Genomic DNA, 144,179 nt, shown 5'->3' on the forward strand with positions numbered 1-144,179 from the left:
AGGAAAAGTTGAGGAAAGTCAAGGACTGATCTTTCCTATGACTCTTGCAAATTCATTTTCAACATTAATGAAAAATTCTTAGTCATTGAATCATTGTCATAGTGGCTTGCCACCGTGGGGTACCCCCTACATGGTGGGCATATTGGATCTGTCATATCTGATGCCCCCCGAGGCCCTGTAAGGAGATACTGTGATCTCTATCTGATAGATGAGAAGTTTAGAACTCAAGGACGTCACACAAATGGCCAAAGCCTCGTGGCCACAGAGCAGGAACTGTCTGGTTTCAAAGTCTCCCCTGGTTTCCTCCAACCTCTGTGGCTTTCAGGAGACACAGCATAAGAGGAGCTCCTTCAGAGGCCCTGCCCTTGTCCCAGACACTAGGGACATTCTTACATCTGCTTGACACCATGCCCACACTGAAGCTGATATTCACAGGGGCGCTCAGCTGCCTGGGCCTTCCTCCAGGGTATTCCAAAGTCAAATTGGCCATGAGCTGTTACCTGGGACACCCGCATCCATCTTCACATAGCTGTACTTACATATGCATATGTGCACACACTGATAGATACTTGCACACAAACACACACACACGCACACACACACACACACACACCATTTAACACTAGAATCTCAGCTTCTCTGGGAATCAAAAGCGATCATGTTAGATAGAACTGGCCCTAGGAACATTTATGAAGAATAATATCACTTCTTTACATTTTCTTATCCTTTCATATTCAGCACACCTGTGGGCAGGTGATGCAGGTGTGTGACGGTCCCTTGGTGAATGTGATCCAGTGTCTCCAGCCTTCCCACTCACATCCTTCAGTGCACTCTGCTTACTGAGGTACCCATGTGGGGTTTAAAAAAAGTGAATCGTGTGCTCAGGATGGATTTCCTCTCCACCTCTGTCTTCCTCTTTTCTGGGTAGCCCACCTCTCCCCTGCATGATTTTCCACTAGTGACGTACAGGCTGTCCACGCCCTGACCACAGCACTCTCTCTACAAGTTCTGAGGCAACCTGTGCTGCCTTCCCTACTCCCAGCTGCTAGTCCTCTGCCTTCCCCTGGGCTGCCACACCACCACCACCTTCTCCGGGAAAAACTACCTCCCCACTAACACACTGAGGCCAGATCGTGGCTTCCAGGGGTCCTCCTCATGTAATGTCCCTCAAACCTGTAGCAGCCAAACCCAGGAACTTCTAGTACCAATAGGTGCCACAGAAATCCAGAAGGAAATATTGGAGAGCAAAGGAGACCTTTGGTCCTCTAATGGTATCCATTCTCTCTTGTGACACCCATAATTGTTGTTTCAGGGTTGTGAGGCTAAAGTGAAAGGGCCCAAAGCAGACCACCATCAAATGTCCCCTGCAGGGGCCACCGGGCTTCATGGATCTAAGGCAGAAGTGCACACTGACCCATCTCCAGAGCTGGCTGTTGGCCTCTTCCTTGGCCATCCGTCTTCATTGGGATTCTAGAATATGGTTCATTTGCAACTGTCCGATATCAGCAGGGAGCGTGTCCCCATCAGATGTAAAAATCGCTCCCTGGGTTTACGTCTGATGTTAGTGTCTACGTCTGTGGGTTCCAAATGTCAACCTGAATAGCACACAGAGAAAAGGCCCTCTCAAGATGAATCACAATGATGGAAGAAAAGCCCTGCAACAAGAATGCGTGCACCATGGTGAACTCTATGTATACAGGAGGTAGAAGCAAGGAGACAACTTCCAAAAGCAAAAATGGGAAAATTACATAAAATATTTTGAAACAATCATCTTTGGCTACAAGGATCAATAACACAGGAGGCATCACTCCAAGATGAAATGGTTGTTGAACGGTCATCCTTGAAGAAGGGACTGTGAAAGGTTGCAGTGATCTTTGTGCAAAGCTGGGGTTTCTGGAAGAGACTTTTGTGATAGTTCTTGTCATTAAGCATATGTGCCTGAGAGCCCCTGTTTCACCACTTCCTGGTGCCCCCCGCTTCTCTGGTTAGGACTTGACTAAAGCAACTCACTCTGATTCACACAGTTCATAAGGGATGCCAATTCCCACCCAAGGTGAAGAGACAGAGAGAATGTTACTGCTATATTTCCTCTTGGGGAAAACACAGGATGCTTATTTTCAGGGACTGTTCTCAGCAGCCAGTGTGGGACTCACACAAGTCCACGGAGGAATGCAGGGTGAGAACGTGGAGCTTGAAGGGACACGCAAGGTTGAGACCAAGGTGATGTGCTCTGGACCTTGCAGTCAGAGCTGGGAGTGAGGGGGCAACAGAGGGCCCCTCTTCTGTCTCCCTGCTGTAGAGCTGAACCCTTCTCTAAATACGTGCTGGGCAAATAGTCCACGATCTTGTAATGACATGTACTTAATCCAGCCATGACCCAGATTGATTCAATCTGTATCATAGATTGTGTGGGATACTGTAGCAAAATGTCATCGGCTGGGCAGTTTATAATGCATAGGGACTTATTTCTCATAGTTCCGGAGGCTGGAAAGTTCAAGATCCACTAGTCAGCGGATCTAGTGTCTGGCGGAGTCCTGTTCCACAGATGGAGTCTTCTTGCCATCTCCTCACATGGCAGAAGAGACATGATGAGCGCCACACTGAGCCTCCCTGGAGCCTTTTTATAAGGAGAATAACATCATTCACCAGGTGGAGCTCCCAAGACCCATCACCACCTCCCCCAGACCCCATCTCCAGCACCATCCCCTTCAGAGTTAAATTCCAACATGTGAATTTGGGTCAGGACACCAACATTCAGACATTAGGGCCTAGATGTGCCAGCGTCAGCTGTGCTCAGCACCCCTGGTGCACAGATAAGACCACTGGTTTTTCCTTACCTGTGGCCTTCTGTCAAGACCTGTGCAGGTGCCTGCTCGGGTCTGGCCATGGACGACGGTCCTTCCCATAGGAGTTACATGTTCTATGGACTCTGGGGCTGGACATGCCTTGTCTTGGGAGGGGTCACACACTAGGATTGTTTCCTATTTTGTGATGAATTCACAAACACATGATTTCTATCTGAATGTACAGAAAACATTCATATCACCCACCCATCCACTCCTTGCCCTGGCTGCGGGGACTTGCTCTTACAAGTCCAAAATCTAGCTATGTTTCTTCCTTGGTTTCCACACAACTTAGAGGACAGTCTATTTCATGCTCCCTCAGGGCAGGAGACAAGAGGGATCCACAACCCAGCTTCAGTTCAAATTGGTGAAGAGCTGTTTGGTCGGAGCAAACCACACCAGGGACACAGAAGTAAAAGCTAAGAAGCACAGAAGTGACATTGCTGCCCACGATTTGGGTTTCATCCTGGAAATGTGCTTTTTTATGTCTTCTACCTTCTTCACCCTCTTATTTCCTGTTCTTTTCTACTCTTGTATCTATTTTATGGTTCATTCATTTACTTGTGTCTGAAAAAATTTTTTTTCTCTCTATTCACCTTTCTTCGTAGGTATCCTGTCCCTTGATCCTCTTTTCAATATCAGAGAAACTTTATTCCCAACCTATCAGGTTAGTCTGTGACTGACTGCATGAATGTATTGACGTTCACCAAATTAGAGTCATTCCCAAAGTATAACACTTTGAATAGACAGCACACACACACACACACACACACACACACACACACACACTCACCTCCAGGAATCTCCAACAGCTGCATATTCTACTTCGTAACGTTGTTTGGGGTAAAAGTTAGAATCTCCACTGGATCCATCCAAAAACCCAGGCACAATTACAGTGATCATTTGATCAGAAATCATAGCTTGTGCTTGAGAGTCTGACCGTATATAGATGCATCTGATTCTGAAAAAGCCTGAACATGCCCCATTGCTCTGGGTGATGAGGGTCAAGGCCAGGTTCCCAGGAAAAAGATTCATGATAGAAATCAATGATGGCTGCTCTAAGTGCTGGGTGTCTATGGACACAGGCTGCTCTCAGAGGTCTGGGACAGCCCTTTGAGGTCCCTCCTTCCTATTTCAGGAGATACTATGTCAATATCCTCCTGGGTCATAAAAGTGCCTCTGCAACCATGTCTCCTACACATGTATTTTTGCATTTTTTCATTTTAATAATTTTTATAAAATATTACAAATTATGTTACATTATTCATATATGATTGATTTAACGTCATTAGGATCTATAAGTACATCACAAAATTATGACTAAGCTGGATATTTCTTTTTGAGATGACTACCTTTTGTGGTATTATATAATAGGTATTATGTATGTATAATATGGATATAATTGTGGGGTTAAATAAATATTAAATACATACGACAGTCTGAAAGAAAACACTTGATTATTTTGATAGGGTGATTTTGTTAGAAATGCATTTCATACTTACAAGATAAACCATCTGACTACAGATATGAGAAATCAAATTTAATACTTTGGTATCTGCGGATGTTATCTGTCTTTATGAGTTGTTTACACTACTTTGCATTTTTAAAGAAAATATCTTAAATACTGAAAACCAATCACGCAATCATGAAGATGATAAAGAATAAAAACCATGTAGTCTTTACAAACTTCTTCAGAAGATATGGTTTCATCATGCTTAACAATGACATGATAAGAATAAGATTAGTCATATATGGTGCAATGCAAATTACTCCAAAATTCAGTGGTTTAAAACAATAAACATTTACTTCTTTCATGGATTCTGCAGGTCAGGAATCCACAAAGAGTCTGGCTGGTTCTTCTGGCTCCGAGTCTCTCAGGGAACCCCAGCCCTCTGCTTCCAGGGTCTTTCCCTTCTTGTCCTGCCCCAGTGAGCCAGGTCATAGGTCTGCCTCTTGATACAGTATGCGCAAATCGAGCAATTCAAGAGACCAGGTACAAGAGGGAAGCCAGAGTCTTCTCACAACCCAAGAGATGACATTCCATGACTTCGGAGTCAACACATCCAGCCCCCACTGCCGTGTGGACGACTCTGGGTTTGTGAACACCAGGTCATCACTTGAGGGGCTGCTACTGCAAGAACAATTGCTGATTGAGCAACACACACTATAAGGGGCATCTCTTCTACTAACATCTCTCGTTTACCCCAAAGGAATGTTTTCCCAAGAGAACATTCCAAGGGTATTTCCCAAAAGTTCAAAATCATCTCCATTCTTTCAAACTCAAGGAGGAGATGAAGAGAATATGTTAACCACTTATTTTCAAAAAAATACTAAAGGAAGAAAAGAAAAAAGAATAATGTGGAAGTCACTGCTTTTTAGACTTCTTTGTATTTCCATCACATGGAAAACACACACTACTTGCCCACTACCCATAAAAAGTAAAGGAAAGTGACAACCATACATCAATGGTTATTCTTTCCTTTCTAAAATATAACAAAGCAGTTGTACAATGAATTCTGTCACACTGTATTTCATAAGAGTTGAACCCTGGGGACACTGGGGGGTATAGGCTCAAAGACACAGTGCTTGCCTAACACACACAGGCCCCTGCTCAATGCCCAGCATTTTTTGAGTAGGGGGAAAAGGGACCTTGAGGTTTTCATTAAATGAGGATTATAATAAAGGGTTCAAGATACAGTGGAAAATCCTTAGTATCTAGATGTCTTCTCTCTGCTATAAACACAAAACATTTATATATTCTCCCAGTTTTTCAGATGTTATAACATAGGAAAAGGTTCCTGATAAAAAAATGTAAACAAACAATGCAGGCAGATGAAGGCATGAATACTTTTAACATTCCTTATCAAAAGAAGGTCACAATATGAAAATTTAATGATTCTGGCAGAGCAAGTGCATTATGAATAGATAGATAATGGTCATTTATTGAGAAATGATTATGTACTATGTAATTTAACACATCATTTCTTATAATATCTCCAAGAATTCGGAAGCCACTGTTTTCCTCATTTGACAAATGAGAAAACCAAGTGACTCAGAGAGGTGAGGGAACCAACCCACCCATGGGACTGCCTGGTTCTGCAGCTTGCCTGTTTTCCTAAAGGCAAGCCACATCTACTAGAAGGGACCAGAGCCGCACAGCTCCTTACATATGAAGCTCCCCTTTGAGGGGACAAGTCCTGGAGGGGGAGAAGACTATAACTGATAAGTAGAGCAAAAGAGACAATAAATCACGACCCACCTCTGATATCAAAGGCAATGACAATGGCAGAAACCTTCAAGATAAAATTGCACAATTCAGCTCCCACTAAATAAGTGGCATTGAAGAGAAATGGATGGCACCACAGGCCTGCCAGACAGACAGACGCTGACACCTGGGCCTCCTCTCCAGGGCATATGCTGGTCGCCTCCTGTTCCTCACCCCACTCTCTGCCTTGAGCTTACCTCCACCCTCTCCCATAGTCCTGAGGGCTGGCACTGCAGGAGAAGGTTAGACCTGGCACTGATCACAAATCACAAAACCTAGGCAGAGGTGACACGTCCATGTGCCATGCTCCCACCAAACACTTTCCGAGATTTACTGCTTGGGATCTGCCTGCGTGGAGAAGTCTAATTAAACAGACCAAAAAACAAACAAAAAACTTTAAACAGAAAACAAACAGCAAAATGAACAAATTAAAACACGCATGATACTGCACAGTGACTAAAACTACTGTGAACAGACTAATTAAAATTATTTCTCTCTGAGAGAAAACAACCAAGTATTTCATTTTGTTAAATGCCAGTACAAGAAAATTTTGATAATAACTGTTTGATAGTAGGAAAGTGAAGGAGCCTTTCCGCAAAGCATGGCCAAGCAAGATGAAGCAACTCTAAGTTACTGGAAACAAATTATTTTTGTAATGAAATGTATCTGATATCTAGTCAGATTTTCAGAACTCTAAACCATATCTCAAAAAAAAAAAGAAAGAAAAACATGACAAATAACCTTCCTTCCCACTTTAACCCAAAATAAAAATAAATCATACCACAAAAAAATTAAAATCTTTATCTATGCCAGCAAAAAAAAATTCACAAAATATAACAACAAGAATAAATATACACCCACACCTGTTGCCTTTTTAGATTCAGTTACTGGGGACTGAACTCAGGGGCACTCAACCACTGAGCCACATCCCCGGCCCTATTTTATTTAGAGACAGGGTCTTACTCAATTGGTTAGTGCCTCACTTGCTGGGGCTGGCTTTGAACTGGTGATCCTCCTACCTCAGCCTCTCAAGCCACTGAAATTACAGGCATGTGCCATGATACCCAGCTTATCCTTAGTTTTGTTTTCTGGGGTTTCAGTTATCCATGATCAACTGAAATCCAAAAATATTAATGGAAAATTTCAGAAATAATTACTTCACGATTTCAAAACTGCTTTTCTGAGTGTCTTGTGAAATCTCATGCCATCCCATTCTGTCCTGCCCAGGGTGTGAAGCATCTTTTTGTCTAGGGTATGCACGTTTTATATATATGTATACACACACACACACACACACACACACACACATACATACACACTACCTGTCCTGTGACAGAAAGATCACAGTCACGTAACTTCCATTACAATACAGTATACTGTCACAACTGTTCTAGTTGGGGATCCCTCATAAGGATACGAAAATCAATAAACGAAATTCATCATATTAATAGATCAAAACAGGAATCACACAATCATCTCAATAGATGCATAAAAAGCATTTGACAAAATAAAGCACAACTTCATGTTCAAAACACTAGAAAAACTAGGGACAGTAGGAACATACCTCAACATTGTAAACCAAACAACATTGTAAATCAAATACAAGAGGCTTATAGAACCCCAAATGTACAAAATTACAGCAGACCCACACAAAGACACATTACAATGAGAATGACTAACACAAAGAATAAAGATAAAATCTTAAAGGCTGTGAGAGGGGAAACAAAATCAAATTACATAGAGGGGGAAACCAATTCAGATCTCAGCCCAGACCCTCACAGCTAGGAGGTCCTGAAATAATATATTTCAAGCTCTGAAAGAAAATGGATGCCAACCAAGGATTTTATATCCAGCAAAATTAAGTTTCAGATTTGAAGATGAAATTCAGTGGCACCAAAGAGAAATGATAAAAACCTTCTATGATAAACAAAAATGAAAAGAATTCTCAACTAGAAAGCCTACATTACAGAGCATCCTCAACAAAATACTCCATGCGGGTGAAGTGAAGAGCTCCTGATTTAAGGGCTGCTTTCTCTAGTTCTGGGAAGAACGTCATTGGCATTTTGATGGGGACTGCACTGACTGTGTATACTGCATTTGGTAGTATGGCCCTTCTGACAATATCAATTCTGCCTACCCAAGGACATGGGGCGGTCTTTCCCATCTTATGGGGCCCTCTTTGGTTTTTTCTTCAGTGCTCTATAATTTTCCTTTTGGAGATCTTTACCCTCTTGGGTAGGTTATGTGGAGAGTGGCTTGAATCATGGCTGTGCTGTGCGGGGAACCAGCCCAGTTGTTATGGTGATGCTGGCCTGCGCAAGTTACATGCAAAGGCACAGAGGAGGCAGCAGTTGAGTCCTGGAGCTCAGGCACCAAGTCCCAGAGATGAGAGAATCCTTCAGATAGCCTATTTTCCAACAGATAAGCTTTTTACGAAACTTATATAATAAATTGCTGAGCTGGTTTAGGGTCACTACATCTCTAGCAGAGAGCAGTGCCCAGCCGGCCCGACCGTTTTCTCTCCCTGTGTGTCTGTTAGACTCTTTTATTCATCCCCCATGGCCTCTCATATGGTATCTCCTTAATTAATGGCTGTGCCTCGGAGAGAGATGAGAGCGCCACAGCAAGGTTAATTCCTCAACATTTTTTCTGAGGTTATTATGAAAGGAATGATTTCCTAATTTCTTTCTCAACAGAATCACTGTTGAAGTTTAGAAAAGCTATTGACTTAGAAGTGCTCATCTTGTATCTAGCTACTTTGCTGAATTAACTTATCAGGTCCAGAAGTCTTCTGGTGGAGATTTTGGGGTCTTCTAGACACAAGATCATGTCATCAGCAAACAGATAGTTTGACTTCTTCTTTTTCTATGTGTATCTCTTTAATTTCCTTCTCTTGTTTGTTTGCTCTGGCTACAGTTTCAAAAACTATTTTGAATGGAGGTGGTGAGAACGGATATCCTTGTCTTGTTCCTGATTTTGTAGGGAACCTTTAAATTCATTTGGAAGAATAAGAGACCCAGAATAGCCAAAGCAATCTAAGCAAAAATAGCGATACAAGAGGCATCACAATACCTGATCTCAATTTATACTACAGAGCTACAGTAACCAAAACAGCATGGTGTTGGCATCAAAATAGACTCAAAGACCAATGGAACCGAAGACAAAGACAAATCCACATACTTACAGCTATCTGACACTTCATAAAGGTGCCAATATATGTTGGAGAAAAGACAACATTTTTAACAAATGGTGCTGGAAAACTGGATAGCAATATAGAAGAATAAAACGAGGTCCCTCTCTCTTACCCTGCACAAAAGTAGAATCAAAATGAATCAACAACTTAAAAATTAGACCAGAAATATTACAACTACTAGAAGAAAACATACAGTCAACACCCCATGATACAGGTTCAGGCACTGACTTCAACAGACTCTTAAAGATCAAGAAATTTAACTAAGAATCAATAAATGGGATGCCATCAAATTAAAACACGTTTTCACAGCATGGAAAATGATTAAGAGTGTGAAGAGAGAGTCTCGGAATGGGAAAAAAAAATTGTTGCCAACTGCTCCTCTGACAAAGGATTATTATCCAGAATATATAAAGAACTCAAAATAAATTGGACGGGGGCTGTAGCTCAGTGGCAAACAGCTTGCCTAGCATGTATGAGGCACTGGGTTTGATTCTTAGCACCACATAAAAATAAATAAATAATATAAAAGTATTCTGTCCATCTACAACTACAAAAAAAGTTAAAAAAAAACCTTTAACACCAGAAAAACAAACAACCCAGTCAATTACTGAGCAAAAGAACTAAACTGAACTTTCTCAAAAGAAGAAACACAAATGGCCAAGAAATACATGAAAAAATGTTCAACATCTTTAGCATTCAGGGAAAAGCAAATCAAAACTACACCAAGACTTCATCTCACTTCAGTCAGATTAGCAATCATCAATAACACAAAAAAATAATGAATGCTGGCAAGGAGATGGGGGAAAAGGTACACTCATACACTGTTGGTGGGACTGCAAATCAGTACAACCATCCTGGAAAGCAGCAAGATTAACAAACAAACAAACAAAACAAAAAAACCCTAGGCATGGAACCACCATATGACCCAGCTATCCCACTCCTTAGTGTTTATTCAAAACAACTAAAATCAGCAGACTATGGTAATGCAGTCACTTCAATGTTTATAGCAGCACAATTCACAATAGCCAAATTATGGAATCAGCTCAGATTTCTATCAGTTGACAAATGGATCAAGAAAATGTTGTCTACATACACAATAGGAGCTTAACACAGTCAAAAAGAAGAATGAAATCATGGCATTTGCTGGTAAATGAATGCAACTGGAGAATACCATACTAAGTGAAAGAAGCCAGAGTCACAAAGTCAACGGTCAAAAGTTTTCTCTTACATGTGGAGACTACAGCAAAATCAGATATCAGAAAGATATAGGGAAGATTAGTGGTGTAGAAGAACCGAGAGGGAGGGAAGAGGGATGCTAAAGGGAAGGAAGTATAGAATAAACTTAGCAAAATCATGTTACATGCATATATGAATATACCACAGGGGATTTCACCTTTATGTATATGTAGAAAGCACTAACCAAAAGTAAATAAATGAGCAAAAGGAGGATGTGTAGAGTAGCGGAAAGAGAGTGGGGAGGAGAGGAGGGGAGGGAAAGTGTACGGGGGAGAAAGGGGATTGAAATAAAATTCCATGCACATATGATTCTGTCAAAATAAACCCAACATTACTATATATAACTAAAATGCTTTAATTAAAAAAAGGAAATTAAAGAGCCATGAAAAACACTGAAAACCAAAATAACACTCTTAGAGAAGTAATAAATACATTAAAAATAGCATCAAAAAAGACAAAATGCTGAAGACAGAAATCACGATAAAGGCAAAATACTTGCAACAGAAGTAATTTATACACATGAAAAAGTCAGAAGCTAAGCAAATAAACATGAGAGAACAGATGTGGGAGACAAACAGCTATTTAACACGGAAACAGCTTGCCTTAGAATCAGGATACAAGAAAGAAGTTGTGGAGGGAATGCTGCCTGGCGAGAGCGCAGGCTGCAGGGGATCTGATGGCACCAAGGCAGCTGTGCCCCGCCAGCTCTGCCTTCCTTCCCCAGACTCCTAGCACACAAAGATGCCCAGCCCCTTGGCCAGGCCTCCGTTGGCTGAGTTTGTCACCCACTCACAACAAGCATTCGGCCCACTCAAGCTCTCACCTTCCACCAGCCTGTCCTTCCCACTGCTGCAAGACTTTTACCACATTCTCATCGGAGTCCTCCTCCTTGGTCTTAAACCTTTCCACCCTTAGCAGGGCATGTGGTGCAAACTGCAATCCCAGCCACTTGGAAGCCTGAGGCTGGAGGATCACAAGTTTAAAACCAGCCTGTGCAACTTAGCAAGATGCCGTCTCAAAAAATAAAAAGGGCTGGGGATATAGTGTTATAGGTTCTGCCCTTAGTACTGCAAAGAATAAAAACAAAACGACAAAGGGTGCCTTCCCCTCCCTTGCTCTCCCCCACCTTTCACTGTGAACTCTGGCAAATTCCCACCCATACACTGCACTGCCCTGTTATCTCCTCTGGTGGTACCTGTGGGCAGCACAATGCTGCTGCAGAAAATCACCAACTCCACCCAGCGGTGCTCCTGGGTTCAGGAGCGGCCTGGTGGGCAGCTGACTCTCACTCCGAGGCTCCTCAGGTTTTCCCAGTCTCAGGTGTGCACCCTGGCTCCTCCCTCAGCCCAACACACCTCCATGCAGCAGGCGTCTCTCCATCCCCCCACCTTGGCCCATCTGTCTTGCTCTTACACAGCTTACAATCCTTTCCATGTCTTCTCCTGCCTCTTCCTCACCTCTGATGCCACTGGCTCAAAGGGAGGGGAATCCCTTCTTCAGTTTCAAATGAATCCTGTTGTGTCTTCCGGGACCCAAGTCCCCAGCTACTATCTCGGCACTGTTGTCTCAGCTCCTCCTACTGGTGGCTTTCCATGGCCCTAATCCCAGCCCCCACCTTTCCAGCAAAAAGCCACATCACTGTTCCTTAGCGTTTCACAGGAAACCCGACAGGCAAAAGCATCATGATACAAATCAGCACCTCAAGAGTGATCTCTGCCCACCTGTCTGGCAGCACCATCACACATTCACATTCAAGTGAACTGATTTCATAAACACTGAATTTCTGAGTCTTATTATTTTGACTTTGGCAAGTGATCTGTCATGACACTGAGATACATGAGACACTTGAGGTTGAAAAAGGCATCTGTTTGGAGAGGGGAAATACTGGATAGAAAATAGCTATTTTTCTCTGTTTTTTATTTTTAACTTATGTGTCTCAAGTAATCCTGAAAAGTATTCTCTCAAAGCAGGGAATGACAAAAACAGCAGTTTGTATAAAACCAAGAATGGTGTAAAAGAGATCTTTCAGTTAGGCACATCTGGGTAAAACAAGAGCTGGCAGCTGCTGCCCTGGCAGGCTGCAGGCTGCTGGGTCCTGTGCTGGTAACCCATGAGAGCTCGGGGCCCCGGGATGCTGCCTCCCTGACCTGCCTCCACAGCATACACACTGTGAGGCAAGAAACACGGGCGGCTTTGAATGAATGACACGCAACTTTGAGCTACTCTCTTCTTCTTTTCAAGTTCAGGGATAGATGCAAACAACACTTTCAGGAAGACCTGCACCTTCGAAATAGCTAGGTAATACACCAGTTCTGTGAAATACTGGATTGTAAGGAAGACGAAGGAAAAAAAGAGGAGGAAAAAAGCTGGGAACACTTAATTCTGTGTGCCTGAGATCTGAGGAAGGAAGAAGGGCAGAAGAAAAAGGAAAAAAAAATGCAAAGAAAAAAATTACAAAAAAATAAGCAAAAAGCTGCTGTTTAAAAATTACCGTGTGCCATAGGGGTGGAGCTGACTGACAGCACAAGGAGCTTGCACCAGCCTCCGGCCTAAGTCAGGTTCTGGATGCAGAAAGCAGGGCATCATCAGCAGTATCTGGTGTCCACCTGAAGGGTAGATGCTTTTGCCCCTGTGCTGAGCACAAGCCTGAACCAGCCTGCAGGAGAAAAGAAGGCATGTGGGCTAAATAGGAGATGCTTGGCTGTCCCTAGAGTCTACTGTGCACCAGCCACACTGGCCAACAAACAGGCATATGAGTCGCCCAGCAGATCCACACCTGCCTGTAGGTCCTCAAAGAAAGTAACAAATTCCTATTCATTAAAAAACAAACAAACAAACTTGTAGCTGGGAATAGTGGCACAGGCCTGCAATTACAGAAACTCAAGAGGCTTGGGCAGGAGGATTGCAGGTTCAAGGCCAGCCTCAGAATCTTAGCAAGGTCCTAAGTAACTTACCAAGACCTTGTCTCAAAATAAAAAAGATGGGGATGGGGATGCAGCTCAATATTAAAGAGACCCTGAGTTCAATCCCTGGTGCCAAAAACAAACAAACAAACAAAAAAGAACTCAAAACGCTTATAAAGCAAAAGAATATAAAAAGGAAAAACTCTAAGCAAAGCCAAAACAGAATGGTAAACAAGAAGAAAAATACTTACAACTGGAAAAAAGATAAAAGAATTAATTCTTAATATAACAAACTCCTAAAAACTGGCACTAGTTCACTAAAAAAGGAAAAGGAGAAAATGCTACAAAGAGACAATTAAAAATTCACATGACTCTTAAACATGAAAACCACCAACTCTGCTAATTAAGAGAAATGCAATTTACACAGCTCATCAGTCTGACCAGGAAATATTCCAAGGTTGGATGGTCTGCTATGAAGGCAATGTGTTATCTCCTAGGAGGGAATGTCTGGTGATATCCTGGAGTACCCACCCTTGAAATACATGGCTTTTTCACTCCTAGAAATCTACTCACAGAGAGACTGGTAAAAATGTGAAGTGACGTATGCAAGAGGATTTCCATTATGACATTATTTTAATAACAAAAGAAGGAAAACAAGTCAAAGGTCCACCGTAGTGAACAGGTTGAATAGACTACAGAACATCTACACAATGGAGAAGAAAAAACAAGGAAGACTTCTAAGCGCCTGTAAAAATAAATGTTACAAATACAAAACTGCTATCATATCTTACCATATGCTTACCATATGGCTCATATGGTAGGTGTATGTTTAACTTTTTAAGAAAATGCCAACTAATTCCTAGGTTGTACCATTTACATTTTATGTGCAATGTATGAAAGTTCCAGATGCATGCTTCACTGCCAACAATGAAGCCTTTTTAACGTTAGACATTCTAATAGATGTTTAGTAGTGTCTCATGGTGGTTTCAATTTGTATTTTCCTAACAACCAATGCTGCTCAATATCTTTTTTTTTAATCTATTTATTTGCCATCTTTAAGTCTTCTCTAGGGAAATCTGCTCAAATCTATTGAGTATTTTTTAACTAGGTTGTTTTCTTTTCTCAATATGGAGATTGGAGAGTTCTTTACAATATTTTAGACACAAGTAAGATATACGATGTACACATTTCTTCCAATCTGGGGCCTGTCTTTTCAATCTCCTCACACCGACTTTTGAAAACAGACATTCTTAATTTAGATAAAGCCCTCCATACAGTTGTCCCTCTATGTCCTAAGGAATTGGTTCCAGGACCCACAGATTTTGGTACCCACGGATACATTCTTAATGTAAAAGAGCATGGTATTTGCATATAACCTAAGCATATACTCTGATATACTTACAAATCATCTCCACATTACTTATTAACCAATACAATGTAAATGTTTGTAAAGATAGTTGTTATGCTATAATATTTTTGGCAAGAAAAACATCTGCACATGTTCAGAATAAGAATCAATATTTTCCAAATACTTTCAATCTGAAGTTGGTTTAATGTGTGGATATGGAACTCTCAGAATCAGAGGACTAGCTGTGTATACATTTTGTTCTTGTATGGATCATGATTTTGGTGTCTTATAGAACAGATCTTAGATTTCTAACTTGAGATTAGAAGGATTTTTTCCTTTGTTGTACGAGTTTCTATTTTTAGTTTTTATATTTAAGTCTTCAATCTATTTTTGTTAATTTTTACCTATGGCTAGTGATATGAATCGAAGTTTCATTCTTTTGCATATGGATGACCAATAGATGAAAGGCCTATTCTTTCCTCAGTGAACTGCCTTTGCATCAGGCCTTATTTTTAAGTAGTTATTATTTTGTCTTTCTGGTACAAAATATCTCAAAATGAGGTACTAGTTTCGCTTCCAAAAAATGCCTACAATTATCAGAAATATAACAAAGGGAAAATAAAAATAAAACTACCCAAGAATGCTGAGGGTCAAAACACATGATACAAAGGAAGCCTGCAAAAGATGGGAGCGGAAAGGAAGTCTAGGTTATATATATGGCTCTAGGTAGGAAAAAGAAGTTTAAATACCTGGAAGGTAAGTCGCATGCTTTTAGCAGCTTTGACTTTATAATATTAGTTTTTGTCCTCACTGTTCCACACTCAAATTCAGTTATATACACATACAGGTTATTATTAACTGGCGAGCACAATGGCATGTTTTGCTCATGAACAACAGTGTGATGAAGCTTCTATGTCTGCAGTACAGAGCCCCATGTAAGTGACTAAACAGAAAACAGTAATAAGCATAGAATCCGTTATTTCTGAATGCGGACCTAGAGTTCAGCAGGCGGCAGCTCTGGGAATGCTGGAGCCACAGGGGCTCTGACACAACTAAGCACGAGCACCTTACAGCTCATCTTGTCAAGCTCCTTTTCCTGTAACCCAACCCCTATGGCTGTCCTCTCAGCTAACTACACAGCTGTTTCTTCAGATTTTTTTTTTGTATGTGTATGTACTAGTAACATGAGATCAGCAATGTAATAGAGATATTAAAATGCTACTTAATGCTCAGAGATTCTCAACATCTTTGCTCATGCTTATAAATATCACAAATAAAAGCACACTTCAGCTCCATGTTCAAAATGTGTTTATCAACCTCGGTTTAATTTTAAACAAATTTAAAAAGACTTTTCAAAAATTTAGGGGTTTCTTAAAAGTATATTCTCTACTAACCTCTTCTTTTAGAAAGAAAAAATAAATTTTAAAATTGCCCAATATGGAAGGGCACAGACGTACGTTGTTGTCAAGGGGCCACCTCTCCTGCTACTCCAGGGCAGGACTGGAGACAGGAGCTCCCAGCTATGTGGCCACTCCAGCTCAAAGGGACCCTTCCTCACATGCATCTTGCCTCACCCACTCCTCAGGATGTATCCATCTGCTTTGCTGCTGGATACAGATATTTTTTCACTTCTCTGGAAATTTGTTTTAATGTCACAGTCAAATCAGACCATTCTGTGCCGAGTCCCACAGCTACTATATCAGTCAGCAAACACAGTATGTGGGTATGGTGTGTCACAGGGCCCTTGGCCACCGCAGGTGCTGTGTGAGATAAGTCAGGACAGAGCTTGGGCCCTGCGGTTTCCACGTCCACAGGTAAGCCACCAGTTTACCGAGGGAGCTGCCAGTCAGCAGCTTAACCTAGATTTTTTGCTAGTAACTAAGTGATCCTAAATCAGAAGGGAGTATTTTTGTCAGTGCTAAATATCTGTGGCAAGTTGGTATCTGAATAGCCTTCTTACTCGAATGCTAAAGCAGCTAACTAAAAGCTTTTCTAAAAAAAAAAAAATGCTGAGGAAATATTATATTTTCTTCTCTCTGAAAAACAGCACCCTGGTTTTAAAATTCATTAAATAGAAGAAAACTTCAAGTTTCCACTATCTAATGAATCACTGATATCTTCCATCTTTTGGTGAGATATGGAGAGTCATCTGTGCCAACCCAACACACGAGCGCTCTTTGTTTCCTTCAGCAGAAAGGAATGCGCTCCCTGTCCCAGAGCTCTCCACACAACCCGGGCTGCTGTGCAGACAAGCCAGGGCCAGATCAGAGATCACTCGGGAACACAGGGCAACTTCCCTCTCTACAGGGAAAGGGCAGGAGTCCACAGAGAGGGCACTGGGGTTGTGGGTCACCATAGGTAGGACCCTGTCTGCCTGACTGACGCTCAGGTCCCACCCTTTATGAAGTGAGGAAGGCATAATGACTTGCCACTGTGAATGCTCGGTGAAGCTCCCGTGTCCTCCTCCTGCCCATCCCCCAGGCACAGTGCTCTGAGCCCCCACAACACCAAGCGCCTCCCACATCCGGGGTGCAGGGACACACTCCAAGTGCCAGGCTCTCATCAAGATAGGAAAAGAACAAGCTCCTCTCCCTACTAAGAAACCACTCCTTCTCCAGTAAAGAAGCCTGCCTCCTCTCCCAGGTCTTCTACAAAGCAGAGACCACCAGGGCGAAATGGATGCCTGTGCTGTTTCCAAGTGTGACACTCGCAGGAGAGCGACTCATGTGGGGTCTGTTCTACTTACAAAGGAGCTGGGTTTCTGAGAGGAGCCACTGGAGAATGGTAAATACAAGTCAATCATAGCTGATCAAGGATTCATTATAAAAGCCAGAAGCTGTGGTTTCCACTGATATAAGCTCCCAAAGAGCCTGTAAAAGAAAAAGCAGAAGGGAGCCAAATGTGGAGTGTACGCCAGGACAGAGGAAATTCTCATTGACTTCTTTGATTCTGAACAATCTCTTTCTTCCCTGATAATACCATGGCCCTTGTACACTCCATTCAACAACTCTCTGGGTCAATTTTTATACTGACAAAGCAAAGAATGATTCACCCTGCCCTCTCTATGTGCTGTCATTATATACAGTTGTCACTGTCTACACCCACAGATTCAACTATCCACAGACTGAGTGATGGGAAAAACAAACAAACACTGCATCTCTACTGAACATGCGCAGACTTTTTCTTGATTTATCCTTATTCTCTAAACAAGACAGTATAACAATCATTCACATAGAATTTAGATTGTCTTAAGTACTATAAGTAATCTAGAGATGATTTAAAATCTAAGGGAGGATGTGTGTAGTTTATGTTCAGATACACCAGTTTATATAAGAGCCTCCTTAGGTTCTGGTACCCACAGAGGGAAGAGGATCCTAGAATCAATCCCTTACAGGTGCTGAAGAATGACTGTAATTTAATGTGGTACAGTATTAGATAATTTTTTTCTGATCTAGTTCCTTCAACATTCTATTGTTAAGTGGTTCTTTTATGTCTAATTGAACTACAAAAGCTGCTGAGGAAATCCTTCAATCTAACAACCAATCTCTCTTTTCTACCTTTTCTCTTTATGTATAGGAAGAAAAAGCAGAAGTCATTTTTTAAGACTTTTACATATGATCAAGCAAATAATGGTACCTTGGGGGAGAAAAAAAAAAACCTAAGACAGCAAGCAGAGAACATGAATCTGCAGCTTATTACGTGCCAGCCCTGTTCTAATTCCCACAACAAGCCTTTGAGGTGAGGCCACAAACCCCATGGCACAGATGGGGACCGGGGACCCAGGACCCAGTGGCAGGCTTAACATGCACATATATCACCATGCTACCTCTTCTGTCTCTGCAAGGACAACAGAGTCCAGGTGGCTGTCTTTGCAGGTCCTAACTTCACAGGGCTAAGATCAAACAGGCAGGGATACTTGGATGACCAATGCAGTAAGATATTGCAAACAAAAACCCAGAATATCAGCTGAAGTAGCACAGTATTAACGTTAAGATATCACAGGGGATGAATATAACATGTCTTGACGAAATTAGAATAAAAACATCATAAAATCCCATGAAAAGAAATGAAGCCATTAACACCAACCTTTTAATATGGATGTGCCAAAATCTTGATTTTCACATTCTGACTACTAGGCTGTAATTTCATTCGGTGCAGACATATATTTAATGAGAATAGGCAAACTTTCTGCTTCTATATCAATTACTACTAGTGACTTTTTTTTCTTCTTATTTCTACCTTTTAAGTCCACTGTATGTATAACATTTTTAGTTTTAAAAATGACAATACAGCCATTTACTCTTTGTGGATTTGTTGGCTTGTTTTTGTGTTTTTGGTACCAGAAACTGAGTTCAGGGGTGCTGACCCACTGAGCTACACCTCCAACCCTTTTTACTTTCTATTTAGAGACAGGGTCTCACTAGTTGCTTTGGTCTTTGCTAAGTTGCTGAGGCTGGCTTTGAACTCATGATCCTCCTGCCTCAGCCTTCCAAGCTTCTGTGACTATAGGCATGCGCCACTGCACCCAGCAGGTCATTAACTCTTAATAATTCATCACACAATTCCTCAAACAAGATGCTTTCATTGCTTGAAATAATTTCTACAAAAATCTTTTATAAATACAAAATGAAAAACAAGTTTGAACATCAGACTACAAATACTAAGTGAGTTCCAACTCAAGGGAAATTAAGCAAAATTAATTTGGCAGTTAACATTTTCATGTTTAGTGGGATGCAAAAATTTGGGGGCTTTCTATATTGTGTAATATGAAATGAAAAAATAACTAGAACTTTGGAAATTATCAGGTATTCTGATCTCAGATACTCATCTTTATCAGTAAATTTTGACCTATGTCCTAAAAACCAAGACTATAAAAGAAATCTTCCTTTGCATTAGGTTTGCAACACATTCCTGGAGAGACGGAAGGATGGCAAGTTTAAGGCCAGTATGGGCAACTCAGTGAAATCCTGTCTTTAAAATAAAACTTCTAAGGGCTGAGGGCACAGCTTAGTGGTAGGGGGCTTGCCTAGCTTACACGAGACCCTGGGTTCAATCACCAGTATTGTAAAAATCAATCAAACAAAAAAAGAAAAACTTTAAGAACAGACCAATTCGCAGTATTTTTCACGGGCCCAATGCTATCCTGTGCGCACACCTCAGCAGGCCTCCCTGCTCGGAACAAGAGCCTCTCTCCTTCATTCTGAACCAAATCTCAGCCAGCATAGTAAGGAGCTGGCTTTTACAGATGTGTGGTCCTTCTGTGATCCCAAATCCTGGTCTCTGAAGAGCCAAGGAAGACTGCAACTAGAAGGAGTTTTGCAAGCTGCTCACTGAGGCAGTGTGCCTAGCACCTCATCTGGTTCCTTGTGAATTAACATTCAGAATCTCTTTTTTGAAATAGTGCATCAAAATTATCTAAATATATCACCATATAGTGGATAATCTTTGTATAACTCAGAGTAAAGTGTTAAGACAAGTAATTCTTCTGCATACAAATTGTATTTTAATGATGTGAAATATAGCATCATTCAAGCAGACAAACTATAAATATATTGGAATAAATTAACATAAGAAGTCAAGTAAGCAAGCTAAGTAAAGAGGGAAAATAATTACATTTCTAACTAATTAAAATGGAAATAAAACTAATATCCTTTCTGGCATAAAGATCCATCCATAAACAAATTAGCAAAAAGAACATTAACAAAGTAAATGTGGACTGTCTTGAATGGCCAGGCTATTTCTGCAAGGCTGCACCGTGTGTGAAGGAGGTCATCTCTGGATGGTGTGCCCCAAATTGTGCTGATTCCCGGAATTTGCCAGATTTTTTTTATTTGAGGCTAAAGATGAAGCACTGTAAGAGAGACACAAATGACGCTGTAGAAGGAAGCCACAGAAAATACTCCCTGAGGAGGGAGCATGGGGGCAGGAGGGGTTTCCTGACGACAGCAGGGGGTCTGGAGGGCACAGACACCGGACAGGATGTGCAAAGGGAAGGGAAATGAAATCGTCAGAGCCAGGATGGGTTCACGCTTTCTTTGGTGGGCAACGAGAATCACTGAAGGTTTTGGAGTAAAGTCAACCTGGAGATCACATGGACATAAACGTACTGAGGAGAACACAGAATCCCAGAGTCCAATTACAAATGTGAGACTGGCTCAGGAGGCAGGTAACACAAGTCTGAATTAAGAGGATGGCAGGAGAAATAAACATAATTCTAAAAATAAGAGACAGGTCATCTCCAACAGCAAATGGCCCAATGTCCCTTCAGTTAATACAAAGTGTCAAGAACTGCCTGCAGGGGCACCCACCTGTGTGCCCTCCGGGCAATTAAGATCACGCTGCCAGGACCACTTCCCCAACACCACAGTATTTCTCTAAACTAACAAAAATCCTACATGGCAGAAGGGTACAATTAATATCTAAGATTAAATATTTTTAACTACCTATGTGCCCTTATTACAAGTTCAAGGCCAGCCTGGGCAAAGTAATGAGTCTTTCTCTCAAAATAAAAATGTAAAAAGGGCTAGGATACAGCTCAGTGGTGAAGCACCCAGATTCAATCCCCAGTATCAAAAAAGAAAAAAAAAAAAAAGAAAGAACACTAAGTTTATCACCAGAAAACATACACTTCCGAAAAGAAGTTAACAGAGGGAAATATGGTCTACATAGAGAAATAAAAAGACCTGGCAATAATTATGTAGGTAAAAATATAAGACTTTTCCTAATTACTTAAATCTCTCAAGAATAATTAACTATGCAAACAAAGGTATAACGGTGCAGTATACATGCAAGTCAAATGCAAAAAAACAGTAACATAAAGGTCAGAGAAAAAAACGAAATACTTACTATCATATGAAATGGTTTATCACTTGATGGCAGACTGCCATAATTAAAGATGTACAGTAAATACCCTAAAACAATAAAAAATAGCAAAATAAAAACGTATAGTATAAAAACCAATGAAGATAAACAGCATCATAAAAATATTTGATTAATCCAAATGATAGCAAAAAGAAAACAGGAACAAAAACAGACGGAATAGAAAAAATAAGAAAATGAGAAATTTAAACAACAATGTGAATAATTAAATTAAACTTAAATGACTTGAATCTCCCAAATAAAAGGCAGTGGTTGTGAGATAGGATTAAAAAAACAAGGCTCACCAGTATGCTGACTAACAAACACACACAGACTAAGAATATAGGGAGGAGAGCCCAGAAATGAACTAGAAAGGGCTGCATCCGGCCATCCTAGTCAAACGTACACTGCAGAAGCCATATGAATATCAGACACCAATTTTCAAAGCAAAGAACATTACTAAGGGGGAAAAAAAAGATGATTTTAAAAATAATACAAAGGTCAATTCACCAAGAGATGTGAGCAAATTAAATGTGCTCTTAACAGAACTTCAAAATACATATGGCAAATACAACAGAACTACAAAGAGAAAGGTGAGGAGTTTACAATTACAGTTGGAAATTCAAATTCTGATCTCTCAACAATTGTCAGAATAAGTGGAAAGAAAACCAGGAAAGGCATAGAAAATCTGAATAATGCTGTCAAACAACTTAATTTGTATTTACAGAACATTCTGCCAGACAAGAACTGAACATTAAAAAATGCTGAGAAGATCTAACAAAAATAGACACTGTGGTTCTAAAAAGTCAGGAAGATATCAAGTCTCCACAAACTGACCCAAAGACTGAATGTAACCGCAATCAAAATTCCAGCAGGATTTTGTAGAAATTGACATGCTGGTTCCAAAATTCATACAGAAACACGAAGGATCCAGATTAGATAAAACAACTTTGACAAATAAGTAGAAAAACTAATACTACCTGATTTCAAGATTATAATGCTACAGTACTCAACACAGAACTGTCCAGCTATAAACCACACCTATAAAAACACTTCATTTTTTTTAAACAAAGGTACAACAAATGATGCTGGAACAAGCACTGTCTTTATGCACAAAGAATATTAACCCATACCTCACACCATATACAAAAACTGAATAAAAGTGGATCAGAGATATAAGTTTAAATCAAATCAAGAAAAGTTCTAAAAAAAAAAAACAGGAGAAAAATATTTGTGACTTTAGGCAAGAATTTCTGAGAAATCACACCAAAAACATAATGTGTGAAAGAACAAACTGATAAACTAGACTCTGTCAAAATTAACATCTTTTGCTGTTTGAAAGACATAGTTAAGAGAATAAAGTCACAGATGGAAAGAAAACATTTATGAAGCATATACTGAATAAAGGACTTGTATTTATAATGCTCAAAATAAGGAAACTCAAAACTCAAAATTGAAACAACCCAATAAACAAGTTAAACATCTGAATAGCTCTGTCCCAGAGAAGAAATACAGATGACAGAAAGGAAGCTCAATACCATCAGACATTAACGAAATGCAAATTACAACCACAGTGAGATACCCTCCTCCGGTGAGAAAGACTAAAATCAAAAAGACTGACCTCACCCAGCAACCGCAGGGATGTGTGAAGAAACTCTGACTTCCCTTGCTGCCAGCGAGATCCTCACATGCTGCCAACACCAACACAGCATGTACGTCCAGACTGGTAGTATATTAAAAGTACAAACACACACCGACCACGCAGAACCATTTTGGTCCTAGGCACTGGCCCTTAGTAACTGAAAGCATACATCCCTACAAAGGCTTGTACATATCCTGTTCCCAGCAGCTCTATTCATAACAGCCAAAACTGAAAATAAGCTAGATGCCTATCCATGCGTGAGGAGACAGACTGTGGCATACCCGTAAGATGCAATACCATTCAGCAATGGGAAGAAATTAGTATTTCAAGAGAAAGAAGTCAGGCAAATAAAAGATCACACAATGTATGATAATCACACAAAATTCTAGAAAATGAAAACTAATGTATTGTGACAAGAAGTAGTTTGGTGGTTTCATAACAAAATTTCAGCGGGGGCGGGGGGGAGTGGATATGTTCTTTATTTTGACTGTGGCTATGATTTCATGGATGTATATATGTCAAAAGACATAGTGTCATGTGTATATATCAAAACACTTAGTACCAAATTGTATGCTAAAACATGTGGTTAATTGTATGTAAACCATACCTCCTTAAAGCTTTACAAGTACACAGGAAAGCTTTATAATTTGTTAAAGGCATTTGAAAAGAAGAAAAATTACAGCTAGCACCAATTAGGAACTAACAAGTGCTAATCTTTACAATGTGCCAGCTACTGTTACAGGCAGTTTACACGTCTGTCCTAGTCAGTTCTCACAACACTATGAGCATTATTATTAGCTTCGTTTTACAAAAGCAGCAGTGGGAAAGGGAAAAATAATCTGCTTAAAGACATACGATTTGACTCCAGCCCAGAGCACCTCACTGGGAAGGTCCCCGCAGTGAGTGCCTACTGTGCTTCACAGGTGGGGAAAAGCTAAGCCGATAGGTGCGTGTGATTTCTATAAGTGAAAGAAAAGGACTCTTAATTTCCAAATGAGAGTTCCTGTCATCAGGAGGCCAGGCACAGAAGTTCTCAGATGAAACACCCATGGGCACACACCAAAACATGCCTCTAGGACTGAACAGCTCACGCCCCTTCTCACATTACAGGCACTACAGAGTTAAAACATCAGTCACCAAATGGATGATGTGGGAAAAGGGAATTCAATTTTATTTTTAAAGGATGAGAGAAATGAACTTCCACACTTCCTAATTTACAGGGAAAACTAATTTACTGTCTTTCATTAACTTTCCACATATTTTATTTACTTACTCTGAGACAAGGGTAGTTTTATTTGTTGGTTTGTTTGTTTGGTACTGGGGATTGAACCCAGGGGCACTTAATATTCCCGGACCTTTTTATTTTTAATTTCATGACAGGGTCTTGCTAAGTTGCTTAGGGCCTCGCTAAGTTGCTGAGACTGGCTTGTTACTCACGATTCTCCTGCCTCAGCCTCCTGAGCCACTGGGATTACAAGCATGCACCACGAGGCCCACCAAGGACAGGTTTTTGACATCTGCTTTCTACAGTGCTTCAAGTGATTCTTGAAACCATCTATTTAGCATGATACATAAAACAAACATTACAGACTATTAAAATGCAAATAAAGCTATCTTAATCACAGTTGGCCAAAAGGAAAGTAACATGCACCTCAAAAAATGAATATTCTTCTTTTTAAAAACACAACATGCTAGTTATTAAAAACAAGAAAAAATTAAAATGACAATAACAGACACATCAATTTGAGATTATAAAAAGCAACTGAATCAAAATCATCAATTATTTTATTATATAATTTGGACATATAAAATAATAAAGCTACTTTTTACAAAGAAAACTGGCAGTTAAATAACTTATTCCTATGATATTAATGCTGCAGTGTATTTTATAGACCCACTCTGAAGTTCACTGCCATCTTCAGGGGAAGAAATACATTCATTCAGTAATACTGAGTTCCAACTAATAGACCACATCCCTTGGTCTCACACACTGGGGAACAAGAGTCAATCCGTGACTCCACAAAGATTGAAAAATTGTATAGTATTACATTTATGATCTATTTTGAGCTGGTGTTTGGACAAGTTTGATGTTTAAATCAAGATTCCTTTTTATTATTCTTCTGCATGTAGCTGCCCAATTTTTCTAATATCATAATTGCTCCCCTGAAGCCCCTCTGTACCTGTCAAATATCAACTGACCACGCTCCTATGGATCTACTTCTAGATTCTGCTGTGGGGAAGAGGGACAGATCAACAGATCTACCCTTTCACTAATAATACATGAGTGTGCAGTGGCCTGACTTCTGGTGCAGTCTTTAAAGTGCCTCATCTACTAGCAGAGACATGGGCACAGCTCAGGAGTGAATGTCCAGGGGTTCACAAAACAACGCTGTAGACTTATTTTTGCTGACTCTTCTATTCATCATCTCTCTGGTGCTGTGCAGTGCTCTGGGATGCCCTGCTTTGGGGGCCCTCTGGCCAGAACACTGTGGCTATATTTACATTACTTTGTCTTGGACTTCCAATGACTATGCCAGTGCCAAAGGTCAAGGGGTGGAAAGAAAACCCACAAAGAAAAAGCAATGGGTACTTGTCTCACCCTCTTGAGATCACAGCTCTTTGGATTAAAGAAGATGGTTGCCTTCCCTTGGAATTTTTGGTGTTTTGGTTCCTCACAGCAACTGCGAACCTTCTAAGGAAAGTATTTCCCCATGCATCAAGCCTGAATTAAAGAGAGTTTTTTCTGTACCAAAGTCCATTTGTAAGTTTCAGCATGCCTTTGGACCAGGTCAGTAAATGCTAAATGAATCCCACATTTTTATTTTCAGCCCAGACTGGCATTGGTATAACGGTCTGCTTGACTAATACTACACTTAGATATTCAATGGTGAGTTTTAACCAAGAACGTGTGAAACAATCTTCCAAATCTGACTTTCTGTGTCTTGGTAGAAGGAAACTTCCTTTTCAGATCCTGCAGTCGGAATCCCTGGAGCCATTCCTGCATCTCTCTTTTGTTTATGCTCCCATCCAATCTGTCAAGACACTCACTTTACTCCAACTTTGAGGGACACCCAGAGTCCAATGACATCCCTATGTTCACAAGAACAAGCCGTTCCCAGCCCACATCACACACAGATTCTAGCAGGAACAGGCGTCCTCCTTCTAACCTGCCCTGTTATTGCCCGCTTTTAGCACAGTGATCACAATGAAGCTTTAAAACTTTAAAGAGCATGTTGCACTTCTGTTGACAATCCACGTGCATCCCCTTCACACTGAGGTTAAAGGGACAGTACTGTAACAAACACTGCTATGATCTTTCCCTCCTCCCCACTGCTTCTTTGACAGCACCAACACTACACTCCTCCTCTGCCTCCCTACCATGGCTGTGGGGATGCAGTGAATACTCACAGCACACTCTCCCACCTAAGCCCTTTGGACTGGGTTTTATCTCTGTAGCAATGCTTTTGCCAAGATCCGTATGATTAATTTGTTGAAGGCATTTATCTTAACTCCCATATTACCTTCCCAGTGAGGCATCCCCTGAACCCTTGTTTTACGGTGCATGCCTCCACCACCATCAGCTGCCCTCCCCTCTCTTGTTCTACAGAACTTTGCACCTCGGCCATAAAACACAACCTGCCATCTGCTGTGCCTACTGTTCCTGTGCTAGCAGGTAGGTGCACAGTGGCAGGATCTTGTTTGTTCACAGCTACCTCTCCAATGTCTACACCACTGCAGGGCTCAACAAATGTTTGCTAAGTGAATAATATGTTTGGAACACGGTGTGTGAACAAGGGGAGCAATTGCAGGACTGAGGTCAGAAGGGTGGCCAGAGAACTACCTTGTAGGCTTGGCCAACTGAGACTTACAGATTCTTGTTTCATGATGCCAGACAGAACTCACACTATTTTCTCTAAACTCAAGATACACAGTTTTAAATTGTTTGATTACAGACTTTATTGAATAGGGCAGTTAAGATACTGTATGCATGTTCAAACTCTCCTACTAGGTTTCAGAAAGTCAATTCCAAGGGGCAATGGCTGAGTTCTACATATCTTTCCTCCACAGCCACTAGCAAAGTGGAAAGTCAACAATTACTACCCAAACACCCTCATTAAATATAAGGAGGTGGTCACTGAATTGCAATTTAACATACAAAGAAATGAGGCTTTGCAGTGTGTATGCTTATGTTTGAGGTATATTGATCAAAACACCAAAGACTTCAGAAAGGCGAATGAGTGCTAGATTTTAAGGAAGTCACCTCAGGAAGCACTACACAAGGTCCAACAATGCTGTCCATTGTTCATAACACTGGTGAAATGTGTGACATTCTCAAGCCTCTTAAGAAAATTAGCCTTATTTTTGTTGTTATATTTTTCTTCTTCCTGAAACAGTATGACCTTCTTCATCAGATTTGGCACAGAAAGATCTTTTGCTATTTATGAAAATCAAATTCACCCTCACAGGATGAAGATGAGTCATAGCTGAGGATATTCAAAAGATAAGCTCAGATTCTGATGTAAATTCTAAGAGAATTTCAACAAAGGTTATAAACAACCCTTTCCAAAATGACTACTGTGTTCAGGACAACACATACAGGATTTAAAAATCCATCATTACTTCATAGACACACCTTAAAATAGAGTTCCTGGAAAAGATGCCAAGAGACTGCCTTACTGCTAAACAGCAAACAATGACGCACAGTGATGTCCCCAGCCCTTCCCCCTGGGGAGCAGAAAATGAGACAAAACTGGCGGAGGCTCTTTTTTTTGGTTCCATGAAACCTGAGTGTGCTATACTGTGTGTGTGTGTGTGTGTGTGTGTGTGTGTAAGGTTTCTAAGAGAATGCTAAAATTATACCCACAGTTATTCACTACCTTAATCAAGTGACCAAAGTTATCATCACCAGAAGTGGGAGAACCTAATATTTAGTGCTATATAATAAAATACCAATACAACATAGAGCATCACCCATTTGGTAGCCTCCAGAAAACATTTTCACTTAAACCTAACTATGAGGAAATACTGAGTGAAATTCAGAATGTGCAAACTTTATGAGATAATCTGCTAAACTCAAAAGAAATTAGAACTCAGGTGGGGGAAATGTGGAGATGGTGGCTAAAGTTTAAAAAGTTCAGTTAGATAGGAGAACAGATCCAAGAGATCCATTGTACTCTGTAGTAATTACAGTTGAAATAATATACTGCATCCATAAAAATTGCCAAGAGAGATTCTAATTATTCTCATTACATACATGCACACTACAGCATATGGTGTGGCAAAATTAGCATATATCAGTGTGTGTTTATATAAATATAGTGTATTGTATACAATTTTTACTTGTCAAAAATTAAGGTGGTAGCAGAGGGGATATCTAGGCAGAAACCCTCGACTCCACAACAGCCCAGAAATAAGCAGTGAAAGAACAGCTGACCAAAGAGAAGCACAGACCCACAACAGGCATTTTCTGAGGATAAGCCCAAGCAGCCAGCAGAGAACATCAACCCAATCCTCACAAAGAGATTCACAGAGGAGCACCCACAGACACGAGCCAACATACCGTGCACCCAGATATAAGCCCACTGACCTGCAACTTGCATGCTAGAGAAGGCAGAAGTCCTACACCCCCTGACAAGCCATCTAGCACATCAACCAGAATACAGTTCTCTACCTTAGACCACTATACCCCACACATTCTGAAATGTATGTGGGGGAACACACATTAGCTATGACAGCCCTGGATACCCAAAGTTTTTCTTCAGAAGGGCATGCAAAACTGTATCCCCTAACAGGGAGTAACCTAGATGTTAAGTTACAGACAATTAGAGATCATCTCCTCCAAGCCAACAGAAAACCAGTAGGTACCTGCACACACCAAAGACAGGAGGGGGGTTCCTCCAACTATATCAGAGGAGGGCTGGTATGATCAAAACCTCCACACCGTGGGAAACTTAGAAGTAAAGCTGTGGAGTGGTGGGAATCTTGTAAAGGTTCCAAATTCTGATAAAATCCAAATCAGGAAGACATGAATAAGTAACTCCCACTTTGGCAGGGAATATCAAAAGCAACTCTAATACCAATTTTGATCTTAGAGATATTACTTTACATATTGAATTCATAGAGTTTCCCCTATTATTCATACTGTTGCCCTTGACCCAATTGATTGTATTTCTTATCAGGTTTTAAAGCATTTACTGGAATCATTCTTTCTTTTCCTAGCTCAAGTTTATAACTGCTCCTCTTACTCCCTCCATTCCCTCCAGTACTGCCTGCAACTGTCGCAATCTCCTCCTATTTTGTTTTCTTTTTCTTATTGTATTTTTTCTATTTTTTCTTTTTTCTTTGCCCACATTTTCTCTTCTTCCTCTTTCAAGCACTACTCCATGTCTGTAATAGTAATTTTATTACCATAATAATGAATTTAATTTAATTACTAATTAAGCAATTTGTTGCTTTAATAACTGTTCAACCTATTCAAGAACATTACAACAATTTTAATTGGATTAGAGGAACTATGGTTCAGTAAGTTTTAATTCCCCACCTCCGCCTTAAGGTTTATTGGTATATGGCTTTGCTTGGAAGTGGTTGTAGTTAATAAGGTTTAGTATCTTTTTTCAAAGTGGTGCTGATAGTGGGCACAGAAGATACATACTGAGTGGGTATATCAATACTTGGATATTCACTCATCCTGGGACACTTAAGAGAAAGAAGCACACTCAACAATTCCGCGCCTAGAAGTAGAAGAGATAACCACCCAAGTAGATGGGGAGACATACAAACAATATGAAAAAACAAGAAAACAAACCACATTAAACAGCCCGTAACCCTTCAATCAATGATCTCCTGACACCACAGTGAGGAAACATTGTATGAAGAATTTAGAAAGTTCATAATTAAAGTGTTCAATGAACTAAAAGATGAAAGAAATGAGCTTAGAGAGAAAATACAGGAAGTGAAAGATCATTTCAATAAAGAGAGACTCTGAAAAACAAAACACAAATCTTGGAAATAAAAGAGTCAATAAATCAAATTAAAATTCAACTGGAAACATCCCCAACAGATTAGACCACAGAGAAGACAGACTCTTAGGCCCTGAAAACAAAGTATATAATATTGAAAATAAAACTGACAATAAAGAAAGATGTTTAGAGACCATGTACGGAATATTAAAGAAATCAGGGATAACATTTGGAGGCCAAATCTAAGAATCACTGGCGTAGTAGAAGACATTGAAATGCAAACTAAAGAAATACAAAACTTTTTTTGGGGGTAGGGGGGCATCAGTATCTGGAACTGAACTCAAGGGCACTCGACCACTGAGCCACATCTCCAGCCCAATTTTGGATTTCATTTAGAGACAGGGTCTCACTGAGTTGCTTGGTACCTTACTAAGTTGCTTTGAATTTGTGATCCTCCCACCTTAGCCTCCCCAGCTGCTGGGATTACAGGCATGTGCCAGTGTACCCACCAAGAAATACAAAACTTTTTAATGAAACAATCATAAGATTTTCCAAGAGACACTAGAACTCCAAACAGGCAAGATAAAAAAGGATCCTCTCCAAAACACACCATATTTAAAATGCATAATATAGTGAACAAAGATAGAATTTTAAAAGCCACATCAGAAAAACAGCAGGTCACACTCAGAAGTCAATTAAGACTCTCCACTGATTTCTCAGCCCCGAATCTAGAAGCCCAGAGGACTTGAAATAATATATACTCAGCCCTTAAAGATAACAGGTACCAACCAAAACTATTATCCAGCAAAACTATTCTTCAAAATTGAAATTACAATGAAAATGTTCCATGGTGATCAGAAAATGAAAGAATTCATAACCACTAAGTCAGAATTATAAAACATACCCAATGAAATATTTCATGCAGAAGAAAAATAAGTATGAGAGCCAGTATATGAAAAATTCTCACTAGAATAATAACCAATTACAGAAGAATTAAGTTTAAATTAAGCATTAGAAACAACTCAAAACGGCAGGGAACAAAAAAACATCTCTCTATAATAACACTGAATGTAAATGGTCTAAGATATGCAGTCAAAAGACAGACTGGCACAAACGATTAAAAAATAAGACTCAATCACACATTTTTTTTATAAGACACTCACATTACAACCAAAGACATTCACAGGATAAAGGTAAAACAAATGATGGTAAAAGATATACTATGCAAATGGAAACCAAAAGCAAGCAGCAGTAACTATTCTAATCTCTCACAAAGAGACTTCAAGCCAAAATTAATCAGAATAGACAAGGAAGGTCACGTCATACTAGTTTAGGGAATTATCAAACAGGATATAATGACTGCAAATGTGTACACTCATCTATGTATATAGAATAAAACTTTCTCAATATAAAGAATCAAATAGACCCCAGTACAAAAACACTGGGTGACTTCAACACACCTATCTCACCAACACAGAAGTCAACCAGACGTAAACTAAGTAAAGACTCTACAGAACTAAAAATACTACTAATTAAGTGGATCTAACAGACATCTATCGAATATTTCATCCATCAAAAACCAAATTTACTTTCTTTCTTCTCAGCTGCATATGAAACCTTCTCTAAAACAGCTCATATTTTAGGACACAAAACAAGATATTTTTGTTAAAGGGGGGGCAGGGAGATAATCTCTGGTATCTGTAAGATCATAGTGGAATGTATTAGAGCTCAATAACAAGATAAAGAGCAGAAACTATTCCAACATGGAGATTAATTAATACACTTTGAGTGAGAAATAAAATAAATCCTTAGAAACAAATAAAAATAGAGATACAACACAACAAAATCTCTGTGAAAGTATGAAGACATTTCTAAGAGGAAAGTTTATAGCACTGAGTGCCAACATTTAAGAAATCAGAAAGATCCCAAAATGACAATCTAATGTTACCCCTCAAGGCTCTAGAAAAGAAGAAACTAATTTCAAAATCAATAGAAAACAGGAAATAATAAGGTCAGAGCCAAAATTAATGAAATTAAGGGAAAAACATACAAAGGACAAAGGGAACAAGGAGATGGTTCTTTGAAAAGATAACAAGATTGATAAACTAACCACAGATAACACCCAAATCAACAAAATAAGAAATGAAAAAAGAAGACATCAACACACATAATTCTGAAATCCAGAGGATCATTAGACATCATTTTAAAGATATATACTCCAATAAACTGGAACATCTGGAAGACCCTAACCAATGTCTAGATAAACAATTAAAGACCAATACCCCTGAAGAAAACAGATGCAAAAATCCCTAATTTAAATATTAGCAAACCTCACTCAAAAATACATTAGGAAGATAGTAGTACACCATGATCCAATGAGTTTCACTGAGGAATGCAAGTTTGGTTCAACATTTCCAAATCAATACATGTAATTCACCATATAAATAGAAATAAGGGCAAGAATCATACAATCATCTCAATAGATGCAGAAAAAAGTCTTTGGCAAAATCCAGTACTTTTTCATGCTAAAAATGCTGGAGAAACTATGAACAAAAGAAACTTACCATAAAATTATAAAGGCTATCTATGACAAATCCAATCCAGAATAATACTGAATGAATAAAAACCAAAAGCATTTCTTCTAAAATCAAGAACAAGGCAAGGATGTGCACTCTCACCACTCCAATTCAATTTAGTTCCTTGAAACCCTAACTAGGACAATCAGGCAAAAAGGAAATTAATGGGATTATAAATAGGAAAAGAAGTTAAATTAAATCAACAGCTTTCCTATACTCAAATAATGAGCCAACTGAGACAGAAATCAGGAAAACTATCCCATTCACAATAACCTCAAAAAATAAAATATTTAAGAATAAATCTAATCAAGGAGGTAAAAGACCCCTATAATGAAAACTACAGAACACTAAAGAAAGAAATTGAAAAAGAAAATGGAAAGACCTCCCATATTCTTGGACAGGCAGAATTAATATTGTCTATAAATGGCCATACTACAAAAAGCAATATGTAGATTTAATGCAATCCCCATCAAAACACGACATTCTTCACAGAACTAGGAAAGAAAGTCCTTAAAAGTTCATTTAAGAAGAAAAAAAAAGACCCTCAAAACCAATGAAATACTGAGCAAGAGTAATGCTGGAGTCATCACAATACTTGATCTCAAATTATACTATAGAACTACAGTAACAAAAATGCATGTTATTGGCATCAAAACAGACATGAAGACGAAATAGAATAGAATAGAATAGAATAGAATAGAATAGAATAGAATAGAACAAAACAGAATAGAATACACAGAGACAAACCCAAACAAGGACAGTCATCTGATACTCAAGTCTTTCTAACAAATAGTGCTAGGAAAACTGGATATCCATACAAAGAAGAATCCTTTTTGCCTTGCACAAAACTCAACTCAAAGTGGGTCAAAACAGTACTTAGACCAAAAATTTTACATATGCTAGAAGAAAACATAGGTTCAACACTCTGACATAATGGCACCAGTACCTAAATTCCTTAATAGGATTCCTAAATCTCAAATAATAAAACCAAGAATCACAAGTGGGACGGCATCAAACTAAAAACATTCTGCAAGGCAAAGGAAATAATTGAGCATGAAGACAAGAGAGCTTACAGAATGAGAGAAAAATCTGCCAGCTACTCCAGACAGGGGATCAATTAATCCAGGATATATAAAGAACTCAAAAAGTCTAAAACCAAAAAAACAAATAACCCATTGAATAAATGGGCAAAAGAACTAAACACATGTCTCAAAAGAAGAAATAAGAGTTGGGCATGGTGGTGTACACCTGTAATCCCAGTGGCTCAGGAGGCTTAGGCAGGAGGATGAATTCAAAGCCAGCCTAAGCAAATCAGTGAGGCCCTAAGCAACTCAGTGAGATCCTGTCTCTAAATAAAATATATTTTTAAAAAAGAAGAAATAAAAATGGTTAACAAAGATATGAAAAAATATTCGATATCCCTAAATATCAGGGAAATGCAAACCAAAACTATGTTAAGATTTCAAGCGCCAGGCACGGGGCACATGTATACCTGTAATCCCGGCAGGTGGGGAGGCTAAAGCAGGAGGATGGTGGGTTCAAAGCCAGCCCCAGTAAGAGCTATGTACTAAACAACTCAGAGAGATCCTGTCTCTAAATCAAATATAAAATAGGGCTGGGGATATGGCTCAATGGTCAAGTGCCCCTGAGTTCAATTCTGGTACCCCTGTCCCACCAAAAAAAGATTTCATCTCACTCCAATTACAATGACAATCATAAAAAATACAAATAATAAAAAAATGCTGGCAAGAACGTGGGGATAAAGGTGTTTCTCATACATTGTTGGTGGGACTACACAAGCACTTTGGAAAGAAGTATGAAGATTCCTCAAAAGACTAGGAATAGAACTACCATTAAACCCACCTACCTAACTCCTTGGTATTTATTCAAAGGAACTAAAACCAGCATACTAAAAAATTTTTTTTGGTGGTACCAGGCATTGGTCTATGTTCCCTCAACTCTTTTCAGCTTTCATGAACAGGACAACCTCAGGAAAAAGGTCAGAAAACTTTTAAAATTCTGTATTTGTTAAACTCATAATTTTGATCCAATATGCATAGGTTAATATGTTTTTCTGATTACACTCTGCTTTATTCTAAGGCCAATTTACAAGGGTTAACTCTCAATCAAATAGGTTTTAAAAAAATAAGCTACAAGGCTTTTGTGTGTCTGTTTGCTTTGTGTGGGTGCACCCATGTACTGTCTGACTCTATGTATTGCCAGGTCTATATATTTGGTACAAAAAATTGACATATGAGCTCATAGATTAAAATTTTTTAAAAAATGGATCCAAATACTTTTGGTTAATATGATTTAAAAGGGTCAATTCAAATTGGGAAAATAGATAAAATGTCTTTAAAGTTACTAATACACAGTTTTGTTTCTAGATGGTTAAACAGCTGTTAAAATGTTAATGTCTATAAAGTGTTTGATATACATCATCTCTAGGATTTTTATTCAACAACAAAAAGATTACTAATACTATTTAATGCACTTGTATGATACCTTGTTTTTAAAAAAAGATACATAAATTACATCTAAACCTATATGAAATGAATCATGGATGTGTTTGCTAGAGACATCTAATTGGTTTACAAAGTTAAAATGCTGACTGTTAAATATAATATCAAGTACTCTTAACTCCTTAAATTCCAGAAGGTAAAATATTTAAACAATGTTGGCGTTTTCATAAATTGGTAAACTAAAAAGGAAATTTAAAATTATCTTGTGTTATTATAAAAACAAGGTTACTGTAAATTACAAAGTCCCAACAGGTATAATTCTACATAAAAGGAGTCAAGAGGTTTCAACTGTATTTCAATTAAAGTACTGTAAATAACAAATATTTCATCTTATTAAAATAGATTAATTTATCTAAATTCAAAAATTTATAAGGTTTATTTCAAGGTACAAACAAAAAAAGGATCAATGGATTAAAAATTATTAAAAAGTTCTAAATATAAAAATATATTTAATAAAAAACGTTTCCAGGTAAAAAGTCTTCATGTGATAAAATATAATTATAATACATGTAAGTAAACAATAAAAGGGTCTAATTAAGTAATATAAAGGTCTATAAATAAAAGACAAATATTAAAAGGTTTATATGTAACTAAGTTGGTTTTATATGTAACATAGTTAAAACTATTCAAGGTTGTTCCCTAAAGACAAATAATAATGTACTGATATATTTATATGTTAAAATAATAAAAACTTCTAAAAATATTAGTTACATTGTGTCTGTTAAGTTTTATCCCCTAGAACAAGTAATCTTGGAGAAATTAAGGTTTGTACATCTGTGGCTAAACAGCAACTGTTATTTTAAAGTATTGTCCTACATTACAGAGTCTAGATTTTCCTTGAAAAGCTAACCTTGGTTAATATAAAAACATCAATAAAAAATGTGGTAAATATGTTCATATCTTTCAGGTATACAAGTCTTTAAGGTAAAAAAGGTTTAAAGAAACATTTTATCAAGCTGGTAGTCTCCAAACTAAAATTGTCTGTAATGGTAATTTAAACTTAAAAAGATAATAAATTTTATTAGAGATTTACTTATATCATTTGATGTTTTGTAACCAAATCTTATGTTACCTTTTACAATAAGATACAAAAATTTAAAGATATTTTAAAAAGTAAGAGAGCCTAATTTTTTAAAGATTAATAATTTAAAACATTTTGCCAATTTTCCACCTGGAAAAAAATGTTAAGGGCTCTCAGCCTTTCCTTAATTAATGTTTCAGATGTATGTCATATTGTACTACTAAAATTCATACAGAGTCAGAAAACAATATATGTAAATTTTATAAAATTATATCTAAAAAGAGAGACAAAGATCAACTTTAAAACTAAAACATTTTACCTAAGATTGTGAAGAACCCTGCCTTACCTGAGATAAGGCTCTGCCTCCCACCTTACAGCATGTCAAAGTAGGCCACGTTTCAGTTAATTTAAAGTTATATTCAAAAATTAACTTTATTGGAAAAATTACTGTGATCTCAAATAAAAAATATAATGTATAACTCAGCCAAGGCTCAAAATTATATACAAGCTAAATATGTTTTTACTATTGTTAATTTCACTTTGTATTTTCATTATAACTAAAAAAAAAATGTGACCACTACACTTGGAGCAACCAAGAGACCTTTACTGTGACAGTGTCTGATTAACACAAAAGAGAAAGAAAGAAAGAGAGAGAGAGAGAGAGAGAGAGAGAGAGAGAGAGAGAGAGAGAGAGAGAGAGAGAAGGAAAGAAAAAGTGAGAGGGAGAATGAGAAACAGGGAAAGTGAGAGAAAAAGGAGAGAGCAAGAGAGGAGGACCTGGCAAAAGAGAGTTTTTATAGCCAAAATCTAATGGAGTCTCTGGGTCTGCAAGCTGCCTTGTTGGCGTAGAATGATTGGATCATACAGTAGATGCTAAGGTTTCATCTTCTCCTTCAGGCAGATCTTCAGCATTACATAAATTAATAAATAAAATAAGGATATTGTGTTATGTAAAAATTAACTGTAAAAGTTAAAGCCCAGCATTCTTACTTTAAAACGGGTAAAACTAACTTGCTGGATGTTTAAGGCCAAATTTAAATATTAAGTTTAAAATAAAGGGGCCAAAGAAACCAATATTTGACTCTTGCCCTCTAAGTCAGCCTGAACCCAGGACAGGGGAAAAGCTTTGCAACTCTGGACCACATAACCTCTCAATAAGGGAGATTAATGAGACCTCTGAAGAACAGAAAGCCAATGAGTGTCCATGCTGCAAACCAGGAGGGTCATTTAAAAAGGAGACATGCCTGATGCTTCCAAGGGAAGCCATCTGGTCAGCAAGACCTTGACCCATCCTAATGCAGATGACACTAACAGAGCAAAAGTGGTGCTCACAAGTTCCCCAAAAAATGTCCTCCAAAGAAACTCAGCTGACTCTTACCAATAGATAGGAACAAGGTCAGTTTGACCAGCTTGGTCTTAAACACCTAGCAAAAACAGTTAAAACCAAAGCACAGCCGTTCCTGGACATTTAAAAACAAAGAACAGTTATTTTAATGTAACTTAAAATGTACACTAGTGTTAGCATCCCCCAAAATAAGAAAGACTGGAGACAACAGAAGAGAAATTCTTAGGCAAAAATGCCTGATAACTACCAATAAACATTGCCAGAAGTTTTTAGTCAGTTTAAGGCCTACAGATCTTCCTAACGTCCTACACAGGAAGATATAATCAGTGTGTATTAATATAATTATCTAATCCTAAGTAACAAAGGATCTTTACTGAACACAGAGGTTATGCCAAAAAGGTATTTCTTACAAAAATCAGATGACATTAACAATAATTTAACTAAATGTTGTGTCTATATTCCTGATAATTCTGACAACGTTAAAAAAAAAGTGCCTTATTGGGCTTTGTTAGGCCTTGTTATGGGGACAATTTCTCAGGTCTTCTGCCTCCTGGTAAACAATTATTAATTTCTGTCATTTTCAAGATATTCATGGACAAGTTCCAGATGCTACAACTGCTATTTTGTATTAACCTTACTTCAGCTCTCATGTCTTTTTGTTTCTCTCATAGAAGTGCCTACCCCAGGTGACTTTACATCCTATTGCTCCTGAGCCAGATTTTTACCATGGACTTCTTGACCCATTCAGTTTCTAAAATGGGACTCCAAACTGCTCATCCACTGCACATTGCCCCTTTTCAGCTGGAAGTAGCAAGAATGGTCATCGCCCTTTTCCCTTACAGCAGTAGGAGGTCCCTAATATTAGAGAAAAAAATTATGGTCAACACAGATGTTTGCCAATATGTCTAGCTCAGGAAGATGTACCTGGGAAACTGCTCCCAAGATCACCCTGGGTGATCTTCCATAAAGAGACACTCGCTTCCACAACCCAACTTATAAGTGGGACAACTTCCCATTCACCAAAAATTGTGCTTCCCAGGTCCCACTTTGAACTCCTTGCCTAAATCTCCAACCTGTCAATAACTCTGAACTATGTAACCTACTATTTTGATGGAGTAAAGGGAAAAAAACACCTGAACTTATTAAAAGGCCAGGCCCCACTGATTTATCAACATAGACTGGCTGCCCCCATTTTAGTTCCCCTCCTGGCTGGTTTGGGAAGTCCCTCAGCTGTCAAATAGATATAGATTTAGGAAAACTAGAAAGGTCAATCTCCAAACTAGAGGTTTCACTAGACTCTCTGACAAAAATAGTCTTACAGAACAGATGAGGTCTAGATGGTCTCTTTATGAAACAAGGAGGATTTTGTATGGCTCCAGGAGAAACTTGTTTCTCTGCAAACCATTCTGGGATAATAAAGGACAGTTTGGCGCTTGTGAGAAACAGGTTAAAGATAAGAGAGAAAACACTAGAAACTTCAGGCAATTGGTTCTAAAACCTATTCTCATGGTCCCCTTAGTTGACTACCATCATTTCATCCATAGTTGGGTCCCTAGTCCTTCTCCTGATTGGTATTACTGTAGGACCCTGCCTCTAAAAAAACCTCCTAAACCATATACACAAGAATGTAGGTGAGGTCGAAGTTATGGTCTTACGAGCCCAGTACAGTCCCTTAGACACATAAAGATGGAAAAAAAAAAAAAAACAACTGAGGCCTAATGATGTGCAAGATTGACATCAAACCTACTAAAACCAGTGGGGAATGTGATAGTAGGAGCAAATGTGACTCCATTTTGTTTTATGACTTCATCCTGTAAAACAACCATGCCAAGTAGAAGAGTCATGACTGGAGCAAGATGTTCTTTTCCTTTTGCTATAGAAACCTTTAGATGGGGTAGACAGAGAAGATGGGAGGGGAAGGGAGGGGAGGGGAGGGGAGGGGGGATAGTAGAGGATAGGAAGGGCAGCAGAATACAACAGACACTAGTATGGCAGTGTGTACAAAAGTGGATGTGGAATCGATGTGAATCTGCAATCTGTATACAGGGTAAAAATGAGAGTTCATAATCTGCTTGAATCAAATCTATGAAATATGATATGTCAAGAGGTTTGTAATGTTTTGAACAACTAATAATAAAAAAAAGAAAAGAAACCTTTAAGAACACAAAACTATCTAATGGGGTATTGTTTCTGTAACTAGGGTAATGGGGCTCTGTTTCTGTAACTAGGGTGACTGAACTAACTGTGATTGGTTAGGCTTCCCTCCGCTTGACTGCACTGTCCCGCTTTTGTAACCTGGCTTGCTTGCATTGGCTAGACCCCCTGAATATCCCTTTTGCGGTTTTCAGGCTTATAAGGAGTGCCCTTGCAATTGTGCGGGGCTGATCAGGGGAACAGCTTTATGTTCTGGTCAGCCGCCACCAGTGTGCTTCAATAAAGGCTTGATTCGATTATACATGAGTGGTCTGGAAGTCAGTTTATGAAACCCTGTGATGAAGCTTTAACTATAACAGTACAATGAATCAAAATGCATTCTACTGTCATATAATACACACACACACACACACACACACACACACACACACATATATATATATATATATATATATATATATATACACATATATATAATTAAAATAAATAAATTTTTAAAAAAAGAAAAAGAGAATCAGCTATTTCAGCGGTGGGGGGGGGGGGCGCGGGGCAGGGCACGGTACCAGGAATTGAACTCAGGGGCACTCGACCACTGGGCCACATACCCAGCCCTTTTTTGTATTTTATTTAGAGACAGAGACTCACTGAGTTGCTTAGTGCCTCCCATTGCAGAGGCTGGCTCTGAACTCACAATCCTCCTACCTCAGCCTCCCGAGTCACTGGGATAACAGACATGTGCCATTGTGCCCAGCCAGAACCAGCTATTATAAATAAATGGGAAAATATTAAAGCACTATAATTTTTATGATAAAATTTATTTAATAAAAATTAGAAAAATAATCCCATTCATGAGAAAACATAAGAACAAATTCATTCAAATCTACCAAAAAAAAGTATTCTAATTAATGGGTCCACTTGAAAAGAATGCTGAAGAACTTAAGTACACTGGGAGAAATTCTGATTTCTAGAACTCACAAGGCATAGCACATTGCCACTCACAATGCCACTCATGAGGCATTCACAACGCCACTCATGAGGCATTCACAACAGAAGGAAGGAAGCCAATAAAGCTCACCCTCATTTCTGAAGTACAATCCATTTTTTTTCATTATAGAAGTGTTTTAACTTTTGGTTGTTTTAATACAAAACACTTCATCTTCAAGGCATGGCAAGTATTCAAATTATCAAGTTCAGTTTCCTCCCATCCCCAATCTCTTTCACTTACTAACCCTGGTCTAAACATATTACTTTAATATCATTGAAAAGTGACAGTATCAGTTTCCAAAGAGTGCTGTAACAAAAAATACCACATATTAACAACAGAAATTTATTCTCTCAGTTTTGGAGGGCAGAAATCCAAAATCAAGGTCTCTGTGAGGCTGGATCCTTCTGGAGACTCTGAAGGAGAAACTATACCATGGTGCCCTCCCCCACACTTTGGTGGCTGCAGACTATCCTTGGCATTGCCTGGCTTATGCGTGCATTATTCCCCTGTCTTCACATGATCTTCTCTTCTGCATGTTTCTTTTATTTCTTGTAAGGATACTTTCTCATTGAACCTTAGAGTCTCTCAGATAATACAGGATATGCTCATTTTGAGACCCTTTAATTACATCTTTAATGATCCTCTTTCCAAATAAGGTCACATTTATAGGCTCCTAGATTGCCATAGCTTGTGGGAAGGAACGAGGATGCACCATGCAAGCCACTATGTTTCTAGGATTAGTTATATCCTAATTACCCCTAAATGTTTATTTCTTAAAAGAAATTCCAAAATGTGCAATGTCACACTTTTTCTCCATTTCATTTTATTTCACAATTAGTTATCTGGTAATGTTTTTCAAATAGATTCATTCTCTTACAAACCCTTCTCTAGTGTTTTCATTAGTTACTATGGACAAGGTAGGCATGGTAGAACAGATAGATATTAAATGCTTTGGGCTTAAAAAATAGCATTTTTGTGGATGACCAAAATAGAATACTCTCCTGCATGAACTGAGTAGTCTTCAATTTCACTATAACTTAAGTTTAAATTTCTACCTACCTTATGTTTTAATTCTTTACCCTAGCTAGGACACATACTCTTTAAACATACAATTTAAACCTATTCATCTGCAGACATCTGTCATGTTCAACACTGTATTTAATTTTTACAGGGTACAGTTATTTCATCCATAACACTGATAAGCTGTCATTTACATGTGAAAGTTACCAAGGAAGGTTACTATACCATACACATCCTTAAGTGAAGACAACTGTTTCAAAGAAGGACATCATGAAATGGGAATATCTCCAAATTCTCTAAATCACAATAGCAAAAAATTCAGACTTATAAATGATGCAAAATTTCACTGTCAATGTTGAAACGGTGCTTTCTTATATGACACTCACAAAAGCAGCAGCTCATCTATGTTCTTCATGGGAACAGAAGAAACAAAACCTCTTCAGCTCCAAATTCAGGCTACCCACTAACCCCAACCTTTGTCCTGCTGTACAAAAACAAAAAATATGGCCCAAAGCCTGGGAAGATGCTCACTTGGATCTGAAATGTTCCCTAAAGGCCCATGTATTCAAGGCCTGGCCCCAGCTTTGTTTTCTTGGCTGGTGGGGCCTGGTAGGAGGAAGCGGGGGTCACTGTGGGCATGCCATTAAAGGTGGTTTTGGAAATTAGGCCCCTTTTTCCCTCTTTGCCTTCCAGCTGCCATGTAATTTCTCACCACAGGTCCAAAAGCAATGGAACCAACCATGGACTGAAACTTCCAAAACCATGAGCCAAGGTAAACCTGTCCTCCTCCTACATGTCTACCTCAGGTATTTTGTCCCAGTGATACAAAGATGACCAACAGAGAAGCCATCTCTCCTCTTCTACTCAGGGTCTGACTGTGTGCAGGAAGCTCTCAGTTAGGGCACACACATTTAAATGCATGAATAAAAGTTTCAAAACTGGAGCTGGGGTTATGGCTCAGTGGTAGAGCACTTGCCTAGCATGTGTGAGGCACTGGGTTCAATTCTCAGCACCACATATAAATAAATGAACTAAATAAAGGCCCATCGACATCCAAAAAATACTAAAAAAAAAAAAAAGTTTCAAAACTGCCAGGTAGTCCTTTAACAAAAGAGATCCAAGCAGTGATATCAATGTAGACTGTACAATAATTGAAAACTTAAAATAACATAGAAAAGCAAAGAAAACAGCACAAAAAGAAAGTAATATCCAGTATATGACCACCATCTGCAGCTAAAAAGGAGCATATTTTGAATAGGGATTTCACTAAAAGAGCCAACAATACAGTAGTCTCCTCTGCCTTTTCCATGAACAGAATTTTGCCTTAGACACTGTAACTGGGAACACAGTAAGAATACTGAGAGACAGGAGTGAACAATTCATACCTCCACCAGGAATAATTGCCAACTTTGTTTCAACCAGGCCAATTTTTGCAGAGGAAGCTACAAAGAAAAAAGAAAATTAAGAAACATACACATCATAGCATTAAAAAACCACAACTTGAAAGAGTTAGTAAACTAAGATACATTAGAACACTGTTTACTAATTTAACTGGTGTCACTTTTTTTTAATCACTTCAAAAGATACTTAGAGAAACAAGAAAATACTCTAAATTACTTATATATAAGGAGAGTAACACAACATTTTCTGTTAAAAACTGCTTGGCAGTGAATTCGTTTTTGATGGTAAAAGACAAGAACTGTAACTATATTATTAGAGCTAATACTACTTGAAGGCTTGGATCTCAGTAATTATTCAGGATCAGGAGAGAGACTGTGTCTGACAAGCACAAATTCTTTAGCTGCCTGAATTGTCCCCTAGATCAAACAGCTTAATATATCAGATATGGCAACTTCTCAAGACCATGTCTCTAGTTACTTTCAACAAATAGTTTTACTGTTTGACAGTTGGGAAGCATTCCTTTTTTTATGTTTGTTTTCACAAGTACCTTACAACATCTTCATCATTTCTTAATGTGCATATTCAAATGTACTTAGACTATTTTTCACATCCTCATTACAAGAGCCTGCATTCTTTCAAAATGGATTCCAGATACCTTAGCTTGTCAATTGAAAAGCAAACTGATCTCTAGCACCATAAAACAATAACTGATGTCATCATTAAAAGAATATATAGGGACTTAAAGTAGAAAGAAAGAAAACATACATAAGGACAAGCAACCACTAGTCTCAAGACACAATCCAAATTATTTAAATGAATTATACTGACTCTACTTTTAATATGCAGCCATATCAGGTGACAATGGGAGCCAAGGGAAGAATAATGCCTGCTGTCTGCTGTCTGATCAGTCCCAGAGCCCATGGAACAGCTAGAGCTGAAACCCTCTGGAAGACATTGTCCAGAAACATCAACACAGAAGATTGGTATTCACACTTACTCCAGGGGGGTAATAGAACTGTGGCCTGTGATTCCAGTTCAGTCACCCCTTTGGCCTTGTTACTTCCCCTCTTTCTGTTCCCAGCGTCTTCCTGCACCAAAGCACTGTGCTTGCAGGGTTGCTAGGCACACTGAGTGACTAAATATATGTCAAGTGTGTACCAGGCACCTGGGCAGCACTCAGTAACTGGTCAACACTAATTGTCTTCATTATTTTCATAACCATCTCTACATACTCAGAAAACCACTTAGGAATAGAATGAATTGCAAAGGGATTATGTTATTATTACTGCACTTAAGAGTTATTAAGTACTTGGTCTAAGCACTCCCACAGTGGTTTCCCCCATTTAGAGAGGGGGGGGAATTCATCTGAAAAGGACAAGACCTACTGTTCAAACTCACATCTGTCTGACCTAACATCTCTTCCTACTGCCATAAAACAGCAAGAGACAACAGAAGATCCCTTTCTTCAGTGGGGTTCTAAATGCACCATGAGGCCCAACAGGTGACTTTTAAAATGTCTCACTCAAAAACAGGACCAGAACAAAATACTGGAATTAACTCAAAAGTAAATCCAAAATCCATTTTTGAACATTACATTTTTAATAGGATCAATTCCCACCTACCTGCTACTCGTATATCACAGGCCAGAGCCAATTCAAGACCACCACCTAGCGCAAGGCCATCTATTGCTGCAATCATTGGCACTGGAAGATTAGCTGAAACAGGATGACAAAGGTCATGCTTCTTCAATTAGTTCATTATCTCACTATGTAATTCCATTTTTTTGTGAATACATTTTTAAATGGGATATTGTATATAGACTCTATATCCATTTTACCTTTAGCAAACCATTTACATCTCCATCATTATTCTTCAAAAACTTTTATCTAATGATTGCATAGTGTGCCAACACTTGAATATACAATAATCATCTTTAAACCTTCCTACATTAATGAATTTTTCATAAATGCTTTTGGTCAAATTAATAGTTCTATGACTTTTTATAGTATAGTCTTTTACAAGTTGTTTGGTTCATAAAAATTTCAAGGTGAAATGACACGCATAACTCAAATTCATGATCATTTAAGGGCTACTTGGAGGCTAAGAATGACAACCTCATTTAAAGAAATGATATATGCCTTACAAGAAAGAAGAAGCCCAACCAGTTGCTGTGGCAGCTCCACCATTTAGTGACAGGTGCTCAATGGGCTCCACCCAAAGTCACACCTCCTGGGGAGGAGACTTTGGGAAAAAGCCACCATTCACAGAACTCTAAACTACACTTCTGGAGTCTAGAGAAAGAATATTATTGTATAGAGATTTTTGTAAGTTACAATATACAGATATGTCTAGGCATAGTGGCATATGCCTATAATCCCAACAACTCGGGAGCTGAGGCAAGAGGATCACAATTTCAAGGCCAGCCTGGCAACTTAGTGCGACCCCTTATCGAGATAAAAAATAAAAAAGAGCTGAGGATATAGATATAGCTCATGGCACAGTGCCCCTGGCTTCTATCCCCAGTGCTGGGAGTGGGGGACATTTTACTTCTATAACTTGTCAAAAAATGACTGGTTATATTCATTGATTACTCTGTAAAACAGAAAAATTTCTATTAGTTTTAATTCTGACTATGGGAATTTGAAGTTAGGCTGGCTAATCTTATTATATAAAGAGAATACAGGTTTTTAAAAGATGCCATCCCATGTAGCACAGTGGTAGAATGCTTGACCAACATGTGCAAAGCCCTGGGTTTAACCACTGGACCACAAAATAAGGTGGGGAGGCATTAGTCCCTAAAACCTCTCTCTTTCATTAGTATGCTAACAGATGAAATTCCCCAAAAGAGGCAAATCATTTTATTTCTTTAGAAACATATGAATTTGCCCAGTGCAGTGGTGCACTCCTGTAATCCCAGCGGCTCAGGAGGCTGAGACAGGAGGATCGAAAGTTCAAAGCCAGCCTCAGCAAAAGCAAGGCACTAAGCAATTCAGTGAGACCCTGTCTCTAAATAAAATACAAATTAGGGCTGGGGACATGGATCAGTGCTCAAGAGCCCCTGAGTTCAAGCCTCAGTACCAAAAACAAAAACAAAAACATGAATTTGTGGACTAGGGATGCAGCTGAGCAGTTAGAGCACTTGCCTAACATGTGCAGATGCTCAATGATCAATCCACAATACAAAAAAAAAAACAATCCCCAAACTTGAAGTATGCTGAATCTCACCCATTCGCACATCAAGAAATTTTCCAGTTTTACTCTGAGACTAAAGTCTGAAAAGGCAGAGAAAGAGCACACATGTGCAGCTGCCACCCAAGACAGAACACTCTAGCAAGAGCAGAGATGCATAGGGCTTTTGCACAGGGAAGACACCTAATGTTCTTTTCTAGCACACTTAGCAGGGGAAAGAAAGATTTATCAGTGTCGACAATCAGGAAATGAGTTTAATGTACAAACACTATCTAGTGAATTTTAACTTTAAAAGAAAAAAATCAATAAAGTGATTAAATGGCAACTTAATCTCAATGGTTCCCCAAAGTCATCTTAAGCTCCTACAAATGAAATAGAATGACTTTGTCACTTGCTCATGACACTTCCTTCTTCCTAAGAACCTGGTTACAGAGCTTATCTATTTGTAGTTCCCTCAATCTTCAACCTCTCCAATCTCATGTCCCTCCCATCAAAACCTTTCCTGAGGCCCTACCTTGGGCTCATCTCCCTTTACAAACTAGTTTCTGGGCAGAGTAGAATAAGTCCATGTCACCCATACCCATACACTCCAAGCCACCAAGATGTTTGCTCCAGGTCCCACAACCAGTGTACAATCTTCAGTCCCCATTAAACATATAGCCTTTAAGATCAGAGTAATCCTGATTACTGTCTCCTTGAATTACCTTTTCCATTTGCCTGCTGGGTCCCACATCCTTCCTGGTTAATTCTCAGTCTTGTACCTTCTCAGTATAAGCTTTACTCATGAGTTCTCATTCCCACCCAGCTTTTATTATCTGTAATGCCAAGAAGTCCACATTCCTCTACCTCAAACTCAAATTTCTTTCTATACTATGTCTGTATAGCCACCTGCCTACTGGACATCTCCACTTAAACACTTATTCATGTCCACGACAACTCTTCAACACTTCTAGATTCTAACTCATAGTTAGGAGCAGACCCACTCACCAAGTCATCCAAGAAGCCATCCTGGATTCCTTTTCAATGCCCATATGCCCAGCTGTCTTGAGTCTTCTAACAGCTTGCTAATCTTCAAGGTCCCCTCCCATTCTGTTAGAGTTTTGGGTATCATCATTCCTCACCAGTAGGAAGCCTCAAAATTAATTTCTTTACCTAACCCTCTGATGCATATTCCACATTTCTACAGGGCTTTTCCCCTGTCTAAAATTGTACAATTATTGATTCCATCTCTGAGATAAAATGAAGTAAACAAGAGGCACCTATTGTCTACCTATTCATCTTTTCTCCAGCCTCAGACAGATACTCTGTGTTCCAACCCCAAGCTAACAGAAGCACCTCTAGAAGTTACACCCATTCAAGAATCCACACCTATGCAAGAGTTGCACCTCCATCTAGAATACCTAGCTAGTCCTTACGTTCTTACATGTCTTTCAAAGCACTACTCAAATATCCCTCCCTTTGTTTCCATGATACTCTGGGCACCCTTCTCTGTCAAACCATCCCCTACTGCACTGCCCATCTGAAACAAAGACCTGATGTCAAATCAAGGCTACTCAATAACATTCTTAAACTGGGATATACCTCCAAGTTTTTCACTGCCTGTTCCCCATCCACTACTTTAAACTTGGTATTTTATCTCCTTTTCTATAATTGTTAATTCTTTTGTTTTTAATACCTTAAAAAACAATATGAACTTATGCAGTCACAGGGAGCTTCAGAAATAAAAAACCCCAAAGTGTTCCTAAGCTGGAGAGTGTCTCAGTAGAGAATGAATGCTCTCTCTCTGAAGCATGGAATGCCATGCACTGGTAAGTCGGGAAGGAACTCATGAAGAAGCTTCTGGAAAAGTGACACTGGAATGAATATGCATCTGGTCACCCTACCTGTTTCTAAACACACTGCTCCTAGAACCATTGGAATCTTTGGAGTGATAAGACTATACTTTGTATGCCAGCCAGATAACTGATGAAAAGCTTCATCATGAGAGCTGATCACAGAAAAGACCAAGCCAGGATTAGATGGCTGGAACTTTCAGCCCCAGCCCCTAAAATCTTTAGGGAGGGGAGAGGAGCTGAAGGTCAAGCTAATCACTCAGCCTCTGGACATGAGAAGTAAACAAAATGTGAAGGGGCTGATCTGGGAGGGGCTCAAATCAATCAGCTCCTGATCAGGTGCTCTTGATTCTGATGTTAGAGAATATAACCTTTTCCCCAATATTTAATACTTTTGGAATTAATAAAAATTATTTTTAAATTTGATAGTTTACAATTTGAGAAACTAAGTTTCTCATGAAGGATAAAAAATTAACATTACGATTTATAAGAAATATATAATGCAAAATGACAAGAAATTTGGGGTCCTCGTACCAGAAAAAGGTGGGGGTGGAGGCGTAGTATGAGAGAGACTATAATGCCAGTAACTCCAGAGGCTGAGTGGGGCATGAGGTCGCAGGTTGGATGCCAGCCTGGGAGACTTAGCAAGGTCTTATCTCAAAATAAAAAATAAAAGGGCTGATAGAACAGAAGGGAGGAAAGGACAAAGGAAGGGAGGGAACCAGAAAGGTAATAAGAAAAAGAAAGAGGAAGAACAAGGAGAGGAGGAGGAATCACAGCATCTTCAAATCACTGAAAAGGTTAACTACTTGAGATTTTAAATATTAATATTTTAGCATTGTGGAAAGCTGTCTATAAAATTTTCCTACTCAAAAATTATTTAGGTAAAATAGCTTACTTATTATTCCATATTAGCTATTTCACATCTTGATAAATTTAAAACTATATATAATTCTTGTTCCCCCCACCCCAGACCAAGACATTTGTCCTGTTTTTCAGGAAAATATGCATCATCTCAAAGGGAATGCCACTTTCACAGTTATCTGATATGCCTGTTTTTACATCTTATATTTCTTCTACCTGTGAGTAAACACAGGGGAAACAATAAAACCCACCTTTAGAAAGGAGATTATCAGTTTAAAGATCTGAAGGAATATCATAATGGAAGTTGTACATGAGTACAAAGGAATGAAACAGGAACTGAAATCCAGTGGGCACAAGCTATTCCCACAGCAACAGGATGCAATGATGACTCAATGCGTTATCCAACCATCAGCATCAGACACTATTTTGAGTGCAGTATCAGGAAATGAGCCAGGTATGACATAGAAGATAATAATGGTTTGAAATTCTCCTAAAAATATAATTAAAGCACACAATTACAGAGTGTAGCTATTTAAAGAGCAGTAAGGCAGGCCTCTGGTACCCTTCAGCAGCCTCCAGGCCAGCATCCCCAAGGGCAACCAGAATGAGAGCAGGGCAAAAACACGGGAAACCATGCGTCTACTTTCAACCCTTAAGGAGATATAATAAATGATGTAGCTTCTTTACAAGGCTCTATAAAAACACAAACAATCTGATTAAGGAGGAATGACAGTGTCAGTCATGTGATTTTTAAATTTGGGTTTTGCCTGAAGACTAGTGTTGTTGTGTAAAACAGAGAAATCCAAGTATTTCAACGGGAATGCCCATAAATTATGTGGAAACTCCAAATAGTGAAATCTTTCAAAGATAGAAATAAAATAAAAACAACTAAAAACCATAATAAATTACTAATTATCCTTTAAGTTCAGCTAAAACTTTATCTCTAGTTTAAAGTGCATTCTCCCATTCCAATCAAGTTTTAAGGAAATCAGAAAAACAACACAACACAAATCCCTGAGCAAAGTTTGCGGGCTGGCTGTACCTCAGTTCTCCTACAGGCTCACACCAGGGTCACTGCCAAAGAAGCAGCCTGGGTACTGACATGCACACCAGAGGCGAGGGCTAGGGCCAGCAGGCAGGAGACAGGGGTTACAAGAGGGAGACATCCCAGGTGCCACGGACCTTAGAGCAAAAGCCAAAAGGAAGAGTATTTATAACACTGCTGTTCTAGCACTAGGTTAAAATCCAAATAAAGTGGAAAAACTCAACAAACTGTTGTGATGAAAAACAGCTGAACAGCAGCTTACAAGAGGTAAGCTATTCCTTACAAGAGGGTACCATTATGTTAATAACAAATTGCTAAAGAACAGCATTCCCTTCTACATACATTGTATATACTGGCTCAACATAGAATCTCCAGGCTGTATTGATACACACAGAAAAAGAAAATAAACTTACTTTTTTACTAAGAAAATTGGAGAAAAATGCCTAGTAACAGTATGATAAAATAATTACTCCTGCCTTTAATAAAAACCAGAGGAACAAGGGCAAAATGGCATGGGGCCAGCCTCTATCCTGCTATTGCTGCAGGATACGATGATCAGGTACAGGAACAAGATGAGGACCTGGCCACAGTACTTCAGATTTTACGCAGAGTGATTAAGGCAAAAGGTATCTTCCTTAATTCGTAATAGCATAGCTGTATCTAAAGTTTATAAAAGTAGAGTTGGAAAAAGCAATACATTAATATAATACCACAAAAAAGACATTATTTCCTCAGCATCTTTGTGTTTTTGTTGTTGTTGTTTGTTTGGTGATTTGGGGTTTTTTTTGTTTGGTTTGGTTTGGTTTAGTTTGGTACAAGGGATTGAACTAAGAGGCACTCAACCACTAAGACACATTCCCCAGCCCTATTTTGTATTTTATTTAGAAGGGTCTCACTGAGTTGCATAGTGCCTCGCTTTTGCTGAGGCTGGCTTTGAACTCGCCATCCTCCTGCCTCGGCTTCCTGAGCCACTGGGATTACAGGCCTGTGCCACTGCACCCTGTTTCCCTCAGCATCTTTAGAAAAACCTGATACAATGTTTATAAAACCACGCAATATGACATAAATGGTAATTTCCTATAATTTTTAAAAAAGCAATTCAGCTATTGAAAAGAACCCATTCTTTCCTATAAGTGAGTGTTGATAATGAAGCTACAATGAGATCCACTGTTTTATTACTGACAATAGCCAAGCTGGAACATCAAAGATGGAGTCCTGGATGAGAGTTCAGCAGTGGTTAGGATGGTACTATAAGCTCATGCTCACTTTACGTTGCTAACAAATGAGGAAACTGTCAAAGTCTAAACTCAGTCACTGGGTCATCAACATAAATGCCAGGCAACAAGCAGCAGAATGCAGCCATGAGTGGGGAGTTCAGATGCTGAATTTCAGGTCAATCTGTCACTGAGACAACTGTGAGACATGAGAAATATTGCTTAATTTCTCTAAGCCTATCACTAACCCACCTACTTTCCCCTTCTTTTCTATGTATGTACCTTTTAATCTACCAAATACATATAAAGTGCCTACTATGTTGTGGCCACTGTCCTAAAAACTTTACAAATAAAGTTTAAAGTTTATTTAAACCTCTCATCAGCTTTATGATGTAAGAACAAAGACCTTCAATTTGCAGATGAGGCCACCAAGGCACTGGGGAGCTGCTATTACTCGCCTGGCATCACTAAAATTTGAGCACAGATAGTGCAGCTCTTCCCCATTACTGCCTGTCACTACCTCTCACCGCCCAGACCCAGAGCCCCTGAAAAGCATCCACATCATATGCCATCTTTCCGCCCTCCTCTAAGGATCTCTGCCCTGAGAACAGGGAAATGCTGAGGCTGTGGGAAGTGACCAGTACACTGGCTCTGTAGGTACTAAGATCAAAATCTCTGTTCACCGGGTCCAACTGGGGAACACGGGAAACTGGATACAAAGCACCAGTCAGCTGACTTATAAAGTGTTCTGCCTTGAGTTTTCTCTGGGTATCCCCAAAAGAGAACTGTGTCAGTGTCCCAGTATAGGCCTCCAGAGTAGGAAAGGTCAAGGCCAGAGCATCTCCCCCCTACCAAAATTCCCCAAAAGTAAAGCCTCTCTGGGGTAAATGCAGAGATGAGAGGCCAGGGTGGGGTTAAGTCACCACACATTTCCACTTATCTTGACAGTTATTATTCAGTAATGTAACTGAGTAATATAATAACTTTACCTGTGGTTCCAACTCCTAGCATTTTTTAAAATGTTTCTTGACATGGCAAATGTAGTTATATCTATTTCTGATAAAATATATACATATACATACATACATACACACACACTCACACACACACACACACACACACATATATAAATTAATAAAAACACTTTACGTAGTTAACTTTGACCTAGCCAGAAAAAAATACATATGCACAAACTTCTGCTTCAGTACCTCTTGAGTTCTATTTTCCCTTGCTACCCAAAGAGTGGCACTGGCAACTCCTGTACACTTCTTAGAAATGTAGAACTCAGTCCCACTTCAGACCTGCTGAACCATGATCTGCATTTTAACAAGACCCTCAGGTGACTTATAAGTGGCTTAAAATTTAAGGAGCTCTGGGTGACTATGCAGAGAACCTGAACAGTCTCATAATCCCACAGGATAACATACTGTCTTCACTCAGATTAACACCAATAACAGGAGGAAGTCAGAAGCGCCCTAATTCTTAGGGTATGACTCATAAATATAAAGATGATGAACACTTAGGCACAAATGTCTATATAACAGCCCAGAATTGGTCACGACCCAAATGTCTATCTGTACCATGAAACACTACTCAGTAAAGAAACTATCGACATGCTACAAAATCAATGAATTTAACAACAACAACAACAAAAAACTCTCTGCTAGTGAAAAAGACATACAGAAATGAACTCTATCTTCCATTTTTATAAAATCTTAAAATATGGAAATTAATTGATAGAGACAAAGCAAATTCTATTAGACAGCTGGGGACACGTGGATAAAGGTAGAGAGGAGCAAGAGAAAGGGATTACAAAGGGTGATAAAATTTCTGCAGAGAATGGATATATGTTTTTAATAAGTCAATGTATAATTAATGGCATGTCAATATCTAAATAAATATTTTTAAAAATTAATTGACCTACTTGATAAGAAAATGCTAATGCCAACAAAAGAAAAGTATACTGATTTCATAATCTTTTGTAAATAAGGGTTGATGGAAAGATGTAATTTCAGACGGATAAATCACATAACAGAGGTATGTGTCAGTTAAAAATTATTTTAAAAGCTAAGAAAAAATAATAGGAAAAAGAAAGGAGGAAAAAAAATTTAAAAACAGAAATATACTTATTTTGTCATCACTTGGAGTAGGAAGTCAAGAGAACTTTCTAAACAAAACAATGGATCAAGTATAATTCATAAAATAAAGATAAGGTAGTACAAAAATACAACTCTTTCACATTATTGAAATAAAACCCATAAACAGAAAATATAGAACATAATTAAAATAATTTTCAAAAGGTAAAGTAAGCAAAATCATAAAGTACAGAAAATCATAATGACAGGAAGGTTAACACCACCCCATTTAGACAAGTGAACGACCTATATTCATTTAGCAAGAAAAGGACTCCACCCAGATCACAGAGCAAACTCCAGCTACAAGCAGAACATCACAAAAAGGAAGTAAGAGCCCTGAAACAGCCAGGTATGGAACCCCAGCCAAGTACGGAGAAAACAACTCCCAATCCTTAAAAGGGTAACAGGAGGGAAAAGAGAGCTTCCTATCTACTGATATATACACATTTCATGCAAAAGTCAAGGAAAGGTCTAAAAATGCACACATTAGCAATGATTACTTATGTGTAAGAGAAAGATGCAGGAAACGGCAATGAAGAGTTTAAATGTTTATAATAAACATACATTCAAATATTCCTAAGGAATTAAAAACTATCAACAGAAAAAAGGCTGGGCATGATGATGTGTGCCTGAAACTCCAGCTACTAAGGAGGGTGAGACAGGAAAAGGATTCAAGTTCAAGGTCAGCCTGGGCAACCTGACAAGACCCTGTCTCAAAATAAAAATACAAGGTTAGGGAAGTAGCTCAATGATAGGGCATCCCTGGGTTCCATATCCAATACCTAAAAAAAGAAAAAGAGACGGAGGGGGGGCAGGGAGGGAAGGAGAGGGGGGGCACGGAGAGAGGGGAAGGAAGAGAGGGAGAGAGAGAGAGGGAGGGAGGGAGGGAGGAAGGGGAGAAAAGGAAAAAGAACCAAAAATAATTAGTGAATTCCTTTTTTGGTCTTGTCCAATTCTAGAGTAATATTCTGGAACAACACAGCTTGCTTAAGCCCCATTGCTCCTACTTAAAAAGTACAATTTTTCCCCAAACTGGCAAAAGTCACAACGTGAGTAAATTGCAAACAAGGAAGGACTGTCATAAATCATAAATTGTCAAGTTTAAATATAAACTTAGCTATGATTCAACAAGGCAGAGATGTTAACAACTCAGAAAATAATTGACTTCTAGACACTTGCTTTCATTTTCCAACATTCTTGGCAAGAGGATAAAGAAAACTAAAATCGAGATCTGTAACTCACTATGTGGAAAACAAATCAAGGCAATTAGCTGGCGTGTTCTATTAACCAATCTTTCAAACACCATAATTCAGCACTTTGCATTTCCAGTCTTTACTTCAAATTAGGAAAATGAAGAAGTAAAACATATGCTGTACTGCACATAATTTAACTACATTACTTAATATTTTAAAACTTTTTCTTGACCCTCAAACAAATGCAAAATTCACAGTAAATATAAATATACTGTCTATCTCACAGATGGGTCAATTTTGCAATCTCTAAAATTAAGTAATTCTTAATAAAATATACGCAAAATAAAAGTCAATCACTTAGAGAAAGAAAATATAATATATATAAATATAAAATACAACCTCCCAAATGATATGACAACAGTTACTGTGGTACTAGTTATTTTCAGAATAAGCTATACTTTATTTCAGATAAAGTGAAATAAAAGTGAAATGCCTGAAAAAACTTATGACTTATATAAAATGGTGATAATCACCAAAATCTTAAAAAAAATCAGTCATCTCTATATCTTCTGTTTAATGTTAGATACACTAAATCAAATGAACAGTTTAAAAGGGATATACCTCAAATTTGTGCACACTCTTCAGTATTCACTACTCATAAACCTCTAAATGCTAATAAGTAGGAAAATTTTTAAGTAGATTTATACTTTACAAGTATATTTCCTAGTAACTTTTTATATAATTAAAGTGATTACAACTACTAAATGTGTTAAGTGACAAATACAATACTTGAAACTTCAGTCAAAATTATTCATGCCTTATTCATGCTGAAATACTGGATCTTATGTCAGAAACTATTATTTCTAAGCCACAATAAATCAGATATTATACTTCATAGAAATGTACATACATATCTTTTAGAGAAAACTTATCAAATAATTGTATTTATATAATACTTAAATACTTCATGGGAAATATTCATCTATATCAAGATATTTTAAAAATAACTAGGATTTTTGTTTTTTCTTAATAGGACCTAGAACAAACAAACAAACAAAAAAAACAATAATCAGACTACAGTGTCAGGGAGAGGGGAGTACACTCCCAAAACTGCCCAAGAAATGCAGCTCGTTTATAATTTCCCAGGTAAGAAAGCAGCTGCCCCAAACTCCTAACAACTTTCTACAAAAAAATAAAAATAAAAAAATTAAATGCCTGTTAATGTCACTGAAAACAATGATGCAAAATCTAGCAGCAAGTCTTACCAGTCATCTAGTTTGACCTTTCAGGGGCATTTGATTTGACTCCCCTTAAAACATTTTCTTTCAAATAAATGGATTCTTCCACCCTCCATACTCTGGTGGGACTATCTTTCTGGTTCTCCTCTTTCTACAGTAGTCCCCCGAGTGCCTTAACCAGGGCCACAGTTCTGCATAGCATCAACATTCTGATGACTCCCAAATGTGCCTCTCAAATCTGACTACTTGTCTAAAATCTCCACTTGGATGTAAACTTTAACTCTTAAGTTACACCTGCTACCCCCATCTAGATAAGGAGAAGTTTGTCCCAATTTCCAACAACAGACCCCATCCAAGAACTGCTTCATGCATGTTCATTCTATCATCCTCGTTCACATAACAGGATTAAAAGGGAGCGGGGGTAGAAAGAGAAATTAAGATGCAGGCAAGTTTCAGCATGATTCTTAGAATATTAGTTAAAGGCAAACTGAAAGAAACTCCAGGAGAAAGTCCAATAGGAAGACAGGAAGAAAGAATTACCCTTTGGCTCCCATGTCTGCCCCAGCTGGATCCCAGCCCATTTGCCCTTGTATTTGGGTCTGCCTACCATGTGCTAGTTACCAGGCAGGGTTGCAAAAACTGAAGTCCACTTATTTCTTACAACAGGGAGGAGATATGGAAAGTACCAGATGGCAGAAGATTAGAATCCATATGAAGAGATTCTGTTCAACCAGTATGCCTCTGTAAACTTATAACAAAACAATTCAGAGGAGTTCAGTTTAATAATGTGTAAAATGCAATTTTTCTACAAGAAAATAAACATCTTACATGTTCGTGAAAAATGTTAAGCCCAGGGGATCTTTTGACATCCTGAGAGTCCCATTATATTGTGAGATATAATGTAACTACAAGCTTAATATAAATATAGTAGGAGGAAAGATCATATAGATAACAAAACCTTAAAGAAATTTTTCTTGCACAAACACAGCTAGGCTAAGGCATAAGTAGAGTGTGATTCCAGTAAAAAATCTCTGCCAAGGGCAGCCCAGATAAGTTTGATATGTGTGTGCATCTACTACACTAAGGTAAATTTGTTTTAAGTTGTTAGTGACTTACTTCATGCTACTTTAAGCCTTTCAATTCTAAACTTCAAATATGTCCCAATTCTAAAATTCAAAAACACAATAACAAAAATAAAATGAAAAGCACTTCTTGAGATTTATCCCATAAAATTTACATCAGATTTTTCATACAGATTTTTTAATCTATTGCACAAAAATATCTTTTTCTGATAGGAAAAAAAAAGTACATGAATTGTAGAATTTCAATCACATGAAGAAAATATAACCAGAGAATACAAAATTTTCAAAAATTATTTCTTTTTATAAAACCTTTTACCAAAATCTTTAGAAAAAAGACTTTAGTTAGGTAGAGGATTCAAAATCTGCCCCTTTTAAGGTAATTATCTGCATTTCAAAGCAAATTCAGCCTACATTTACAAAGCTAAATGAAAGTTTCTGCAATTTTATTTCATCAGAGAAAGGAATAGGAAGCTGGAAATTCCTGACATTTTGAAGGAGTACTGTGCAAGAACACTCAGAAAAACAACATTTTACCTCACATTAGAATCTACAATGTAATATTTGAGTGAAAAACTATTTTAAATATATCTTCATTACTAAGTACTAATTGTTGAAGGCCTCAAAAAGAGAGAATTGGGCCCAACTCCTCAGATTTTTGTATCTAAGACAGAATTTCAAACATGTTTCTTAGCTCTGCATGAACTATCAACTAATCTAAATCCTTGCTAAAGATAAGGAGGAGGACCAGGATGTAGCTCAGTGATAGAGGGTACATGCCTAACACAGATTAGAGTGCCACAATAAAGAAGTAAATACATAAGAATGGCCATCAGTGGACACACAAGTAACATGTCGACTCGATACTCTATACTGCTAATCTGCCTAATTTTGGTCCCCATTGTGATGCACATCCTGCCACAACCAGGAAAACCTGCAAGGAAGGTGTACACCAGGAAGCCCTGGAAACTACAATGTTTGTAGACTCTAATCATTCTATGTCTGTGTTTCCTTGCTGATGCCTAATACTTCAAAATAATGGATTTGTTACTTTCAACAGAGATGCTTCATACTTGAAGAGGGGAAGAGACTTGTAACAATAATCAATGTCTTAGGAATCTGATAACTCTCCATTTCCTCTGAATGAAGCATGTCAAAAAAGCCACATCACTTTTCTTTTTAAAAACAAAATAAATGAATTTTTTTTCTAGGATTTTGGAGTTACTGTTTAGAAAGAACAGACTTTCTAAGAAGTTAGGAAAACTAACATAAAAAATGTAAGTGAAAATAAGGAACTTCTTTCTGATCTGTATTTTAATAAACTAGTTTTCACGTAAGTTCAGCAACTTTAACTTCCTCAGAAACTTTCACTAAAAACAAGAAGAGCACAGGAAATTACAATGGCTATTTGCCCCTCAGACCCACAGAGAGAGTCTCCAGTTGTGGGAATGTAAACTTCACAGGACAAGATGGGGAAGTGATGTCCAAAAGGCAGGATAAACCCTGACTTGTCCCATAACTGATACTACAATTGCAAAATAAAATTATAGCTTCACAGTCTGAAATTTTAACACCCACCTTGAGGCAGAGTGGGCAGGCCCCAGCAACACATACTCAGGGTACTTAACCACTGGGTCTGAATATGAAGGAGCCCCATAAGAATAGGCAGGATCTTCTGCCACCAAATTCATGACCATCCACCAGCCAAGCCACCTTTTCTTCAAGGAAAAAATTAATCTAGCAAGCTCTTCTCTCAGAAAATGAACAAATAATATGAGAAGAATTAGTGAAATAAGGACAAAGAAATAAGAAGTGTATCAAATGTTCTTCCTGCAATGTCTGGTCTGTTAGTCCGCTTTATTAAGCTTGAAAATGGATTTTTTTCTCTCCCTTGAAAAGCCTTAAAACTAGAAAATATTTTTGAAAATGTGGAATTTTGGCTTTCCTTGAAAATAAGAATATAAGAAAAAAGAAAAATAAAACTATTCAATAAATAAGAAATGGGGCTGGGGATGTGGCTCAAGCGGTAGCGCGCTCGCCTGGCATGCGTGCGGCCCGGGTTCGATCCTCAGCACCACATACCAACAAAGATGTTGTGTCCGCCGAGAACTAAGAAATAAATATTAAAAATTCTCTCTCTCTCTCTCTCCCTCCTCTCTCACTCTCTCTTTAAAAAATAAATAAATAAATAAATAAATAAATAAATAAATAAATAAGAAATGTCTTCAGGACTCAATATATATGAATCTTAAAAAATTGTTTGATCTAACTTGGCACATATGAAGAATATATTCACATACACATAATGAAGCATAACAACAACAACTCCCATATAATTAATACTCCAAGTACATCAAGGTCAGAGCTAATACTTTTTTGTCCATTTGCTCTCTTCACCTGCCTTCCCAAACCCAAAGGAAACCAACACTTGCCAAACCCGTGTTCATCTTTTCCGAATTTTTCTTATGTACAAGTGTGATTTCATTTACACATCCACAAACTATAAACTGTTTAATTTTCCATGCTGTTTATAAAAAAAATCATATTGCTTCAAATATTCATCCATACTCTTACAGGGTATATTAGTCATTTATATGCAATGCTGACTAGTATCTAATTGTATAAATACACAAAAAACATTCACCCATTCTCCAGTCATCGAGATTTGGATGGTGTCATCTTTCTGCTTTTAACAATGTAAGCGTCCCTAGGACACATATACAAAAATGTCTATAGACCAATGTATTTTCAAATCCAAATACCAAGCCTTCATTAGTAGATCAAAATTAGGCTTTAAAAAAATAGCATAGGGTAGCATCAACTGTAGTACACAAAGAAAAGAACATGAGTTTTGATACTCACCCAGCACTATGTGTTCAAGGGGCCAAACTGTAGATTTCTTTCTCACTGTGGTGTTAGCAAAAAGGCTTAAAGTCACCCCTCTAGGTAAATGCCCCCTAAAAAGTAAATTACAAAGTTTCATGAAATGTGGACATTCTAATATGTAAGGCAATATCAACCTGGTTCCCTAAGCAACTTGACCAATTTATCTCCCTTTGGAAGTGTGTCAAATGTTCTTCCTGGTGATCTGCTTCCTCACGAGCTCTTAGCAGTACCAAGTTTAAACATTTCTGGATAATGCTACGGACAGAACAGCCTTCCACTGTGGTCTTTCTTTGCATTTCCACAATTACTAATGAGGCTAACCATCGTTCCAGGTTCACCCCCTTCTCCTGCTCTAGTGTGAAGTCCTTTTCTGTGGTGCCCTCGTACTGACCACAAGGCTGTGGTCTCATTGAGTGTCCATTCCTCTGTGCAAATGTATATACACAAATCCTTTAGCACCTGCTTTAAGTATTTTCTCCCAGTTTGTGACTCTATTTTATGTACAGTAATTTTTGAAGAACAGGTTTCTTAAGTTTAATTTGGTAGAATTTATCAATGTTTCCTTTTATGTGTTTTTTTCATAATTAATTATTTATTTAATAACTTTGCCATTAATTACTTAATAAGTCTGCCATTCCCTAGCAATCCACATCACTACCTCTGTCATATCTAAGTTTCCCTACTTGGGTGGATCTGTTTTGGAGTTCTATATTTGTGGGTCAGATCCAAGATGGCTACACAGTTAGGCTTCTTTACTGAGATTTCTGACCAGCTATGTTTTAGTATACAGTCCAGGTCATAACACCTCCATTCAGCAATATGGACCCAAGGTCACAAACATCTGCTCATGAGCATGCAGATGTAACCTGCTGGCGCTGTGTCTTCTTTGTTTGGCCTGCATATAATAAAGGCCTATGCAAAGACTCAGGCTGGGGGTGGCCGCTGCCTCTGAATAATCCCAACTGTGCCTCTCATCTTCTTTTACCTGCACAGATCCCAAATTTGTTCCCCAACTGTGCCTCTCATCTTCTTTTACCTGCACAGATCCCAAATTTGTTCCCCAGGGCCTGAGCTTCAATCAGACAGTGTTCCACCCCAGTGGGCCACCTGTCTATCACAATGCAAATAATGTGTCACCTTTATTTCTATGTCATTAAAATAAGTCTTGAGTACTAATAAGATAAGACCTCCTCATTTCCTCCTACTTTAGCAGAAGTAGTTGGCTATTTGGGGTTGCTTTTTACTCATGTTCCTCACTAAATCAATGCTGAGAATTTGCAGGGTTTTTTTGTTTTTGCGAAGTCAAAGATTGAACCCAGAACCTCACATTTCTAGTTCTTTTTTTAAAACTAAATTTTGAGGCAGGGTCTCACTAAGTCTCCTAGGCTGGCCTCAAACTTACAATCCTCCTGCCAAAGCTTCCTGAGTAAGGAGAATGCAGGTGTGTCCCACTGTATCCAGTTGATCCTTTTAGCTTTTTGATGTAGAGGACTCAGGACAGTGTCACTTCTTCTTTTTCAGTCTTTACTTACCTTTCTATACAGACAGGACTTCAGAACAGAACTGGACAGAGATGGTGATGGGAGTGGTCTGCTACCTCATTACTGATTTTAGAAAATGGCCTCTAACATTTCACAGATGCTTTTCACAGGGCTAATGAGTTTCCTTCTATTTCTAATTAACTGTGAGCTTTTTTTCATGAATACCTGTTGATATTTCTCAAATGCTTTTTCTCAATCTATGCTTTATCTTAATTGCTAAATATCATAAATAAAAATTAATTCTTTCAAATAGAAACCACCCTTACATTCCTTGGTCTTTTTTGACAACCAGCTAGATTTCATCTATACTCATATAGATGAGTTCCTCATATTCCTTTCTCCCACTGTTTCTTTTATACTTAGGTATAAAGGGTACACAGGTATAAAATGATGATACGGATGTGAAAAGATGAGTTTAGAAGTAAATTCTCACTAGACTTGACTGTAGAATCATTTATATAAGATTGTAATGATCTGTTATTTGCAAGTTCAGCAAAATGCCTGAAATGTACATCTTCAACATTTAAAACTATTCTAGCCCAAGATTTCTTCTTTTGTTGTTGTTGTTGTTGTTGTTTGCTTTTGTTCTGTTTTGGTTTGGTTTTCTGGTGCTGGTTGAACCCAGAGACTTGTGCATGCTAGGTAAACACTCTGCCAACTGAGCTATATTCCCAGCCCACTGAAACCAAAATTTCATGTTTACTGGCACAATTTTCTCAAGACATTTTCTTTTTATCTTCACAGTCTCTACAGTGTCTATAATCTTGTCTTTTTTCATTTGCACTGTATGTATTATTAAATGCACTGTACTCCCTTGAAAGGGCTTGGCTGAGAATTTGTTCTTCTCTATTTTATCTGTCTTCTTGCCTCTGAAAGTTCCCTGAACTTTCTTGGGTTTACAACTTTTCAAAAATAACTTTTTAAGGTAAAGCTTAATTATTTATTGTCACTGATTTTTCTCTTACTAACATATGAATTCAAGATTGTGAATTTCCCCTCAAGTAACTCTTTGGCCAAATCTCATGTATTGAATATACAACAATCAATCCTCTTCTTCCCCTTCTTTTTTTCTCTCAGTAGTGGGGATTTAACCCAGGAGTCCTTTGCCACTGAACTATACCGCAGTTCTTTTTTATTTTTATTTTGAGACACAGTATCACTAAGATGCTACAGCTATCCTCAAACTTGCATCCCTCTTGCCTCTGCCTCCAGAGTCAATGGGATTACAGGATGCATCACCATGCTCGGCCTAATGATTTATGCTTAGAATTCTTTTTCCCCCTCTACAGTTCCTCCTCTGGCTCATGAGCTAATTAATAGTTTCTTTTAAATTGACAAATATTTGGTTTTCTATGTTGGCATATTTTGTTTCTAACTTACCTATATTGTGAACAGCAAACGTGGTCTCTGTGTATCAATTTTCTGAAATTTAACAAACTTTGGGGGCCGGATAACACATTTTTTGTATTCATGAGAACAATAGCTTTCTCTGATCTGGGGTTAAGAGTTCATTAAACCAAACTTGGCAACCATGTTTAAATCATTATCTTTATTAACTTTGTGGTTTTAACCTCATGATAAATTGAAGGAGATGAGTTAAAATTATCCACAATGATTATAATTTCACTGATGATAATAAATTAGTCAATTTTTCCATATCATTTTATCTGTATATACACAGGCTTAGGGTTATGCTTCCTGAAAAATAACCTTTTATCATATATAGTAACTCATTAATAATGACTTTTTTTTTTTTACCTATCCCTTTCTTTTGGTTAGCAATCTTCTGGTACAAAAATAGCTACACACTGGGGCTGGGGATGTGGCTCAAGCGGTAGCGCGATCGCCTGGCATGCGTGTGTCCCGGGTTCGATCCTCAGCACCACCAAAGATGTTGTGTCCGCCAAATACTAAAAAATAGATATTAATTAAAAAAAATAGCTACACAAGATGTTGCCATTATTAACAACACATAACTGGGGATTTTAACTTTAATAGCAAGTTTAACAGACTGATATTAATGGTAACCATTAGCCATATTTCAACAGCATCTTACTTAGTTTGTTCTTAATTTGTATGCTTCTTTCTTCTCTATTTTTTTGTTTTTGTTTTTTGGTGGCACTGGGGATTGAACCCAGGTCCTTGTCATGGCAGGCAAACATTCTACCAACTGAACTATATCCCCAGACCTGTCCTTCCATTTTTTAAGACTATAGGAACTTGTGGTTTTGTTTTTTCTTCCTACTCCTTCTATCCCTCTACTCATTAGCAAGTTTTATGCTCCATTCTGGTTCCTAAATCTTACCAAGAATGCAAATCCCTAAGTGTAATATCTTAAGCTCCCTACCACAGAATATAAAGGACTTAAAACCCTTAAGTCTCCAAATAACAATGAAAATTTCCTGAGCTAACCATGAAGCAAGCTGTCCAAGTTAGAACTGGAAACTGGTCAATTTTAAAACTAAACAAATTAAAATAATGGAAGGTAGAATTAATTTCAAATGAGGAAAAATAAAGAAATTAGAAGAAAGCTGAGATTTGGGCTGGGGATGTGGCTTAAGCGGTAGCGCGCTCGCCTGGCATGTGCAGGGCACTGGGTTCGATCCTCAGCACCACATAAAAATAAAATAAAGATGTTGTATCCACCAAAAACTAAAAAATAAATATTAAACATTTCTCTCTCTCTCTCTCTCTCTCTCTCTCTCTCTCTCTCTCTCTCCCTCCCTCCCTCTCCCTCTCCCTTAAAAAAAAAAAAAGAAGAAAACTGAGATTTAAAAAGGGAGGGTGGTCAGTGCTTAATTTCATTCTAGTACACACTATGAGCTAAAAATGCTTTTTATATTTTAAATAGCTAACAAAAAATTTAAATACTATTTCATGACACATGAAAATTTTATGAAATTAAAACTTCAGTATGCATAAAACTTTACTGCAAAAAGAGCCATGTACATTTGCTTATACAAATGTTCAAAGATGGTCTGAGTCTCCTTTTACACTGTAATGTCAAAGTTGAGTAGCTGCAACAGAGATCACATTGCCTGCAGAGCCTATCGTATTACTTCTTTTAAGAAAGTTCGCCTGACTCTAGTTTTCACATATTAGGCTGGGCACAGTGGCCACTTTCCTGTAATCCCAGTGGCTCAAGAGGCTGGGGCAGAAGGATCACAAGTTCAAAGCCAGACTCAGCAACTTAGTAAGGCCCTAAGAAACTTAGTGAGACTCTAAATAAAATATAAAAGGGGCTGGGGGAAAAAAAGGTAGGGGGGCATCCCTAGGGATATGTCTCAGTAGTTAAGAGCCCCTAGATTCAATTCCCAGTATCAAAAAAGTAGGTTAGAGCAAGATACTTAAGTTTCTACATGCCTTTCAAAATCTCACTGAACATCACAACAGATACCTTAAAATTTTTAAATCTACCAAAATGTGGCAATAATGAATTATTATTAAGAAATATTGAGGAGCTCTTGGAGAATAAAAGGAGACTAGATCAAGACGTAGAGGAAAAAAGCTATATTATATCACAGAAAAGAAAAATGCTGCTGCAAAGATGAGTTCCAAGTTCAGAAACCATAAATGGAGATTCTGGAAAAAACATTAGGGTGACTTAAACAATGAGACCAGTCTTAATTTAAAACCCAATACTTAAAAAGTTACAGGGAACATGAAATTTTACTTCCAAGACTGAGCTCTCTGATCGACATTAAACTAAATTCATTATCTGTCTCAGGAGAATCTAAACCTGAGGTTTAAGCTGGAAAGAGAAGCAGGGAGGGGCCTAAGACCAAACCAGCACAGGACACAGATCAGGAGGAAGAGGCAATTAAGTCCATGACCACTATGCAAATCAACACAAAAAACTTTAAATTTTAGCCAAAGAAAAGGGGTAGAGAGTAACGACACTAATAAAACCACACTGGGCCCCAAGAGGAAACAAATTCCACCAGCCAGTTAAGTAAGAAAGTACTTCTCTACACCACACAGGAAAAGATGGAAAGCTTTACCATGCTCTATGAACAAAATAAACTTTAACAAACCAGAAAAGAGTAACCAAAAAAACAAAATTAAAACAATCTCATTTGTAATTACACCAGAAATATTCAAAATTGAATCCATATTAAAAACCACTTCCACCCCTAATCACAATGATCAGGTAGGGCTTATTCTAGTCATACCAGGACAGCGTAGCCCTGGTAAGTCAATTATTAAGATTTTACTCTGTATATTACAGGCTAATTGAGCTATATTCTAATAAATACTAACTGACATATTAAAAGCATTTAGCAAACTTTGACATTTTTTCCTCAACTAAAAAACATTAACAATCTCACCAAAATTAAAACAGATAAAGTTGCAACAAATGAATATTTTAAAGGGTCTTAGCCAATGTAAAAATATATATATATTAAAATATGTAAGATTAAATTATTGGGATCATGTGCATGTACAAATATGTAACAATGACTCTCACTATTACGTATAATTATAAGGCACTAATAAAAATGTGGGAAAATAAAAGATAAAAATGCTTTATTCATTGATAATGATTGATAAGGCAATGAACACTTCATGTGGAAAATACAAATTAAGGAAGAACAATAATGCAAGTTATTACTAAGCTGGACTGATATAAAATAACTACATAAAAATTCAGTAACTGTCCTATGGACGGACTTATGATAATAAGATTGCTATAAAAGTAGGAGGAAGATCACATTTAAAGGCATAAATGGTTAAAAAAATAACTAGAAATAAATACTAGGGGTGGGGGGGAGAAGAACAAGACCAATGTGAAAAAAACCATTAAACTTCCTTGAAGTCATTTAAAAATGAATGAGAGCACCACCCCAAATGAATGAAGCTCCAAAACAGGAGCCATGCATACCATGTTTGGAAAGGTTTCAGTATCATAAAAATGTCCAAGTTTTGTGGCATTCGAATCAAAGACCCAACGGAGTATTTTTTCCCTCTTTGCTTTGCTTTAAAAAAAAATTTAAGTACTAAATTCATCTGGAAGAACTAAAGTATGAGAATTAACAAAGAAAATCTTCAAGGAAAAAGAATAAAGATGGGAACCTTGTATTGTCAACATACTAAAAGTTTTAAATTTAAAGCTAATAAACTCAAATTAGGGTGGTGCATTAAAAGACATTATCTGTAACACACTGAACAAAAGATTAACAGACAAAATTCTTTTAGGGCTTGAGTCATAACTCAGTGGTAGCACACTTGCCTGTCACACCAGAGGACCCAGTTTGATCCCCAGCAACATGTCCTGAAAAGTCTTTAAAATAAATATTTATTAATAATCCTACAAAAGGATGAAGGATGTGAAAAGACAACTTACAGAGGGGGAAAGCATGTCTTAGTTGAAAAATTTCAAGTTAATATGTTTAGCTGACCTTTTCTCTTGACAAAGAGAAGGGAGCGGGAGGAGTGGAACAGAAGGGAAGATTAGGGAGGATGAGACTGATCAAATCATGCATATGTAAGAATATGGCATAATGAATCCTACTATTATATATAATTATGTACCAATAAATTTGTAATAAATAAATTATTATATTTGTGGGATACAATTTGATAGGACTTACAAAATAAAAAATGAACAAATGATACTTGGAATAGCAACTTCATGTTTAAGACTCTGTGTCTATGCAAAAATGTCTCTTATGTAAAAGCTCTCTCTTGTCTAGCGAGGAGGTACACAGAACAGGGTAGAGGAGAGAGTGGCTACGAAGTCCCTGATCAAGCCCTCCAGAGACCAAGCAGGAAGCAGGTCTGATTTTCTTGCGCAGTCACCATGCATATATACTCAGACAGTAGCTAAGCAGATGACAGGCAGCCACCAATACAATTTTTGCTAACTGTCCTTGCAGCAACCAATCGAAGAGCAGGCTGTGGAAAAAGCATAGGGACCGCAACACAGTTTCACACCCAGAGATGCACCTAGTGAGTAAGCGGTCTGCCACTCACATGCCCAGCACGAGAAGAGTGGCCTGCCACTCCAATGACCTTAACATATGCCATGTATGCAGTACTTGATGCATTTGTCCCCACATTAAAGGTCATTCACTGATTGAGTATAAATAACAAAAACAGTGAAAAAATTTTTAAAACCTACAATGTTCATTAAATGAAGAAATTATTTAAAATCTTAGCTAAGACTACATTAATATGTAACAGTAAAATTAAAAATTGATAACAATAAAGTACACTGCTACATGTACTATAATTCTAAGGAAATAGTATGACCATATTTATATAAAAAACAAAAAATACAAATCCATAAATTTTTTGTGTAGGCAGTTATTTAAAAGATATACATACGAGGTATCTGTAATTATAAAATATTTCACATAATTTTTTAAATTAAACATGACATATATGAATATGTCAAAATGAACCTCACCATTATGCATAACTATAATGCACTAATCAGATTTTTTTAGAACTGATTTTGCTCATTTCTTTCTCAGTCAGTAACCAATTCCCTTAGATATAACCAGCATTTTGATTTAACAGTAAAATGTTTCACAAGCCTTTGAATTTCTTATGCATATAGTCATATTGTATGCAATCTTTTGTATCTAGCTCATTTTGCTCAACATAATGTCTGACAGTCATCCATGTTGTTGCACATATCAGTTTGTTCTTTTCAACTGCTAAGGATGCTGTGTTAGTATGGATATATAGTTTGTGTGTCTGTTCAATCATTTATTTCCAATTTTTGGCAATTATGAATATAACAAATAAATTAGCCAGTTATTAGCGATGAGTAATAATATATGACCAAAGTTTATACATAAAGACAATATGCAACTATTTATGTCTGACATTGAAGATCATCTTTGGCATGCTAAAAGGAGAATTGAATTATGCTTACCTATGTCATTAATCACCGCTCTTATTTTGGAGACAAAAGGTCCAACTTCACTGGCATGCATTTTGGCTCTTTCTTTAAGATCAGCACCTGCAAAGTATTTTATTTACAAATATAATCTTGTTTTAAACAAATTTTAAGGCAAAGAATTGAAAATTTATTTAAAATTAATACGAAACTTTAAAAGTCAACTAATTTTTTCATCTATTAAAGGAACTAAATTACCTTTGTTTTCCTTCCCGATGACCACTCTCAACAAGAATAAAATATTGGTTTTTTGTACAGCTATTACATGTTTAAAGCAACACTTTTCAAGCTTTCTAGCTTCAGGACCTCTTCACTTTCTTAAAGTAAGAGACCGTGTTTGGATGATACCAGCAGTTATTCTAGTAGAAAGGAAAACTAAGAAATTTGAACGTAATTATTCACTAAAAATACAAATAAACACAGTCATATAAGCATAAATGATTACAGAGTGGTGCCAGCACCTTTGTTCTCACATTCATTCTACCTTCCCACCACCACCTTAGACTCATAAATGAGGGAGTATACAAGGCATACATGTGGCTATCTACTCTCTTTTTAATCCATAATAAATTAATTATGACCACACATTATATCAAGTATGGCTAGAGCTGGGGCACGTGAACTCACCCACTTCCCAGGGGAGTGAGAACTGGGGCTAACAAATCACATATCATACAGTCCATCAGTTCTCAGGTGTACAGAAAATCTCTATCATGTAACAAAAAATACACAAGATAGCATTCAACAGAGCATATGCAGAACAGCAAAGAACTGTAAGTATTCTAAATATACATCAAAAAGAAAAAATAAAATTAGGCAACAGTTATTCAACAAAGTCACACACACACACACACACACACACACACGAAAGAAAAGAATTAAGAGTATAAATACAGATAAATCCACTAAATAAAACATGTATTTACAGAAAGATACACAGGATAATAACCACTTACTAAGTTTTTAAAACAAGAATATTACCTAAAGGAAAAATAGACAAATGGAATTACTTCAGACTAACAGCTTCTACATAACAAAGAAAATAATCAAAAGAGTAAAGAGACAACCTGCAAAATGGGCAAAAATATGTGTAAACTACATAACCGGTAAGGGGTTAATGTGCAAAATATATAGAGACGCAAACAATAGCGAACGAATAAATAATCTGACTAAAAAAAATGGCAAAGGATGTTAACAAAAACTTCTCATGAAAAGATGTATAAAATGTCAACAAGTATATGAAAAAATTTTCAGTATCACTAATCATCAGGGAAAATACAAAATTATAATTTTGTATCACCTCACACTAGTTAAAATGGCTATTATCAAAAATAAATGATAGCAAATGAAGAAAAGGGAATTCTTGAGCTCTATGAATAAGAATGCAAATTAGTACAGACATCATGGAGAAGTACAGGGAGGTTCCTCAAAACAACTATCAAGGCCCAGCAATCCCAGTACTGGGCAGGTGCATAGCTCCTAATCCACACTTTCATTTTGCACTGTTTGTTACCCACAGTCATGACAGTCCAAAAATATTAAGTAGAAAATTCCAGAAATAAACAAGAATTCCTAAGTTTTAAATTATGCACTACTTGAGTTGTATGGTGAAACCTTGCTTTGTCCTATTCCATCTCACCCCAGACATGAAGACCTAACTCTGGTTCTAACACATTCCCTTTTTCCCAGAGTAACCTCAATGTATACACAACACAATATTAGTCACTTAGGGGCTCAGTTTTGAGATTAACTGTTACAGACAAGTTGTTAATGTTCAAGTAGCCCCTATTTTACTTAACAATGGCCACAAACTATAAGAGAAGTGATGCTGACAATTCAGATATGCCACAGAAAAGCCATAAAGTACTCCCTTTAAGTGAAAGGTGAAAGTTCTCAATTAAAAAAAAATCATATACTGAGGTTCCTAAGATCCACAGTATGAATAAATAGGAAAAAATATACATGTATTTGTTTTTACGTATTCATATGTATTTACATACAGTCTTATTTAATTGTTTCACTGTTTTATTTAATAAACAACACACTTTTTCCAAACTGAAGGTTTGTAACAACTTGTGCCAAAAAGTCTTATCGGTGCCATTTTCTCAAATGCATATGCTCACTATGTGTCTCTGTGCCACCTTTTGGTAATTATCACATTTTGAACCTTCTCAGCACTTATATCTGTTAAGCTGATCTGTGATCAGTGATTTCTGATGTTATTATTGGGTCACCACAAAACAAGCTTTTATAAGACAAGCAAACTTAACTGGGACGCCCTCTGAGCATTCAAATGAAAATACGAATCATACACACATTGATTACACTGAAGCACAGCTTAGGAAGGCATGTTGAAAACTAAGAAAAACCAGAAGTTAGGTCTCTTGGACAAAAGTTGTGGATGCAAAGAGAAAATTCTTAAAGTAAAGTCACAGTACTACTCCAATGAATAAACAAAAGATATGAAAGTCAAAGAGCCTCATTACTGACATAGATAAAGTTCTAGTTGTCTGGATGGGGAAAAAAAATCAAGCCAGCTACAACAATCCTTAATCCTAATCCAGAGCAAGGCCCTATCTCTCTTCAATCCACTGAAAGCTGAGGGGTGAGGAAGCTCTGGAAGAAAAGTCTGAAACTAGCCCAGAATGGTTCATAAGGTTTAAGGAAAGAAGACATCTCCACAGCATGAAGGTGAGGCAGCCAGTGTTGATGGAGAAGCTGCTGCAAGTTACCCAGAAGATCCAGCTCCGACCCCTCAGAAAGGTGGCTACACTGCCAGCAGGTCTGCAAACACAGATGAAACACCCTTCTCCTGGAAGAAGAGGCCATCTAGGATTTTCATAGAAAAGTAAAGTCATTTTCTGATTTCAAAGATTCAAAGGACAGGCTGACTCTCTTGTTAGGGAATAATGCAATTGGTGGTCGAATCCAATGCTCACTTTTGATCACTTCAAAACTCCTAGGGCCCTTGAAGAATTATATTAAATCTCTGCCTGTGCTTTATAAATAGAACAACAAAGTCTGAATGACAACACATCTGTCTACAACATCATTAAACCCAGTCTACTGTTAAGAACTATTGCTCAGGATTAAAAACAAAAAAGATTCCTACTCACTGACAATGTACATGGTCACCCAAGAGCTCTGATGGAAATGTACAATGATGCTGATGCCTGCTAACCAAAAATTTATTATGCAGCCCAAGGAAGATACAGTAGGCTGAGGCAAAAAGATCGTGAGTTCAAAGCCAGTCTCTGCAATGGTGAGGTGCTAAGCAACTCAGAGAGACCCTGTCTCTAAATAAAACACAAAAAAATAGAGCTAGGGATGTGGCTTAGTGGTCAAGTGCCCTGAGGTCAATCACCAGTACAGCCCCACACAAAAATAATTTCTCCAAGACACATTATAATTAAAATGACTAACATACAGAGCAAGAATAAAATATTGAAAGCCTCGGGTCTGGGGCTGGGGCTCAGTGGTACAGTGGTTGCCTAGCATGTGTGAGGCACTGGGTTCAATCTCTGGCACCACATCAAAAAATAAAAACAAATAAAATAAAGGTATTGTGTTCATCTACAAATAAAAAACTATAAAAAAATATATTGAAAGCCTCAGAGGAAAATGTCACATTTAGAGGAAAGTCAATCATAATTATTCTAATTTTTCAGCAAATTCTAAAATCAAGGAGAGTGTGGAATGAATGTGAAATAAAATAACCATCAACCATGATTACTACATCCTGCAGAGCTATCCTTCAGAGTTGAAGATGAAGTAGTTAAGCAAAATTAAAAGAATCCACGACTACTAAGCCACCACTACAGAAAATTCTTACATACTACAAACAAAAGAAATAAAAACAGACCCCAAAGCACTCAAATAGTCAAATCTCACTTGAAAAACGTCTAAGCAAATTAGAAACATGACCAAATTAAACATCAAAAATAAATCAAAATGGCAGGAATTAATAAACCTTTCTATATAATAACAATGAAGATAAATGGTCTCAACTTTCCAATTAGGAGGCATAGGGTGGCAGAATGGCTGAAACAACAAGATCCAATTACATGTTCTTTGCAAGACTCACCTTATAGGCAGACATACATATATTACAAATGAAGCCTGAAAACAAGCACGAATAGCTACTTTTATATCTGACAAAGCAGACTCCAAGCCAAAATTAATCAGAAGAGACAAATAAGGTCACTTCATACTGGTAAAGGGAACAATCCAACAAAGTCTAATGATAGTAAATATTTATGCACATAATTACATAAAACAGATACAACTCAACTTAAGGATTCAGAGACTCCACTACAATAATACCAGGTAATTTCAACACACTTCTTCCACCAACAGATAGGTCATCCAGACAAGCTCAGTAAAGACTCATCAGACTAAAAATTATAAATCAAATGAATAGACATATATAGAATAATGCATCCAATAATGGCAGTATTCACTTCTTCTCAGCTACTCATGAAATCTCCAAAACAGATCACATTTTAGGTTACAAAGCAACTCTAAGCAAATAAATACTCTCTCTCTCTCTCTCTCTCTCTCTCTCTCTATATATATATATATATATATATATATATATATATATCCTTGCATCTCATCTGATCATAATGGAATAAAGTTAGAAATCAACACACACACACACACACACACACACACACACGGCACCAAAACTATTTAAACACATGCACAGAGATTGAACAATACACTTCTAAATGATGAATAGGTGATAAAAGTCAGGGGAGACCATTAAAAATTGTTAGAAAGAAATGAGATCAGTGATAAAACATTCCAAAACCTCTGGGACACTACGAAGGCAAGTCTAAGAGGAAAGTTTATTCCCGTGAGTACCTGCATGAGAGAATCCAAAAGATCCTTAAATAGACAACCTAATGATGTTCCTCAAGACCACAGGGGGAAAAAAAAGAACAAAAGAATTCCAAAATCAGTGGAAGAAAGGAAATAATTAAAATCAAGCAAGAATCAATGATATGCTGAATTTCTTAAAAAGCATGGGATCAATAGAGACAAGCAAAATAGATAAACTCTTAGCCAAACTGATCCAAAGAAAAAGGGAGACGATCCAAATTAATAAAATTAGAGATGAAAAAGGAGAAATCACCACGGGTATCAGAGAAATCTAAAGAATCATAAAAGACTACTTTGAAAACTTATATGCCAATAAATTGGAAAACCTAAAAGAAATGGATACATTTCTAGACACAAATGACCTGCCTAAATGGAACCAGGAAGATATAGAAAACCTAAACACACCAAAAACAATCAATGAAACAGAAGCAGAAATTAAAAGATTTCCAATAGATAAAAAGTCCAGAGCCAAATGGATCTCCACTATATTCTACCAGACCTTCAGAGAACTAATGATAATGGTCCTCAAATTATTCCATGAAACAGAGTGAAACATTTCCAATTTCATTCAAAGAAGCCAGTTTTTATATCAAAACCAGATAAGAACAAATCAAGCAAGGAAAACTACAGACTAATATCCCTTATGAGCACAGATGTAAAAATCATTAAAAATGTATTAGCAAATCATATTTAACAACACATTAAGAAGATTACACATCATAACCAAGATGGTTTCATTCCAGAGATGCAAGGCTTAACATATGCAAATGAATAGATATAATTTACCACATGAATAAAATTAAGGACAAAAATCACAGTCATTTTCAAAAGATGTAAAAAAAGCCTTTGACAAAATTCAGCACCCATTCATGATGAAAACACTGAAAAAAAAAACTCAGGATAGAAGGAACTTACCTCAACATCATAAGACTACATACAATAATCTCAAATCCAGCACCACAGTGAACAGGTTAAAACTGAAAGCTCTTCCTCTAAAATCTAGAATGAGACAAGGATCTCCACTCTTACCATTCTTATTCAATATACTACCAGAAGTTCTAGCCAGAGCAATGAGACAAGAGAAAGAAATCAAAGAAATACAAACGAGAAAGAAATAAGTCAAATTATCACTGTTTACACATAATATGATCCTAATCTTAGGAGATCTGAAAGGTTCCACCAGAAGACTTCCAGATTAATAAACAAATGCAGCAAAGTAGCAGGATACAAAATCAACACAGAAAAACAAGTAACAGCTTTCCTATACAACAATTAGCTAAAAAAGAAATTAGGAAAACAATTCCATTCACCTAAAAAAATAAATAAATATCTAAGAATAATCTAAGCAACAAGGAGAAAGACCTCTACACTGAAAATTTTAGAATACTGAAGAAAGAAATTGAAGAAGATAGTAAACCATGAAAAGAACTCCCATGCTTGTGGGTAGGCAGATTAATATTGATAAAAGGCCATATTACCCAAAGCAATATAGAGATTCAATGCAATCCCCATCAAAACACCAGTGACTTTCTTTACAGAACTAGGGACAAAAACTACTAAAATTTATTGAAAGACAAAATAGCCAAAGTAATTCTAAGAAAACTATACTGGAAGCATCACAATACCTGACATCAAATTACACTACAGAGTTATATGCATGGTACTGGCATAAAAACAGACACGCTGACCAATGGGACAAAGTAGAAGACACAGAGACAAATCCATATAGATACAGTCAACCAATTATTGACAAAAGCATGAAAAAATATGTTGGAGAAAAGACAGCAGTTTTAACAAATGTTGATGTGGAAACTGGTTATCCATACTAGGAAGAATAAGACTAGATCCCTATCTCTAATCCTGCACAAAAGTCAACTTAAAATGGATCAAAGACATAGATGTTAAAACAGATAACTTCACAATTCCTAGAATAAGACATAAGATCAACAGTCCCTACATACATTTACAAGCAATGACTTCCTCAACAGGATTCCTACAGCTCAGGAAATAATTCCAAGGATTAATAATGAGATAGCATCAAATTAAAAAGCTTCTGCACAGCAAAGGAAATAATTCAGAGCATGAACTGGGAGGCTACAGAACAGGAGGAAATCTTTGCCAGCTATTCTGCTAAAAGATTAACATCCAAAATGTGTAAAGAACTCAAAAACTTTACCACCAGAAAAAGAAGTAACCCAATCAATTATTGGGCAAATGAACTAAACAGATACTTCTCAAAAAGAGGAAATACAAATGGCCAACAAATAAATGAGAAAATGTTCAACATCTTTGGCAATTAGGGATATGCAAATCAAAACTACACTGAGATTTCATCTCACTCCAGTTAGAATGTCAGCCATCCAGAACATAAGCAATAATAAATGCTGGAAAGGATTTGGGCAGGAAAGGAACATTTTTACATTATAAATGGGACTGTAAATTAGTACAATCACTATGGAAATCAGTATGGAGGTTCTTGAAAAGACTAAAAATGGAACTACCACATGACCCAGCTATAACAGTCCTTGGTATCTGTCCCAAAGAACTAAAGTCATCATACTATAATAATGCATGCATACCAATGTTGATAGAAGCACAAGTCACAATAGCCAAATAATCGAACCAGCCTAATGTCCATCAATGTTTGAATGGACAAAATAAATGTGGCATATACATCACAACAGAGTTCTATTCATCCATAAAGAATGAAATTATATCATTTACAGGAAAACAGATGTAACTTAAAAATATTATGTTAAGTGAAATAAGCCAAACTCAGAAAGGCAAAAGTCATATGGATATCATATATGGAACTTAGACACAATAAAAAAAAAAAAGAAGGAGGGTGCCAGTCTCATGAAAATAAGAGATCAGTAAAGTATATGAAAGGGACTGGGGAGGGAGAAGGACAGGGAAAGAGGAAATACTGGAGAAGGATACTGACCAAACTACATTTTATATCATGTACATTTGCAAATACGTAACAACAAATCACACTATTAGATATAATTATAACACATCGATAAAGAATGGGAAATGGGGGAAGAAAGCACACCAAGAATAAATGCTGAAAGACAAAGAAAAAAGAAAATCGCAGAAGCTTACAAAGAAAAAAAGACAAATATCTTTAAAAAGAATAAGACTGCTGACTTCTTAATGGAAAATGGATGGCATTTTTAACATGGGTAAAGAGAATATAGTAGTTTCTCTTTCCCACAACTGCTTTCTATACTTTTAGTTACATGCAGTTGGCCTCAATCCAACTTGAACAAAATCAGAGAAAAAAGAAAATACTTTCTCCATTTTAAATTGCACACTATTTTGAGTACCAAGACGAAATCTCACATCATCCTACTTCATCTCACCCAGAATGTGAATCATCCCTTTGTCCATCATATCCACACTGTATGCCTGTTAGTCACTCAGTAGCCATCTCCATCATCAGATCAACTGTCTTGGTATCGCAGTGCTTGTGTTTAAATAACCCTTATTTTACTTCATAATGGTCCCAAAGTATAAAAGTTGTGATGCTAGCAACTGAAATGTTCCAAAGAGAAGGTATAAGCTATGAGGGCTACATTTAAGTGAAAAAGTGAGAGGTTTCAATATGGAAAAAAACAGTATACACAGGGTTCAATACTATCCACAGCTTCAGGCCTCCAGTGAGGATCTGGAAATGATTCTTCTTTGGATAAGAAAAAATACTAAAATTAGGCTTCTCAACTAAGCAAACATCCTTCAAAAATGATAGTTTGCCGGCATGGTGGTAGCAAACCTGTAATCCCAGCAGCTCTGGAGGCTGAGACAGGAGGACTGTGAGTTCAAAGCCAACCTCAGCAAAAGCAAGGTGCTAAGCAACTCAGTGAGACCCCGTCTCTAAATAAAACACAAAAATAGGGCTGGGGATGTGGCTCAGTGCCCAAGTTCAATCCCTAGTACCAAAACAAAATACCAATAGTGAAAGGCACCAAAAAACAGACATGGTAGAAAAGATAGCTTTTTCAACAAACGGTGCTGGAAAAACTGGAAATTCACATGTAGCAAAATGAAATTAAACCCCTATCTCTCACCCTGCACAAAACCAACTCAAAGTTTATCAAACACTTAGACACTAAAACACAGACCCTGTGTCTAACAGAAGAAAAGGCCCAAATCTCTACCATGTCGGCTTAGGAACCAGGTTCCTTAACAGGACTCCTAAAGCACAAGAAGTAAAATCAAGAATCAATAAACAGGATGGAATCAAACTAAACAGCTTCTTCACAGCAAAGGAAACATAACGTGAAGAGACAGCCTACAGAATAGGAGAAAATCTTTACCAATCTCCAGCATATATAAAGAGCTTGCAGGCTGGAATTGTGGCTCAGTGGTAGAGCACTTGCTTAGCATGTTTGAGGCAATGGATTCAATTCTCAGCACAGCATACAAATAAATGAATAAAATAAAGGTCCATTAACATCTAAAAAAAATGTTTAAGAGAAAATAATTCAAAAAACTCAACACCAAAAAAGCAAACAACCCAATCAATAAATGGGCTAAGGAAGTGAACAGACCCTTCACAGAAGATACACAATTGATGGACAAATATATTTTAAAAAAATCAATCTCTAGTAATTATAGAAATGAAAATCAAAACTGCTCTAAGGTTTCATCTCCAGTCAGAATGGTAATTATCAGGAATACAAGCAACAGTAAGTGTTGGCGAGGATGGGGGAGGGGGAGGCACACTCTGGAACATTGCTAGAGGGACTGCAAATTGGTGCAGCCAATCTAGAAAGCAGTATGAAGAATCCTTGGGAAACTGGGAGTGGAACCACCACCACTTTACCCAGTTATCCCACTCCTTGTTATACACAAAGGACTTAAAATCAGCATACGACAGTGACACAACCACACTGACGTTTCTACCAGCTCAATTTACATTAGCTAAACTAAAGAACCAACCTAGGTGCCCTTCAACAGATGAATGGAATAAAAAATTATGATATATATATATATATATATATATATATATATACACACACACATACATACACATACAGTGATATATTACTAAGCCTTAAATAAGAATGAAATTATGGCATTTTCAGGTAAATGGGTGGAGTTGGAGAATATCATGTGAAGCAAAATAAGCCAATCCCAAAGAACCAAAGGCTAAATGTTTTCTCTGATATGCAGATGCTAATCCACAATAAGGGGTTGGGGTAGGGAAGAAGAAAGGTACTTTGGATTAGGCCGAGGGGAATGAATGAATTGGACATTATCACCCTATGTACAGAGTTGATTACACGACCTGTATAACTCGACATCATGTACAACCAGAAGAACGAGAAGTGATACTTCATTTATGTATGATGTGTCAAAATGGATTCTGTCATGTATAACTAATTAGAATTTTTAAAAAGAAAAAAATGATAATGAAATAAAGACATTTACACACACACACACATAATTTTTCACCATAGGTCCACTATTTTTAAGAGCTGTAGCTTAAAATGCAAGGGTGCATAATGGCTAAGGTAAAGGGATAAAAAAAATATGCAAACACTAACCAAATGGAAACCTGTAAAGATATCCTAATTTTGAAAAAGTAAATCTAAGGTTAGAAACATAACTCAAGCTAGAGGGTCACTATATAGTAATAAGTAAGATTATCTACTAAAAGTCATAAAAATTCTAAATTAGCAATAGACAAAAGACAGCCCCCAATATACATAAATCAAAGACTTATAGAACCTGAAATAAAAAGTGACAAATCACTATCACAGTAGATTTCTAACAGACTCTCTTAGTAACTGACAAAACAAGCAGGCAAATATCCTTATCAAATATTAAGAAATAAAAAATACGGAAGAAAGAAATAGAGAAAACTAGGAAGTCCAAGACCATGGCACTATCAAGGGCTTCATGCTATTTCAACTCATGCAGGGAAGGGGAAAAGCAAGGAGAGAGTCAGGGAAGAGAACACAAGAGGAGAAGCTTCAGTGTATAAAAACCTACTCTCAAGGCAGTTAACTGAGCCCTGGGTTACTACCACAAGAATTAACCCAGTCCTAAAAGAAAGGCATAATTTAACCAAGCACAGGGTGGACACTGGTACTCTCAAGGCTTAAGTAGAAGGGTACCAAGTTCAAGGCTGCATGGACAACTTAGAGAGACTCTCTCAGCACCCTGGGTTCAAGCCCCAATACTGAAAAAAACAAAATAGTATAATCTCTTATTGACTTAATCATTTCTTAAAGACAAAATCCCAAAATCACCACAATCAAATTTCAATGTTATGTTTAGAATAAATCATATTCAAACCACAGCAACTTTCCTGTAACTTTTTTCCTCATATAACCAGTGTCGATATCTTAAAATCGTTTGTTAGCCTTGTCAGTTTCTTGCATCCACATATGTATATAACTGAATTAGTTTTTATTCAATTTCCTGTAACTATAAAGTGGCAGTTTTTTCCAGACTGAACTTTCATTACAAGCATTATTAGCACAGAGTTGACTAAAGCATAAATATATTGTGAAACTGCTATTAAATGCTGAGTATAAACATCTACCAATAATGCATCGGAATTAAGAACCATCTCCTCTCTTCCCATTACTTCATATACCCATGGATAATGATGCCACTAATACCAAATTGTTTTCCAAAGTGGTCTTCTCTGCACACTGCCACCAGCAGTGCACTGCTCCACCTGATCTCCAGTACGTGGCCCTGCCATACTTACTGTGATGGTTACCTTCATGTGTTAACATGATTAAGCAGATCAAAGGGTGCATCTAGGAGGGCATTTCAGGATGAGATGAGCATTTCAATTTGGGGTTTGAAGAACCATGCTCCCAATGTGGTTGAACATCATCTAATCTATTGAGGGCCTGAAAAGGAAGAGGAAGAAGGAATTCAGCCCTCTTTCCCCCTGCTTTATTGCTTGAACTCATTTCATCTTTTTCTGCCTTTGTACTGGAATTTACATTGCTGGCTCCCCTGGTTCTCAGGCATTTAGACTTGGACTAACTATACCCCTGGCTTTCCAAGGTCTCCAGCTTGCAGGTGTAGATTTTGGAACTTCTCCATCTGCATAATTGGATGAGCAATTCCTCATAATAAATCTCCTTTTATATCCTATTAGTTCTGTTTCTCTTGAATCCTGACTTATTAAACTGGGCCAACCTAGTGGATGAGAAATTAGCTACATTTTCCACAGTAGCAAAAGATGAAACTGCTCCCAAGTTTGTGAGCCTTATGGTGCTGTGAGTGAAGTCATCACTTCTCAATCATTCCAGTGTTTGTATACATCTGGTACTAATTCGAGCACCCTGGTCTTTCCTGAGCCCACTCCGCAAGGGTTTTTATTCCCTCCATTCAAACCAAAGATCAAGATAAGATGACCAATGACTTTCACACAGCTAAATTTCCAACTAGATAGAGCACTAGATAGAGCATATGCTCTGTGTATCCCAGGATGAGCCCACCTAAGATCAGGAAAGTAGTATGTTGTTTTCCTTTCCTGTGCTGCTCCTAAGAGGTGATTGTATCAGGGCTTTCCTGGTCTCATAAAATGAGCTGGGAAAGTGTCCTCTTCTTCTGTATGTATAAAAAAGTGCAATCTCTTCCATGAACATTTGGGTAACACCGTTATGGTTTAGAAATGAGATGTCCCCCAAAAGTTCATGTGTGAGAACATTCAGAAGTGAAATAATTAGACTATGAGTTGGATTAATACACTGATATGAATTAACTGTGGCAACAGTAGACAGATAGGTTGCAGCTGAAGGAAGTAGGCTACTGGGAGCACAAACTGGGATTTATAGTTTGTCCCCGGTGAGTTGAGCTCTCTCTCTGCACTTCCTCGATGCCAAGCTCAGCTAAGAACTGCTTTCCTCTGCCACGTGCTTCCACCATATTCTGCTTCACTTGAGGCTCAGAGACATGGAGTCAGTCAACCATGGACATAAGCTCTGAAACCGTGAGCCAAAAGAAACTTCACCTCCTCTAAGTTGTTCTTATCAGGTCTTTTGATCAGACCAATGAAAAGCTGACTAAAACAGTTCTCAAAGCCAGGTGCTTTTTGTGTGGAAAGATGTTTAACCACAGCATACTGTTCTGGGATTACTAAAATTTTCTAGTAAGTCAGTTTGGGGCAAGTTTTATTTTCTAGTAATTTATACATCCCACCTAAAATCCTGAATATTTACTAGAATAATTTTGTTCTCAATATTATCTTACCTATTTTGTATTTGTTCCCTCACCCATGATTAATCTTGCCAAATGTCTATTTGTCTTTTCAAAGAATCAGATAGACTTTATTCTCCTGATTACTGAATTTGTGTTTTCCATGTCATTAGTTTAGACTCACTTCACTTCCTTCTACACTATTTTGAGTTTATTCTGTAGTTATTTCTGTCACTGAAATTGGATGCTTAGTTTATTCATGTAAGCCTTTCTTCTTTCCTAAAACACAGTGTATCACACCTGTAACTGTATTCTACAACTTTTAAAGTGTTTCTGTAGGCAACTGGTTCTAAATATTTTCTAATTTCCATTTAGATTCCTTTGCCGAGCTGCAAGTTATTTCCAAGTTATCTTAAAATTTCCCAATGTAAGAGACTGTACTTAATTATCTTTTTTTAAATGAGTTATACTATAACTGCCTAGGGTGACAGAATGTGCTCCAATGATTGCAGTTCTTTGAAATCTGTGGATGTTTGTTTCATGGCCTAGCAGACAGTTAATTTCATAAATATTCCATGTGTACTTGAAAAGAATTCCTTGTCATCAACCACTACGAAAAATGAACCATATACGTGCCTAACATTAACCCTCAGCAGACTAGGCAAAATAGCCAACACTCTAGAAGAAGGGGCCAATGGACTCTTGATTTTGTTTAATATTTACTCATTTTACAAATAATGTAAGGAAAAGTAAAAAGAAGGTGAAAATTATTAGTAAACATAACAAAAAATTAAACACAGCAAAACTGTATTTTATTATACATCTTCCTGGTATATGCATGTAAATCTATATTCACACACCCTACATATACATACACATATGCAAATATACGTGTATATGCTCACAAATATACCCAAACACACATAAAGGGATGAGTCATTTGAATCAAACTGTTTAACTCATGCATGAACCTGGAATACACAGGTTTATAAAGACTGACTTTATAAATATTTCAATAGATATATTTCAAATATATCTCTAATAGATATATATTTACTCTTGGTTCATCTTGCACTTGCAATGTAGAAATGCAGTGCTTTTGAAATGATGATGGCTCAATTTTGTTGAGAAGAAAGTGGAAGACTTTGATCCCTGACTTCAAAATATTTTCACTGTTAGATTTATAAAGTCAGAATAATCAAGCCAATGATTAGTTTTTATTTCTGTGCCATCTATTTCTTTCCCATCCCCTTTGTACACACATTTGCCTTCCTATATGTAAGTTACAAGCTACATAATGTAAATGTTCATGCAGACACCACAGAAGATTTAGGAATACTATTGTACACATCCTCTTAGCAAAACCATGAGGTCCTTCCCATTGCCTTTGGAGGCTCCACAAAAGCAGAGGTTATTTCTGACTTATTTATGGCTACATCCCCAGATCCTAGAACTGTACCTGACATGTAGAAGGCACTTCAAAAAAAATAAAGAATGAATGAAATACATGTTTTCTTGTTAATTGGGCCCCAATGAAAACAGGTGAGAGCAGAAATTTTTAAAATCCGTAAATACTAACCATCTATTGAATATGACCTTCAACTTAGCATCTATGCCTCTTATTATGTTTCCTAATGTTGCCTTATTTTTGTTCTGGCGTCTGCCCTCATTATTTCCTCATCCACATATTGGAAAAATTAACCTACCCCCCACCCCTAGGGGTGGGCCCCAGTTGACTTGAGCTAATCAGGATAGTCCATTCTCCTAAGCAGTCAGACCAAGATCTGCCTGAGAGCTACAGGTTTCAGATTGGAAATATTCTCTTCCCATCAACAAGGTCATATGTGGATGTAAAGCCCAGAACTGCAGAAGCTTCAGGCTACCAAGCTGAGGATAAAGCTCAAATACAGAGGAAAGACAAAGGAATTACAGAAAAATTCAGACTCTCTGGATTCAGGCAATCCTAACAGCCTTACAGTTTAAGTCAATTTTGATCATTTTTTTCTGTTATGACAATGAGAACTCACCATCTCCTAGATGATGATTTATGAATGATAAATTGGTTCTGCTTCAGTTCTTATCTCTTCTCAATAAACGGATTTTGATTGGTAGAGACTGTTATTAGTCTCAATTATTACAGGAAATTTCGGGATAAAATTTGGACTAGGAGGAACCAAGTGATGTCAAAGAGCATTGCCTTCTTGGTAAGACATGACTACCCTCACAGCTTCTCGAGCACTAAATTAACACACACCTCCTCATCTAGGATCCGAAGTCACATTTAACTCCCATTCAATATAAAACTTGAATCTTTAAAAATTATCAAGTAAATTTTTTATAGTACCTCCACAGTTGGTAAAAGAACACTGTCATCGAATTCTATCAGAATTTAAGACTCTAATAAACAGGACTTCATTTTTTTTCCTTAAAATAAAGTGTCCTTTTACCAACCAAACCAAAACCTCCCGCTCTGTCCAGCACCCCAGCCTCACTGGCACACTTCAAAGCTTCTCTACTAAAAGTGACATCAGTTCTCCCTCTCCACAAGGACAGGATCAATTCCATACACATGCAAACTGTGGTAACCTCTCCATCTTGAAAATGCCTCAATAACCACTCATACACACCTAGGTATCATCACATTTCTATGAATATGAAATGATGCCCAGGAGGTACTGCTAACTACAAAACACATATACACACACACTGCAACTTATGTAAGAAAGAATGTAAGTAGGTTAATAAGTGGATATATCCTTAATTTTGCAAAAGGAAGCATATGAAGTATAATCTAGAAACTAATGACATCCATTAACTCCCTTAAGGATGAGAACTAGAGGAAAGGGATTGGAAAGAGCAAGATACTTCTCTTATCTCTAACTAGTTTTGACTTTTGAAACCAAAGTTAATATTTTATGTATTGAAAATAAAATTAACAAGAGTACATACACCTAACTTTAATTTCAATAAATAAAACAACTACAATGAAGGAGAAATAACATAAGTAACTTTCAAAACAATACTGCTAGTATCACCTATGATTACAGATCATATACTCTCAGTCTAAATAAATAAATAATAAGCTCTGGTTAGAGGGTTTTGGATCAGCAATTTGTTTGTCAGAGTGGTTTGGATCAGCAATTCTGAAACTCCTTCTGAGTATGACAGGACTGAGCTGGCAACACAAATATGGAATGGGAGAAGAGAAGATGCGAACTCTGCGGTGTTGAACTAGAAACACAGGTGTCATATGAACTCATGGTTTTCAATGTATAAATAAAGAATTGATTTAAATACATGTGTATGTATATAATATAGAATTTATCTATTTCTTAGCTCTGTCTCAGGAAAGGGCCTAGTAGCAAAGACAATGAAACAATAATGAGCACATGGAGCACCTAGACCTTGATTCCTCAAACCCCATTCCCCACTAAACAAAACCAGACACCTGCAACTTGGACTGAGATGGAGTAACGGTACTGGACCATCTCCTCCAAACACATGAAAGGAATGCTTTTAACGTGAGTAAATTAGATTGGCATTTTTAAAAAAATATTTTTTCAGTTATACATGGGCAGAATATCTTTATTTTGTTTATTTATTTTTATGTGGTGCTGAGGATTGTACCCAGGATCTCATGTGTGTGAGGTGAGCATTCTACCGCTGAGCCACAACCTCAGTTCTAGATTGGCATTTATTAACCATGTTGCCTTTACTTTTACGGAGAATATAAAAATACTGACTACCTTCATCTATCTCAATCTTATTTTGTCCCCAAAAGTCCAAAGTTACTTACATGGAAATTCTCCTCAGGGGGGTTTTGGAAACCATAAACCTCAAGATCATTCTAATTGGTACTCACTTTCCAATCTAACATTCATCCACATGAGCTGTTACTCAATAAAATATTTCTTGAACTATGAGTAGTCCAGCTGTTTGCAGATCAGTGAACACTTTTACTACAGGCCAAGACATAACACCTCCACAGCCAGGCCTCTCTGGCTTCTTCCCTCCACCCAATGTCTCTCACCCTGGCTCCTGCATCTGCAGAGGGGCCAGGTTCCAGGGAATGGACTGGTTTAAGCAAAGAGGAGAGAAAATAACTGAGTCAGGACCATGGGTCAGTAAACAGCAGCCGAGACAGGCCAGTCTTACCCAAGCGTGAGGTATGAAAAGAGTGAAAATTTAATCTAACTTAAGGTTCAGAGACTGGACCTCTGGGATGTGAATAGGATTAGATAAGGTCATCAGGGTGCAGCCAATTAATGAATCCGATAATTTTACATGAAGATGGAGAAAGACCAGAAGATACATACACACACATACTCCCTGCCTCTTGCCATGAGATGCTCTGCACTACCTCAGCACGCTGTTAGCAAGAAGACCATCATCGAAAGAGGCTCCTAGACCCTGCACCTCCGGAACTGTTAGCCAAAATAAATCTTTTCTTTATAAAGTATCCTGACCCAAGTGTTTTGTTACAATAACACAAAATGGACTACTAATACAGCCCTCAAGAATGGTCTTCACTTTTCTAAAGGGTTTTAAAAGTAAAATAAGGAATATGTGACGAAGTTTGTAAGGTGGCCAAAAGCCTAAAATATCTGGCCTATGACTGAAAAATGTTTGCTGATAGCCAGAATAATGCCACTTCCCAGAGAAACCCCTAAGAAAGCAAATGCCGCTGCTCAAGATCAACTGCCAGGAATCGACTAATAAAAAGCTCACTTTTTTCTAAGTTGTTTAACTCTGCTTTTCTAGCTGGAGCTCTCCCAATCCTGACCCAGCTCAAGAGCTGGCTCAGCCTGCTTCTCGGAAGACCCTCTTGCTCCTCGCTGCCCCAAGACCCTCCTTACAACCCAGCCAGTCAGCTTGGAGTGAGGGGACTAAGGGAAAATAGCTCAGGTCTTCTGATCACCTGTCCACCTTCTAGAGCAGCCTATTCTCTGCTCACCCCCAAGCAACTCTGCTCTTCCAAAGCATCTCTGTTATTGGAGGCAGTGAAAGAACTGAGAATCCATTTGGACCTGTGTCTAAATCACATTTCCAAATTGTTTTAACAGTAAGTAATTAAACTGATACTTTAATCCACACAAGTCCCCCACTTCAAATTCATGAGGGGAAGAGAGGGGTCAGCTTTTACTGGTACCCTAGTTATAATCTCCCATCTGTGAGACTCTGACACTATTTCAAGAACAAGTCATTCTTCTTAACCACACAAGCCACCTACACATGTCCTGTGTAACAAAGCTCATTTTATTTAATCATGACACTTTGCCAATGTTACTCCTCCCCATTCAAAACTGTTAACACAGCCGTCCTGTGAACTACTTACTAAACTACCTTCTATGGTCCACGCACTGTTCTGGCAATAGGCCTTCCCCTGAAGGCAGGGAAGAAGCCTAACTATGGGTGAAGGTTATAAATAAGTAGTGAAAATAATAGTGATAATAAACCGTGAAAAATAAATTGAGGAACTGAAAAGTTCAAAGATGAAGTTCTAAATACAGAAAAACAAGACAGAAGTGGGGGAAGCAGGGAGGTCTGCTTCAGCAAAAGTGATGAGAACCACTTTCTATGACATTTGAGCAGAGGCTTTTCCAAGCAGAGGGAACACAGAGCAATGAGCCCAGGAGGAGAATGAGCTCTGGCTGGAACAGAGTAAGAAGGGAAGTGGACAGGAGGAGACAGCAAGCAGCGGGAGCCTGGGAAGAAGGTGACAGCCGCAGTAGAAGACACCTCGCACACTTGGCATCATTTTCCCCCGCTGCTGGACCACAACCACAGACTCAGAGGGGCGACTTGGCAGCTCTAGGCAGAAGTCTGAAATGGGCTGGCGTGGCTGCCTTCCTTCCTAGAAGCTCCGGACGCGCGTCTCTGCCTCTTGGGCTTCTCCAGGCTGTCTGTATTCCTTGGCCCAGAGCCCTTTCTTTGCATCCCTATAATTTCTGCTTCTCTCGTCATTTCTCCTCAGATTCCTTCTGTCTCCTCTCATGTGGACCCTTGATTTTACACTGGGCCCTTTGGGTAAATCAAGAAAACTCCTCTCTGCCAAGTCCCCTTTAGCATGTAAGGTCACATGTTCACAAGCTCCTGGATTCAGACACAGCAGCTCTGGGAGCCTTGGATTCTGCCTCCTGTACACTGTATTCCTGGGGACTGAATAGGAGAATGAGGTGATCCATTATTATTTACTTTTTTACAGACAATATTTAGTTCTTCCTTGCTTTTAGCCAGTGGATAAACTAGAAATGGTAACAAGCTAAGTAGAGCACTCTTCTGACTTCTGTGAGTCCATCTAGCAAACTCCATGCCAGACACCAATCATGATACTGCAACAGTGTCCACTTTATGCTTTGAATATACACCTTGCTGCTCTAATACTACAATTTATTTTTTGAATGGACATGTTTCTTTCTCTTCCTCTCTCCCTGCTCCTTCCTAATCTCTCTCTCCATCCCTAAAATCAAGGGAAACAGGATTACCTTTCTTCCCATCCTGGGCAGAGTTATCTGTCCGCAGTAGACACCCACCATAGGAACAAAGTCATCTAGGCTTTGGGGATGGCACCAAAAGATCTCAGAAATGACTATCTCCCAAAATAACAAGTGAATTACAACTCTAGACATCTAGACAGAACCTGTGGAATGTAGCCTTTGAGTCACCTCTTTAAACGCCCCCTGTTCCTGCTGATGGGGAGAACTGCAGCCTTTGGGACAGGAGTACCTTGTGTTTCTCCTCTGATAACAAAGCAATAAACCTTCTTTCTCCTTTTTTTTCAAAACCGTGTCCACGTTATTGGATTGGCATCAGGGACAAGGACTGAGCTTTCACCAAAAATATTATTTTTTCTAATACTAATTTCTAATACCAAATTTGGGGGGGGGTCATCTATCCCAATTCTCCAATACCAACTGGGTATACAACAATCCAATTAAATTCTAATACTAACTCCCAAAGTTAGTACAAACCCCAGAAGCTAAGGGCTCAGGTGTACCAAACTGTCCTCACTTCAGATAACAACCACAAATCCCAAGGGCAACTGATACTTCTGACTAACTTATGGAAACCAATTGGGGGTTTCCATAAGCCCCTCCTCAGATTCATTAATTCACTATAACTCTTAGAATTCAGGAAAACCCTTTTCTTGCTTTTATAGCTGTATTATAAAGAAACAGATTCATAGGGCAAGGGATGCAACACTCCCCCAATTTCTCCAGCACATCAATGTGTTTCCCGACTTGGAAGCTCTCTGAATCCCACTGTTTTTAACATAGGTTTCTTACACAGGCCTGACTAATTAGATCATTGGTCACTGGTGACTGAACTCAAATCTCTGGCCCCTCATTATAACCCAGTGGTTGAGAGCAAGGATGCTAGAATTTCTAACCCTCTGATCCCACAATTGTTTTCCTAACTAGAAATTTCCATTCTGAAGCCAGCTGGTGGCCATACCTTATATCATCTCTATCAAAGAGAAGGCCTTCTCACCATTCAGAAAATTTTCAGTGCTTTTAGGACTCTTTGTTATGATGCTAGGACAAAGTTTGAGAGGTAGAGGCTTTGGGAGGTCCCTAATACATTTTTTAATCATACTATCATATCTCAATCTCTATCTCATGATATATGCAAAAATCAACTTATAATACATCACATCCTCAATGTAAAATATAAAACCTACGGAAGTACTAGAAGAGAACACAGAGAAAATTTTTCTGAGTTTGAGATAGACTAACATTACTTAATTCATAAGAAAGTTATCAATCATAAAGAAAAAGAATTGATAAGAAAGTCTCCAAATGAAAAATCTTTGTTCTTAAACTATAAAGAAAAGGGCAAGCCAATCAGCAGGAAGAAAAATCTGCACACATTCTATAAAAGACCTGTGCCAAGAATAATATAAATAACCCTTACAATTCTAGAAGATGCAATAAAGACCTGAACACACAAATCACAAAAAATATATGCAGATGACAAACAGGTACAAGAAAAGATGCTCAAAATTCACATCATTAGATAAATGCAAATTGGATCCACAGTGACATCTGACTACATATCTATTAGGAGGCTCAGAATTAAAAAGACTGATAATATAAAGTGTGGGAATACATGTGGAACTCCTAGACCTCTAATACACTGCTGATGAAAATGCAAAATTATACAGAAAAGAGCTAGAAGTTTCTTGGGTTTTGTTTGTTTGGGTTTTTGGTGTTAGGGATCAAACCCAGGGCCTTGTTCACAGTTGCCATTTTCCTACAAAATTAAACACACAGTTAAGATAAAACTGAGTCAGTCCACTCCTATTTACCCAAGAGAAATAAAAACACACAATCACAAAAAGATTTGTACACGAATGGTCACGGAAGCTGGAACAGTTTGAATACTGAAAGCTCCCCCAAGGTCCATGTGTTAAAGAATGGTCCCCAGGGTAGCAGTATTGGTAGACGGTAGGACAAAGTTTGAGAGGTAGAGGCTTTGGGAGGTCCCTAATCCAACTGAGGCCTGCTCTAGAAAGGAACCTTGGACCTTTCTCTCCTTTTCCTTGGCTCTCTGGCTCCTGATGTGCGTGGTTTTGCTCCTCCACACAATCTCTCTATGATATGCTACCCAAATCAATGGGGCTAATAGATCATGGACTGGAACCTGCAAAACTATGGGTCAAAATAACCTTTTTTCCTCTTTTTAAGTTAACTCAAGTATTTTGTTATAGTAAATAAAATCTAACACAGAAGTAATGAAGACAAAAGCCAAAAAAAATGGAAACTATCAACAACTATCAACTGGTGAACAGAAGAAAAAGAAAGCAGCTCATACAATGGACTACTCAGCATATAAAATAAATATTCAGCAAGGAAATAAAAAGCACACTCAGCAAATAAATGAAACTGCTGAAACATAAAACATGGGTGAAGTTCAAAGCATTATTACACTAAGTGAAAGAGGCCAAACACAAAAGACCACCTAGAATATGAATTCATTTATAAGAAATTCTAGAAAAGACGAAAGTACAGCAGCAGCACAAAGACCTAGATTTTAATAAGAGTTCAGAGTAAGGGAAAGGGACTGAAAGCTTTTAAAGTTATGAACATGATCTTTATAATGAGTGTAATCTTGGTTCAAACATTGGTCAAGACTCATTAATACCCTTAAAAAATCGTAAATTTCATTGCAAGTAAGTTATATCTCAATAATTTTTAATCATATACAACAATAAAAACTCTATGCTGACATACTGAACTAACATATATTCATGGTGTATGTCCCTTTTACATTACTTGCTCTCAAAGTGACTACTAGGCAAATATATAACAATTAAGAATCTGAAACAATATTTAACAGATCACAGGCTCCTATATAACTATTCCTGTCATGACATCTGTATTCATTTAAACAATGCACAAGTATTCAATAATGCATGTTGACAATTTTAGTGAGAAGTCTTTAGTCATAACACAATTTACTAGAATTCAAAAGTAGAAGCAAAACGACCTTTACTTTATTTGAGAGGGGAAAAAAAAGCCCACATTGATATAATTCAGTGAAACACTCAATTTAGAGTTCTAAATACAGTAATCAATTACCAAGAATTATTTATCAGCTATTTGAGGAATTTCAAACAAAAAAAAACTCTCAATCTCAGTAATTTCTCATAAAATTTCATTTTAAATGTTATGGTAAAAACAATGCACATGCACTCTGATAGGAAGTATTAGAAGAGTTGAACAAAAATAAACAGATGACTGTGATTACAGTTTCCATCTAAGGCAATAGCATAAGCAAAAGAATTCTCCTCTAATTTCATTATAGGTAAAATGCATTAAAATTTTGAGCGTCTAAACATTTCAAAGTGACAATTATTTTATCTTTTGTGTACATAAAAAATAAAGTAAACTTTTTTAAAGTGAAGAAATAAATAATCTCTACAACATACAGGGGCAGCAGCACACATTCAAGTCAATCTCTCATCATTATGTAGCCAATGCTTCAAGGTTGACTATCAAAATGCTATTTCTCAATATCTGAGAGATGTAAAGGCAGGCCATGAACCCAGAAGCAGTCTTCTTATCTACAAGTAGGTATACAAAAGTGATTCCCAAGCCACAGGGCCACTAAGATAGGTAAGTGCATAAAATTTTAATTGCAAAAATTTCTTTAAAAAGAAGTCTTCATACTTCTTTTATTTTAGATTGAAAACACATAAAGGAAACTGACAGGCAGGGCCAAGGGGGATGACTCTGCAGCAGAGTGCTTGCCCTGCCTTTGGAATCAAGAGAAGTAACTAAGCTAAGGGTCTTTAATCAGGTCCTTCACCTCACAGAGATTCTACAAACTGAAATTCTACAACTTGAAAGGATCAGAATTGTTCTTTGACATCTCTTTTCAGTCTAAAATTCTGCCTCTCAAATTTTTAATAATAATTCTGGAACTCAGCTGATGTTACAATTTAAGTTACCAAAACAGAAAAATAGATGAACATACTTTATAATTTTTTGAAGTTATTACTTTATATGTAGTTGCCTAACATAATTTGTTAATATAATTTATCATTTCAGAAATGTTTCAAGAAAATGAAATACCACCCTAAATCATGATTTTATTTATAGACATTTCACACAATTAGAGTAACAATGGGCATAACATTCTGTATACAACTGTCTACTCTTAGGTGTTTTCCACACCATCATACATAGCCTTTATATGTATTGCTTTAAAGAGTTGCTTAACATTCTGATAAGTGCATGTCTATATTCATCCATGGACATATATATTAACACAATAAAATACTAAAGGATAAAAATTATTAAATTATTATTCTTAGGGAAATAATGGAGATTTCTCAGTATAATTTTCTATACATTTTGATCTAATGGTTTTTAATGTAAAATTTGATTAAAAATTAAAAATGTAAGTGAAATATAGTTATCAATTATAAATAAATGGAAATTAGAATTAAATTAAATGGAAATTAGAAATCATGTGATCCAACCTCCAATACAATGCAGGAATCTTATCTATTTTCCTACCATTTTAGGAAAAGGATATAGGGAAATGAATCTAGTCAGAAATCAAAACACTATCAGTGAAAAGAAAAGTGGTCTGTGACTACTGAAAGAAGCTACTTAAAACTCATCCCAACAACACTACAACAGCATCAGCAAATCAATGCTTTATTTAAAGGATTAGGTGTTAGGTTCTGAGGAGACAGAAGATGATTCTCAAAGAATGAGAGCAGCTCATATGCTCAAGAAATGTGAGGCAACCCGGGTGCAGTGGCGCACATTCTATAAAAGACCTGTGCCAACTTCTTCCACAAGAATAACCAATAAATGAATATACAGTTTCTGAGGATGTTGTAGTCAAGAGACTATTACTGCTACTTCAGAAAAGAAATTACAGATTTTATGACGTGAAAGATTGAATTCTTCAACAATAACAAATAAATGCAGCCTGATTAAAATTAAGATATTTATGACAAATATAGGCTATGATGAGTTTAAATACTCTTTTAATGGTAAAGAGACTTTATTTAAAAAGAATTATATTTCATGCACACAAATATATACAGACAGACCCCAGTGGCCTACCTATTTCAAGTACATGTAAGAGAAGAAAACCTTTCAGAGAAATCTGATCGAATGGTCCAATTAGATACACTAACTAAAATAAATGACTTGGCCCAATTTTTCTACAAATCAAACACTGATTTGGGGCAGAATATAGTAACAAATGTCATAAGTTAAAATATGAAAGATGACCCATATCATGTAAAAATTTAAAAGTACATAAAGCAAAGATAGTAGATGGGATGGTACTCAAAAGCTCTTACTCAACTGATAAACAGCATCTGGTACATTATTTAATGTGCCCTTTGGGGGGAAAGGGCAACCTCTAACAGTTTCAAACTGTACTGAAGTATTAAGCCTTTTTCAAGCAATATTACTAATGTAGAGATGAAGAACAAATGAGTTACCAAGACCAAGAAATAGATTTTAAAAATTTTTAAATTCTACCAGTAATTACAGTGTGATAATTACAAATCTATTACCAACAGAAAGAGAACAGTTAGATGAATGTTAACACTTCTATTTTTTTTCTTCTTCTTCCTTTTGGTACCAGGGGTTGAACCCAGGGGCATTTAACCACTAAGCTAGATCCCCATCCTTTTTTATGTTTTACTTTGAGACAGGGTCTCAATAAATTGGTGAGGCTGGCTTTGAACATGCATCCACTGCCTCAGCCTCCCAAGATGCTAGGATTACAGGGGTGCACCACTATATCCGACAACACTTATTTTTATTTTTTTAGGTGCTGTTCTTCCCTCACAGTATCACCATTACTCCTCAGAGATTCATGTATATTCATATATTTGAGCCTGCCTTAAAACTTAACACTATACCTTTTATTTGAGGCTGCATTAAAAATCCTAACACTACAACTTTCTAATAAGCTACCCTGCAGCCCCAAAAGAACCTCACAGCCACCAGTCATGGTATGAGAGCCTTTTACCTCAAAACCATGTTAACCCTGTCCTAAAAGTTACACATATAAGAATCCTAATTCTCTTGGTCTAAATTCCTCACACTGCTCAAGAAAAAGAATTGAAAATAAATGTAAAACCTTTATAAGAAACATACAGCTATCACTTATTGGATACAGTTGGCTCTCTGTATCCATTAATTTCATCCTCAGATTCAACCAATCACAGACAGAAAATACTTGCGGGGGGGCGGGGGGGGGCGGGGGGGGATTCATAAGTACTGAACATGTACAGACTTGTATCCTTGTTATTATTCCTTAAGCAATATAGTATTACAACTATTTACATAGCATTTACATTGTATTCGGCATTGTGAAGAGCGGTGACAAGTAGATGGGAGAGCAGTGTCTGAAATTGGGGTCCCTGATGTTTTCATGGCTGTGGCATACTTAGTGCCTAGGAAAGTTAATCTGCAAAGGTGCAAGATGCCTAGTTGCTATGGTAATGCATTCCATGAGGAAGCTCTGTGCAAGAGTCTCATCAGTCTAGACCTTGATCTCAGGCATCCAGTTCCTGGGACAACCACAATGTTTCACCAGCTCTGCTGCTCCTGAACCTGCCTGCATTAACAGTAACTTTAGACAATGGACTTTCTTGAGGGACACACAAACCTCCTAAGGTTGCACATTGCAAATGTAGAATGTAACTGAGGAATAAGATGCATAATGTTGCTAACTTTCATGAATACAATGAATAATGCTTGCAAAGAATATCTTGAATCTGAATGAGCCATATATAATAAAGATTGCTAGCATGATTCTTTAGACCTGCTTCTCCTTCAGAGAGCAGTGCTCCACCCAATCCCAGCTGTTATCTTCAAAAATCTGCGTATTTGAGTCTTTATTTTTCTAATCTCCCATGGCCCCTTGCCGGAACTGCTAGTTTGGCCACACTGGTTGCAGCAGGGTAACATAAGTAATACAGAGATGATTTAAAGTATATGAAAAGATGTGGGTAGGTTATGCAAACACCACACCATTTTACATAAGGGACTTGAGCACCTGCTGATCTGTGTACTCATGGAAATTGGGAGCACGAAGGGAATTGAGGGTGAAGGTTCAGGGAGTCCTGAAACCAATCCCCTAAGGGTAGGAAGGGACAAATATAGTGCACTGTGCTTTCTCTACACTGTCACATCAAAGTCTCCACCAACCCTACTAGGCAGATAGCACTAACTTTGACAAATGTGAAAACAGAAGCCTGAATGCCTAACATCATCACCCAAGCATCTGAGGACAGTGATTCTATGTTCTTCAATGACCCAAATGGAGTTAAAGCAATCCTTTTTTAGGTATGCTACATTACATTATAAGAAAACAATAAAACCTTACCACAGCCAAAACTTTTGGAATGAATATTTCTTAATACTTTAAAATTCTGTGTTTTACAGTGGAAGCCATAGATTAAAACCTAAAAAGACTGAGTAACTAAAGAATACAGGCCATAATTAGGCACCTCTAAAAACATCTGTCTACAAATATACCCTCATGTTATAAGAACTGTTCCAAATATAGAATTCTAAGCACTCAATAAAAATTTGTTCAATGAATAAAACACTGCAATGACTTAATGTATGATTACTTCAAGGAAATTACCCTATTTATATTTTTGTTGAAATAAAATAGTTTTATGCTTCAATCAACTTCTGTCTCTATTTGATTATTAGTAAATAAATAAATTAATAATAATGATGCTGCATGTTATGAGCTTTTTATTTTGATCACACACATTTTTCACTTGTTGAAACAGATTCATTTAATATCCTGGCTTAGAAATACTAGGACATAGGGAAAATGCAAAATAACTTGATGTTTAGCTTTGAGAAATGCAACACAAACACAAAAATGTATATGTGAATTAGTTATCTTTTGCTACCGCAGACAGCACAGACACATCCAGCCCCCACCTGGATACTACCATAAACACCCATTTTCAAAGCAAATTATCTATACTTGGCACTCTGAGATGAGCCAGAAACTGCCAGTCAATTCGCGCATCTTCTGAACAACTAACATACAGGGCATAATGTTTTGTTGGACACCTAATTTTTCCTTCCCAATTGATGTTTCATAAATATGATTTATGTATGCACCACAAGCAAATTTTAATGACTCAAAATATTTTTTTGGTAAATACAGAATTTACCAAACCCACATGTTGCAAAAGATTCTAATGCTGACAGAGTAAACATGTTATTTTTCTCATGAAAAACAGACCGAGTTGCTGCCAGTAATGAAGTTTAAACCAAACCACAGAACATTTGAATGAAAAATGGGCCACTACTGAGGACACACTAATCCTTAAATATAATTTCACAATAAAAGTCATTTACATACCAGCACAGAATATCCCTGGAACTTCACTCCTGATTATTATAGTCTGAACTTTCTTATCAGATTTTAAGGCATCCACAGCTTTTGATAACTAAACCAAAATAGGAAGAACAGGAAAGAAAAAGAAAAAAAGATCATTTTCAGATTGATATCAATACTATATCTTAAAATTAGAAGCAAACAGTTTAATCTTTACACTCACTATTTTTATAAGATTTTTACTAAGTGAATTTTTGCCATAAGCTCTGTTTATTCCAAGCACCACAATTCCTGGTTAAGGGAAGGGGGGGGGAAGCATAACACTTGAGTTAGTGAGATTTTCAGAGAACACAGACTCTAGTACACCTAGCTACCTTGGGACTTAACAAACCTACCATCTCCTTAAGGTTCCTGCAAGACTTTATTCATCTTTATTTTCATATTTAGTTTCCTTTATAAGATAAACAGTTTTTTTTATTTTCTGGATTTATTGAGGTATAATTTACAAATAAAGTGATATATATTTAAAATATACAACCAGATGTTTTGATATGTGTATACATGGTGAAATGCTTGCCCTTGTTAAGCTAATTAGCATAGTCATCAAATTATGCCTTTTTAAATTTATTTTTACATTACAATTCTTAATACACCATTATACCATAATTTATCATATCTCTGATTATATATGTTGATACCAAATTCACATCTTCATACATGTATTTTGTATAACTATCATAGTTTTAAAAAACTGTTTATCTTGTATCTCATCATTATATAAGATAAACAGTTTTTTAAAAAACTATGATAGTTAAAGAACTTATAAAATCAAACTAGAGCTTAATGTTCATTACTTTTAGGGAAGAACTTCATGACCCTTCAATTTATCTCTGTAAGCATCATCAAAATAAAATGTAACATTTTACTAAATTTTAAATCACTAAATCAGACACACTAGAGAAGGTCACTTATTAGTGAACAATTGGATTATAAGACAGTACTTAAAATGTGGCTTCATCACTTCAAGCATACAGTACACAGAAATAACAGCTAACAAAACCTTGTCACATATAAAAATTACCTGATCTGTTTTTCTGCTGATATACCAGTTAACAGCTCACTAATGCTTTTTGTTATAATTCTATTTATTTCAACCCCAGGCTTTTCTCATGACTTCTGTCCCACACACTAAACCTGAGGGTATTTCTATTTTAAAAACCTATGAGCAATTCAAATTCAATCTATATAAAACAAAGATCATCATCTTATAAAAATGGAGATCTCCCTCCTAACTCTCCTAATTCTATCAAAGACTATCACCTAAATACAGTCCCCCATTCCAAGTGCAGCAGATCAATTTTCTAAAAGCAATTCTTACGCATAGAATTCATCTCTCCTTAAAATTTTTTAATAATTTATTTCAAACTACATGAATTCAAAGACCATAAATGGATAATCAAAATACTATGCAACCTGTACTCAGCCTTCTTGTCTCCTGGGTAAGCACAAACTTGCACTATATATCAGCCCTTCTACTGGGCTGAATTCGGTCCTTAGTTTTAACTGAGTAAAATGAAGGCAATGAAATGTACACATGTCTGTTCAAGAAACTGCAAAGCCGTTGTTTTAATAATTCCAAATGATCTCAGTTGATGGAGAAAAACATGAGAACTGATATCTACAACAGGCTGTACATTAAACACTGCATGACCCTGAATAGGTCTCAACAGGAATGACAACGGCTCAACTAACTGAGCACATTAGTATGCACTGCTCCAGTGCCTTATCCCTGCTAATTCACATAATCCTCACAATCCAAAAGGTAGGCACTACTTTTATTCTCAGTTAACAGATAAGGAAAGACTTGAAGAGGTTAAGAACCTTTAGCCAGTAAGGAGCAATCAAACTCCACACTTCAATGAGTATGGTTCACCATTCAAGCTTCAGTTTAGTAGCTAACTGTGAAGGAGATGTGTTCGTTAAACTATATTGAGTATGCATTTTGGTACTCAGCCCTCAAGGAACTAGAGTCTAGGAGGGAAAGATAAACATTAATAATCAGCAGACTATTTAATCAAAATGTTGTATACAAGTGTTACTATAGATATGCTATATAGTAACTTATAGCCAGAACTGATATGATCTGGGGACAAAGGGAGATGGCTAACAAAAGCTTACCCACTATTTGAGGTGAGCTGAGAAGAATGCATTAAGGTGGGAAGGCCGGAAGACGGCTGAATTCCAGGCAGAGGAAACACAGGAGAAGGCATAAATCAGTCCTGGTCCCATTTTTCCCCACAGGAAAAAGCACAAACAAGTAACAGTCCACAGAAAGGAGAATGGAGAAGAGAGTACAAGACTCAATGTCTTCAATGAGGGACTCAATGTCCCTTCAAGTCCTGCTAAAAATCTGGCCTTTATCCTAAGAACAAGGAGTAACCTCTGGAGCAGATATACACACACCTACACACACACAAAACGAGAAAGGGGATCAGCCAGAAGTGCACAGGATAGAAGCTCAAGGCACACTCTGTAGTCCAGTCAGGAGATGTCAGGTTTGGCTGAGGCTGACAGTGGTAGAAATAAAGGGAACTGAAAGGATTCATGAGCTATTCAAGGTACAATTTAAAATGAGTCACTGATGACTGGACTAAGGATTAACTGAACTGAAGAGAAGTGTTGGGATTCCTGGCTTCAGCAAATGGACAGAAGGAAATGACATTTAATAAAACAAATCTATTAAAAATGACCAATGTGAGATCTTGAGGGGGGTAAAGCTCCTGAGTTCGGTTTTGAATTAAAGGGAAGCTGAAATGTCTTTTGAGGTACGAACTCCAGGGGCAGAAGCTAAGAATGCAGACTCTGAGCTGGGGCTCAGATCCCAGTCTATCACTTACTAGCTATCTGACTTTGGGCAAGTTACTTAACCACTTTGACCCTCAGTTTCTTCATTAAGATACAAATAATTCCAAATGCCATGGAGAGACATGGTGCAAGGACCAAATGATATGACACACTTAAAACTTACAGCACAAGTACCTAATTACTATCTCTCCTTCTAGCACAAACATTTTTGGTGCATTAAGTTACTAATGTTTTATCATAAACTTTGCTAGATACTGCTGATATCATTATTAAAAATTCCATCAAAATGCTTCTACCATAGTTAATTCCAGCAGTTTTTGAACTTACATTATGAAATTGATGTTTTTATCATAATTTATGTCCCCTTTGTTCCATACTATATTTAGAGATTTTTTTTAAAAGTATGTTTTAAGGAGCTTGCATTATCTATATACTTTATAGCAGGACAATAAAGGGAGCCTCCTAAAAATACGTTAACTGAGAATCCCTGGACTATCATTCAATACTGAATATCATATCTCTGACAATATATGGGAAAATAATGTCCTTTTATAATAAGTTTCACCAATTTTCTGAGCTAAAGTTGAGTTAACTAAGTTAAATGTTCATTAGCTCTTTTATGAATTACCTATTTTTATTATTTGCCTATTAAATCATTTTCTTCCAGGACATGGTGTAATGTTCCACGTTTTTAGGTCTTTCATTCTTTTTGGGGGGACCTGTAGGCTTTCAGGCATAGTTCTAGCACATGTTTTGGAAGGCTACTTGTTCTTGTGAAGGCTTTTATTTCTATTTCAGTTATAATTTCTAATCACATATTATAAGTATATGAAAAGTTTTGTGGTATCATCTTTAGTATTTTCCTAGAAAATTTATGAACAGTTAACAGATTTAATGAGTGATTATCTTCAATCTTCCAAGGACATGATCAATCATCATCTAGAAATGTTGGCAGTAACATTTTTCTGTTCCAGTGGTGACTTAAATTTCCTTCTCTTACCATTTTACTTTAACTAGAACTACAAAACGAATACAGATGATTTGCAAAGATAACAAGTTTCCTTATTTTATCAACATCTTTAATGAGAATGCTTCTGCCATTTCATCAATTGTTATGCTTGCTACAGGTTTCTTCTACTGGCTTTTAACAAGTTGTAAAAATTTATTTCTAAGTTCACACTTGCTTTAAAAAAGGCCATTCAGGGTGTGACTCTACTTTGTGTACAACCAGAGATATGAAAAATCGTGCTCTATATGTGTAATATAAATTGTAATGCATTCTGCTGTCATATATAACAATTTTTTTTTAAAAAAAGGTCATTTAGGCCACAATACAAAGAATGGATCAGAAAAAAGCAAGATAAATGGATGGAGTTGGAGAAGATAATGCTAAGTAAAGTTAGCCAATCCCAAAAAAACAAATGCCGAATGTTTTCTCTGATATAAGGAGCTGATTCATAGTAGGATAGGGAGGGGGAACATGGGAGGGACAGACGAACTCTAGATAGGGAAGAGGGGTGGGAGGGGAAGGGGGGGAAGGGGGATGAAATCATGGTGTAATGTGATGGACATCATTATCCAAAGTACATGTATGAAGACACGAATTGGCATGAATATACTTTGCATACAATCAGAGATATGAAAAATTGTGCTCTATATGTGTAATATAAATTGTAAGGCATTCTGCTGTCATATATAAGAAAAATTAATTTAAATAGAATAAAGACATACCTTCCCACTCCACCTCCCCCCCCAAAAAAAAAAAAAGAAAACAAAAAACAAAATGCTTGGGGCCAGAAGACATTTCAAATTTTTTCAGGATTTTAAAATATTTGCATATACATAATGAGATGTCTTCAGGACAGGACCAAAGTCTAATAATGTATGTTTCACATACACCTTCTATAAGTATTCTGAAGGCAATTTTACACACTATTTTTAGTTTGCCTGCATTTTGACTGCCATCTGTCACATGAGGTAGGGCATGGAATTTTCCATTCATAACAACATGCCCAAAACTCTAAAGGTTACAAATTCTGAAGCATTTCAGATTTCAGATTTTCAGAGTACAGATGCTCAGTCTGTACTAGCAAACCAATCCAGATCCAAGAACTGTAGACCAAAAGCATAATAGGAGCTTTAGACATCATGATCAGGTGAGATTTATTCCAAGAATGCAAGAGAAGTTCAACATACTAAAATCAAAGTAATACACTACATCCATAGAATAAAGAAAACATTCTTAAAATCATATGATCATCTTAACTAATGTAGAAAAAGCATATGACAAAGCCTAACTCTCTTGGATGATTATTAAATAATTAAAGCAACAACTAGTAAGAGATAGAAACTTTAACTCAACCTGATAAAGGGCATTTATGAGAAACCACAGCTGACATCACCAGATTCAGCAATGAAAGTGAAAGTCTTTCTCAAAGATAAGGAATGAGAAGAATGCCTATTTTCACCACAGCCACGTTAACATGGTACAGGAAGTTCTAGCCAAGTCAATTATGCGAAAAGGAAAGAAAAGGAAACAGAAACCAAGTATCATACAAATTTGCAAGAAAGAAGTAATTCCCACTCATAAAGGACATAATCCTATAAAGAGAAAATCAGATCCAAAAAAAGCACTAATAAAGGAATTCAGGAAAATTCACATAATTACAGACTGACAATGAACAACCCAAAAATGAAATTAGAAAACACAATTTGCAACAAATCAAAAACAATGAACTTGGAATTCCACTTTGCAGTCCAGCATAAGAAGCCAGAAATTGTCACTCAATTCTAACCAAAAAAAAAAAAAAAACCTGAAGAAACTGAAAAAACAATAATTTATCGTAGAACTATGAGAAAAGAGAGGCCTACCAGGACTAACTACTGCCCCCCAAAATTAATGAGACAGAGAATTGTGGCTTGTCTGAGCAGAAGTTCAAAGGTATAAACCTCAGTGCAGAGGTTGTAGCTCAGTGGCAGAGCACTTGCCTCACATGTGTGAAGCACTGGGTTCGATTCTCAGCACTGCATATAAATAAATGAATAAAACAAAGGTCCATCAACCACTACAAAAAATAAAATAAATATATAAATAACATAAAATAAAAAGGCATAAATCTCCACAAGAACTACTGCTGAGGTATGGAAACTGGAGCAAACTGCTGAAGTTTCATATGGACAAGTATGAGAGAGAAAAACTCCAGAGAAATCCAGTCACCAGCTAAGGAAAGATTGTTTGAGCTTCAGGATAGCACAACAGAAATCACCAAAACTGGAAAACAAAAAGAAAGAAAATGATACCAGATCCAAGAACTGTAGACCAAAAGCAGTAACACACACAATGAGAACTCCAGAAAGAAAAAGAGAGAAAAGAAAAAACTAACCAAGCTGGGTGCAGTGGCATATACCATTTGAGGCCAGCCTTGGCAAGACCCTGTCTCAAAATAAAAAATAAAAAGGGCTGAAGATGTGGTCCACTTTATACTGGGTTCCATCCCCAGTGCAAAATATAAATATACATATGCATAAATATACATATAATTACATATATATTTGAAAACATAATGATCAATAATATCAAATTAATGACAGACACTAACCTACTGATTCAGGAATGGCATAGAAGATCAGGAGGATGAATACCCAAAACACTACATCCCGACACATCATTTTCAAATTCTAGAACGTCAAAGACAAAGAAAAAAAAAATCCTGAAAGAGGTCAGAGAATCAAAATTTCAACTAAAAGGGGCAAAGAAAAAAATTATAGACAACTTATCCTCAGAAATGAGGTAAGCAAGAGGAGACTGGAGTGAAATACAGTCATGCCTATACCATGTGAGAACATTCCAGTCAATGACAGATCACATAAACAACAGTGGTCCCACAGATTATAACTAATTTAAACTTTCCTATCAGCTAGTGATGTCAAATCCATCCCAGTATTGCAGCACAATACATAACTCACATATTTCTGATGATTTTGACATAAACAAATCTACTGTGCCACTGGTCATATGAAAGTATAGCACATATAATTATGTATAGCAAATAAATTCTTGATAATAGTAATAAATGACTGCTACTGGTCTATGTATTTACTATGCTATTTCTTTAATCATTATTTTAGAGTGCACTCCTTCTACTAATAGAATTTTGTTGTAAAACAGCACACTATGTTACAATGGCAGTAACCAGATATATCACATGTTTAACACATCTCATGATTTCCATCATTTTTTCTCATGCTTAATTTAATCTCAAATTATTTTGTTCATCATGGCCCTAGGAGCTACAAGCAAATCACACACACACACACACACACACACACACACACACAATACATCCTATAAACAGTAGGCTATGTAAGCTATAACATCAACGTTTATGTACACTGTATGATGTTCACACAATGACAAAATTACCTAATGACATAGTTCTCAAAATGCGTGCCCCATTAAGCAACATATGACTATAGTTAAAGTGTTGGGGGGGGGGAACCCTCCAACTTAGAATTCTTAAAACTGTAAAAATATCCTTTGAAAGCAAAACAGAAGTAAGCCTTTCTCAGATTAAAAGAAAAAAAAAGAAGTTGAGGAAATATATTGCCAGTAGATCTGCCTGCAAAAATTAGTAGAAGAAATTATTTATACAAGAAGTAAAATCAAGAACCAACAAATGGGATGGATCAAACTGAAAAACTTCCTCAGAGCAAAGAAACAATCAAGAACATAAGAGAGAGCCTACAGAATGGGAGAGAATCTGACACTTCCACCTCAAATATAGCACTCATCTCCGGGATACACAAAAAACTCAAAAACCTAACACCAAAAAACAAACTCAAGCTGAACAAGCACTTCACAGAAGAGATAAAAATGGTCAAAAAATATGTGAAAAAAATGTTCAACATCTCTAGCAATTAGAGAAATGCAAATTAAAACTACACTGAGATTCCAAGTCACTCCAGTCAGAATGGCAATTATCAAGAATATAAGTAGCAACTCCAACATGGGCGGGCTGAAGAGCCAGCGCGCTGGGCTAGGCGTTTGCCGCAGGCCGACTCACCCCCGGATCGCAGGCTGCTGCCTCTACCCCGCACTTACCTGGCTTGGGACCCGAGGTCCTGAGCAGGCGCCTCTGAGCGTCGTGGCCACCGAAGCGTCCAGACCTTCGCCGCTGGGCTCGGCGGACTCATCCCCCCAGGATCGCCACGATGCGAGTAGCAACGGGAACCCGCGCATCCCCCACCTCTCCTCGGCCGGGCAGCATCTTTACAGCTCCGCACCGCCGCTGTCCCACACTGGAGTCGCCGAATACCAGCCGCCACCCTACTTTCCACCGCCCTACCAGCAGCTGGCTTACTCTCAGTCGGCAGATCCCTACTCGCATCCGGCGAAGCCTACGCTGCGGCCATCAACCCCCTGCACCATCCTTTGACAAGGATGCCAAGACAATTCAATGGCAAAATATAAAAATAAAAAAAGTTTATCAACAATTATTGTAGGAAAAGTAATTCTGACATGGAAAAAAAACATGGAGTTGAGCCCCTTCCTCACATCATATACAGCAATTAACTCAAAATGGATCAAAGATACAAATGTACGCTAAAACTACAAAATTATTAGAAGTGTGTCTGTGTGTATGCGTGTGTGTGTGTGTATGAGTGTGTGCATGTATGCACCTTCACAATCTTGAATTACCAGGTAAATTTCATAATTAAGAAACACCAAAAAAAAAAAAAACAAGTAACAAAAGAAAAAAAACTTGTAAGACTTTATTTAAAAAATTAAAAATCCACAGAATAGGAGAAAATATTTGCAAACTACACATCTGATATGTTAACAGTAAGCAGTTCAATGGTTCCTCTAAAAAAAAAACCATAAAATTATCACATGACATATATTCAAACAAATAATCATACACAAATATTAAAAAACATTCATAATATCCAAATAGTGGAAACAAAATGTGATGTATCCATATGATGAAATATTACTCAGTCATAAAAAGGAACGAAGCTATGGCATGAAAAAACCTTGAAAATACTAATCTGAAAAGCAATCAGATAACCACCCCCCCTCCAAAAAAAAAAATCCCACATGTACCGTCCATTTATACAAAACATATAGTATAGGTGAATCGATACCAGCAGAAAAAAGATTAGAGGTTTCCAAAGGCTAGAGGGGAGAAGGCAATCAGAAGACAGGGATGTAGAAGTTTGTAAAAAAGTTTAAAGAAAGTATTCTGGAATTAGATAATGGTTGCAATTGTGCAACATGGTAGACAAACTAAAACCTACTGAATTATACACTTAAAAAGTTTAAAATGATAAATTTTGTATATGAATTTCATCTCAATTTACAAAAGAAAAAAAGAGGGTGAATATACTTAGGGAGACCAATCAAGACACTACTGCTGAGATCTATATAAAGTATGACAATTACACAGATTTCATCTGCAGTAGTCACAATAGGAAGTAGACTGATTCCAGAGACATAGTGAAGGTATTATCAACAAAAATGTTATCAGTAATATTATAAGCACTGTTCATATTCAACGTGTAGATAAGGCATAACAATTATGATAAGAGAACAAAATGTAACTGTCGTAAATTTTGATGATATAAATGAGTGTTATCAATGCCAGAAATTGGAAGGCAGAAGACAAACTAGAGCAGCAAACCTTCTCTTATCTTACATCAAAAGGAGGCCAGATATTGTCTATAAAAATTAATAATGTATGTTAACACAAATCAGAAAGGCAGTAAATAAAATTACTGTTATTCACAGCAGAGACTCTAGATGTTTTAAAGTCTTCAATTTTGATAAAGAGACTGAAAGTGAAGTGGCACCTTTCTGTAATGCTGCCTTTTATATTTCACCATGGGAAAGTATATTTTTACTTCTAAAAATTTTGCCAACTTCAATAACCTCAATCATCATTACTAATAAATTATACAGAATAAGCCACTGAAAAGTAGTGACCAAAAGACCGTTTGATAACCACATATATAATCCAAGCCCCCTGAAAATGTTACACTAAGTTGTAACAACCCACACTAAAAAGACATAATGATCCTGTGATATTTGTATCAAATTATGTCAATTAAGAACTGAAAGAGGGGGCTGGGGCTCAGCAGAGCGCACTTGCCTGGCATGTGTGAGGCACTAGGTTCAACTCTCAGCCACCACATATAAATAAATTTTTAAAAATAAAGGTCTATCAACAATTTAAAAAATATGTTTTTAAAAAAGAACTGAAAGAATTGCAAGGAGAAATAGACAAATCCAGAATTACAGCTGCAGATATCAACTCTCTGCTAAGTGACAGAGCAGGCAGAAAATCAGGGTACAGCTGAACAGAATACCACCACTGATCAACTAAATGAAACTGAATAACAAAACTAGTTGAATATAGAATAACCCACAACAGCAGAATGAATACATGTTCTTCCCAAGCTCACAGAAACATTCACCAAGAACGACCACATTGTGTGCCAAAAACACACCTTAACAAATTTAAAAGAACAGAAATAATACAAAGTGTGCTCTCAGACCACCATGGAAAGAAACTGGAAATCAATAACAGAAATCTCAGCTCCAAAATACTTAGAGATTAAATAAGGCACTTCTAAATAATGCATACATCTTGAAAAAAAGTGTCAAGACAAAATTTAAAATATGTAGAAGTAAACAAAAATTTACTTATCAAAACAAATGACATGCAGCAGAGCTTACAGGAAAATTTATAGCATTAGACAAATAAAACTAAAATCAGTAATTTAAGCTTCTACCCTAAGAAACTAGAAGAAAAGCAGTCTGGCAAATGGTGCACACCTGTAATCCCAGCTACTCAGGAGATAGAGGCAGAAGGATTGCAAGTTCAAGGCCATCCTCAGCAACTGAATGAGATACTCAGCATCTTAATGAGACCTCCATCTCAAAATAAAAAATAAAAAGGGCTGGAGATGGAGCTCAGTGGTAAAACACCCTGAGTTCAATCTCTAGTACCAAAAACAAAAATCAGCTAGAAGTAAAATAAATTGAAAATAAAATAAGCAGAAAAAAAATTCAATTAACAGAAATCAATGAAAGTGAAAATAGGAAACCAATACAGAAAAGTGAACAAACCAAAAGCTGCTTTGTTTGGTTTCTGTTTTGTTTTGTTTTGTTTTTTTAAGATCACTAAGTTGATAAGCCTCTAGCCAGGCATTTTATAAAAAAAGAGAAAATACAAATTACTGACCTCCCCCCATTAAATGCATAATAAAAGAAAGTTATAAACAATTTTATGACCACAAATTTGATAATTTAGATTAAATGGGCCAACTCCTTGGAAGATAAAAAACAGACAAACAGAACTGAAAAAGCCTATATCCATTAAAGAAACTGAATCGATAAGCAATAAGCTTCTAGAACAAAAGTATCAGAGCCAGAAAGTTTTGCAGGTAAATCCCACTATCAAAATATCAAGAAAATTATATCATAACTCTACAATCGCTTCCAAAAAACAGATGCAAAAAGAAAACATCCAAGCTCATTCTATCGAGTTAGCATTATCCACATACCAAAGACAAAGAAAGACATTACAAGAATGAAAAACTAAAGACTACTCTCTCATAAACATAGACATAAAAACTCTCAAACAAAATACACTCTCACAAACATAGACATAAAAGTTCTCAAACAGAAAGGGAGGAGGAAGATGGCGGCGGGGGCGAGGTGAAGTGTTGGCAGTGGAAAGGGGTTCGGGCGCGGGGGGTGGGGGGACGCGGAGTGATGGCCCGCGACGGCAGCAGGGGAGGATAAAAAGCCATCACGCCGCGGGTGTGGGTGGGAGGGAGAGGTGGGCGCCCGAGCGCCACAAGAGTATGACGGGGCTGTACGAGCTGGTGTGGCGGGTGCTACACGCGCTGCTCTGCCTGCACCGCACGCTCACCTCCTGGCTCTGCGTTCGGTTCGGCACCTGGAACTGGATCTGGAGGCGCTGCTACCGTGCCGCCTCCACCGCGGTCCTAGCGCTGCTCGGCTTTGCGCTCCACAAGCCCCCGGCAGTAGGCAGGAACCGCCGTCACCACCGGCTCCCGCGCGGGGGGCCGGGTCCGGCCGCCGCCCACCCCCGGCTGCGCTGGCGCGCGGACGGCCGTTCCCTGGAGAAGCTACCTGTACATATGGGCCTGGTGATCACCGCGGAGGAGCAGGAGCCCAGCTTCTCGGACATCGGGAGCATCGTGGTGTGGTGTATGGCTGTGGGGATCTCCTACATTAGCGTCTACGACCACCAAGGTATTTTCAAAAGAAATAATTCCAGATTGATGGATGAAATTTTAAAACAACAGCAGGAACTTCTGGGCCTAGATTGTTCCAAATACTCACTGGGGTTTGCAAATAGTAATGACAAAGATGATCAAGTTTTAAATTGCCATTTGGCAGTGAAGGTGCTGTCCCCAGAAGATGGAAAAGCAGATATTGTGAGAGCTGCTCAGGACTTTTGCCAGTTAGTAGCCCAGCAGCAAAAGAGATCTACAGATTTGGATGTAGATACGTTAGACAGTTTACTTAGTTCAAATGGTTACCCTGATCCCGATTTAGTATTGAAGTTTGGTCCTGTGGACAGCACATTAGGCTTTCTTCCCTGGCAAATCAGATTGACTGAGATTGTCTCTTTGCCTTCCCACCTAAACATCAGTTATGAGGACTTTTTCTCTGCCCTTCGTCAATATGCAGCCTGTGAACAGCGTCTGGGAAAGTAGTGATCCCTGGTTGCATAATTTGATTTCAGGCTTTTGGAGAAAAGGACCCAAGTGACTCTGATGTTTACAAAGCACCTATGAAACCCTGTGCACACCTAGTTCATATTCCTCATAATTTATCAACAAACACAAAAAAGTGTCTTACTTGAGAGTGAGTGTATGGCGGGTGTGTGTGTGTGTGTGTGTGTGTGTGTGTGTGTTGTGTGTGTGTATGGAATTAAACTTATAAATGGGGGAAGTATTGGATAATGAAATATATAGACCTACAACTTTGAGCATATAGCAATGTTATAGGAGCCAAGATTTCAGATATAAAGCTTTGGGCCCCTACTACTTCCCTGTTTTTGTGGGGAGTAGAGGGAGAGAGTGATTAGAACTGTTTGGGTTGTTTGGGGAGAAGGGAATAATTTTTGTTGACTCTTTCCTAGTGACCAAACTTTAATTTTTAAAAATAATATATTATTAAATGAAGGTATTCTCAGTTTGAGGGAGTCGCAGGGGAGTGGAGTTCTGTGTTGCTCACTTGTTAAAAGCTTGCTCCTCTTCAGAGGAGAGAGAATATCTACCTTGAGATATCCGTCCACGTTCATTTCTTACTTCATTGTAGTTAAACAATGTGACTTGAGAATGTTGCTCTGGTGTCTGTGTTCTGTGTTGTGAAGAACATTTGAAAAGAACTCTTGCTACACTGAAATGCAGAATTTAAAAAATTTAAATGTTGAATTAGGCAATCAAAATGGAAAAAAATTGAATAAGTTGTAATCTTAAAAGTAAAGATGGAAAATTTCTTAGAAAAGAAAAGTTTTGATTTCCTATTTTGTGTAATGAGTAGTATGCTGCATAGTACCCAAAGTTGGTTTAAAAAATATTTCCAGTAACTATTTTTATTTAAAATGAGCATTTGAGAGAAATTATCAGGGCAGCTCTTTTCCTTAGTAGTAACCTATTCATCTTTGAAATAACACCTGGGATTTTTTTTTTCTTTTCCAGTAAATTCCAGTGGTGACTTTGCATAAAAAAATAAGTAGGATTGAGACCTGTGTGTGGGGAAAAATATTACCAAAGTCTACAAAAATAATTTAGATTAATTTTATATGTTCTCTTTTATGACAGAGAACTCATTGGTTCTGTATTTTTAAATGAATAAATGATTTCTTGAAAGATGTTTGAAATTTTCCCCTCACTGCTGATCCTTGGACAGAAACCATACTTTATATTTGATGGACTGTTTTCAGAAAACTCTCTTACAACAAGTGTACAGTAGTTATCTAAAATTGTACTTTTAGAATGAAGTAGTGTAAATACTAGGTCTCAGAAGTCTAAAAAACAGCAAAGAAGACTGAATTTGGAAAGCATGGTCTGGAAATGCTTGTCAGATTCTAAAGTAATGAAGAATAAATGTTTCAACTTTGGATTATAAAACCCCATTTATGATTTTAAAAATACACTTGAAATAAAAATGATTAAACTAAAAAAAAAAAGTTCTCAAACAAAATATAAGCAAATCAAATACAACAATCTATAAAAAGAATTTTATAACACAAATAAATAGAATTTACTCCAGGTATGTAAGTCTGGGTCAGTATTTGAAAATCATTTAGTGGAAGTTATCACAACAATAGGCTAAATAAGAAAAACCATGATTATCCCAATATGACAGAAAAAAACATTTGACAAAATTCAACTCAAAACACTCAACAAACTACAAATTTGAGGAAGTTTCCCAACTGATAAAGGGAATATACCAAGAAAAAAAATTACTAACATCACAACTAATCACTAACATCAATGTTCCCTCCCCTCTCCTCAGCAAGATCAGGGACAGGACAAGCATGTTTGCTCTCAATATTTTTATTCCACTGTCATGGAGGCTCCAAGCATATAAATCAGGCAAGAGAAAGAAACTTAAAACACTCACATTCAGAAGAAAGGAGTAAAATTACCTTATTTGCAAATAACATAATCTTATATACAGGTATTATTAAGAAATTCACTAAAAATTTATTATAATAAATGAGGTCATCAAAATTGCACAAGATTAATTATACAAAAATCAACTGTTTCTATACACTAGCAATGAGCAATCTAAAAGTGAAATTAAGAAAACAATTTCATTTACAATAGCATCAAAAAAAATACTAGGAATAGACTTAAAAGTAGACAAACCTACTGAGAGAGAAAATAGATAAACATTGTTTTAGGACTAGGAGACAGAGGCTGACTGAAGAGTCACTGCCAAAGACAATAGGGTTTATTTTTATTTTGATTTAAAATGAGTTCTAAAATTGGATTGTATTGATAGTTAAAACATAACTGAATACAATAAAGCAACTATCCATTTTGAATATTAAATGGTATGCTATTTGAATCATTATTTCAATAAAAAGTTAAAATATATACATATATCAATATATCTTTACTTTTTTATTTTTACATAAAAAATATCAAAATATATTTTTTAAAACACAGAAAAAACACGAAATGAATCAACCTGTTAAAAAGAAAAGGAAAGATGGACATTATTACCCTATATACGTGGATGATTACACTACTAGTGTGACTCTGCATCATATTCAGCCACAGGAAGAAGATGTTGTGCTCCATTTGTGTACAATGTGTCGAGATGCATTCTACTGTCATGTATAACTAATTAGAACAAATTTAAAAAGAAAAGGAAGTAGAAATAGGAAAACTAATTACAGACCTCTGTAGCATAGGGAGACCAACTACAGATCTCTGTAGCAGTCCATGAGGCTGGCTTAGATAACATAGATAAAGAAGAACATGAAATATTTCAGACACTTGGTAAGACATGACAATCTAAATGTCATGACTGAAGAAGTAGGTATCATGAATGACTCTGCACTATACATTTGCTTATTTGCCCTATTTTTGCTAGAAGTTATTCCACCAGGTTTACCAAGATCTTTGAAATGGTCACAATTATAGAAGCTTGCCACACTGGGAGAAGATTAGTAGGGAAAAAGGAAGGATCATTCCAGGAGGTGTTTGCAGAAACCATGACACGGAATACAGCAGGAGAAGCTAAAAGTTAAGGGAGATGGACTGTAAAGACCTGATGGCTGAGAAGGACTTGCAGGCAACAGGGAGCAATTAATGGTTTTTAACTGAGCAGAGGAAGGGTCCAGGGGTATCAGGGCCCAGGAGGAGTGGGGCACAGGGAATCCAGGGCAATTGGGGAGTAGAACCGGGAGTAGCAGGGCCGAGGGAGTAGGGTCATAGGGAGCAGAGCCAGAGGGAGCGGGACCCAGAGAAGCAGGACCAAGGAGAGCAGAGCCAAGGGGGAGCAGGACTCAGTGGGAGTGGAGCCTAGGGAGGAGAATGGCCCAGGAGAGCAGGGCCAGGAGGAGCAGGGCCCAGGAGAAGCAGGGATCAGGTTGAGCAGGGCCCAAGGTAGCATGGCCCATGTGGAGCAAGACCATGGGGAGAAGGGCCCAGGGGAGCAAGGCCCTGGGGGAGCAAGGCACAGGGGAACAGGGCCCAAGTGAGCAGGGCCAGGGCGAGGAGGGCCCATGGGGAGCAGTGCCAGGGGGAACAGAGCCCAGGAAAGCAGGACCAGAGGGCGCAAGGCCCAGGGGGAGAGGGGCACAGGAAAACCGATGCCTAGGCGGAGAAGAACCAGGGAGAGCAGGGCACAAGGGAGCAGGGTCAGGGGAAGCAGGGCCCTGGGGAGCAGGGCCAAGAGGAGCAGGGCCTGGGGAAGCAGGATCAGAGTGAGCAGGGCCAAGAGGAGCAGGGCCAGGGGGAACAAGGTAGGGGGAGCTGGGCCAGAGGTATGGGGTCCGGGGAAGCAGGACCAGGGGGAGCAGAGCCAAGGGGGAGCTGGGCTCAGGGGGAATGGAGCCCAAGCAGGGAGCAGGGAGGGCCCAGAAGAGCAGGGCCTGGTGGAGCAGGGCCCAGGGGGGAACAGGACCAGAGGGAGAACAGTCCAGAGGAACAGGGCCAGGGGGAGCAGGACACAGGGGGAGCAAGGTCTAGGGGAGCAGGGACAGGGGGAGATGTAAACAATGGGAGTAGGGCCCAGGGAGCAGGGCCAGGGAGAGCATGTCCCAGGGGAGCATATCTCAGGAAAGCAGGGTCAGGAAGAGAAGGGGCCAGGAGAAGCAGGGAACAGGGGGAGCAGAGCCCAGGTGATTAGGCCCAGGGGAAGCAGGGCCAGGGCTAGCAGGGGCAGGCGAGCAAGGCCCAGGAGAAGCAGGGTACAGAGAGCACGGCCAGGGGGAGCAGAGCCAGGGGATTATGGCAAGGGGAGCAGGGCCCATGGGGAGCAGGGCCATGGTTATCAGGACCAAGTGGAGCAGAGCCCAAGGAGAGCAGGACCAGGGGATTAGGTTCAGGGGGAGCAGGGCCCATGGGGAGCAGTGCCAGGGGTAACAGGGCCTAGGAAAGTAGGACCATAGACGCAGGGCTCAGGGAAGAATGACCTAGGGGAGTAGGGCCAGGTGGAACACGGCCAGGGGGAGCAGGGCCAGAGGGAACTGGGCCCGGGGAAGCAGCACCAGGGGGAGCAGGGCCCAGAGGAAGCTGGGCCCAAGGGGGAGCAGGACCCAAGGGAGTAGGGCCAGGAAGAACAGGGCCCAGGGGGAGAAGGACCAAAGGGAGCACAGCCCAGGGAAGCAAGGCCAGGGGAGAACAGGGCCCAGGGGTGCGGGGCCCAGGGAGAGGAGGTCCAGGGGGAGCAGGGCCAGGGAGAGCAGGGAAAGGGGGAACAGGGACCATGGGGATTAGGGCCATGGTTATCAGGACCAGGTGGAGCAGGTCCTAAGGAGAGCAGGAAAGGGGATTAGGGCCAGGGGGAGCAGGTCACAAGGAGAGAAGGAAAGGGGAATAGGGCCACGGGGAGGAGAGCCCATGGGGAGCAGTGCCATGGGGAGCAGAGACCAACAAAGCAGGACCAGAGGGAGCAGGGCCCAGGGGAACAGAACCTAGGGGAGTAGGGCCAGGGAGGAGCAGGACCCAGGGAGCAAGGCCGGGGGGGAACAGGGCCCGGGGGGAGGGGAACAGGGCCCAGGGGAACAGGGCTAGGAGAAGCAGGGCCCGGGGAAGCAGGACCAGAGAGAGAAGGGCCCAGGGGAGCAAGACCCAGGGGAGCAGAGCCAGGAGGAACAGGGCCAGGGGGAGCAGGGCCAGAGGGAGCTGGTCTTGGGATAGTAGGACCAGGGGGAGCAGGGCCAAGGGGGAGCAGGGCTCTGTGGGAGTGGAGCCCATCGGGGAGCAGGGCCCAGGAGAGCAGGGCCAGATGGAACAGGGCCCTGGGGGAGCAGGACCAGAGGGAGAACAGCCCAGGGGAGCAGGGCCAGGTAGAGAAGGGCCGGGGGAGAAGGACACATGGGGAGTAGGGCCCAGGGGAGCAGGGCCAGGGAGAGCAGTTCCCAGGGGAGCAGGGCCCAGGGTAGCAGAGAAGGAGAAAAGGGCCAGGTGAAGCAGGACCCAGGGGAGCAGGGATAGGGGGAGTAGGGCTCAGGTTAGCAGGACTGGGTGAGTAGGCCCCAGGGGAGCAGGGCCAGGGGAGCAGGGCCAAGGAGGAGCAGGACCAGAAGGAGCAGGGCCCAATGAGAGGAGGCCTAAGGGGAGAAGGGCCCAGGAAAGCAAGGATAGGAGGAGCAGAACCCACAGGGAGTAGGGCCAGGGGGAACAGGGCCAGCGAGCAGGGCCCCTGGATACAGAACCAGGGTGAGCAGGGCCTAAGGGGAGCAGGGCCCAGGGAGAGAGGGGCAAAGTGAAACCATGGCCCAGGGGGAGCAGAACCATGGGAGCAGGGCCCAGGGAGCTCGTCTATGGGGGAGCAGGGCTCAGGCGATGAGGACCAAGGGGAGTAGGACACATAGGTGCATGGCCTAGGGAAGCAGGTCCCAGGGGAGCAGGACACAGTGGGAGCGGGGCCCAGGGAGAGCAGTATCAGGGAGAGCAGAACCTGGGGAAGCAGGCACAGGGGAAGCAGGGAAAGGGGGAGCAGGACGAGGGACAGCAGGGTCCAGGAGAAACAGGGAACAGGGGGAGCTGGGCCTGAAATAGCACGGCCCATTTGGAGCAGGGCCCAGGGGGAGAAGGGCCTAGGGGAAGCAGGGTGCAGTGGAGCTGGGCCCAGCATGAGCAGGGCCCAGGGAAGCAGGGCCATGGGTAGCAGGACAAGGCAGAGCAAGGCCCAGGGAGAGCAGAACCAGCAGATTAGGGACAGGGGGAGTAGGGCCCATGCGGAGGAGTGCCAGGGGGAGCAAGGCCCAGGAAAGCAGGACCAGAGAGAGCAGGACCCAGGGGAGCTGGGCCAGGAGGAACACGGCCAAGGGGAGCAGGGCCAGAGGGAGCGCACCCAGGGGAGCAGGGCCAGGAGGGAGCAGGGCCTAGGGGAGCAGAGTTCAAGGGGATCAGGGCCTAGGAAGAGCAGAACCAGGGAGAGAGGGCTCAGGGGAGGAGGACTGGAGGGAGTAGGGCCCAGGGGAGCACGGCCAGGGGGACTAGGGCTGGGGAGAGCTGGAACAGGTGGAGCAGGGCCCAGGGAGAGGAGGATCAGGGGGAGCAGGGCCCAGGAGATCAGGGCTAAGGGGAGCAGAGTACACAAAGAGTAGGGGCAGGGGTAGCAGGGCCAGGGGAGCAGGGCCCAGGGGGAGCAAAGCCCAGTGGGGAGAAGGACCCAGGGGAGCAGCGCCAGAGGGAGCAGGTTAAGGGGGAGCAGGATACAGGGGAGCAGGGCCAAGGGGAGCAGAGCCAGGGGGTGCAGTGCCAGGAGAAAAGGGCCAGGGGAAGCAGGGCCCAGGAGATCAGGGCCCAGGGGAGCAGGCCCAGGGGGAACAGGGCCCAGGGGAGCTGGACTGGGGGAGAAGGGCCCAGGAGAGCAGGGCCAGGGGGAGCAGGGCCTGGGAGGAGCAGGAAAGGTGAGCAGGGCCCAGAGAGAGAGGAGGACTAGAGCTGTGAACAGGACAGCAGGGCCCAGGGGAGCAGGGCCAGGGGAAGCAATACACAGGAAGCAGGACCCAGAGGAGCAGAGCCAGGGGGAGCAGTGCCAGGAGAAAAAGGCCAGGAGAGCAGGAACAGAGGGAGCAGACCAAGGGGAGCAAGGCCAGGGGAAAGAGGGCCCAGGAGAGCATGGCCCAGAGGAGCAGGAACAGGGGGAGCAGAGCCCAGTGGAGCAGGACTTGGGGGAGTAGGGCCCAGGAGACTAAGGCCAGGGCGAGCAGGGCCCTGGAGAAGCAGGACCAGGTAGGGTAGGGCCCATGGAAGGGAGGACCAGTGGGAGCAGGGCCCAGGGAAGCAGGGCTAAGAGGAGCAGAGCTCATAGGATTAGGGCCAAGGGGAGCTGAGCCAGGGGAGCAGGGCCCATGGGGAGCAAGATCAGTGGGAGCAGGACCCAAGGGTAGCAGGGCCCAGGGTAGCAGGGCCAGGAGGAGCAGTGCCCATGGGGAGCAGGACCAGAAGGAGAACAACCCAGGGTAGCAGGGCCAGGGGGAGCAGGACACAATGGGAGCAGGTCCCAGGGATGCAGGGCCCAAGGCAGCAGAGCCAGGGGTAGCAGTGCCAGGAGAATAGGGCCAGGGGGAGCACGGCCAGGGGGAGCAGAGCCCAGGGGAGAAGGGCCAGGGGAGCAGGGCCCAGGAGAGCAGGGCCCAGGAGAGCAGGGTACAGGAGAGCAGGGCACAGGAGAGCAGGGCCAGGCGTGCAGGGCCCAGGCGAGCAGGACTGGGGGGAGTAGGGCCCAGGGGAGCAGGGACAGGGGGAGCCTGGCTGGGGAGGAGAAGGACCGGGTGGAGCAGGGCCCAGGGAAAGGAAAACCAGGGAGAGCAGGGCCCAGGATAGGTGGGCTAGGGATAGCATAGCCCACAGGGAGTAGGGCCAGGGAAAGCAAGTCCCAGAGGAGCAGTGCCCAGGGAAGCAGAGCCAGGGAGGAAAGGGCCAGGGGGAGCAGTCCAGGGGGAGCAGGTCTGGAGGAGCAGGCTCAGAGATTCAGGTTAAGGGGGAACAGAGAAAGGGAGAGCAGGGGAAGGAGAAACAGGGAACATGGAGAGAAGGGCCTACGGGAGCAGGGCCCATGGGGAGCAAGACCAGCAGGATCAGGGCCCAGGGGGATAAGGGCCCAGGGGGAGCATGGTGCAGAAGAGCAGTGCTGATGGGTATCAGGGCCTAGCAGAGCAGGCCCAGGGGAAGCAGGGATCAGTAGCCTAAGGCCCAGGGGAGCAAGCCCAGGGGAGAATGGCCAGAGGATTAGGGCCAGGAAGAGCAGGGCCAACAGGGAGCAGGGCCAGGGAGAGCAGGGCCTAGGAAAGAAAGACAAGAGGGAGCATGGCCCAGGGGAGCAGGGCCAGGGGCAACAGGGCCAGGGGGAACAGGGCCTGGTGAGCAGGGCCCATGAAGAGCAAGACCAGGGGAGCAGGGCCCAAGGGAAAAGGGTCCAGGGGGAGTAGGGTATAGGGAAGCAGGGCCCAGGAGGAGCATGGCCCAGGGGAGCAGGGACATGGGAATCAGGGCCCAGGAGAGCAGGGCCCAGGTGACCAGGGCCAGGGAGAGCAGGGCCAAGGGATTAGGGCCAGAAAGAGCATGGCCCATGGGGAGCAGGGCCAGGGGAAGCAGGACACAGGGGTTGCTGGGCACAGTGGTGCAGGGCCAGGGGGAGAAATACTCAGGGGGAACAGGGCCCAGGGTAGCAGGGACAGGGAGAGCAGGTCGCAGATGAGCAGGGTCCAGGGGAACAGAACCAGAGGGAGTACAGCCAGGGATACAAGGGCCAGGGGGAGCAGGGTCAGAGGAGAAGGGCCCAGGGAGAGCAGTACCAAGGGTAGCAAGGCCTGGGGAAGCAAGCCCAGGAGAAGCAGGAAAAGGGGGAGCAGGGCCAGGGGGAACAGGGCTCTGGAGAAGCAGAGTAAGGGGTTAAGGGCCTGGGGGAGCAGGGCCCAGGGAGAGAAGGGACCAGGGGGAGCAGGTCCCAGAGGAGCAGAGTCAGGGGGAGTAGAGCCAGGCATAAAAGGGCCAGGGGGAGCAGAGCCAGAGGGAGAAGGGCTGAGGGACAGCAGTACCAGGGGGGAGCAGGGCCCTGGAGAAGCAGGGAACAGGGGAAAATGCCTGGGAGAGCAAGGCCCATGTGGAGAAAGACCGGGGGAGCAGGGCCCAGGGAGAGAAGGGCCCAGGGAAGCAGGGCACAGAAGAGCAGGGCCCAGGAGTAGCAGGGCCCAGGGGAGCAGGGCCTGGGGAAGCAGGGTCCAAGAGAGCTAGGTCCAGGGAGCAGGGCCAGGGGGAGCATGGCCAGGGGATTAGGGCCAGGAAGAGCAGAGCCCATATGAGCAGGGCCAGAGGGGGCAGGGCTGAGTAAAGCAGGACCAGATGGAGCAGGGCCCAGGGGTGCAGAGCCAGGGGGAGCTGTGCCCAGGAAAACAGGACCAGAGGGAGCAGGTCCCAGGGGAGCTGGACCCATGGGGAACCGGGGCTCATGGGAAGCAGGACCAGATGTAGTAGGGCCCAAGGAGAGCAGGATCAGGGGATTTGGTCCAGGGGAAGCAGGGCCCATGGGGAGCAATGCCCAGGGGAGCAGCACCCAGGAAAGCAGCACCCAGGAAAGCAGGACCAGAGGTATCAGGGCCCAGGGGAGCAGGGCCAGGAGGAACAGGGCCAGGAGTAGCAGGACCAGAGGGAGCGGGACCCAGGGAAGCAGGACCAGGGGGAGCAGGGCCCACGGGGAACTGAGCCCAGGTGGGAGCTGGGCCCAGGGGAGCAGGGCCTGGGGGAGCAGGACTAGAGGGAACATGGCCTAGGAGAGCAGGGAGACTGTTGTCATTTTTTCTCCACTTCCACATGGGCAAAGGTCACCAGAGACGACCTGAGGTACCTCATCTTCCAGGCACATGTCTTCGACTCCACCTGGGAGGGAGGCCATTCTTCTTCCTGGTGATCTGCAACAGTCAGCTGGACCTCATGATGGCTCTTCTTAGCCTGTTGACTCAGGGCATGAGGGGCCCAGAGTGACATGGTGAGTCCTACCACCCTTCGAGGAGCCATGGCTGTGACTCCTGGGGATGCCCTGCCTCTGGGACAGAGGCCTCCAGCCCAAAGAAAATAATGTGGGTGGCCAAGCAGAAGCTTGGCTGGGGGTTGCTTATGTGCCCCGCCCAGGAGGGTTCCCTTCCCACTCCTCCAGAGATGTTCAGCGGGCTACAGATCTACTGCTCTCCATGGGGCCCAAACATTGTGCAGAGCCTTCTGCAAACCAGGCCTGAGTCTCTTCTTCTAATTGTGGGAACCCCCTGAGGCCATAAGTGCAGGTGGGGAGAGAAAGCAGAGGAGCTGGGGGGACAATGGGCATTTAGGACACTGCATCATGTGACCTTGGGGCTGGCTCAGGCCTGGTCTCAGGTACACCACTTCCATGTGATGATGGGACAAGACTGAGGGACCCAGGTAGGGCCCCTAGGTGACCTTTGTTCCAGCTCTCTCCTATTTCTGCCAGGAATCACACAGACCAGGTAAATGCCAGAAGCTGGTAGGGATGCGATTTATGTCAGGGAACACGAGGGGTCCTTATCCAATTCAGGCATACTGAGGCTGGGATCATGAATCCTGGAAAGATCACCTGAGAGACCAAAGGACAGGAGAGGTCATGTGAAAATGGAAACTAAACAGACATTGGGTTGCTTCCAATGAAGGCTTGTTCTTTTCCTTCTCTTCCCTTGTCAGAATGGCTGGGATTATATAGAGAAAGGGCAGTAAAGTCCAGAGAATTTTTCTTGGGACATGAGGTGCTGAATGACCATGATATTTTGATCCCCACTTCCACCCTCTTCTAGAACATCAGGTTGAAGTAGTGGCCACTTTCATGAGTTATAGTCGACCACACTCTGTAAAGAGGTACCAGTTACCAGGCAGGTGGCCTATGTGAGGCTAGTACAACTTTTTGCCTCTGCAGAGCCAACAAAGCAGAAGGAGATCCTCTTCCTGAGCTGGTTACTCCTCCCCATTCTGACCCTGATCCTCAAGGCAGAGTTGGGATCAGGAGTATAGAGGCTATAGTTCCTGGGATTGTTGTAGAGAGAATGTCCAGGCCTCCAGCTAGAGAAGCCGCTATCTGGAGATCTAGATGCCTCAGAACCAACACATAGGTAGGTGACAAGCCCTTCCAGACTCTGCTGTGCAAACCATGATCCTCCAGCACTCAGGTCTGGGCCCTGAAACCTGACTTACTTTTCTGCACTCTCATAGAAGTCCATCTGGTCAAAGTTGCTTGTGCGCTGCCATCCTGAAAACCCTTTCACAGGGCTTCCTCCATGGTTATGGTGGGCTCCAGTTTGAACAGAGACCAAAGCACTGGGCTGGAATTCACTGGGATCAATCAGGGTCTACAAGGTCACCCTCCATTCTCTTCTTCCCAAAGTGCCCTCCTACCTTTGTTACATCTGTCCCATCATGTTCATCTCAAAACATTCACATTGGGACTCCAGGAGTTGTACCCATACCTTATGCCAAACATTAACACCAAGGTCTGCATTGGCCTTGTGATTTTACTTGTATTCTTCAGTGCTGTGGTGTTTTATGTGCTTAATGTCTTTTTATCCTCCAAAATACACCTGGTTGAAGTCCTAACCCCCAATGTGGTGGTATCTGGAGATTGGCTTTAGTGTTTAGGAGGGTTAGATGAAAACCTGAGGGTGGGTTCATGAGGGCATTAGTGGTCTTCCTGGATAAGAAAGAGACACTGAAGTTATGTCAGTCATGTGAGAACATAGGTGAGCTAGCAATTTTCTCTAGCAAGGAGAAGAAAAACCCCTTATGGGACTCTGGGTCAGGCACCCTTCCTGTGGGACTCCAAACTCCAGAACTGTGAGAAATGAATATGTAGGGATTCATCTACCCAATCTATGGCATTCAGTATGGCAACCCAAGCTATCAGAGACCATGCAAAGAATGGCCTGGCAGCATGGTTACAAACTGGGGCAAAGATAAGCATCCCCATCCAGAATCCAAAGAGAGCTTCCCCATGAGTGCCACATCACCACAGGATCCTGATTGGGGTTTCAAGACAATGTGTGTGGGTGTTTGCAGTGTTCACCCTTGGGGCCAGTCCCCCTAAACCCACTTCTGCTTGTGATGTCCTTTGTGCCAGGAACAATCAGGTCCATGGTGGAAGGTGAAATTGCTAGGGGAGGGACCATCTTATGGAGTGAGACAGCCAACTCTAAATCCTGGCTCACGTTAGCTCCAGAACCTCCTCTAACCTTGAGTCTTCTATGTGATGGAGAAGATCATTGGAAACAAAGATTGATGCACTCACAGGGCTCTGATGGGCACCTGAGATGAGGCACATTTCATCTACTGGTGCAAGATCAATGTTCCTGGGAATATCGGTCTCTCAGCTTGTCCCTTACCCTCAGGACCTCCCTTCCAGTTCTCTACACCCCAGCGTCCTTTGTCCATCCCATGATTTTCCTTCTGTCAGAGCTCCAGGAAAAGTTCTGGGTCCCTGGGAAGAACACTCATACAAGGAAGCAAGAAAGTGCTTCCACATCTGGATTCTGAGGAAGGTGCCTGTGGACTAGGATCTTGAATTGCTGCCAGTGCCTGAAATCTTCATAGTTGCTCTGAGGTCCACTGGAGTCATCTGGTGGCACCGTAGCCTTGAAGGTGGGCAATTCACCCTCCCCATACACTCCATCTGGTGATTGTTGGACGTTCATTGGGAAAGCAATGGGGGCCAGGTGTGCAAATGGTGGTGATGCTGGGGGACTAAGGCCCAGGTGACAATAGCCCCCATGGTTCCAGATCCGCCCACTGGCTGAGGCAGGCACAGTTGTTCTCAGTCCAGAAGGTGCTGGTATAAATGAAGCAGGATGCTCCACACCCCCATAAGAGGCCCCCAGGACCCACCAGTTGAGGGGTGCCTGAGTGTGGGCAATGTTCTGAATATGAGGAGGCCCTGCTAACTTCAGTTCTGGCCCATGTTGACCAACAGTGAACAGCCCACGCACATATGGTTGCCCAGGTTAAGCAGACAGCACCATAGGGTTACCCATGGGAGATGGGTGCAGTCACCCATGGTGCCAGGGGCAGCTCCCAGAACAGCTGGTGTGTTGGCACAGGGGCAGCTGGAAGAAAGGGCAGGCCCCTGAATGTGGACATGTTGCAACAGGATTAAAGTTCATGCCTGGTCTCTGTGATGCAGTTGCTGTGGAGGCAAAACAAAGAGGAGAATGGAGGAGTGGAAATGGCAGCAGGATTGAGCCCCCCCCACCAGTTCCTTAGTCAGTGGGAATCTGAGGACAAATGCTCACAGCTAAGGGCCCTGCGGGGAGGGAAACTGTGCAGTTTGCAAATGTCTCTGAGTAAATTTTATGCTGTGTTCCCTTTGTCATAGTTCTACCCAGAGAAAACTAATTCCCAGTACACCAGGATTCCCTGAACGCTGTCTGTGGACTGTGAAACCTCAGTTTCCCTGCCTCTGAGAGGCCCCTTGTGCATCCTTTGCAGACACTCCATTGGCCTCCTAGGTGACTCCCTATCAATGGATAAGTTTGACTCTGCTCAGTGGCACCATGCCCCTCCCCATGCTCGCCAACAGGGTAAGGGACTTTCTCCTGGGCAGTTCTCGGCACTCCAAGGTCATTTGTGAAGGTGATAGGTCCTAAAGATTATTGCTCCATCACTTCCTTATTCTTCCTTTTGCTTATACTCCTTGTATAACCCTCCCATTCTTTCCTAGACTTGCACAAATAAACAAAAAAGCCCCTGAATAAAATCTCTTTATAGCTAGAGGCTGAGGAACTCTGAAGGTCACACAGAAGCACATCCTGCCCAGAATGTGGGTGCTTCTCCCAGAATTTCCCACAGTAAACACTAAATGGGGGACATATTCTGGCCTACTGTGTCCCCAGTGTTCATTGGTCCCTGCCATGACACACAAGCTCTGTTCCCAGGGAAGAGTTCTGTATGATAGACACTGAGTTCCCTGAAACCCTCTCCTGCCCTGACCAGTAACAGCTGCTTAGGATCATGGAAGGTGATGGGATGATGTGGATTGGAGCATTTCAGAGATTTTCACAGCCACTGGTTATGTAGATACTGGGCCTGGGAATTGGAGCCATTCTGTGGTCCTTTTCCTTTGAGCTCCCAAACACAGGAAGAAGAATGTCACAGAGAACCAGGCCTGCACCAGCTGCCAGGTGTGGCCAGGTTGTCTGGAGCACATCCCCGTTCACCAGGTCATCATGCAGAGTGTAGTCAAGGAATGCAAGGTCCACCACACTTCCACGTTTGCATATATTGATCAGGACCCCTGCCTAACTTAAAGTGACAATATGAGTAGGGCCCCTTCCTAACTTGGTGCTATTCTCCTTCTTGTCTTGGAAAGAACCCAGAATTCATCAAACCTGATCCTGAAAGAAGAAGGACACCCCCCATGTGCTTCCTCTATTCCAATGCCTCACCTATAATCTTTGTTTTCGCCTCCTGCTGGGCAGGGCCAGTGAGCAGGGCTCTCATCAGCCACAAGATCATGGGTATAAACAGCCAATACTCTAAGCTTTAGGTTGTGGCTGGCATTCTATGGATATAATGGTTTTTCATCCCATCATGTCTGTAAAATGCACACTTTGGTGTTCATGAAATATTCAACATCTTTTTATAAGCCTTTTCAAAGGAATGGAGGGGAAATCCTTGATACTCAGGAACTGAAAACAAGCTTCTTTCATTCTTATTTCACTTGAAGTCTTCTAATTATTGCCCACATTCATGTCATTGATATTATAGCAGGCAGTTTTTTTTTGAATTAGTGAAATAATAGTGCAGTATGGAAAAACATGTCTTCTCCTCATTCCACAGGGTTTTTTTTTCTTTTTTAAGTAATGGTGTACTGTAACTAATGATGTAGAGTATATTTTTGAAGCAAGGTTGATTTGGTAGACTGAGATAAATTTCATGGCCCTTGCAAACTCTATAATCAGTGCTTTGCTACTGAGCTTCACCCCATACCCCATGCAATCAGTTTTGAACTGTTTCAAAATGCTAGACCCCAGATGCATATAATCCAACTAGCTCAAATCCAATTCGTGCAACGAGGCCATGAGATGAAGCCATGAATTGTCCTTATGCCCTACCATGAAAGAAAAAGATTTCTTAACAGGGATGTCTACTTAATTAAGAACATTGGCCCAATGGCTAAAGGCTCTGTCTGCCTCCTGTAGAGCCCTTAGTTCTGTGCTTTTGGCAGTGTCACCTGTGACATGTCTTTGCCATTATATTTAGAGTGATACTAATTACCCAAATCCCCAGAGAGAGCATCAAGGGAGTGGATTTTCTTTTTCAATATGTTCCAAGGTCATGTGAATCATGGTACACATTCGAAAAAATTTCAGCTAAAAGAATGCCATGTAGGAGAAAAAGAAGAGGATCAGTTTGCTGTCTGCTGAAATTGGTCAACATTGCCAAGTCTTCATTAAAAGTAGAAGAAGAAAAACTTTTAAAGAGAACATTTGAGCATCCGTATCTATTGGGAGAGCTCTCCTTATGCAGTAATATGTGAAGGACAGTAAATCAAGAAATTTACTATAGGCAAATTCAAGGAATGGGGTTTTCAGAGGTTGCCCAGACCTATAATTCTCTGCAGAACTGTTTCTTACTGGAAGCTACAGATGGACTGGGAGAAAAGCACACACTGATGTTTGGATGAGTGAATGCGAATCAAAAGGACTGAGTGCAAAAGGGGTAAAATCACCAGGCCCAAGATGAGCCTCTGTTTCAGGGTAGAGAGAATCTAAGTACTGCAGCAGGGTGGTCTCTAATTCAGGGATGGCAGGTTTGTAGATGCACTTGCTGAATGGAGGGCCAGCCCAGAAGCTCTGGGACGAGGAGCCCCCTTTTCTGAGATACCCAGAAGCCTTCAGACTCCCTTGGATTTCTTCTTGCAGGCAGCTCAGGGCTTCTAGTCCGCCCTGCACCCTTTGCGCATGCGCACGCCCTTAGCTGGAGGCGCTTTGGCGCTCGCGGGCCACCACCCAAGGCCTCCAGTGTCAGTTGGAGCTCTGGCGTCAGTTGGGGCTCCTGCGGCAAGGCGGCAAGGCGGCAAGGCGGCAAGGCGGCAAGGCGGCAAGGCGGCAAGGCGGCAAGGCGGCAAGGCGGCAAGGCGGCAAGGCGGCAAGGCGGCAAGGCGGCAAGGCGGCAAGGCGGCAAGGCGGCAAGGCGGCAAGGCGGCAAGGCGGCAAGGCGGCAAGGCGGCAAGGCGGCAAGGCGGCAAGGCGGCAAGGCGGCAAGGCGGCAAGGCGGCAAGGCGGCAAGGCGGCAAGGCGGCAAGGCGGCAAGGCGGCAAGGCGGCAAGGCGGCAAGGCGGCAAGGCGGCAAGGCGGCAAGGCGGCAAGGCGGCAAGGCGGCAAGGCGGCAAGGCGGCAAGGCGGCAAGGCGGCAAGGCGGCAAGGCGGCAAGGCGGCAAGGCGGCAAGGCGGCAAGGCGGCAAGGCGCGAGCGCGCACGGTGGGTTCCCAACGGCCGCCTGGGCTCCCATGGCGGCATCCAGACTCCGTCCCATAGGCCCTGAGGTACTAGACCCGCGAACCTCTCCTGTCCCCAGTGTGTCCCTGCCTGGTCCTGTGCTCCCAGGGCAGCCCAAGAGCCTGCCTTGCCTCCCCTAGGACGCGGGCCATCCGCACCAGACCTGGAAGTGAGGGGTGTGTTGTCCAGTGCGACCCCACATCGAGGCATCGTCCATCCATGTCCTTTGAAGCCTGTGTGATGCCTGGACTCCAGGGCACCTGTGCGGTGCTTGAGAAGCAGGTCCCAGTCAGCAGGTCCTCGACTTGGCTCCTGTCCATGTCAGACGAAGTGGTGATGATCATCTTCTTGTTCCCTGTGAAATCTGTGAATGTTGGGGACACTGTCAGCTGGCATCCTGGTTGTTAGCTGAAGGATGCTCTTTTCCCGTGATTTTAGCGACATTGCACGAGGGAGTATACTGAGCCTAGTTTGCTGAGTGGGATGTGGTCACACTGTGACTGACGTGCTGTCGTAGGTTGGCTGTTGGTGCGAGCCTCTGGACAGAGCACCTGAATGATGATGGGAGAACCCTGTGACCACAAGTCATGTGCAATAAATAGAGTCATGTTTTATTATTAAATTTTGTGGTTCTCATCTTTTACATGAGTAAAGTTATGTGTTCTTTTTTGTAGATGTTCATTGGCACTGGGGTGTCAGAGTTTGGTCTTGGGGATGCTAATACGTTTTGATTTTGCCTTTGCCTACTGTGTAAGAATTGTGGGGTGCATGGTTGCATCTGACTATGTTGCAGACTTTTTTCCTTCTTGGGGATTGTGGAAATATAGAGGCCATGAATTTTTGGTTGCATGTCCATTTTGAAGATAGTATTCCTAATGTGTTATTTGCATTCATAGTTTTGGGTTATGTTTCAAGTTGGCTGGTAAGAATATGAGATTTGTATGTGTCTGGATGGATTATTGAAAGAAAGTTGTATTCTAATGAGACAGTAGGACTGGTTACGTTTGGAGGGTGTGGGAAATAATACATATAAACTCAGGGAGTTTGGTGTAGGTGTTTGTATTTTGGCTTTGGAATATTTCACCTGTGGTTCTCTGCAGTCCACGCCCCCGCCCGCCCATACCACAATGCTGCAATTTTTGTTTGTATCATGGGTCATTTGGAAGAGATATGTGTATGTGCATGTGCATATGAGCAATGTTAAGTAAGTCATTGGGTGTATTTTCCGTGGGTATACAGTCTATTTTGGGAAATGCAGTGAGAATGTTTGGCTATTCAGGAGATCATGTATAGTTGTGGGTTTGCTTGTCATTGTTTTATGGATTTTTGTATTTCCTTGTGTGAGGTCAGGTCTATGACTAATCTTGAGTGGCAGAATGAATATGTGTGATTATGAAGTGTATGTTATTATCCATTTTGGGAGATGGATAATTTATATTTTTATGAATATCTGGAAAGGTGTTACTTTGTATATGCAGGTAGTGTGAAATAATAGGATATTTGCATATTTATATGTAGCTATTTGATGCTTGTGGAGATTTACATGTGTATTGAATTTGTAGTTACTAGCATTCCTTGGGTGTCTGTGGGGTGTTTTAGGAACAGAGTTGTGTGAAGTAAGATTGTGCAGGGGACATGGGTACAAGTATTCCAGGGGTCGGGCAGTTTTGGTGAATATCTTCTGGGGCAATGTATTTTAAGTGAGGACTTACTAGTATGTAACTGGGAAATAAGGCTGTCTGTATCTGATGGAATGCTGGGCTTGTGCATTTATGCCCAAAAGTAGGAATTATGTTTGTATGTATTACAGGTATGTAATATGCTACAAGTATTTCTTAGTATTTGGGGGATGTAAGAGCTGGTTTCCAGTTTTAAAAATTAAAAGTTTATAAAATTTATAAGTGGTTTGATGCGTATTTTTAAGTGGTATGCTAGAGAATATTGTGTGTCTTTGGCATGTGTTCTACTCTGTGTATATTGAGCTCTGGGGTGGATGAATAATGTAAGATTATTTTCAGAAATGTGGTTGTTATATCAAAGTATATTTTTGGAGAATGGTGGTGTATCTATATGTGTGTGGAAATGTTTGGGAATAAGGTTTATGTTGTGTTCTGAAGATGTAGAATGTGGCAGTGTTTGAGAGAGGTCTCTATATTCAGGTATTGGGAATGTTTGTGTATATGTGTTAGTGTGTGGGAGTTATATGTGTATTAGTCATTGTACCTTTGTACATGTGTTTGCTCTTCTGTCTGTATTGTTTTGGTACTGTGATTTGAGCCCAGGGCCTCACACTTGTGTAATTAGTGTTTTGTATGTAGGCATAAGAGTGTTTGGGTATGTTTGGGCTCAAGGGTCCTGTTTCTGTTTATTCTGGAATGTAATGTTTAGAGAGATTGGTGATGTTGCTTGAAAGCGTGGTCTTGATGTTTGTGTTTGGTATTATGTATTTGAAATCTATAGGCTATTGGTGGTCATGTGAGTATTTTAACTCATGGATTTTTGGTGAGTATTCTGGGGTTGTGGGAGGTTCCTTGTGTGTGTTTAGAAATAGAGAAGCCATGTAGACTGTCTGTGCATTTGGGAATAGCAGATTGTAGGAATTTTAGGGCTTTAGGCTTTTGCTTCAGTCTTGGCTGGGGGTGGTGTGTGAGACAACTTGTGTATGCTAGGTGGTTTTCTGGAGTCTGTGCCCATAGTATTTTCACAGTGTGCATATGGACAGTGTGTCCATTGTATGTTTGTATCTAGCGCATGTGTATGTGTGTGCATAGTTATAGTGATGATGTTAACATTCAGGGTACTAGGGTTTTCTATTTTAGGTAGAAACTGGAAATTTGTCTGTGTTGATGGTGCATGTGTCACCAGTGAAGGGTTTGAGAATGTCTTCAAAAATGTAGGATCCTCTACTCAAACCTTCAGGTTTCTTGGAAGAGAAGAATTTAAGGCCCAGATTTTATGGAAAGTGAAAGAGCTTGTCTGCAAAGCAAAAGTACACACTTGAAAGGCTGAGTGTGGGCATACTTAGAGGCCGAGTAGCCTCCCAGTCAGAGGGTTGGTGGCTTATAATGTTCAGGGGAAGTAATATTTATAAGCAGGGGTTGAATATGAAGGGGATTCTCTTGATTTTGGAGGTCTTTTGTGGAACCCTGCTCAGTTTCATTAGCATCTACTTATGCAACCAAACTCCAATAAGTAAAAAGGTGAAAATTAGGGTTAGGAATGTCTCTGGAGCATCTGCATGAGGAACCAGCCTGAGCTTGCTCAAGATTGTAGTCACTTTGTAGTTAGGTAGAATACTGGCTCTGGGCTTGCTGTGTGACCTACATTGCTTGGAGTCCTCCTCTTTTTTTTTTCTTTTCTATCATTGACAAGAGGACATCATGAGGCTGATTGCTGGAGGATATGGCCTTGGGAGAGCTGTATGTCCCTATCACGTGAGTGAGGCCAGACTGGGGAAGGAGTGCTGTTGTGGCAGAGCCATCCCTAATACTGATCCTCAGATGCCGTGCCGGAGAGGATAAATGCCTATCACTTTGAATTGCTGAATTTTCCAGTGTTTGTTAGTCTACAATATCGGTTCACTAGGTAACTAGGACTCCCCAAAATCAATACACACCATAAACTCAGATTTCAGGTATCAAGTGAAGAGAAAACCACAGAAGTTGAAATCATTTTGTACCAGGAAATGTATTCTTCCATTTGCACTTTTCCTCAAGCCTATATTTGTAGCCCTTCCCTTCTTTCTGTAGAGACCCTGTCCTTTAATTTAATTCTTACTGATTCTCTCCAGAAATTCCATGTGTGAATCCATAATACATATATTTGTTTATTGTCTATTTTCTTCTATGGGATGAAATATCCATAAGAGGGATGGTCTTTCAGTTTCTCTTGGTGCTTAATGAGTAATCATTGAAGGAATCAAAGAATGCTGTCTTATGTTGAGTTCCTTGCAGTTCAGTCCCTGTAAGCAGGTTTTTTTGTTTGTTTGTACATTTTTTTTTGTTTAAAGTAATATTCAAAGAGAGCATAATCAGGCTGAGGAGAAGTTAAAATATGACCCAGACCCCCAAACAGTCTCAGCTAGCCTTATGTGTATGTGGGGGATTAATATTGTCATTAGGGGTGTGCTCAGCTTTTTATTACCCATTTATCCATGAAACCACCCTAGAAAGTTGTAAGAGCTCTTGAGGGTGCTCTCTATAGCTGATGCAGATGTCAAGGGAGCTGACAGCCAAAGCTGTTTCCAGCAGCATTACCAGAAATTGGTAAAAGAGTCCCTTCATTGAGAATAGAACCATGTTTCAGATGTCAGTATCCAACATAGTCTATATCTGTTCAGCTCAAATTCATATCTTTCACTTCCATTCTGAGGAAGGAAAAAACAAATATGTGTTTGTATTCAGGATTGTGGGAGTTTTTTATGTATGTTCAGAGTGCTTTAGGTTTATATGTTTAGGTTTATGTGAATGAATTTAGAGGCTGTGAGAACTGTGTACCAGAGGGTTAAAAGCTAGTGTATATATATATATATATATATATATATATATATATATACACACACACACACACAATTTATATATATATATGTACAATTATATATATATGTACAATTATATATATATATATATATATATATATAATTTTCAGTTGTAGATGCACACAATTCCTTTATTTATTTATTTTTGTATGATGCTAAGAATAGAATCCAGTGTCTTGCATAAGCTAGGTAAGTACTCTACCACGGAACCCCAGCCCTAGGCCCAGCCCCTAGCATATACATTTTTGAAATGAAAGAATTTCAGGAGAAAATTTGCTAGTTTTTGTTGAGCATTTTACATCATGTGTGTGTTTTTTTCACTGTATCCCAATAGAGTCAATGACTTGAGAAGTAGTTTGAATGAGCTTTATTAGCAACAAGCTGGCCTGATGGAATGGAAGATGGTAGGCTCAAAGAAACATATAATGGTCCTAGGTGGGTGCATAAGTTGTCTAGTGTTTCAGAAAAGTAGCCTTTTATGGAGTGTGGGCTGTGTATGTCTTATCTTATTCATGTATTTCACCAAGAGTTCCAGTCCAGTAGGTCTAAACAAGACTTAATTGATCAAAGTTTCTGTGTTAAAATTCTTGATTAGAGTAGTTTGTGCGTTTTGTTGTGGTCAACATTTCTTTTTCTGTTATTGGGGGGGTTATGGTTACTGGGGATTGAACTCAGGGGCATTTGGACACTGAGCCACATCCCCAGCTCTAGTTTATCTTTTATTTAGAGACAGAGACTCAATGAGTTGCTTACTTCCTCATTGTTGCTGAGGCTGGCTTTGAACTCTCGATCCTCCTGCCTCAGCCTCCAAAGGTACTGGGATTACAGGTGTGCATCACCATGCCTGTCATGGTCAACATTTCTGGCAAGCATCTTTTCAGGTCTGACCTTCTCCCATAACTTCAGACTAGGAGTTTCCAAGAAGGGAGGGTCTTGTGCATTTCTAGCTGGGTTTATAGTGTGCAGATATCTGTGACAGACAGGGCCGGTATAAGCTAAGAGAATTGGATTTTCATTGGGTGATGGGCTTATATGTTGTTTCAGGATGTTTCTTTGATTATAATTATTATAAGAGAGCCATTTGACCAAAAGGCATTTTGCAATAAAAAGATACATATTTTCTTATCAATTTTTGTGGTTCTCATATATTGTGCAGTGAAATTGGGGATATGCTCTTATGTGGTATTGGTGGGCTGTTGGGCAGCCCTTGTATGTATTTCTGGATGCTAGGAAGATTTCCTTTCATTTTGATAGGCATGAAAATCATTGGGTGGTTATTTGTATGAGAAAATGAGATGTTGTGCTTTTCCTGAAAGGATGGTAAGAATTCAGAGGGCTTCAGTGTTTTTTACTCTTTTTTTGTGGGGTGCTGGTTTCCCTAAAATGTTGATATTCATTCAAAGTTTAGGGTTTGTTTTGTTTTCAAATTACCCATGAGAATCTGATTTTATATATATATATATATATGTATATATATATATATATATATATATATATATATATTATATTTATTTATTCACCGGTGTGTGTGATGATGTCTGCATGGCTGTTTGAGAACAAGGGAAAGTCATGATGTGTTTTTTGAGACTGTGCAGGGTTTAGAGTATTTCAAGGGCTGTTGTTTATTTGTTTAGGCTCATGAATTCACCTTGGGATGTTTGGGTGTAATATGTGTGTTTGCGTATTGGCTATATTAATGAATGTGTTTGGGTATATATCTATGGGTCTGTCATGTGATTGATATTGTTGGGAAATGGAGGAGTGGTATTTGTATACTTGAGATATGGGGTATACTTGGTTATGTGGGGTTTTATAAAAAATTTCTTTTCTTTATTCATGTATGTGTACTTGCGTGCTTGAAGGCTGGTCAGTTACTAATTTTGTGGAGTAGTAGGATGAATATGTTCAAGTGTGGTGTGGAGTTGGTAGGGTTCTGCATTTTTATAGACAAGGAGTTATTCATATTTGGGAGTGTGTGAACTTGTATATGAAGATAGTATAATGTTTTGTGTATAATTTGGTATATTTGCATATTTTTATGTAATGGGTAACTTGTAGAAATTAAATGCCTATGGAGAGTTATTTGTGTCTTCAGTTTGTATTAACTACCACAGCTCAGGTGTGTGTGGGTGTATTTGTGTTGCATGTATCAGTAGTAGTTGTGAGAAGGAGAATATTTAGGTGTCAATTAGTATGTGTGCTTAAAGGACATGGCAGTTGATGTCTGCTTTCTGGGGCCATATATGTATGAATTAGGAAGTTCATACATATATAATTCATACATATATGTATGAATACATATATAATTCATACATATATGTATGAATACATATATAATTCATACATATATGTATGAATTAGGTAGTTGAGGAAGTTATTTGTAACTGGTATGTGATAAAGAGGTGACATTGTGCATATATATGGGGGTTATGAGCATTTGTTTATATGTTTTAGGGATACATGATACAGCTATTTGTTAGCATTTGAGTAAAAACAAAATGTTTTACTCGCCTGTGATAAATTGGATTTTGTAAGTGAGCTTATGTGTATTTTAGATGATATTCTTGAGATTTTTTTGTGTCTCAGGCATGCAAATTGGTTTGTGGATTTGTAGATGGATGGTTGAATTCTATAAATTTCTTCATTGGGAATGAGGTTGCTAGGAGTATTCAAAGTGTATTTCTCTGGAGAATACTGTGCCATTTCTAGGTGTGGATAGGAATGTTTGGCTGGTTGCCACAGTCTGGCTGGGCACAAGATCACGAGCCACTCACAGCTTGTAGATTCAAACAGCAATTCTTTATTCCCAAACTCACACCGGCCTCTACACACGTTCTGGGGAAATCCAAGTTCTGCCGCCAAATTCACCTACTCCACCAGGCTTTCAATCCCAAAACACTTTTTTGAATTCCACGAGAACTCAACAGGAACTCAGGCAGCAGGATATGCCCTATTCCCAGCAGGAATAACCTTAAATCGGGAACGCCCTAAACCCAAATTGTCCTAAACCGGGAACACTCTAAACCCAAGGAGCGGGATACTTCCTAAAACCTGCAGGATACACCCTAAACCTGGATCCACCCTTGTCCTTGAGCAGGGTCAACTTTCTCAAACATACATGCAATGTCACAGCGAATGTCCAAGGCAAGTCCATTTCCACGAGTCCTTCCTCTAAGCAACATGGGGTACGCTGGCAAGGAAATTTTGATGCGTCATTCCTACTTGGCAATGGCCCTCAGCAGCTGGTCAGGTTGGCAAGTTGCATTCTGGAGATGTGGAATACTGTGTAATGTTTTAAAGACACTCTATATTCATGATTTGGATATATTCATGTGTCTCTCTTTCCTTTCCTGTTCGGAAATTATGTATATATTGATCCATAGATAGAGATTAATGTGTGCGTGGCTTTTCATGTGTTCTGGTATTGAACCATCTGTCTGATTGCATGAAAGACTAGCATTTTTGTGTTTTGTGTGTATGTAGGCACCCAAGTGATTAGGTGTATGTTCATTGTTTTGTGGATGTATGTATTTAGAATCTTTGTATACAGGATTCTCAAGAATTGTGTTTTGTGTTTATTGTGGCATATAATTCTTGATGATTTTGGTGATGTTTATAGAATGTGTGGTTCTGATATATAATTATTTTTAGTCTCATGCATTTTAGAAGTATAAATTGTTGGTGGCTGAGTGTGTTTTGAATTCATTGGGCTCTTGTGATGTGTACTATGGCAGATGTGAGAGGTTCATTGTGTGCTTGAAAATATATTTGGATATTATGGAATGTGTGTATTTTAGTACTGTGGGATTTCACGTGGGTCTGTTGTGTAGTTCAAGAGATGACTGGTTGTATATTTTTGATTTTCCAGAGTCTTTGCCTGTGAGATATTCATTGGGTATATATGAGCAGTGTATTTGTTGTACAGGTATGTGTCCAACTGATGTTGTACCTGTATGAATACTTGTAGGAATGTGCTTGAACATTTAGTTTGAATAAGGTATTTTTCTCCAAAAATTCATGTAGTGACAGGTGGTGTTTCTGTGCATTTGGGATGGAGATATCAGATGTTCATCTGCTCAGAAGCCATGAAGTGTATTTTTGTCTAGAGGTGTTAATGCAGTATTGTTTGTGTATTTGGGATTGGAATTCAAGTTAGTACCCTAGGGCAGGTAAATTTTGTGCACATATTCTTTGTGTGCTGGAGCTGCCAATAACCACTATGGTAGCTAATGCTGCTCATCCCTTTGAGTTTGGTGTTCAGAAGCATTGGGTTGTTAAGTTGAAGTTAGTCTTGAGTTAGATATACTTTGTACACTAAAAGTCAAGGCTTTCTTACCTACCTCTAGATTATTTACCAGAATATTTCTATTGTGTGTTTGTGTGTGTGTGTGTACCATTTTTTATGAACAGGCATCTGTGTGAAGTAAATATATTCAGGCAACAATGTGTTCATATCTTACAGATTGCGCATGCATTGTGAGTGGGGCATCAGGACACATCACAACAACTATAAAATGTTTGTGCTGCTTTGCTGTGTCTGAGACAGCCAGTAATGAAGAGGCAGAGAGGTAAGAGAAGAAAGGCTTTATTTTTTCAAGAATCCTTCTTGTCAGAAATGAATGCCTAGCTCCTGATTTCATCTTGCTTAGTGCTGTTTAGTGAAATGTATACAGTGTATTATACATTTGTCCTCTCAGTATTGTTCTCTCAGTCTTGGGAAGGTGGGCACAAGGGCAGTTCACTAGTGTTTGACAGAATGTCCTTTAGAGGATCTGGGGTTTTGTGGGTCTTATCTGTGTTCAGTGGACATTGAGCCATCTGTATCTGTGAATCTAAGATAACATGATTATTTAGATGCTTGCATTCTGAAGATGTGAGCATCTGGTTTCCCTTCTAGTCAGAATCTGCTCTACACTTCTGCCCATGTCTTTTCATTTGGACATTTCCTATGACCTATCAAGGAGAAGTTCCCAGTACAAGGGTTAGTACTTTTAACTAACTCTATGGTTAGTCAATATGATACAGTGAGAGTGTGGGGAGAAAGAACGCTATGTTTATAAATCCAAAAGAAGAAAGTAGAGGAAAAAATAACTTTTAATTTAGGGTTCATCATCACTGTGTTCCCTTGAGTCTCAGAGGAGATTTGGTGTGAGGACTATTGAGAAAGGCAGGCACCATCTAAAAGACCCCACCATGAGATTGGTGGGGTCTTTTAGATGGACTGAATGCTTTTTTTTTCTTGTGAGACAGATATGAGCTTTTGGGGACATGGGGTAGATATTCTGGTATTGATCTTTAGTTTCCCCCAAAGATTCACAATTATACCTGTGTTTCCCACCTGATGGCACTATTGGGAGGTGTGGGAAACTATTAGAGAGTGGGACTCAATTTGTAAAATTAACTCATTGGGGATATGTGCCTAAAGGGGTACTGGGATCTCTGTGCATTTGTCTCTATTCTATTTTCTATTCTGTTACTCTTTGCTTCCCAGCTCTCATGAGAGGAGCAGAACGTAGTCTCTTTCAGATGTTCTGGAGTGTGTATTTGGGATTGGCCCAGGAGAGCAGGGCTAGGAGGAGCAGGGCCCAGGGAAGCAGGACCAGAGAGAGAAGGGCCCAGGGGAGCAAGACCCAGGTGAGCAAAGCCAGGAGGAACAGGCCCAGGGGGAGCAGGCCAGAGGGAGTGGGTCCTGGAAAAGTAGGACCAGGGGGAGCAGGGCCAAGTGGGAACAGGGCTCTGGGGGAGTGGAGCCCATGAGGGAGCAGGGCCCAGGAGAGCAGGGCCAGATGGAACAGAGCCCTGGGGGAGCAGGACCAGAGGGAGAACAGCCCAGGGGAGCAGGGCCTGGTAGAGCAGGGCCGGGGGAGAAGGGCATACAGGGAGTAGGGCCCAGGGGAGCAGGGCCAGGGGGAGCAGACCACAGGGAATGCAGGGCCCTGGGGAGCAGGGCCAGGGGGAGAAGGACCTAGCAGGAGTACGGCCCAGGGGAGAAGGGCCAGTGAGTGCAGGTCCCAGGGGAGCAAGGCACAGGGGAGCAGAGCCAGAGGGAGCAGAGCCAGGAGAAAAAGGCCAGGGGGAGCAGGGCCCAGGGGGGGCTGTGCCTAGGGGGAGCAGAGCCCAGGGCGATCAGAACCAGGGGGAGTAGGGCCAAGGGAGCAGGGCCAAGGAGAGCAGGGCTCAATGGGAGCAAGGCTCAGTGGGAGCCGGGCACAGGGGAACCAGGGCCCAGAAGGAGAGAACCAGGGGAAGCAAGGCCCAGGGGTGCAGGACTGGGGGTGTAGGGCCAGGGGGAGCAGGGCCAGGGAAAGAAGGGCCCTGGAGGAGCAGGATAAGTTGGAGCAAGGCCAAGGGAGAAGAGGACCAGAGAGAGCAAGGCCAAGGAGAGCAGGGCTAGAAGGAGCAGAGCCCATAGAAAGTAGGGCCAGAGGGAGCAGGGCAAGGGGAGAGGGGCAAGGGGAGCAGGGCCAGGGAGAGCAGGGCCAGGGAGGGCAGAGCCAGGGAGAGTAGAGCCAGGAGAAAAGGGCCAGGGGGAGCAGGCCAGGGGGAGAAAGGGCCAGGGGGAGAAGGGACAAGGGAGAGCAGCGCCCAGGAGGAGTGAAGCACAGGTGGGAGCAGGATCCAGAGAACGGGGCCCATGGGAGCAGGGCCAGGTGCAGCAGGGCCCAGGGAGAGCAGGACACAGGGGGAGCAGGGCCCGGGGAAGTGGGCACAGGAGAAGTAGGGAAAGGGGGAGCAGAGCCAGGGGGAGCAGGGCCAGGGAGTGCAGGACGCAGGTGGACTGGGGCTCATTGGAGCAGGGCCAGGGAGAGCAAGTTCCAGAGTAGTATCACCCAGTGGAGAAGCACCAGGGGGAACAGGGCCAGAGGGAGAAGGGCCAGGGGGAGCAGAGCCAGGGGGAGAAGGACCCAGGGAAAGCAGTGGCAAGGGACGCAGGGCCTCCAGGTTCAGGCCCAGGGGAAGCAGGGCCAAGGGGAGGAGGGCCAGGGGAAGCAGGGCCCAGGGAAGTAGGACCAGGTGGAGCAGGGTACAGGGGGAGCAGGGCCCAGGGGGAGTGGGGCCCAGGGGGGACCAGGGCCCAGGAGGAGCAGAAATAGGGGAAGCAGGGCCCAGGGGAGCAAGAATGGGGGGACTAGGGCCCAGTGGAGCAGGGCCATGAGGAGTAGGGCCCGGGAGGAGCAAGACCAGTTGGAGCAGTGCCCAGGGAAAGGAAGACCACGGGGAGCAGGGCACAGGATATAAGGGCTAGGGGGAGCATAGGCTGCAGGTGTAAGGCCAGGGGTAGCAGGACCAGGGGAGCAAGGCCTATGGGGAGAAGGACCAGGGGGAGCAGGGCCCAGGGGGAGTGAGGCACAGGAATCCAGGGCAATGGGGGAGTAGAACCAGGAGTAGCATGGTCCCGGGAGTAGGGTCATGGGGAGCAGGGCCAGAGGGAACCGGGACCAGAGAAGCAGGACCAAGGAGGGCAGAGCCAAGGGGGAGCACGACTCAGGGGGAGTAGAGCCCAGGGTGGAGCATGGCCCAGGAGAGCAGGGCCAGGAGTAGAAGGGCCCAGGAGAAGCAGGGATCAGGTTGATCAGGGCCCAAAGTAGCATGGCCCATGTGGAGCAAGAGCATGGGGAGAAGGGCCCAGGGGGAGCAAGGCCCTGAGGGAGCAAGGCACAGGGGAACAGGGCCCAGGTGAGCAGGGCCAGAGGGAGGAGGGCCCATGGGGAGTAGTGTCATGGCGAGCAGGGCCCAGGAAAGCAGGACCAGAGGGAGCATGGCCCAGGGAGCAGGGCCCAGGGGGAAAACGGCCAGGGGGAGCAGGGCCAGAGGGAGCGGGGCCAAGGGGGAGCAGGTCCCAGGGGGACCTGGGCCCAGAAAGAGCAGAACCAGGGGAGAAGGGCCCAGGGGAGCAGGACTGGGGAGAGTAGGACCCAAGGGAACAGGGCCAGGGGGAGCAGGGCCCAGGAAGAGGAGAACCAGGGGGAGCAAGGCTCAGCAAAGCAGGGCTAGGGGGAGCAGAGCCCACAGGGAGTAGGGCCAGGGGCAGCAGAGCAGGGGAGCAGGGAACATGGAGAGCAGGGCCAGGGAGAGCAGGGCTCAGAGGAGCAGGGCCAAGGGGAGTGGGGACAAGGGAGTAGGGAACATGGGGAGCAGGTCCAGGGGGAGCAGGCCCAGGGGGAGTATGGCCCAGGAGGAGCATGGCCAAGGGGAGCAGGGCCAGGGATAGCAAGTCATGGGAGCAGGGCAGGGGGAGCAGGGCCCAGGGAAGCAGGAACATGGGGAGCAGGAATCAGGGGTAGCAAAGCCCTGGGGGAGCAGGACACAGGAAAACTGATGCCCAGGCAGAGAAGAACCAGGGAGAGCAGGGCCCAGAGGAGCAGGGCCAGGGGGAGCAAGTCAGGGGAGCAAGTCATGGGAGCAAGTCAGGGGAGCAGGGCATGGGGAGCAGGGCCCATGGAAGCAGGAACATGGGGAGCAGGACTCAGGGGTAGCAAGGCCCAGGGGGAGTGGGACACAGGAAAACCGATGCCCAGGCAGAGAAGAACCAGGGAGAGCAGGGCACAGGGGAGCAGGGTCAGGGGGAAGCAGGGCCCTGGGGAGCAGGGCCAGGAAGTGCAGGGCCCGGGGAAGCAAGACCAGAGGGAGCAGGGCCAAGAGGAGCAGAGCCAGGGGGAACAAGGTAGGGGGAGCTGGGCCAGAGGTATGGGGTCCGGGGAAGCAGGACCACGGGGAGCAGAGCCAAGGGGGAGCAGGGTTCAGGGGGAATGGAGCCCAAGTGGGGAGCAAGGCCCAGAAGAGCAGGGCTAGGTGGAGCAGGGCCCAGGAGGGAACAGGACCAGAGGGAGAACAGCCCAGGGGAGCAGGGCCAGGGGGAGCAGGACACAGGGGGAGCAAGGCCTAGGGGAGCAAGGATAGGGGGAGAAGAGTAGGGTGCAGGGAGCAGGGCCAGGGAGAGCAGGTCCCAGGGGAGCATATACCAGGGAAGCAGGGCCAGGGAGAGAAGGGGCCAGGAGAAGCAGGGAACAGGGGGAGCAGAGCCCAGGGGAGTAGGCCCAGGGGAAGCAGGGCCAGGGATAGCAGGGCCAGGGGAGCAGGGCCCAGGAAAAGCAGGGAACAGAGAGCAGGGAGGCCTACGGGGAACAGAGCCAGGGGATTATGGCAGGGGGAGCAGGGCCCATGGGGAGCAGGACCATGGTTATCAGGACCAAGTGGAGCAGAGCCCAAGGAGAACAGGACCATGGAATTAGGGCAAGGGGGAGCAGGGCCCATGGGGAGCAGTGCGAGGGGTAATAGGGCCTGGAAAGTAGGACCAGAGAAGCAGGGCTCAGGGGAGTAGGGCCTAGGGGAGTAGGGCCAGGGGAAACATGGACAGGGGGAGAAGGGCCAGAAGGAACTGGGCCCAGGGAAGCAGCACCAGGGGGAGCAGGGACAAGGGGTGCAGGGCCCAGAGGGAGCTGGGCCCAAGGGGGAGCAGGACCCAAGGGACTAGGGTCAGCAAGAGCAGGGCCCAGGGGGAGCAGGGCCCAGGGGGAGCAGGACCAGAGGGAGCACAGCCCAGGGGAGCAGGGCCTGGGGGAACAGGGCCCAGGGGAGTGGGGTGCAGGGGGAGGAGGTCCAGGGAGAGCAGGGCCCAGGAGAGCAGGCCTAGAGGGAGCAGAGCCTACAGGGAGTTGGACCAGGGGGAGCAGGGCCAGGGGAGCAGGGCCCATGGGGAGCAGGACAAGGAGGAGCAGGGCCCAGTGGGAGCAGGGCCCGGGGGAGCAGAACCAGAGGGAGCAGGACCAGAGAACAGGGCCATGGGGGGGCAGGGCCCAGGGAATCAGGGTCAGGAGGAGCAGGGCCCCGGGGGAGCAGGAACAGAGTGAGCAGAGCCCAGGGGAGCAAGTTCCAGGGAAGAAGGTCCAGGGGAAACAGGGCCAGGGGGAGCATGGCCAGAGGGAGTGGGGCCCCGGGAAGCAGGACCAGGGGGAGAAGGGCCAAGGAGGAGCAGAACTCAGGGGGAGAGGAGCCCAGTGGGGAGCAGGGCCCAGGAGGACAGGGCCACGAGGAGCATGGACTGGGGTGGGGTGGGGTGGCAGGACCAGAGGGAAAATAGTCCAGGGGAGCCGGGTCAGGGGGAGAAGGACACATCGGGAGTAGAGACCAGGGGAGCAGGGCCAGGGGATGCAGGGCCCAGGAGAGGAGTGCCCATGGGAACAGGACTCGGGAGAGTAGTGCCTAGGGGAGCAGGGTCACGGGGAGCAGGGCCCAGGAGGAGCCGGACCAGGTGAAGCATGACCCAAGAAGAGGAGGCCTATGGTGAACAGGGCCCAGGAGAGCCAGGCTAGGAGGAGAAGAGCCCACAGGAAGTAGGGCCAGGGTGAGCAGGGCCAGGGGAAGCAGGGCCCAGGAGGAGCTGGAACAGGTGGAGCATGGCCCAAGGAGAGGAGGCCTACGGGGAACAGGACCCAGGATATCCAGGCTAGGGGGAGAAGAGCTCACAGGAAATAGGGTTGGGGGAGCAGGGTCAGGGGAGCAGGGCCCATGGGGAGAAGGACCATGGCGAACAGGGCCCAAAGGAAGCAGGGCCCAGGGGAGCAGGGTACAGGGAAACCAGTGCAGGGGGAGTAGAACCATGGGGAGGAGGGTCCAGGGAGCATGGCTGGGGGGAGCTGGGCCCAGGGGAGCATGGTCAGGAGAATCAGGGCCAGGAATGCAGGACCAGGGGGAGCAGGGCCCAGGGGAAGCAGGGCCCAGGGGCAGCGGGGCACAGGGAAACCAGGGCCCATAGGGATCAGAACCAGGGGGAGGGTAGGGCTCAGGGAGCATGGCCAAGAGGATCAGAGCAAGGGGAGCAGGGCCGGGGAATGCCGGACCAGGGGGAGCAGAGCCCAGTGGAAGCGGGGCCCAGGGGAGCTTGACACAGTGAACCCAGGTCCCAGGGGGAGCAGAACCCAGGGGAGCAGGGTTCAGGGAGCATGGCCAAGGGGGAGCAGGGCCAGGAGGAGCAGGGCCCAGAAAGCAGGACCATGGGGAGCAGGACACATGGGTGCAGGGCTCAGGGGAGTAGGTACAGGTAGAACAGTACACAGTGGGAGCAGGGCCCAGGGTAGTAGGACCAGGGAGAGAAGATGCCAGAGGAGCAAGGCCCAGGGAAGCAGAACCAGGGTAGCAGATCCAGAGAGAAAAGGTCCAGAGGGAGCAGGGCCAGGGGGAGAAGGGCCCAGGGTGAGCAGTACCAGGGGGAGCAGGGCCCGGGGAAGCAGGCCCAGGAGAACCAGGGAAAGTGGGAGCAGGGCCTATGGGTCAGGACTCAGGGGATGAGGACCAAGGGGAGTAGGGCCATGGTTATCAGGACCAGGTGGAGCAGGTCCCAAGGAGAGCAGGAAAGGGGTTTAGGGCCAGGGGGAGCAGGTCACAAGGAATGGTATTACGGCCCCAGGGAGCAGAGCCCATAGGGAACAGTGCCATGGGGAGCAGTGACCATGAAAGCAAGACCAGAGGGAGCACGGCCTAGAGGAACAGGACCCAGGGGAGTAGGGCCACGGGGAAGCAGAGCCCAGTGAGCAGGGCCAGGAGGGTGTAGGGCCCAGGAGAGCAGGGCTAGGAGGAGCAGGGCCCAGGGAAGCAGGACCAGAGAGAGAAGGGTCCAGGGAAGCAAGACTCAGGTGAGCAGAGCCAGGAGGAACAGGTCCAGGGGGAGCAGGGCCAGAGGGAGTGGGTCCTGGGTAAGTAGGACCAGGGGGAGCAGGGCCAAGTGGGAACAGGGCTCTGGGGGAGTGGAGCCCATGAGGGAGCAGGGCCCAGGAGAGCAGGGCCAGATAGAACAGAGCCCTGGGGGAGCAGGACCAGAGGGAGAATAGCCCAGGGGAGCAGGGCCAGGTAGAGCAGGGCCGGGTGAGAAGGGCACACAGGGAGTAGGGCCCAGGGGAGAAGGGCCAGGGAGAGCAGTTCCCAGGGGAGCAGGATCCAGGGGAGCAGAGCAAGGATAAAAGGGCCAGGGAGAGCAGGGCCCGGGGAAGCAGGACCCAGGGCAGCAGGGCTATGGGGAGTAGGGCCCAGGTTAGCAGGACTAGGTGAGTAGGCCCCAGGGGAGCAGGGCCAGGCAAGCAGGGCCAAGGAGGAGCAGGATCAGGAGGAACAGGGCCCAAGGAGAGGAGGCCTAAGGGGAGAAGGACCCAGGAGAGCAAGGATAGGAGGAGCAGAACCCACAGGGAGTAAGGCTGGGGGAGCAGGGCCAGCGAGGAGGGCCCATGGGTACAGAACCAGGGCGAGCAGGGCATAAGGGGAGCAGGGCCAGCAAGCAGGGCCCATGGGTACAGAACCAGGGCGAACAGGGCCTAAGGGGAGCAGGGCCCAGGGGTAGAGAGGCAAAGTGAAACCAAGGCCCAGGCGGAACAGAACCATGGAAGCAGGGCCCTGGGAGCACGGCCATGGGGGAGCAGGACTGAGGGGATCAGGACCAAGGGGAGTAGGACACATGGGTGCATGGCTCAGGGAAGCAGGTCCCAGGGGAGCAGGACACAGTGGGAGCAGGGCCTAGGGAGAGCTGTATCAGGGAGAGCAGGGCCCGGGGAAGCAGGCACAGGGGAAGCAGGGAAAGGGGTAGCAGGGTCAGGGGGAGGAGGGCCCAGGAGAAACAGAAAACAGGGGGAGCTGGGCCCAGGGTAGCATGGCCCATGTGGAGCAGGGCCCAGGGGGAGAAGGGCCTAGGGGAAGCAGGGTGCCGTGGAGCTGGGCCCAGCATGAGCAGGGCCCAGGGGAGCAGGGCCATGGTTAGCAGGACCAGGTGAAGCTGGGCACAAGGAGATCAGGACCAGGGGATTAGGGACAGGGGGAGTAGGGCCCATGGGGAGCAGTGCCAGGGGGAACAAGGCCCAGGAAAGCAGGACCAGAGAGAGCAGGGCACAAGGGAGCTGGGCCAGGAGGAACATGGCCAAGGGGAGCAGGGCCAGAGGGAACGCGGCCTTGGGGAGCAGGGCCAGGAGGGAGCAGGGCCCAGGAGAGCAGGGTCCAGGGGGACCAGGGCCTAGGAGGAGCAGAACCAGGGGAGAGGGCTCAGGGGAAAAGGACTGGAGGGAGTAGGGCCCAGGGAAGCAGGCCAGGGGTAGCAGGGCTGGGGAGAGCTTGAAGTGGTTCAGGGCCCAGGGAGAGGAGGACCACAGGGAGCAGGGTGCAAGATTCAGGGCTAAGGGGATCAGAGTACACAGGGAGTAGGGGCAGGGGGAGCACGGCCCAGGGGGAGCAAAGCCCAGTGGGGAGAAGGGCCCAGGGGAGCAGGGCCAGAGGGAGCACAGCCAAGGGGAGGAGTGCCAGGGAGGAGCAGGGCCCAGGGGAGCATGGCCCAGGGGAGCAGGGACAGAGGGAGCAGGATAAGGGGGAGCATGATACAGGGGAGCAGGGCCAAGAGGAGCAGGGCCAGGGGAAGCAGGGCCAGGGGAAGCAGGGCCCAGGAATGCAGGGCCCAGGGGAGCAGGGCCAGTGGTAGCAGGGCCCAGGGGAGCTGGACTGGGTTTGTAGGGCCCAGGGGAGCAGGGCCAAGGGGAGCAGGGCCCAGAAGGAGCAGGACCATGTGAGCAGGGCCCAGACAGAGGAGGACTAGATCAGAGACCAGGAGAGAGGGCCCAAGGGACCAGAGCCAGGGGGAGCAGTACACAGGAAGCAGGACCCAGAGGATCAGAGCCAGGGGGAGCAGTGCCAGGAGAAAAAAGCCAGGGGAGCAGGGACAGAGGGAGCAGAGCCAAGGGGAACAGGGCCAGGAGAAAGAGGGCCCAGGAGAGCAGGGCCCAGAGGAGCAGGGATAGGGGGAGCAGGGCCCAGTGGAGCAGGACTTGGGGGAGTAGGGCCCAGGAGAGTAAGGCCATGGGGAGCAGGGCCCGGGAGAAGCAGGACCAGGTGGGGCAGGGCCCAGGAGAGAAGGACTAGGGGGAGAAGAGCTCATAGGGATTAGGCCCAGGGGGAGCTGGGCCAGGGGAGCTGGGCCCATGGGAAGAAGGATCAGTGGGAGCAGGGCCCAAGGAGAGCATGGCCCATGGTAGCAGGGCCAGGAGGTGCAGTGCCCATGGGGAGCAAGACCAGAAGGAAAACAACCAAGGGTAGCAGGGCCAGGGGGAGCAGGACACAGTGGGAGCAGGGCCCAGGGGAGCACGGTCAGGGGGAGCAGAATAGGGGGAACAGGGCCCAAGGGATCAGGACCAGGGAGACCAGGTCCAGGGGAGCAGGGACCAAGGCAGCAGAGCCAGGGATAGCAGTGCCAAGAGAAAAGGACCAGGGGGAGCAGGGACAGTGGG

At 41.1% G+C, this 144,179-nt stretch overlaps 1 protein-coding gene and 1 pseudogene across 1 annotated transcript; one reads left to right on the forward strand and one right to left on the reverse strand.

The window, feature by feature from the left end:
• Positions 1-17,571: 17,571 nt before the first annotated feature.
• LOC144251292 (methylglutaconyl-CoA hydratase, mitochondrial-like) lies at positions 17,572-96,698 on the reverse strand. The gene is made up of 6 exons (XM_077794325.1): positions 96,675-96,698; positions 96,325-96,412; positions 68,371-68,457; positions 44,894-44,986; positions 43,256-43,312; positions 17,572-17,658 (listed from the first exon to the last, which is right to left on the reverse strand). The coding sequence occupies exons 1-6, from the start codon at positions 96,696-96,698 to the stop codon at positions 17,609-17,611; spliced, it is 399 nt and encodes a 132-aa protein (XP_077650451.1). The 3' UTR covers positions 17,572-17,608.
• An 11,188-nt stretch (positions 96,699-107,886) lies between these two features.
• Positions 107,887-110,351, forward strand: LOC144251294 (dehydrodolichyl diphosphate synthase complex subunit NUS1 pseudogene; annotated as a pseudogene).
• Positions 110,352-144,179: the final 33,828 nt, after the last annotated feature.

This window comes from Urocitellus parryii (assembly GCF_045843805.1).
Source record: "Urocitellus parryii isolate mUroPar1 chromosome 13 unlocalized genomic scaffold, mUroPar1.hap1 SUPER_13_unloc_1, whole genome shotgun sequence".
Lineage (NCBI taxonomy): Eukaryota > Metazoa > Chordata > Mammalia > Rodentia > Sciuridae > Urocitellus > Urocitellus parryii.

Coding starts and splice junctions, on each gene's coding strand:
- LOC144251292 (XM_077794325.1), bottom strand. CDS start 96,698: ATGGTAGGTTTGTTAAGTCCCAAG. Junction 68,458..96,324: donor TCCAGGGATATTCTGTGCTG/GTATGTAAATGA, acceptor AATACTTTGCAG/GTGCTGATCTTAAAGAAAGA. Junction 44,987..68,370: donor AGCGGTGATTAATGACATAG/GTAAGCATAATT, acceptor ATCCTGTTTCAG/CTAATCTTCCAGTGCCAATG.